The sequence below is a fragment of the Quercus robur genome, chromosome 12 (assembly GCF_932294415.1).
Source record: "Quercus robur chromosome 12, dhQueRobu3.1, whole genome shotgun sequence".
Lineage (NCBI taxonomy): Eukaryota > Viridiplantae > Streptophyta > Magnoliopsida > Fagales > Fagaceae > Quercus > Quercus robur.
Window position 1 is genome coordinate 28,581,972 of NC_065545.1, and position 144,179 is coordinate 28,726,150.

Below are 144,179 nucleotides of genomic sequence, written 5' to 3' on the forward strand. Positions count from 1 at the left end.
AAGAGGAACCTATAATGTTGAATTGGCCATTGACAAGTGAACCAAAAACTTGAGTAAGACACCCTGGTATGTCTACAAGAGATGACAAACACTGCCCATTTGCCCCTGAAAGTCCCCCAGCTCCAAGGTTTGGGAACAATCTAGTTATTTGTGGCAAAAATCCAGATATTTGTGACAATCCGGGTATTTGAGGTGATCCAGGTGTTTGTTGCAACTGAGCTAGCCCCGTAGGAACCAACGTTGCCAAACATGCATATATCAATATGAAAGCAAAGCTTTGTGATTTATATGCCATGGTACTTATCGAATTGGATAAACTGGTAATGTGTGTGAGTACTGGTTTATAATTGGTAATGGAGGATGCTTGAGGCTAATGGAAGCGAGAGGATGGGAACTTATATTGCTTATCAATGACATAAAAACTGAAACTTGTTTAAGTGTCATTGACGCATTGGCTTAATACTCAAAATCTGTTCTATTAATACCATCAATGCTAGAAAACTTAGATCTTCTAGGAAGTATGCTCCTATACCAGCTACTGAGGTGATACGGTATGGTCTTTCCCAATTGGGTCCTAACTTTCCTCTTGTTGGGTTTTTTGCAATACCCACAACCTTTCTTAATACCAAGTCCCTAAGGGCTAACGGTCTTGACTTCACACCTGAGTCATACCCCTGTTTGAGTTTCTGCTGATAATATGCTAATTGAACCATGGCATTTTCTCTCCATTCTTCAATCAAATCCAAGCTCTTTGCTAGTAGGTTGTCATTGTTGTCTAGAGCGAATAAGTTTGTCCTCAGCGTTGGGAATCCAGTCTCAAGAGGAATCGCAACCTCGGCCCCATAAGTCATTGAAAATGGGGTTTCCCCTGTGGACCTACGAGGGGTAGTCTAATACGTCCAAAGAACATGTGGCAGCTCTTCCACCCATTTACCCTTGGCATCATCCAACCTCTTCTTGAGTCCATTCACTATGACTTTATTGATAGCCTTGGCCTGTCCGTTCCCTTGTAGATAAGCCGAAGTTGAGTATCTATTTTTGATACCCAAATCACAACAGTACCTTTTGAAAGCTTTGCTATCAAACTGAAGCCCATTGTCTAAGATGAGGGTATGAGGAATCCCAAATCAAGTGACAATATTCTTCCACACAAATCTTTTGGCATCCACGTCCCTAATATTTGCTAGTAGCTCCGCTTCAACCCACTTGGTGAAGTAGTCAATGTCGATTAAAAGCCATCTCCTATTTCATACTGCTTTAGGGAAAGGCCCTACGATATTCAAGCCCCATTGAGCAAAAGGCCAGGGACTAGACAAAGGATTAAGGACGCCCTCTGTCTGATGAATGTTTGGAGCAAATCTCTGGCATTGGTCACACTTCTTCACATACTCTTGTGCTCCCTTTTGCATATTTGGCCACCAATATCCCTAAGTGAGGGCTCTGTGAGATAATGATCTACCTCTTGTATAACTTTCGCAAATCCCTTCATATAGCTCTTCCAAGAGTGGTTCTACTGCTTTAGGATGAATGCATAGCAAATACAGTCCAAAAAAAGAGTGCTTGTACAACTTTTGATCTTCGGAAAACCAAAACCGAGGAGCTTTTCTCCGCACTTTATCAGCTTCCCCCTTTTCCTTGGGCAAGATGTCATCCTTAAGGAACAGCATAACAGGATCCATCCAACTAGGCCCTACCCTAATTTGATGAATCTGAGTCTTCTCTCTCTCCATCTCAGTGGGCCTACACAAATCCTCAACCAGGATAACCCGAGGTAAACTTTGCACCGAGGAAGTTGTGAGAGTGGAAAAAGAGTCTGTATGCGTGTTTCTGCTTTTAGGGATTTGTCGTAAGGTGAAAGACCCGAACCCTGATTGTAGGTGCCTAACTTGATTTAAATACTCTTGCATTCTTGAATCCCTAGCCTCCAATTCTCCTTTCACCTGGCCTATAACCAACCTTGAATATGAGAATAACTCCACTGCTCTTCCTCCCATTTTTTGAACCATAGCCATTCTTGCCAGCAAAGCCTCATACTTGGACTCATTGTTCATGGCCAAAAAGCCTAACCTTAGGGATTTCTCAATAATCACCCCTTCAGGGGATACCACAACTAGCCCTACTCCAGATCCCCTTTGATTCGCTACCCCATCAACGTACACCTTCCATGATAAAGGCCCTTACAGGGAGACCACGCCAACTGATTTTCCATCCATGCATTGCTCTTCCTTGTCCTCTCCCATTGAAGACTCAGTAAATTCAGCCACCAAATCCTCAAGGACCTGGCCCTTAATGGAAGTGCGAGGCATATATTTGATATCAAAAGCTCCCAGGATTGTTCCCCATTTTGCAATCCTTCCTTTGTAGTCAGCTCTCCGAAGTAGTGATTGAAGAGGAAGTTGGGTGAGAACCACAATAGTGTGAGCCTAGAAGTAATGAGGGAGCTTCCGTGTAGCATGCACCACTGCCAAAATGGCTTTCTCCAATGGTAGATAACAAACCTCGACTTCATGTAATGATTTGCTCACATAATAAACTAGTCTCTGCACACCATCATCAACCCATACTAGTATCAGGGTCACTGCATGTGAGGCTATAGCAATGTAAGAAAATAAAACTTCCTCCTCCTTGGGTGGCCGAGAAAGATATTCCTTTAACTGCTGGAAGGCTGAGGCACAATCTTCAGTCCACTCAAACCCCTTCCACTTATGCAACAACTGGAAGAAGGGCCTACACCTATCTACTGACCACGAATTGAATCGATTCAAAGCAACAGTCATTCTTGTCAACTTTTGGACCTCTTTAGGATTCTGAGGAGGCTGTAGTTTATTAATTGCTCTAATCTGATTAGGGTCGACCTCAATTCTGCGATGAATGACCATATAACCCAGAAACTTGCTAGAGCCAACGCCGAAAGAAAACTTAAAAGCATTAAGGCACAATTTGTGTTTCCTCAGTATCTAAAAAATATTCTCGAGGTCATTTACATGCTCAGACTCTACTTTACTCTTTACCACCATATCAACTATGTAGACCTCAATATTTTTGCCCAGTTAAGGTTCAAATATCCTGGTCATCATCCTCTGATAAGTAGACCCTACATTTTTCAATCCGAAAGACATCACTTTGTAATGATAATTCCCAGTGGGCATAACAAAAGTAGTTTTCTCTTGATCATCCAAAGCTAATGGTATCTGATGATATCCTTGGAAAGCATCCAAGAAACTCATCTGAGGATGGCCTACAGTTGCATCCACTAATTGATCTATTCGAGGCATGGGGAATGGATCCTTAGGGCAAGCTTTATTTAAATTCGTGAAGTCTACACATACTCACCACTTCCCACTTTTCTTCCTCACCATCACTGTATTGGCTAACCACTCAGGGTAAAAAACTTCTTTTATGGCGCCGGCCCGTTTAACCTTAACCACCTCCTCCTTGACAGCATTAGAATGTTCCTTAGATGAGCGCCGAGGTGGTTGCTTTTTGGGGATGACAGAGGGATTGACGTTTAGATGATGGCAAATAAAATTTGGGTCAACCCTAGGCACTTCGTAAGCACTCTATGCAAACACATCAATATTTCTCCTAAGAAATGCTATCAGGTCTTCCTTCTCCTGAGGAGGCAATTGAACTCCAACCTGGAAGAACTTACCCTCATCATCACCAATGATAACTTTTTCTAACTCCTCACACCTTGCCTCTTCTACCACCATGCCCGTAGACCACACTGGCACCCTTGATTGCTATAAACCCTACTCGGCAAAAGTCAAGGACTCACCTCCGATATGATGTCTAATTGCAGCTACCAAGCACTATCTAGCCATAGATTGGCTTCCAACCAACTCCTCGACCTAATACCCTAACGGATACTTCACCTTTAAGTGCAAGGTGGAAGACACAACCTGTAAGGTTGAATTTTATCAACCATCTTGTTGGCTTTATTCCGTGCCAAATTTGCTTGTATTTTAGCAATTAGTAACCTTGTATTTAGGTGGGAATCATGTAAGGGTAGTGAGTGAGAGAGTATGAAGAAATGCTCAAGATTGTGCAAGGATGCAGAGACTTGCGGCTAAACTCGTGGGTGACTCGCGACTGGCAAGCCGCCAAAGTTGGCACACGTGTGAAGCATGCAGGGGAACTGAAGAATCATGCCAGCTGTTGCACTACAGGACAAAAGTCCCAGGCTGGCCAGGCCGTTAGCTCGCGGCTTGAACTCGCGACTAGCCCAGTCACGAGGCCAAGTCTCCATACCACCCTGTTTGGAAAAAACTGACTTTTCACAGTCCTTCTCACCCTACTATATATAGACCCTTATACCCACGAAATTGAGAGAGCTTCTAGAGAGAATTTTGAGAGAGAAATCCTAGAGAAAAACAAGATTGACTCATCCACAATCTCCACATAGAGACTCTTCAAATTCCTCTACCATCTTCCTCTCCATTGTTAAATCCTTGAGAGGTACATTACCAAAACCTTTTCTCACCATACCCATATTTGTGAGAAGGCCATTTGGGGCTTTGGGAAGCAGTTAAGAAAGGACCAATTTCATATTGATTGATGCTATGGTCAAGTAGCGAAATCCAGTAAGATAAAGAAGAAATAAGTTCGGCGTAACCTCGTTGGAGTAGGAGCTTGGAGGGCTTAGGTACATTGTAGATTAGGCTTAGAGGGCCTTCTGCTGTTCATGTATCCCAACTACATTCTTTAGTGGATTATTTACCGCTTGGAGGGCGGCGGAGAGGTTTTACGCCGAGGGTTTCGGTTTCCTCTTCGATAACATATTGTGTGTTGTCCTTGTGTTTGCATCTCTCTTCCCTTAATCTTTGCCATTTAATTTCTGTTGTGAATTGATCTTATTTGGTTTAGATTGTTTATCAATTCTGTATTAAGCTTATGTTCATATTCTGCACATTAATTGTTTGATATTAAGCTTGAATTGGTAATTCGTAAATTGGGGTCTAATCGTTCAAGGTGTTTTATACACTTATTGAACTTTCAATTGGTATCAGAGCAGGTGCACTTGCTGTGGTTTAATTACCTAAGTACGATCCTTGACCCTTTAGCTATGGATGAAGCTATGGAAAAGGCTATGCTGTACTGTGGTTTAATTACTTGTGATAATGACTGTATGAGTATGTTTGAAGGGTGTCCTAACAATGAACTCCTAGAGTTATTAAAAACAAAGAAACATGCTAGAATGTTTGTCCACATGCTAAAATATTTTGAAAATGAGAATCACATATTACACAATAGTCTATGTGAGTCTAATTCTTTGATTAAAAAGTATAAAAGAAGAAATAGAATGTTGTGTGATAAGGTTGATAATTTGAAAAAGAGAATTCAATCTAACAAGAGCATGGAAAATGAAGATAAGTTTCTGTTTGAAGGTCAAGAGTGCTTGTCCCATGCTTGCTTATTTGTGCACACTTCTTTGAAGGTTTTCAATTCAAGTTTATGGTATCTTGATAGCGGCTGTTCTCGTCACATGACAGGGGATAAATCATTGTTTAAGTCTCTTAAAGAGAAGGTTGGTGACTATGTGATATTTGGTGATGGAAGTCATGCTCAAGTTCTTAGCAAAGGAACTGTTGAGCTATCGGGATTACCTCTATTGAAGGATGTTTTATACATCAAAGGGCTGAAGGCGAATCTCTTAAGTATCACTCAAATATGTGATGAAGACTTCCTTATTCAATTCTCAAAGAAGGGGTGCATAATCATTGATGAAGAAGGGATTCAAGTCTTGAAAGGAAATAGGACTACTGACAATTGCTACGAAGTAGTTCCTATGGCACCAATTTGTTGTAGAAGTGCTCGTGTTGACATGTTGGAACTTTGGCATCACAGATTTGGGCATGCAAGTTTCAAACAAGTAGCTAAAGTATCTAAACTTGAAGCTGTTGAGGGACTTCCAAAGTTTGGAAAGATAGAGAAGACCTTTTGTGGTGCATGCCAAATTGGGAAGCAAACAAAGGCAAGTCACCACAAGGTGAATGTGATCGCCTCTTCACAATGCTTAGAGCTTCTTCATGTTGATCTAATGGGGCCCACAAGAATTGAAAGTCTAGGAGGAAAAAGGTACATTATGGTCATTGTTGATGATTTCTCAAGATACACTTAGGTTGAATTTCTTAGAGAAAAATCAGAATCATGTGAGAAATTGAAAATTCTTTGCAAGAGACTACAAAATGAGAAAGGGATTCCTATTGTCAAGATAAGGAGTGATCATGGCAAGGAGTTTGAGAATGCAAGATTTGAGTCGTTTTGTGAGAAGAATGGAATCAAAAAGGAATTTTCAACTTCCAAAACTCCTCAACAAAATGGGGTGGTTGAGAAGAAAAATCGGGTGATTCAAGAAATGGCAAGGGTTATGCTACTCAACAAGCAAATTCCTCAAACGTTTTGGGGAGAATCCGTGAACACCTTATGTCACATTGGTAATAGAATATTCTTCCTAGCGGGAACAAAGAAGACCGCATACGAAATTTGGAATGAAAAGAAGCCAAAAGTGAAGTACTTCCGAGTATTCGGAAGCAAGTGTTACATTCTCAATGATCGTGAGAACCTTGGGAAGTTTGATGCGAAAAGTGATGAAGGCATCTTCCTTGGGTATTCTACTAATAGCCGGGCATATAGAGTATTCAACAAGAAAACAAAGACTGTAATGGAGTCCATCAATGTGGAAGTTGATGATGCTATAACAAAGGTAGAGATGGTTGATGATGGAGAAGGGCCAAGCTCCAAAGAACTCACAACTGAGGGTGAAGCCCAAGATATTGAAGTTGAAGGACCTACACCGAAAAAGAAATCAACTCCTGTGAACTCAAGATCGGAAGCAAGATCAATGTCTAGAACATCAAGTCCTCTCACTCCTCTAGAAGTTCATCCTCCTATCTCCAGGAATGATGAAGTGTCCATCTCAAAGAAGCCATCATCAAGAGTGATAAAAAACCATCCAAGTAGCAACATCATTAGATCTTTAGATGAAGGTCTTCGCCTTAGAAAGAGAAACTACTCTACATACCTGACCATTGCACCTATGCACTCTTCGGATGATTTGAGTGTGTTGGTGGAAGAGCTTGGTGAGCACAATGAATTGGAATCAATGGGGATAGTAGAAGAATCCGATAATAAGGAAGATGAAGGTATAGTAGGACTGCAAGAGACCTATAATTCCCTCATTGAGAAGATCGATGAATATGCAAAAGTGGCTAAGGCAGCCATTAAAAAGATGAAGAGGGCAGAGGAAGACTATAGAAGTCTTCTAGTGCGATACAAGGAGACCAAATGTGAAATGGAGACGCTGAATGGAGAGCTAACCAAAGCCTACTCAAAGATAAAATTCCTTGAGCTTGAGGTTGTTCAAGCCAATGCTAAAGTAGAGCGAGTCTCCTCCAAGAAGCTTGATGAAGTGCTTGCTCATCAAAAACCATTCTTCGACAAAAGTGGATTGGGATACGTCGGAGAGAGCAGTTCGGTGGTTAATATATCCAAGGAAATGAAGTTTGTGAAAGCTAAGGAACCAGTGGTAGAAACTTCAGTTGTTGAGAAAGTGAAGCTGGAAAAGAAGTCGAATGTGACTGACCAACGGTTTTTAACTAAGCCTCCTAACCAATTAGTGGTTAAACCTAAGGGTAAAGGGAAATCTCTCCCAAAGTCACGAAGAGGTTCTAGAACTCAACACTTCTGCCATCATTGTGGAATTCTAGGACACATCAGACCAAATTGTCATAAGCTTCAAGCATTGAAGAATTCAAATGCTCAAAGGTCGAGAGGACCAAGACATGGCAAAGGGAATTGGACTGTTGAGCAATCAAAAGGTCAAGAAGGCAATCCCAGAGGGATGCGCTGAAGATGATTGATGCCTTCACTACTTGTTTGGCAAGCTTCACCAGAAGGTTTGAAAGTCACAACGATCGTACCCAATCCTCTAGGGATATCACCCCAAACGCAAGTGTCGTGTGGGTGAAGAAGGGTACACATGCATAAGCATTACAACATGTCCATGCATTAATACTTCCTATACTTTGTGACTTTGATTGGTTGAGTACTTTCTGTTATCATTCCAGCATGTGTTGAAAATTTTGCTTGTTTGCTTGTTTGATTTTTGATTTTTTTTTTTTTTTTTTTTTTTTTTTTTTTTTTACTTTGAATGATTTTACATTGTTTTTTATCAATCTTTTCTAGTTTTTGTGTCAAATATCCAAAAAATGCATAAAAAGTAGAAAATCAAAAAAGGTTTATCGACATTATTGAGTTTTGTCTCAAAACATGTTTTGCCTTGTACATTTGTACTAATGGCCTTGTGCATTTACGAGCGTAGCTTGTTCCTTGTGCACTTATATCATTGTGGAAGAAATCTTGAAATCAATGTGACTGTTGTAAATAGATCTGCAACCTTGTCATGAATGATTAGTGAATGGTTTTGTTGATCTTGAGACATGCATAGACTTGTGCCTATATATCTTCCCACTCTTTATTTTATTGTTTTTGCTAAAAGAGCTCACCAAATGTAAATCTCCAAATGAAAAGAGATAATGAGCTGCAAAAACCTGTCGCACATACTACTATTTGACTAGGAAAAAGGGAAAGTGACCTAAAATAAAGTATATGATGCCCAAAAAGCCAAAGGCTAACTCATCAAAGTGAAATATCAAAAATTTCAGGTATCGATCTCATAATGAGATGTGTTGATTCAAAAAGATCAAATGATATGTTGAACATGGAGCCAAATGAAAAGTTTCAAAGATATTGTACTCAAGTTTATGTGGGAGGTCATATATGCATATTTCTATAATTGAGATGGGTCACATTATCTAGTGCTAGTTGTGTATGCCTTGATTGAATTGATCATTAAAGCTTCACATTAGACTAAGAACTATTTTATTTTTGATATCCACACACAACACACATGTCTATGTTCAATAAATGTCATATTCATTCGTGTGATTGTACTTGATTAAATGTGTTTTCACATGCTCAATCTTTGTTGATCAATAACAAAAAGATTTTTGAGTTTTTAGTTGTTTTTGGAAAGTTTTTTTTTTTTTTGCAAAAAATTGTCAAAATCTTCAAAAACAGTGTTGCTCTATTCTGGCGACTCAGTCGCGGGTTGGTTCAGTCGCATGCCCCAGTCGCAAGCCCACATAGAGATTTTTCGTGACTTATTAGCGGGTCAATGTCCCAGTCGTGAAAAATACTTAGGATATTTTTCAAAATTTGGGTTTTTATGTTTCTCGCGGCTCAGTATGGCGACTTGTTCGCGGGTGGAAGGTCCAGTCGTGAGGGGTACACAGAGATTTTCGTGGCTCACCTCGCGAATCTCTCGTGGGTAGACTTTCCAGTCACGAAAAACACTTAGAAAAATTTTCAAATTTTTGGTTTCTAGGTTTCTCGCGGCTTGTTTTGGTGACTTTTACACGACTTGGCTCAATTGCGAAAATCGCGTGTTTTGCATATTGAGGGTTATTTTCAAGGTCGTTTTCAAACACTTTTCATTTTTCCCTCATGCATCATTATCACAGTTCATACCTTCATCTCTTGCCCTCTTTTCTCATTGACCCCTTTGTCTATTCGTGTCAAAAAGGGGGAGAGTATACTATTTCTTGTGCACATTTGTAGGGGGAGAAATTCATTATACTTGTCTTTTTATTACTTGCCATACTTTGAGGGTCTAATGTGTTTTATGCAAGTATTTCAGGTTGCAAGTATAAATGTTTCAAGTTCATTACAGCTCCTATGATTCATGATAGGGGGAGTGATATGATAGGGGGAGAAAGAGCAAAAGAGCTTTGTGTTATATTTACTATGTTTTTGTTTTGCTCATAGTTCATGATTATGCTTAGCTATTTAAAATGTTTCTAATTTGTGCCCATGTTGCTTTTATAAGCTTTTAGGGTTTGTTTCCATGTGCTGTTTGTAGGCTGTTATGGTTTGTACCATGCTTTGCAGCCTTTATGTTATGTTGTCTAATACTTCTACCTAATTGTTATGCATTTTCTATTTTTCTTTAAGTATTCTCACTCTTGTGCCCTTGTATGATTTTGTTCCTAGATGCATATACTTTATGTATTGTGCATTGGTTAAGTGTTAGGCATGCAAGTGATTTGCATTGAGCTTATTGCCTTGTACGTCCGGATGTTCATTCCAAGTGTGAATGAACATTGTGGTCACTATTTTATAGTGATTGCCTGTTTGGTCAAGCCATGGTTTATTTCTTATTCCATTTTGCTTGATCGCATTGTGCTTGTCTCATATGCAATTACAAGTTTTTCTGCATACAATGATGATACTATGTTGTTATGTTTCAGGATATTCTTGTTCATATGATTCAAGAGCTTATCAGATTCTAGAGTTAGGTATGAGTGAGTTTTGTTCAACTGTTCCCAACTCACATGTTAAGTCTAGAGTTTGTTTTAGGGTTTTGTCACGGAATAGCCAAAAGGGGAGATTGTAAGGTTGAATTTTATCAACCATCTTTTTGGCTTTATTCCGTGCCAAATTTGCTTGTATTTTAACAATTGGTAACCCTGTATTTAGGTGGGAATCATGTAAGGGTAGTGAGTGAGAGAGTGTGAAGAAATGCTCAAGATTGTGCAAGGATGCAGAGACTCGCAGCTAGATTCGCGGGTGACTCGCGACTGGCAAGCCGCCAAAGTTGGCACACGTGTGAAGCATGCAGGGGAGCTGAAGAGTCATGCTAGCTATTGCACTACAGGACAAAAGTCCCAAGCTGGCCAAGCCGTTAGCTTGCGGCTTGAACTCGCGACTCAGCCCAGTCGCGAGGCCAAGTCACCAGACCACCCTGTTTGGGAAAAACTGACTTTTCACATTCTTTTTCACCCTACTATATATAGACCCTTATACCCACGAAATTGAGAGAGTTTCCAAAGAGAATTTTGAGAGAGAAACCCTAGAGAAAAACAAGATTGACTCATCCACAATCTTCACATAGAGACTCTTCAAATTCCTCTACTCTCTTCCTCTCCATTGTTAAATCCTTGAGAGTTACATTACCAAAACCTTTTCTCACCATACCCATATCTATGAGAAGGCCATTTGGTGCTTTGGGAAGTAGTTAAGAAATGACCAATTTCATATTGGTTGATGCTATGGTCAAGTAGCGGAATCCGGTAAGTTAAAGAAGAAATAGGTTCGGCGTAACCTCGTTAGAGTAGGAGCTTGGAGGGCTTAGGTACATTGAGTAGATTAGGCTTGGAGGGTCTTTCGCTATTCATGTATCCCAACTACATTCTTTAGTGGATTATTTACCGCTTAGAGGGCGGCGGAGAAGTTTTACGCCGAAAGTTTCAGTTTCCTCTTCGATAACACATCGTGTGTTGTCCTTGTGTTTGCATCTCTCTTCTCTTAATCTTTGCCATTTAATTTCTGCTGTGGATGTGATTTTATTTGGTTTAGATTGTTTATCAATTTTGTATTAAGCTTATGTTCATATTCCGCACATTAATTGTTTGATATTAAGCTTGAATTGGTAATTTGTAAATTGGGGTTTAATCGTTTAAGGTGTTTTATACACTTATTGAACTTTCAATTGGTATCAGAACGGATGCACTTGCTGTGGTTTAATTTGGCCTTGCCTGAATGAGTAGTCTAATTTGGCCCTTCGGAAAGGTGTTCTTCCCATCAAACCCTATCAAAGGGGAGTCATAGCAAGCCAAGTCCTCGGGCCTCAGCTTCAGCCCCTTAAACAGGTCGGGTACATGATCTCTGCATCGTTGCCATGATCCACCAACACCCTCTTCACATCATACCCTCCAATCTTGAGAGTAACTACTAGGGCATCATCATGTGGCTGCAAGGTTCCAACTTTATCCTCATCGGAAAAGCTCAAAGCTGGTCGGGGCTCCAATCTACCCTTCTTCGAATTAGGGGGCGCATCCTCTGTAGACAACCGGGCTATAGACATCACCCTGGATGGCTGAGAACCAGTCCTTCCTGGAGCAGTAAGAATGACAGTAATTGTACCTAAAGGTGGTCTTGTTGAAGCATCTCTCTGAGCTCCCAACCTTGCCTAACCACCCTATTGATTGGGTTGATACAAGAATTGCTTCAATTTCCCACTCTTAACCAATTGCTTTAAATGACTCCACAACGTCCTACGATCCTCTGTAGTATGCCCCCGCTTTTGGTGGTATTGGCAATGAAGGCTCTGGTTACGCCTCATAGGGTCTCCCCCATCTTATTTGGCCATTTAAAGTACGACTCACTCTTAATTTTTTCCAAGATTTGGTGCACAGGCTCTCGGAACACAGTGCTAACCACCTGAGTAACGGTAGATTCGGATTGCCCAGCAAAATCTCTCTGAGGTCGGTTGCTATTGTATCTATCCGACCTAAAATCCCTTCTGTCCTATGGGACCACCTTAGCTTTCTCTTTCCCTTGTTGTTGGTCCTCTTCGACCCACTTATACTCGTCAATGCGGTCCATGAGCTAACGTACACTCCTAACAGGTTTCCTTGTCAAAGATTTTCTCAAATCATGCTCGGCAGGTAGTCTAACCTTGAAAGTCCTTATAGCCACATCATCGAAGTTCCTATCTATCTCATTAAACATTTCCCAGTACTTGTTGGAATACGTTTTCAGGGTTTCCCATTCTCGCATAGTCATAGACAAAAAGGAGTCTAAGGGCCGAGGAACTCTACTACAAGTAACAAAATGGGCCCCAAACGCTCTGGTAAGCTCCTTAAAGGAGTTAATAGAACCTTCCTATAGACCATTGAACCATCTCATCGCCACAAGCCCTAAACTAGATGGGAACACCTTACACATCAAAATCTCATTCTTTGAGTGAACAGTCATTCTCTGATTGAAGTGGCTAACATGTTCCACAGGGTTCGTTCTGCCATTATACATGGTGAACGCTGGCTGAGTAAACTGCTGAGGGAGCTTCCCACGTTCAATCCTACGGGTAAAAGGAGATTTAGAAATCTGGTTAAGAGCCTTGCTTATAACATCGCTGCCCAGACCTTTGCAAGATGGACTCTTATTCCTACACTTATAATGGCGATCCTCATCATACGAAAAAGACACACTGGGAGGAGTCCTTGACCTAGGCTTATAGCTGCCATCCCTATCATCATCTAAAGAAAGGTCAGAGCTTGAAGGAGTCTTTCTCCGTTGCTCACAGCGTAACCTCCTCCGCAGACGGTCAATCTCCAATTTCATGCTTTTAGTATTCTCTTCATAAGAGACGTGATTCCTACTTCGAGACTGGCTCCTACTAGTTTGAGTAGTATGTACACTAACTTCACAATCTGTCCTACGTTCAAGGTTGAGGAAATGATCTCGGCGCTGGGATCCCACAAACGACGCCAATCGTAAGGGCGCGTTTTGGATCCTAAGCCCACAAGGTAACAGGGTTAAGGCCCAAAGAGCCCAATATAAAGAATTTTTAGAGAGTGGGCTGAAAACTAAGTTTCAATGAGTTGGAAAACACTCACAATGGATTAAAGATTGAAATAAAACAAAGAAAACAGGTTTTATGCAAAGAAATCCTTCCTCGGCAAAGTTCGAGGAAAGTAGTTCTTGAGTATATTCTTCTTAGACTTGATTACAATTTTAGTTTTTTGTGCTATAGTATTTTTTCTACAGATTCTTAGATGAACCTCTCCCTATCTCCTGAGGATCTCTTACATTATATAGCATCTTTTGGCTGATCTTGGCCCTCTATTTGTTGATCATGTAAGCCACTACTCGAGAGCTTGTCCCATTAGACGCTCTCCCAAGTCTTCTGTGAGTTGCAGCAACCAAGACAGTATTGTTCAGGGGTCTTCTCCACATAAATGCAGCCAGGGGGTTTGGTGGGGTGTATTAAATGTGATGGCACTACCATCCCTCTAATCACGTCAAGGTTAACCCCCTCTCTAAAACTCTTACTCTACAGTGTGGCCCCCTCTGGTAATGTGTCATTGACGTGACCATGGCTTGTCTCTCTAGCCTTATCGTCTGAGTGCATGGTCTCCTTGGAACTGCATTGCCTCGGGTATGACACGTGGCATTATTTCCTTATTCAATTTATGTATCCCACAACTAGTATTAGGCCCGTGCGATGCATGGCTTTATTAAGAATCATATGTAAATTAATGAAAATAAAGAATAATAATTTTTATAATAAAAATAAAGTAATCGTTTGCTCTATTTTTTTAAAAAAATAAGTAACATTTTACTTTATGTTATATAATGAATGTATATTGCGGAAGATTGAGTTTTTATAAATAAAAAAATCATATAAGTCCAAAATTAATTGAATGGAATACAGTAAATAACCATGCAACTAATATAAAAGGAGATGTCTGAAAAATATAAAGGGAGTTTACATAATTAAAACTCAAGTGCATATTAAAATGAAAAATCCGGAATTCAATAATTAAAAAATAATAATTGAAAGCATATTTACATGATAACCTCAATGTAATAGTTAAGAATTATGAACAACCCAAATTACTAAACATTAAAAAATAAAAGTAGATAAACTTATGTAAAATTTGAATTTTTGTCTTTGAAAGTGAGGAAGGAGGCACCAAATTTCACCCTATAAAAACAAAATGTGTAAATATAAATTTTAAGAAATTTTTTTGAGAAAAAATTTTGATCGAGTGCTTTGAAATCTTAAGGAAACTCCTTGGAAAAATATAATAAAAAACAACATGAATAAAAAAAATATTATATATATATATATATATATAATTGGGAATTTATTTTTTGAAGTGAAGAGGGACTGAATTTGAGAGAAAAACAAATAACCCTAAAAAATAATAGAAACTTGGACAAATATTAATGAAAAAAATCATGAATCTGGCTTTATTATTTATAGTGACCTGAAAATCTAAAGATGAGAGTTACGGTATAAAAAACTATTATCCATAATCATTCCTATATTTATCCAACAAACAAAATTTCAACCATGGTAAACTTTAACCCAAAAAAAATAATAATAAAGTTGATAAGAAGTTGTTTCTATTTAAAATAATAATTTTAAATTGTGAAGAAGTTGTTATAAGCACCAAAAAAAAAAAAAAAAAAAAAAAGGAGAAGGTATATATTTAAAATCAAATACCATAAAAATCAAGTTGTTAATGTTAATTACAATTTTTTTCCTCTAATATACGGTAAATATCAATTTGTTAATGTTATTAGCTTTTCTTTTTTTCTTTTTTTTTGTTATCCAAAAATTTGATATTTACCCAAAAAATAAATAAATTAAAACAAAATATATTTGAAAAAAAATAGATAACAAATTTATTATTAATTCCTCCTGTGTGTATATCCTCCAAATGAAAGTGGTTTATATATATATATATATATATATATATTTTTAATTTATGGGATTAGCTATACTTCTATGTATACAACTACAAATTTTAATATTTTATGCTTTGGATTTTGTTTTCTTTCTATCCTATTATTTTAGGCTTTATTGATAATATTTAGATAGACACAATTGTAGGTAAACTGTTATCCATAATCATTCCTATATTTATCCAACAAACAAAATTTCAACCATGGTAAACTTCAACCAAAAAAAAAAAAAAAAAGTTGATAAGAAGTTGTTTCTATTTAAAACAATAATTTTAAATTGTAAATAAGTTGTTATAAGCAAAAAAAAGAGGGAATTCATTTAAAATCAAATACCATAAAAATCAACCTATATAAAAATAAAAATAATAATAAAAACCCACAAAAATCAAGTTGTTAACGTTAATTACAATACTTTTCCCTAATATACCATAAAGATCAATATGTTAATTGTGGGGCCCGAAATTTGAGGTCCCAGCCCACTTTACATTCAGGGCCCAAAGCCCAGGCCGAGGAGCCCTATTGCCGAGGACAATCTCACGCTCAACACCTCACAAAAAGCCTGAAGAAAAGGACAAACTCAGTATAGGGGCAGGACAAGGGAGAAAGCTGCCAACACCGCAGTATGGAGCCCCGCATCTGACAGGCCCATACTCCAGACCATGCTATTTAACCTTTCCCAACCACCCCCAACCACTCGGATGTATGGATTGATAGGACGAGTATATACCTCAAAAAGCAAAACTTACACATGGACACTAAATGGGAAGTAAACACTAGTATAAAAGGGAAAGAAAGCCAAAGGAGAAAGCCCAGGGGGAGAAGAGGATAAAAAATCCTACGAAAAGGAGAATGAGAAGGATATGATGCTCCTCGGACTAAGTCTGAGGACTCAAACCCTCTAAGCTACATCGATGTAAGGCTTAGCTATTCAGGCCAAGCCTACCTTCGTATGAGCTTCCATAAAAATCACGACCAGACCGCTGTCCGGCGACCAAGGTCCAGCCTTTCAAGCCCACTGTCTATAAATTGTATTGTTCGGGCCCTTTACATACGAGCCCAATGTCATTCTTGGGTCATTAAAAATCGTGTCCCTACATTAATGTTATTGGCTTTTTTCTTTTTCTTTTTTGTTATCCAAAAATTTTATATTTATCCAAAAAATAAATAAATTAAAAAAAATTGAAAAAAAATAGATAACAAATTTATTATAAATTTCTTCCCGTGTGTATATCCTCCCAATGAAAGTGGTTTTTTTTTTTTTTTTTTTTTTTTTTTTTTTTTTTTTTTTTTTAATTCATGGGATTAGCTATACTCCTACATACGTACACTACTACACATTTTAATATTTTATGCTTTGGATTTTTTTCTTTTCTTTCTATCCTATTATTTTAGGCTTTGTTGATAATATTTAGATAGACATAATTGTAAGTTGTAGTTGTATGTGGCACCAACCAACTAAATTTACTTTTCAAAGAAGAAATCCAACTAAATTTAATCTCTTTTTAAAATTTTACATTTTGTTGAATGTAGGTAGCATATTTTGTTAAAACACTTATTTTTTAATATAAGTTGCATGTTTTGTTAAAATTGCTTTTTTTTATTTATAATACACTACATGTACCAATAAGGATTAAATGAAGAATTTGGATTATAATACACTACACTTAAAAAATAAGGATTAAATGGATTAGATGAAGAATTTGGATTGTAATCAAATTAAAAATTTTATCAACTTAGAAATTATAATAGATAAATTAGATGAAGAATCTGGATTGTAATCAAGTTAAAATTTTTATCAACTTAGAAATTATAGGAGAAAAATATATATTTAAATCTAAAAATTTCTACAATTTGGTGAAGCCACTTGGCACAACCACGGCTTCTAAGCTCAACTTTTACAATATATGATATGATATGATATGATTACATATATTTATATTTGCTAATACATATCATGCATATATAGGTCTACATATGTAAATACTACTCCTATTAAACACTCTAGGTAATTCCAGTTTCAAGATTAACTTTGATGGAGCTCTTTTCAGTCAAGAGAGTCGTGCTAGTATTGGTGTTGTGGTACAAAACGAAGCGGGTCTGGTCATGACCTCCCTCTCATAGCAAATTCGATTACCTTCAACTGTTCTAGAGGTAGAGACCCTAGCAGCACGAAGTGCTCTGGAATTAGCAATTGAGATAGGAGTAAACAAAGTCATTCTTCAATTCAAAAGGGGGCTTGTGCAATTCTCATCTACGCTCTTCAATTCAAAAGCCATTCCTTGGCTCAATTTGGCCACTTAGCAAAGGATGTAAGTACCTTGCATCCTTTTTCCAAAGTTGTAGTCTTTCCCATATGTGTAGGCATTGTAACGCAGTTGCTCATTCTTTAGCAAGATGAGCAATATTATGTCCTCATTTATTGGTCTAGATGGAAGATGTTCCACCAGACATTTATAATGTTCTTCAAGTTGATTAGATAGCCTCCTTTAATAAAACGTCGTGACATAGCTATTGATCTTTAATTTTCTAGAAATTTTGCAAGCATGGAGAAATCAAGATGAAAATGTAATCCAATTGTGGATTTGTCAAAATTCGCCTCCAATAAAAAGATATTGAGTAATATTATAGTTTTAACTTATAACAAATTTTGTAGCTAAACTTTGTCATATATATATATATATATAGAGAGAGAGAGAGAGAGAGAGAGAGAGAGAGAGAAATCGGTTCAAGTTACACCTGGTGTAAATTTTTAGAGTTACACCTTTTTTAAACTATTGGATTTAAGTAGATCCAACGGTAATAATAATAATAATAAAAATAAAATAAAAACCCTTATTAATGCTAATATTCTAATTGATCTCATTTATTTTTTTATTTATTTAATACATTCCATACTTATTTCTAAACCAAAAAAAAAAAAAAAATTATATGTCTACTATCTCTCTCTCTCTTTCTCTTTGCACGTTTCTCTCTCAATCTCCTCCACGGCTCTTCCAACTCCATGGCTAGGTTGCTGCCAAGAAAAAAAAAAGCCACAATCTACATAACTTTGATTAATAACAAAACTATTGCTATTCCGTTTCGCTATTATGGATGAGAACCAATTATGCACAAATACACATGGTTCTGCTATGCCATTTTATTGCTTGGTCCTATCTATCTTCCAGATATTGATCTTATTGTTGTGCTGCACAAGTAGAAAATACAAAGATAAATAACTATCCAAAGGGGTATACAACCAGAACCTCAAATTTATATATGACTTCATACACTAGTGCTGGATCCACTATTTCAAATTTTATTAGGTTCCTGTGTTGCTTAAGTCCACACAAAAGCTTTATAAATCCTTTTGTGAAAGGTCTCACATTGTCTTTCTAAGCCTCATAACATGTTGGCTAATAATGTGTATGTTTTGTGACAGGTCTCACTTTGTCGTATATATCTATACGAAAGCTTGGTCCTATCTATCTTCCAGATAGTGATCTTATTGTTGTGTTGTACAAGTAGAAAATACAAAGATAAATAACTATCCAAAGGGTATATAACCAGAACCTCAAATTTATAGATGACTTCATACACTAGTGATGGATGGTCCCCCTTTATTTCAAATTTTATTAGGTTCCTGTGTTGCTTAAGTCCACACGAAAGCTTTATAAAGCCTTTTGTGAAAGGTCTCACATTGTCTTTCTAAGCCTCATAGCATGTTGGCTGATAACGTGTATGTTTTGTGAAAGGTCTCTCTTTGTCATATATATCTATACTATATATAAGAGAATTCCCCTCTTTCAACTGGACTTTTAAGTGATTCAAAAATACCCTCATTATTGAAGAGTAGCTTCATTTAGAAAAATAGAAGATTTTTTGGGCATGCACGTAAGCGTGTGCTCAGAAGCTAGTATATATGAGATGGGTTCAAGTTATACTTGGTGTAACTGTACAAGAGTTGCACCTTTTGTGAACTATTGATTACTATTAGATCTAAGGGTAAAAAAACACTCATAGTGGTATCATTATTACTCTTTAGAAATTAGTGATTTAGGCATTAACTCTTCTTATTATAGGGGGGAAAAACCGCAGCATTAACTCTTTTTTTTTTTCTTCGTCCATATCATCATCTTCTTCCTCTTTTCTTTCTTTTTGCACTATACTTTCAAGCCTTCACCATTCATAAAATTCTCATAGTTGGGTCGGAAAGTAGCCACATAGCTTTTCTTTTGTTTATTCGTCTGGTGTTACTAGGTAATTTCATAGTTGACATTGAGGAGACCACATGTGCTCTAAGACTATTGCAGTGAAAAGATATTTCTTAAATTTGGATTTCCATTACCACTATTAATAATAGTCTTGTATCTATAAAGGAGTTTTTAACCGGATGGTGCATTTTCTATTGAAGAAATTTCTTTGTGAAGGAACCATGAGAAGAACTTTCACATTAACTTTAAGAGAGAATCTTGACTAAAATATTTTGTTTATATATAGAGATGTTATATTCACAATTCTTTCAACAACAAGCCTAGCAAGAAGAAAAGGACTTGAGAATTATTTTCAAAATTTTTTCCAACAACAAGTCTAAGAAGAAGAAAAGACTTGAGATGTTATTTTCAGAATTATTCCAACCACCATTCATGATGGAGGCTTGAAAGTATAGTGCAAAAAGAAAGAAAAGAGGAAGAAGATGATGATATGGAAAAAAAAACAAAAGAGTTAATGCTATGGTTTTTTTTTTCTTTTTTTCATTTAATAAGAAAAGTTAATGCCTAAATCACTAATTTCTAGGGAGTAGTAATGATACTACCATGAGTGTTTTTTTTGTATAAAGTTGTGATTTACAACTATGTTTTATGTTGGTTTTATTCCATGACAAAAAGTGTTGTAATTGCTTTAATTTTATTCCTTGTATTTTGTGGGATTTTATTGCATTGGGTTTAGTATCAAGTTGGTGAAGAATCAGTGGATTTCGCGAGAAGCTCGCAAGAAGCTAAACCACGAAAGAGCCACGTGAGGAGCACATGTCTGGAAGCTGAAGAGTCCTGCCAGGCTGTCGTTTTCGTGAGTGTCTCGTGGGTAAGGCCTTCCCGCGAGATAGTCGTAAAGCTTTCTACCTGGAGGTTTTTTAAGTGTGACTTACTTACCCTTCACTCATGCTATATATACGTTCATTACCCACAAATGTAAAAGAGGTCATTCAGAGAGAAAAACCCTAGATAGGTTTTCTACAACACACACTCATCTTTTTGAGAGAGGGCTACTCATCCTTAGTGAGAAATCATTGTAGCCTCTTCTCCTTCCCTCTCCCATTATCATACTTTGAGAGGAGATTTGTACCCAAACACAATCCACACCTTTTCAACGTAATGAGTGTTTTTGGTGTTGCTGGGAAGCATTGGAAGATGCCAAGGATGACAGATGCAACATGAAGCTTGTTGCGGGATCCGAAGAGCTAGACAAGACACGGTTCCAAGAAGCCTTGTTGGAGTAAGAACTTGGAGGGCTTAGGTACATCAGGTAGATTAGGCTTTGAGAGTCTCTTGCTAACCCATGTATGCCAACTGATTTTCTAGTGGATCGATTACCACTTGGAGGGCGGCGGAGAGGTTTTTCGCTGAGTTCTTCGGTTTCCTCTTCAATAACACATCGGCGTGTTATCTTGTGTTTGCATCTCTCTTCCCTACTCTTTTACATTCCATTTTACTGCTTTGTTGTCTTGATTATGGATTAGAGTAGCTTGTTTGTTTATCCACTCGCATTTGCACTATTCCACACTTAGAATTAAGTTAGTGTAAAATCTATTGAGCCGTAACTTAAATTTGGGGGTCTAAACAACTCTTGTGTTTTTTAACACACTTTCGAGCTTTCATTTTGACCCTTAGATCTAATAGTAATCAATGGTTCACAAAAGGTGAAGTTAGACCAAGTGTAACTCTTGTGAAGTTATACCAGGTGTAACTTGAACCCATCTTACACCTGATGTAACTTCATAAGAGTTACACATTTTATGGGCCATTGATTACTATTAAATCTAAGGATCAAAAAACACTCATAGTAATCTCATTATTACTCCCTAGAAATTAGTGATTTAAGCGTTAACTCTTATTATTAAAAAAATAAAAATAAAAACCCAACATTAACTGATAGAGAAAGGCTAAGAGGAGAGAAAGGCTACGGCTCACCAGACTTCGTTGTCCCATTGCTCTGGTCTTTCCCGCTGCCGATATTGCTGTCCTTGGTCGCGATTTGTGGTTTTTTAATAGCAACTGATATATGTAGTGTACACACAAAAACCATACCTACGAAAGCCTAATAAATGGAAATGGTAATTCTAATGTTTTGATCTATGTATAACCAATTGGAAAATAGAAAAGTGACTGAACAGTAAACACGATCAAATTAAAGGGGTGAATGGATCAAATCTAAGTGAAAACAAACAACAAAAAATATATAAATATACAGAGAGATTTTAGTTACTTGTTATGTGTGATTGGTGATCTTTTACAAGAGATAGAGAGGGGTTCAATTTGAAGGCTTAATGAAGAATCCTGAACAACAACAACAGGTACATATATGGAGGTCAAGAGCAATTCTAAAAAAAAACCACAGCATATATGGATTATTGAATTTCGGTATCCCACAACTAGTATTAGGCCCATGCGATGCACGGCTTTATTAAGAATCATATGTAAATCAATGAAAATAAAGAATAATAATTTTTATAATAAAAATAAAGTAATTGTTTGCTCTATTTTTAAAAAAAAATAAGTAACATTTTACTTTATGTTATATAATGAATGTATATTGCGGAAGATTGAGTTTTTATAAATATAAAAATCATATAAGTCCAAAATTAATTGAATGGAATATGGTAAATAACTATGCAACTAATATAAAAGGAGATGTCTGAAAAATATAAAGGGAGTTTGCATAATTAAAACTCAAGTGCATATTAAAATGAAAAATGTTGAATTCAATAATTAAAAAATAATACTTGAAAGCATATTTAAGTGATAACCTCAATGTAATAGTTAAGAATTATGAACAACCAAAATTACTAAACATTAAAAAATAAAAGTAGATAAACTTATGTAAGAATTGAATTTTTGTCTTTGAAAGTGAGGAAGGAGGCACCAAATTTCACCCTATAAAAACAAAATGTGTAAATATAAACTTTAAGAAAGTTTTTTGAGAAAAAATTTTGATCGAGTGCTTTGAAACCTTAAGGAAACTCCCTGGAAAAATATAATAAAAAACAACATGAATAAAAAAAATTATATATATAATTGGGAATTTATTTTTTGAAGTGAAGAGGGACTGAATTTGAGAGAAAAACAGATAACCCTAAAAAATGATAGAAACTTGGACAAATATTAATGAAAAAAATCATGAATTTGGTTTTATTATTTATAGTAACCTGAAAATCTAAAGATGAGAGTCACGGTATAAAAAAACTATTATCCATAATCATTCCTATATTTATCCAACAAACAAAATTTCAACCATGGTAAACTTTAACCCAAAAAAAAAAGTTGATAAGAAGCTGTTTCTATTTAAAATAATAATTTTAAATTGTGAAGAAGTTGTTATAAGCACAAAAAAAAAAATAAAAGGAATTTATTTAAAATCAAATACCATAAAAATCAAGTTGTTAACATTAATTACAATTTTTTTCCTCTAATATACGGTAAATATCAATTTGTTAATGTTATTAGCTTTTTTTTTTTTGTTATCCAAAAATTTGATATTTATCCAAAAAATAAATAAATTAAAACAAAATATATTTGAAAAAAAAATAGATAACAAATTTATTATTAATTCCTCTTGTGTGTATATCCTCCCAATGAAAGTGGTTTTTTTATTTATATATATTTATTTTTAATTTATGGGATTAGCTATACTTCTACGTACACATCTACAAATTTTAATATTTTATGCTTTGAATTTTGTTTTCTTTCTATCCTATTATTTTAGGCTTTATTGATAATATTTAGATAGACACAATTATAGGTAAACTGTTATCCGTAATCATTCCTATATTCATCCAACAAACAAAATTTCAACCATGGTAAACTTTAACCAAAAAAAAAAAAGTTGATAAGAAGTTGTTTCTATTTAAATCAATAATTTTAAATTGTAAAGAAGTTGTTATAAGCAAAAGAAAGAGGGAATTTATTTAAAATCAAATACCATAAAAATCAACCTATCAAAAAAGAAAACCCATAAAAATCAAGTTGATAACGTTAATTACAATATTTTTCCCTAATATACCGAAAAGATCAAGTTGTTAATGTTAATGGCTTTTTTTTTTTTTTTTTTGTTATCCAAAAATTTGATATTTATCCAAAAAATAAATAAATTTAAACAACATAAAATTGAAAAAAAATAGATAACAAATTTATTATTAATTGCTTCCTGTGTGTATATCCTCCCAATGAAAGTGGTATTTTTTTTTTAAAATAATTCATGGGATTAGCTATACTTCTACGTACGTACACTACTACACATTTTAATATTTTATGCTGTGGAATTTTTTTTCTTTCCATCCTATTATTTTAGGCTTTGTTGATAATATTTAGATAGACATAATTATAAGTTCTAGTTGTATGTGGCACCAACCAACTAAATTTACTTTTCAAAGAAGAAAACCAACTAAATTTAATCTCTTTTAAAATTTTACATTTTGTTGAATGTAGGTGGCATATTTTGTTAAAACACTTATTTTTTAATATAAGTTGCATGTTTTGTTAAAATTGCTTTTTTTTTATAATACACTACACGTACAAATAAGGATTAGATGAAGAATTTGAATTATAATACACTACACTTAAAAAATAAGGATTAAATAGATTAGATGAAGAATTTGGATTGTAATCAAATTAAAAAATTTATCAACTTAGAAATTATAGTAGATAAATTAGATGAAGAATCTGGATTGTAATCATGTTAAATTTTTTATCAATTTAGAAATTATAGGAGAAAAAAAAATTTTAATCTAAAAATTTCTACAATTTGGTGAAGTCACTTGGCGCAACCACGGCTTCTAAGCTCAACTTTTATAGTGTATGATATGATATGATATGATATGATTACATATATTTATATTTGCTAATACATATCATGCATATATAGGTCTACATATGTAAATACTACTCCTATTAAACACTCTAGGTAATTCCAGTTTCAAGATTAACTTTGATGGAGCTTTTTCAATCAAGAGAGTCGTGCTGGTATAGGTGTTGTGGTATGAAAAGAAGTAGGTCTGGTCATGACCTCCCTCTCACAATAAATTCGATTACCTTCAACTGTTCTAGAGGTAGAGACCCTAGCAGCACGAAGTGCTCTGGAATTAGCAATTGAGATAGGACTAAACAAAATCATTCTTGAGGGGGATTGTGCAATTCTCATCTACGCTCTTCAATTCAAAAGCCATTCCTTGGCTCAATTTGGCCACTTAGCAAAGGATGTAAGTACCTTGCATCCTTTTTCCAAAGTTGTAGTCTTTCCCATGTGTGTAGGCATTGTAACGCAGTTGCTCATTCTTTAGCAAGATGAGCAATATTATGTCCTCATTTGTTGGTCTAGATGGAAGATGTTCCACCAGACATTTATAATGTTGTTCAGGTTGATTAGATAGTCTCCTTTAATAAAACATTGTGACATAGCTATTAATCTTTAATTTTCTAGAAATTTTGCAAGCATGGAGAATTCAAGATGAAAATGTAATCCAATTGTGGATTTGTCAAAATTTGCCTCCAATAAAAAGATATTGAGTAATATTGTAGTTTTAAGTTATAACAAATTTTGTAGCTAAATTTTGTCATATATATATACTAGCCTCTTAGCACGCATTCACGCGCGTGCTCAGAGGCTTTTCTATTTTTTGGTAAAGATTAATAATTTGCATTTATTATAATTTGAGATTTTTATTTTCTCCAATCACACAAAAAAAAAATATATATATATATATATATATATATATGTGGGGTGAGTTTTGTAGATCTTAAGAGTTACACCTTTTTTAAACCATTGGATTTAAGTAGACCCAACGGCAATTAAAAAAAAACCCTCATTAATGCTAATATTCTAACTGATCTCATTTATTTATTTTTATTTAATACATTCCATACTTATTTCTAAACCAAAAAAAAATAAAAAATTATACATCTACTATCTCTCTCTCTCTCTCTCTCTCTTTCTCTGCATGTTTCTCTCTCTATCTCCTCCACGGCTCTTCCACCTCCATGGCTAGGTTACTGCCAAGAAAAAAAAAAAAAAAAAAAGCCACAGCCCACTTAACTTTGATTAATAACAAAACTATTGCTATCCCATTTTGCTATTATGGATGAGAACCAATTATGCACAAATACACATGGGGTTCTGCTATGCCGTTTTATTGCTTGGTCCTATCTATCTTCCAGATAGTGATCTTATTGTTGTGCTGCACAAGTAGAAAATACAAAGATAAATAACTATCCAAAGGGGTATACAACCAGAACCTTAAATTTATATATGACTTCATACACTAGTGATGGATGGCCCCCCTCTATTTCAAATTTTATTAGGTTCCTGTGTTGCTTAAGTCCACACGAAAGCTTTATAAATCCTTCTGTGAAAGGTCTCACATTGTCTTTCTAAGCCTCATAACATGTTGGCTAATAATGTGTATGTTTTGTGATAGGTCTCACTTTGTCGTATATATCTATACGAAAGCTTGGTCCTATCTATCTTCCAGATAGTGATCTTATTGTTGTGTTGTACAAGTAGAAAATACAAAGATAAATAACTATCCAAAGGGTATACAACCGGAACCTCAAATTTATAGATGACTTCATATACTAGTGATGGATGGTCCCCCTCTATTTCAAATTTTATTAGGTTCCTGTGTTGCTTAAGTCCACACGAAAGCTTTATAAAGCCTTTTGTGAAAGGTCTCACATTGTCTTTCTAAGCCTCATAGCATGTTGGCTGATAATGTGTATATTTTGTGGAAGGTCTCTCTTTGTCATATATATCTATACTATATATAAGAGGATTCCCTTCTTTCAACTGAACTTTTAAGTGATTCAAAAATACCCTTATTATTGAAGAGTAACTTCATTTAGAAAATAGAAGATTTTTTGGGCATGCACGTGAGCGCGTGCTCAAAGGCTAGTATATATATGAAATGGGTTCAAGTTACACCTAGTGTAACTTCATAAGAGTTACACCTTTTGTGAACCATCGATTACTATTAGATCTAAGAGTAAAAAAACACTTATAGTGGTATCATTATTACTCTTTAGAAATTAGTAATTTAGGCATTAACTCTTCTTATTAAAGGGAAAAAAAAAAGCATTAACTTTTTTTTTTTTCGTCCATATCATCATCTTCTTCCTCTTGTCTTTCTTTTTGCACTATACTTTCAAGCCTCCACCATTCATAAAATTCTCATAGTTGGGTCGGAAAGCAGCCACATAACTTTTCTTTTGTTTATTCATCTGGTGTTACTAGGTAATTTCATGGTTGACGTTGAGGAGACCACATGTGCTCTAAGACTATTGCAGTGAAAAGATATTTCTTAAATTTGGATTTCCATTACCACTATTAATAATAGTCTTGCATCTATAAAGGAGTTTTTAATCGGATGGTACGTTTTCTGTTGAAGAAATTTCTTTGTGGAGGAACCATGAGAAGAACTTTCACATTAACTTTAAGAGAGAATCTTGACTAAAATATTTTTTTTATATATAGAGATGTTATATTCAGAATTCTTTCAACAGTGAGCCTAGCAAGAAGAAAATGACTTGTTATTTTCAGAATTTTTTCCAACAACAAGTCTAAGAAGAAGAAAAGACTTGAGATGTTATTTTCAGAATCATTCCAACCACCATTCATGATGGAGGCCTGAAAGTATAGTGCAAAAAGAAAGAAAAGAGGAAGAAGATGATGATATGGACGAGAAAAAAAAAAAAAAAGTTAATGCTGTGGGTTTTTTTTTTTTTTTTTTTTTTCATTTAATAAGAAAAGTTAATGCCTAAATCACTAATTTTTAGGGAGTAATAATGATACTACCTGTTTTTTTTACCCTTAGATCTAATAGTAATCAATGATTCACAAAAGGTAAAGTTAGATCAAGTGTTACTCTTGTGAAGTTACACCAGGTGTAACTTGAACCCAATTTACACCTGGTGTAACTTCACAAGAGTTACACATTTTATGGACCATTGATTACTATTAAATCTAAGGATAAAAAAACACTCATAGTAATGTCATTATTACTCCCTAGAAATTAGTGATTTAAGCATTAACCCTTATTATTATAAATAAAATAAAAAACCCAGCATTAACTGATAAAGAAAGGCTGAGAGGAGAGAAAGGCTATGGCTCACCGGACTTCGTTGTTCCATTGCTCTGGTCTTTCCTGCTATTGATATTGCTATCCTTGGCCACGATTTGTGGTTTTTTAATAGCAACTGATATATGTAGTGTACACACAAAAACCATACCTACGAAAGCCTAATAAATGGAAATTGTAATTCTAATGTTTTGATCTATGTATAACCAATTGGAAAACACAAAAGTGACCAAATAGTAAACACGATCAAATTAAAGGGATGAATGGATCAAATCTAATTGAAAACAAACAACAAAAAATATATAAATATACAGAGAGATTTTAGTTACTTGTTATGTGTGATTGGTGATCTTTTACAAGAGATAGAGAGGGGTTCAATTTGAAGGCTTAATGAAGAATCTTTAACAACAACAACAAGTACATACATGGAGGTCAAGAGCAATTCTAAATGGAGGAGTACAATTTATCACTGATTCCATTCAACGGTCTAGATTGTGCCTATTTATTTATTAGTTATTGTAGGAAACCATGAAACAACAGTGGAAGCCAAGGATGGTGAGATCAACGGCATGAACAACGAGCAGTTGTGGGAGCACAAAGTCCGGCGAGCCTCAACCTCTCTCTCTGTATCATCGTTGAATCCAAATTTTTCTCTCTCCATTGGTTTGGGCGTCTAGCTTTAGCGATCTAGGTGCACATGAGTTTCACGTGAGCTCCATTAGTGAGTTTAAACGGCAAAGTAATAGATGTATTGATTTGGAAAATGTGTAAAGTTTATGGACTAAATTGGCTAAATTAAAAGTTCAAGGGTGTAATGATCACTACTCCAAAGTTCAGGGGTCTCTTGGCATTTTTCCCATTTAATCTTGAGCATTTTATGAATGGTGGAGGCCTAAAAGTATAGTGCAAAAAGAAATACGGAGGAAAAAGATGATATGGAAGGAGAAAAAAAAAAAGTTAATGCTGTGGTTTTTTTTTTTTTAATAATAAAAGTTAATGCTTAAATCACTAATTTCTAGGGAGTAATAATGACATTACTATGAATGTTTTTTGACCCTTAGATCTAATAATAATCAATGATACATAAAAGGTGTAACTCTTGTAAAGTTACACTAAGAGTAACGTGAACTCATCTCATATATATATATATATATATATATATATATATATATTGAACAGTCCCGAGAGAGCTAAACCGAATCTAAATAAAGCACTCTCATCATTCTCTCACAATCACACACACTCTCATTGTGCTCTCACAATAATTGGATTGTTATTATACATAAAGGGCAATGAAGGTCTAAAAGATAATAATTCCTAAGTTGATTTCGACCCCTCATTATTTATCACGTTCACAGAGATTCCAATCTCTCCTACCAACCCTACAGTACCTCATTATCACTGAGACAAAGGGCCACTCTTTTTTTGTTTTTTGTTGTTGATTTTTTTTTTTTTTTTGGGCTTATCTTTCATTTTGCCCAAATTGCCCACACTCATTCTCCAAAATTCCAATTCCATCCCAAACAAATCTAGTACTTGTACCTACAGATAACAGCTTGCTTTCTTTCTTTGTAATTTGTATGGAAAGAAAAAACAGAGCGAAGCCAACTCTACCACCTCTCAAAATCTCAACCCCTTTTATATTTAAGGTATCCATATGTATATATATTATATATATTCAGATATTCTCATTCTATCAAACAAACGCAGCACTATTTTCTGCTCTCTCTGAATCCCGAATCTCCATTTCTTAACAAAATGTTTCCGAAATTGGCGTCGAGAGTTGCTTCGTAAAACAGTTTCCATTTGGTTTACAATAAGAATATGCTTCCTCCATTGTTTACGTCTTGCTGCTTGTTATTGCTATAGCTGTGTTCGTTGATGGTCATCTATATATAACCAAAAACAAAAACAAACAAACAAACAAACTTTGCGTTTCGTTTCGTGTGCTCAGACTCGTAGCGTTATAGCGAGATTTCCGAAATTCACTTCGGTAATGCATTTTCTATGAACGAATTATTATGTATTTATTTAGTTATTTGTTGTTTTTTATGTATTTGTTTTCTTTGAATTCGTACTCCGTTTGGCAACTTAGAAAAAGAAAACGAGATTCGAATTTCGAAATTCCGCGTCTCAGGTTTTCTAAGTTATAGGAAACCTATCAAAGAAGACTATAGTATTAGTTAAGAAACTAGTTTTCGTTTTTCTTTTTCTCGGCAGCCAAACAGAGCAGGAACGAAAAACTTCTCTGCAGTTCAAATTTTCAATTTGAGCATAATATTTAGCTTACTGGTATATTGTTCGGAATAAAATATACTATATTCATAGCTGTGAAGATTTTAATTTAATTTAATTAATTATTTTTTTTTTTCTTAATGAGTATAGTTTGTGAATCTGAAATAGCTGACTATGTGATAGTAGAACTTGATTAATTTGGATTTGTTTGATATGGGCTTGGTCAAATTCGGCGGTTTTTACGAGATAATGGTAAACATGTTCACGGAATTAGATTAAGCTGACTAGTCAATATGCTAATTTGATTAGCAATCACAGCTCTAATGATTGATGTCTTATCATAAATTTAGGAATTGGTGGCTTTACATAAACTTTGTGTAAGACATGATAAGTTTGACTGATAAACCGATAAGCTGTTCAGTTGAATAAGAACAGTACTGAGGTTTGTTTAAATTAATTGTTTGGGAGAAAGGAAATTTAAACACGCTATCCTTTTCAGCTGGATTTAGTTGGACTCATATCATGATTGATACGGCAATTACATGCCCAATTTATGGCTTTATGAAAGGTTTTCAGTATTCAAATAATACGGAAAAGTGGCGGGTTTTGTATCGAGTTGGGATTGGGAGTTGAGAAGTCTAGTGTTGCAGCTAGCTAAGATTAATTTTCAAGGGCTGGATTCTCATGTTTATTCTTTTCTTCCAAAGAATAGTTTATAATATATTTTTTTTTTTTGGGTTAAAAAAGGTCAGATGTAAGTTCTTTACTATCTAGGAATTGGGTTTTATGTAAGGTGTTCAATGTTGTTAATTGTGCTTGTCTGGCTCTATAAGAAAGTGGAGTTGTAGATTTTCAATCTGTCTGAAATGCTATGTTGCGTGGACTTACATACACGTGAGGATTTGGTATATGTCTGGTTCTTCGACTTGTCTAACCTCCAATTGTTAGGACATACGGGAGTTTGTTTATCTGTAAAATGGACTAGTTATCTTGTTCTATCGCATGAGATAATTGACATTTTGCCCAAGATGAATTCTTCACTTTAGGAGCATTTTAAGTTGGGAATTCTAGTAAACCAAGTAGTATTTATATCTTCATTTGTCAGGTATTCCATTTAGGTATATGTCTCAAAGTGAACATGTAGTTGTGTCTGATAGATTTACTTCATTTTAAAGGCTCTATGTAATAGCATACATGTATGTACTAATCAATTTTACTTCTTTGCAAAATAAAAGATATTGCCTATTATTCATTAGGGAAAAAAAAAGGTATGGCTCTGTCATGTTTCTGACAGATTTACTTAATTTTAAGGCTTCCATGTAAAATAGCATACATGTATGTACTAATTGATTTTACTTCTTTTCAATACAAAAGATATTGGCCTACTAGTCATTAGGAAAAGAAGAAGGAGAGATATTGTGCTGTTTAATCTGTGAAATGAGGAGACCACATTTTGCCCTCAAGCACAAAATGTTATTCAATCGTAGCTGTCAGATTTTGTGTATGACTGTCTGGCACTATATTTTATACCTCTGACATGGTAAAAGGTCTACAACAGCACTGAAGTAGTCATATATTTTGAATCTTTAAATAATTTTATTCCTGAGAGCTGAATTTTAGGCCAGTAGAAACGCGGTGGTTCTATGAGAAGTTTTATGGCAACATAATACACAAATTATATCTGTTATCATTTTCTTTTCTCATTATCTTTTAATGCTGGAACAGCTCCCGGTATCATTGTAACCAGGAAATGCAAACTTCTGTTGTATATGTTTCTGTGGACTTCTAGACATCTTCTCACATCAGTATATATAACTTTATTTGTAGTGAAAGATGGTTGCCTTCGGGAAGAAGTTGAAGGAAAGACAAATTCTAGAATGGCAAGGGTATGTTGAAATGTATATATATAATTTTTGCATTGCTTAGAATTTAATTCATTCTGATTTCTTCAAGAAAGCTTTCTCTTAAAAATTAGAAAAGAGAAAATGTATACAACGAATTTTGGATACATCATTATGCTATCTACTTATGAATAAGTCATGGTGATAAGATAGTAAATTGTTCATCTTGTCTAACGGCCATTGTAACTCAAATGAGTTGATTTTTTGTCAATCTATTGCAATCATTTTAAAGCTTGTAGATTTTTAAGGGAGGCATGTAAACCTATTGATAACAAAAAGAGAAAAAGACATGAATACAACGGTTTCAACCAAGATACTAACCCCAAGGTCACACAGCAGATCTACATGTCCACAGCATGCCCTCGGCGCTCACTTACTCCTGACAACTACTTACATACATTTTCCAATAGAAACCTTATCTCATTACTGATTGATAAACTCTCTATTGTTCTGTTGATCTGTTCCCTCCAGGAGTGGTTTCCTTTTTGGGCCATCTTAAAATATATGGGAATTTTAAACAGTGAAATTATTTATCCATTTGACTTCCTATATTATCCTTACATTTGAATCCACCACCCTTAAAATTTGAATCATCCTTTCTTCAAACAAAAATGCTTCTTCTTGGCCCACCTAAGGGCATTTTTAGAAGATTTTTATGTTTACATGCCATTTGCAATCACCCTGTCTATTTTGGGATGGAGGGAATATATGAAAGTGGCTGAAACAATTTCTTGATCCTTACATTACCTCTGAAAGTGGCAGGTGGCAGCAACCTATCCCACAGTATTTAACCAGACCTTGATCTGAACCTGCAAAACACAGCTTTGTGTAGTTGCTTTGTGTAGTCCATTGCCTGACTCCAGTTGTAAATTGCTGCACAAAAAATCATTCATTCCAAAATTTAGTTGCTCTCCACAAAACACACAAAACCTGCTGAAATGATACCTTCATAATTAAAAGCTTTTAGGGGGTGCAATCTTTCTGTAGAAATAGCTAATAATATTTTGACAAAAAGCCTGTTTTGCTAAATATGATAGCTTGTATGTGACTTCCTTAAAGATTCTTATCAATCTTTTTGTTTGAAGGCAACCAAAACAAAGAAGTTGCACTGACATACATATTTCTCCAACTTAGTGTAGGCACACATATAAACAATACACTAATACAAAGTTGAGATTTCCAACCTGTTGCTAAATATTAAATTGGACAACATATTCATTTCATTGTAATTAGGATCCTGCTGTCGATACTCATATTTATTATTTCTTTCAGATATTACATCAACTATAAACTGATGAAGAAAAAAGTAAAACAATATGCTCAACAAATTGAAGTTGGGACACAAGATCGCCGGCATGTTCTCAAGGATTTCTCAAGAATGTTGGATAATCAGGTATGTTGTGTGCATGTTTTTATCTGTGTCTTGTCTATATCTCTGTCATTCACAATTTGGTTATTGAATCACACATGCATTGTGTCAAACGGAGTGCACATTGAAGTTTCAACATATCATATATACTGAAAATGTTTATAGGTTCATTAACTCTAGATGAATTCTTGGCAGATGGGTTTGTGGATCATGCATCCACCTTGTCATTATGCTTGATTAAGCAATCCGTTGAGCTGTTGAACATTGATTAGCATGAGCATTTTTTATAGTTAATTTGTAGTAGGTTTTCTAATGGAATCAACTTCTTAAAATGAACCTCATTACCTTTTTGGAAGTGATGTTGGAAGATCTGTCAGTCTTTAAGATAAGTGAGGAAACATGTGATGTTCTGGTAATTAAAATGGAAGTTCTGTCATGCCTCTTAGACATGCAATGAACTGTGTGATGTCCATAAGAAGCTACCCTTACATAGGATCAAACTTGAGAAATGTATTTTTTAATGGTTGTGTTTCACTTTTGTATCTTTCTTACTGTCTTGGTGACAATGCAAGATATGTTCAAACTATGGAAGTGCTGTAAGTTGCAGAGGCTCTTGTGCTGATGTATACCTACATATCTGTACATATGCATGTATAAATTCACGAGTGTGTGTGTCTGTCATTGTATTGCTTGCCTAATATATATTGCCAAGAGCCTTGTACCTCAATTGGTTGGCACCTCTTGGTGTGTGTTCATGACATCTAGGGTTCAAATCCCCTCTCCCCCCTCGAAACTATTGAATTAAAAAAATAAATTGAAGCAGGAACTTCTTGCATGTGCAGCCATCATGGATGTTTTAACTTCTGCTGTTCTTTACTTGAGGTTGACCATGAAATGTTTCTACTTAATTTCTTCTTAATATTTCAGATTGAGAAGATTGTCCTTTTTCTGTTGGAGCAACAAGGGCTACTTGCAAGCAGGCTAGCTAAACTTGATGAACAGCATGATGCCCTTCAGCAACAGCCCGAAATATCCCAAATATGTGAATTACGACAAGCTTATAGAGCAGTGGGACAAGATCTTTTAAAGCTTCTCTTTTTTGTTGAGGTAAATGCTATTGGTCTGCGTAAGATACTGAAGAAGTTTGATAAACGCTTTGGTTATAGATTCACTAATGACTATGTCAAGACTCGTGCAAATCATCCGTACTCCCAGTTGCAGCAAGTGTTTAAGCATGTGGTAATGTGTTGATGTTCTTTTCCTATTTCCTCTTTTTATTTTTTGGCTAACCTTCCTATTTGAACATTTAAACACTTCAAAAATACTTCTAAAAACTTTTTTTCCCTGGATGAATGGAACTTGCAGGGAATAGGGGCTGTTGTGGGAGCCATATCACGTAATCTTCATGAACTTCAGGACCGTCAGGGAAGCTACTTATCAATATATGATCAGTCCGCTCTTCCCCTTGAGGTTCTGTTACGTATACTCAATGCAACCTGTTCAAGTTTTCATGGTTTTTTTTCTGTCTCAATGTTTTCTTACTCCGTGTTTATATATATATATATATATATATATATATATATTACTGAATGAGTTGTAGTTATATATTTTTGGTTGGAAAGCAGCCATAAGGCTGGTGATTTACCACGGTATTTACTAGTTTTCATCTACAGGATCCTGTCATTGATTCAATAAAAGCAGCTGTGGACAGGTTAACCCACTCAACAAATTTCCTCAACTTTTTGGCACAACATGCACTCATTATGCAAGAAGAGTTCCCTACTCCTGTTGAGGAACAAGTTGATGATCAGAACTACCATTTTTTGTCGCTTCTTTTGAACTTAGTGAACACATTTCTTTATATGGTCAATACATATATTGTTGTCCCTACAGCAGATGACTACTCCTTGAGCCTTGGAGCTGCAGCAACAGTTTGTGGTATTGTAATTGGGGCAATGGCTGTTGCGCAGGTGTTTTCCTCAGTCTATTTCAGTGCATGGTCAAATAAAACATACTTCAGACCTCTTGTATTTAGCAGTGTAGTTCTTTTTGTGGGAAACATCTTGTACGCATTGGCTTATGATTTTAATTCAATAGCAGTTCTCCTAATCGGACGTCTTTTCTGTGGGTAAGTAGTCTTGCTTTTCCTCTGGACTCATTACTTGGTAGGAATAACTTCAAGCATGTGATATTTGTGCATTTTATTGAGAGACCATGTGGATCTGCACATGCTTTGCATGAGGAGTGCAACATTCTAGTAAGGGAATAGCATTCTTATTTACTTTATTGCAATATGAAAGATCAAATTTAAATATTATAACTCAGCATAACTGCAAAAAATTAATTTATATACATATGCACGCGTGCATGCATGCACACACACATAGAGGAGACATTCAAATATTTTTATCAGTTATTTTCAAATTAGATTAGGTCGTATATTTGCGCAGGCGTACACACACACGTGCATATATTTCAAGGAGAATTTTAATTGGTGTCAGGTCTTGGAGCCTGCACTGAACTCAGTACCCAAATTATGGGTTTTAGAAAAAGCATGATGGGGCCTAATTCTTTCAAATTAAGAAGGCAGCATGAAGCTGGTCAGATAGTGAGTGAAAATTCACATTTCACCAAACTGTTTAGCTATACTCAGGCTTTTATTTGGTATTAAAATACAAGCAATAAGATTGGTTTCTGCCCTGTTATTGAGGCCACCATATTATTTTATTGTCTGGTCAGAGAAAAAAATAACTAGAAAACCATTTATTGGTTCTAGAATTGACAAGAAACTCATTTTTGTACACTGCAGTGCAGCATTAGATCTTAAATTATGATTAGAGGACTCAGATTGAACTGAAAACTAGAAATAGTGTAAGGTGGTAAGATTTATAGATTATGATTATAGCTTAAATTTTGGTTAGATGACTCTTATTTATACCTCATGATATGTGTTGACATAGTCACTCTTCTCAAATTGCAGACTGGGTTCTGCTAGAGCTGTTAACCGGAGGTATATCAGTGATTGTGTACCACAAAAAATCCGCATGCAGGCATCAGCAGGTTTTGTTAGTGCTAGTGCTCTTGGAATGGCTTGTGGTCCTGCTCTAGCTGGTTTGCTTCAAACTAATTTTAAGATCTACAAGCTTACATTCAATCAGGAAACTTTGCCTGGCTGGGTTATGGCTGTTGCTTGGCTTTTGTACTTAATTTGGTTGTGGATCTCATTTAAAGAACCTTCTCGTGAAATTGAGGAGAATCATATACCACAGGAATCTAATGCTGGTATGTTGATTTAGATGGTAATGCTTTTTGGTTGATATCTTGCACATGTGATGCTGTCTGTGTTAGATCATTTGGAGGCTGTAAATTGAACTATTGTCTATTGAAGCATTAACCCTTTAATGTGAACATAGTTATCTAATATTTACTCTTAAAATTGTTTTGTTATTTTATAAACTTCAAAATTTTAAATTACTAACCACACCGTCAATCTGTCATTCATACTGGTGGTTTACATGATCATTTATTACGTGTTAATAAAAAATAAAATAAATAAATAAAATCTCTTTTGACTATAATGTTCTCTCTTCAATATGCTTACTTCTGATGGTGGATCTTGAATGACAGTGGTGGTAGAGAATGATGCACTTGAGAATGGACTTAAACAGCCATTGCTTGCTAGTTCTTCAGAAGACAAGCAACAAGATGAAGGTGGTGAGCAAGAATGTGATGAAAGCAAAGAAGCTTCTAAGGACCCTTGCCAACCAGCAACTTCAATTCGATCAGCATATAGACTACTTACACCCTCCGTAAAGGTATGTGATTGACTCAGAATTTTATATGAGTTTTGTAAAATTGATAATTATATCTTTAATGTCATCATTGACATCAAAAATTAGTTTAGCATAATGACATAACATGGTTTTGTTGTTCTGTCCTTCATATATATATATATATATATATATATATAATGCAAGGAGCACCAAAATTATTTCTGAATTTAATTTTTGAATTTTGAACTAGTTTTCTTTTTTAAATTTGAATTTGGAATTTGATCTTTTTTGTGATTTGTACTTTTATGGGATTTAGTTGGGGTATGATTAGAACTTTCCATATTAATGTAATCTTGGCACCTACATTTGATGGTTGTCTAGACCCATGGATCCTCATCACTTGGTTAAGTAAGATGAATCAATTCTTTGATCAGGTTTATTTATCATATATTGTTGTGAAAAATCGTGAAATAATCTGTTTACACAAGGTTAAATAAGGGTGAGAAAAAAAATATGACACAAGGAATTTACGTGGTTCGGCAATATGCCTACGTCCACAGGAGGCAACAGAATAAATTTTTACTATAACTATGGAGATTACAACAATGGCTTGAAGATACTCTCACACAAACCCAAACCCCATACACCCTTGGTTCTCTCACAAATAAATAGAGAACACCTTATTGTATTTAGACAAGAATTGTAGAATACTTTAACTTCCTATCTCTAGTGCACACACACAGAAGAAGTTCTTTCCTTTTTCTGCTATCTTTTCTGCTATCTCACGTAGAGGCACACTTACTTCTTCTCTCATACCCACCATCTATTTATAGCTAGATGTTCAGCCGAAATACCAATAGTTTCAGCACATGAGACTTGGTCAAAGAAAATTGCAAGCATTTATTGCCAAAGAGTCATCCATTTCGGCTATAAGAAGAAAGCATGAATTTGGTTTGCATGTCAGGTGTTGTTCCTTGCCTTTTTGACAATTCATGAAGACAACATTAAATGCAAGCTTGTTGTATTTCTTCATGCATGATATTTGGTTGAATATCATCCAAACTTTCTGACATAGGCATGCAAGCCATTTAATGGCTTGTTGGCTAATGTCAAGCCACTAAGTTTGACAATTCAAGCCATTCCAACAAATATCCACCTTGGCTTGAATTGTATCAAGCTTCACAAACTAAATCTTCAATCGCCTCCACCTTAGCCCTTATGGGCTATCACAAGCTACAAACACTGATCAAGTCCAAGCAGTGCTTGAACTTGTTTGTAGGAACCGGCTTCGTCAACATATCAACTGCATTCTCTGAAGTGTCAAACTTCTCAAAAACAATTTCTCTTGTGACACTCAACTCCCTTATCTTGTGGAATCTCACATCAATATGCTTTGTCCTAGCATGATAAACCTGATGCTTTGCCAAGTAAATGGCACTTTGACTATCACAATGCAACTGAACTCCTCCTTGGTTCAAACCAAGCTCTTTGACTAGCCCTTTCAACCACAGTGCTTCCTTTGTAGCTTCAGCTACCGCCATGTACTCAGCTTTTGTAGTAGACATGGCTACTAGGGATTGTAGTGTGGATCTCCAACAAATAGGCCCTCTTGACAATGTGAACACATAACCTATTGTAGACCTTTTGTCATCTATATTGCCCGCATAGTCTGAATCCACATATCCTACCACTGAATTATCCCCATGTTGCCTCGCACACAAGATCCCATATCCTGCGGTTCCATTCAGGTATTTGAATATCCACTTCACTGCATTCCAGGTCTTTCTACCTGGGTTTGTCATGTACTTACTGACAGTACTCACTGCATGAGCCAAATCCGGCCTGGTACAAACCATCGCGTACATTAAACACCCAACTGCACTTGCATATGAAACCTTTGACATGTCTTCAATTTCTTTTTCATTCTTTGGGCACTGACTACTAGATAATTTGAAGTGATTCGCCAATGGGGTGCTCATGGGCTTAGCATCTTGCATGTTGAATTTTTCAAGAACTTTTCTGATATAGTTCTTCTGAGATAACCACAGCTTTCTTGACTCCCTATCCCTACGAATCTCCATACCCAAAATTTTCTTAGCAGTACCCAAGTCTTTCATGTCAAACTCTTTGCGCAACAAAACTTTTAACCTGTCAGCCTCACACGTGCTCTTAGCAGTAATTAACATGTCGTCAACATACAGTTACAAGAAAATATAAGAACCATCATCAAGCATCTTAACATATACGCAGCAATCATACTCACAACAGGTATAACCAATCTAAATCATATAAGAATCAAATCTCTTGTACCATTGTCTGGGAGATTGTTTAAGCCCATAGAGTGACTTCTTCAATCTGTAGACAAGATTTTCTGTACCTGGTTTCTTGAACCCCTCTGGTTGTTCCATGAAGATTTCTTCCTTCAAATTCCCATAAAGGAATGCCGTCTTCACATCCAGTTGTTCCAATTCCAAATCCTAATGTGCTACCAAGGCCAGCACTACCCTGATAGAAGTATGCCTGACCACAGCCTCATTGTAGTCAATCCCATGTCTTTGTGAATATCCCTTTGCTACCAATCGTGCTTTGAACCGTTCTCCTTCCTTTTCTGAAACTACTTCCTTCTTTCTGAACACCCACTTGCAACCTATTGACTTCTTTCCCTTTGGAAGTTCTGACAGCTCCTAAGTCTTCTTCTTATTCAAGGACTCCATCTCCTCCACCATAGCTTCCATCCACTTGTCCCTTTTAGAGCTATCAATTGCTTCCTAAAAAGTGGAAGGATCCTCGCTACTGATTACTAAGCAATAAGAAGCAAGATCCTCGAAACCGTACCTGACCGGTGGTCTTATGTTGCATTTAGGCCGTTTTGATATCATGTTGTGATCTTCTTGATCACTATTGTGAGGTTCCTTTTCTAGCTGAGACTTCACTTCATCTAGCTCCACCTGCACCACTGATCTATTGCTGTCACTACTGCTTCCCTTTTCCTGAGACTTTTCTTCCTTTCTGAAAGCTTTTATCATGGACTTTTCGTCAAACACCACATCCCTACTAATCACCACCTTTTGTGCCACTGGATCCCAAAGCTTGTACCCTTTTACTCCTTTCTCGAACTCGAGAAAAATACACTTCTTGGATTTTGAATCAAGCTTTGACCTTTCTTCGATGGGAATATGAACATAGGCTGGACACCCGAATATCCTCATCAATGAGTAATCAACTTCTTTCCCTATCCATACCTCTTTAGCAACTTTCCCATCAAGCGCAGCTCTAGGCGATCGGTTGAGAATGTAACAAGCCATGTTCACTGCTTCAGCCTAGAAGACTTTAGGTAGCCCAGCATTCAGTCTTATGCATCTAGCTATCTAACCAATTGTCCGGTTAAGTCTCTCAGCCATCCCATTCTGTTAAGGTGTTCTTCGTACCGTAAAGTGCCTTTTGATACCATGCTCTTCACAAAACTTCAAGAACTCCCCATCCTTGTACTTAGTGCCATTATCAGATCTTAGACACTTGATCTTCCTTCTAGTCTGGTTTTCCACTTTGGCTTTCCACTTCTTGAACTTTGCAAATGCCTCGGACTTGTTCTTCAAGAAGTAAACCCAAACCTTTCTAGAATAATCATCGATGAAACTCATAAAATACCGAGCTCCACCTTTAGAGACCACTTTCACTAGCCCCCAGGTATCAGAGTGTACATAATCCAATATACCTTTTGTCTTGTGCATGGCTGTTTTGAATCGCATCCTACATTGCTTTCCCATGACACAATATCTGTAGAAATCTAACTTACATGACTTAGCTCCAACCAACAGATTTCTTTTCTGCAATTCCCTCATACCACGCTCACTCATATGCCCTAGTCACATATGCCACAAGAGTGTATCATCTTGCTCAGATTCAGTCACCACAGCAGCTCCACCTACAATGGTGTTGCCGAATAGCTTGTAGATATTACCTTCTATTTTCTGCCCCTTCATCACAACCATAGCGCCCTTTGATACCTTCATTAACCCATTCTCATACTTATAGCAATAGCCATTAGAGTCTAGGGTTCCCAATGAAATTAAATTCTTTTTCACCTCTGGAACATGTCGTACCTCTCCTAATTTCCTCACCACGTTATCGAACATTTTTATCTTAATTGTTCCTATTTCAACAACTTTGCAAGTAGCATCGTTGTCCATTAGAATAGAACCACAATTAACCGACTTGTAAGTGTCGAACCAATCTCTGTGAGGAGTCATGTGGAAAGAACATGCTAAATCCAGAATCCGAGGATCGATTAGCTGGTTGGCACTGGATGAAACATAAAGCATATCTCCATCTAAATCTGAATCTGCTGCCACAATGTTTGCAGATCTTGATGACCCTTCCTTGTCTTTGTCCTTGCCTCTTTTCCACTCTGGATAGTCTCGCTTAATATGCCCTTTCTTTGGCATTTGTAGCAATTTCCTGTCTTGCTTTTGGATTTTGATCTACTACGTCCCTTGGCAGAACTGTGATCCCTATCTTTCTTCCTTCCACAATCTTGATTACCCTTTACCATAAGCCTTTCACCCGAACTTTCACCCGAATTCTACTTCTGTTGGTAGTGATCCAAGAGGGCTCCTGAGATCTCTTCAAATTCCAAAGTCTCTTTCCCCCAAAGTAAGGTTGTAACCAAGTGTTCGTAGGAAGCTGGGAGGGAGGACAGAAGCATCATCGCCTTGTTTTCATCATCGAATTTTATATCAATCCACAACAAGTCACTGATAATTTTATTGAACGTGTGGATGTGTTAAGCCAAATCCACACCCTCTACCATCTTAAGCTTGTACAGTTTTCGTTTAAGATTAAGTTTATTTGTGAGGGACTTGGACATATATCAGCTCTCCAACCTTAACCATATAGCCGCAGTAGACACGTCATCCATGACATCATACATAAGCTCGTTTGCCAGACATAGTCGAATTGTACTAATTGCCTTCATATCGAATTCTTCCCATTCATCATCTGTCATCGTCTCTGGTTTCTTTGCTTTCCCATACAAAGCCTTCACCAAACCTTGTTGTACCAATAGATCTTTCACCCTTCTTTGCCATAACCTGAAGTTACCAATTCCGTCAAACTTAACTACATCTATCTTAGCAATAGAAGCGTTGATCTCCATTGAATAAATCAACCTAGAGCTCTAATACCAATTGTGAAAAATCATGAAATAATCTGTTTATACAAGGTTAAAGAAGAGAGAGAAGAAAAATATGACATCAGGAATTTACGTGGTTCGGTAATATGCCTACGTTTACAGAAGGCAACAGAATAAATTTTCACTATAACTTTGGAGATTACAACAATGGCTTGAAGACACTCTCACACAAAGCCAAACCCCAAATACACCCTTGGTTCTCTCACAAATAAATAGAGAACACCCTATTGTATGTAGACAAGAGTTGCAGAATACTTTTAACTTCCTATCTCTGGTGCACACACACAGAAGAAGTTCTTTCCTTTTTCTGCTATCTCACGTAGAGGCCCACTTACTTCTTCTCTCATACCCACCATCTATTTATAACTAGATGTTTAGCCGAAATACCAATAGTTTCAGCACATGAGACTTACTTGGTCAAAGAAAATGGCAAGCATTTATTGCCAAAGAGTCATCCATTTCGGCTACAAGAAGAAAGCATGAATTTGGTTTGCACGTCAGGTGTTGTTCCTTGCCTTTTTGACAATTCATGAAGACAACATTTAATGCAAGCTTCTTGTATTTCTTCATGCATGATATTTGGTAGAATATCATCCAAACTTTTTGTCATAGGCATGCAAGCCATTTAATGGCTTGTTGGCTAATGTCAAGCCACTAAGTTTGACAATTCAAGCCATTCCAACATATATAAAAAAGGCTAGGTTTGCCAAGATGAAACTAATAGGTGAGCTAGGGACTATTGGAAGGATATTGAAAACCTTGGGTTTAAGAAGGACAAGCCTCCCATAACCAATTGGGAAGAAGTGAAAGAAAAACTCAAAGAGAGAAATATATTACTTCATCCTATCAAAAAAAGAGAGATTTGTCCAAATATTATCATGGTAACTTTTTCGATCAAAGAAACAATCTAAGTTAGTGAGATAGACCCGCTACTGGTTATGTGGCACAATTTGAAGAAGATGAGATGAGTGCTCAAAACACTTTCTAGTCCTAAGTTCATCCCAGTAACATTGGAAGACATACTGAAGGCCTTCCAAGAAACAGTCCAAGAAAGCACTAGGTATAAAATCCCAACTAGGCAAAATAATGGTCTCCACCCAATAATATTGAGGCACCACAAATTTGTGATGAAAAAGTAATGAAAGTGCCACAGATGTACAGTTAGTACCACCTAAACCATGTGTAGTAGATCCAATTCAACCTGTTGAAGAATCACGACTTGATGAGGCAAAAATTCAGCAAGAGAGCAAATATTTAGAGGATTCATATGACATGAAAGTTGAGTTTGATGCCAACAATACTAATCAACCCTCCGTGAGCGATGAAGTAGAGAAGCTTGATTTGATGTTGCTTCCTATAGAACAGGAGAGGTTTGTATCATTTATTCCACCCATTGATTTTATCATTCCAGAAGCATTTAACATGGTGGAACAAAACACTTATTTGTTCTTAATGTAGCCAGATGTGCTTCAAGAGTTATTGCAATTATCAAGTACAAAATTTCTTATCCTTGAGCACTTCAAAACCTGAGGTTGAGTTTTCTCCAACCAGGGAAGTATGATGCAAGGAGAACCAAAATTATTTCGGAATTTATTCTTCAGTTTTAAATTAGTTTTCTTTTTGAATTCGGTCTTTATTGTGATTTAGGATTTTATGGGATTTAATTGTAGCATGATTAGAACTTTCCATATTGATGTAATCCTGGAAGTCCTATTAAAATAGTGGCCTTTGTGATCGTGAAGTACAATTTGAATTAGAAATTTTTTTTGATAGGTGAATGTTTTCTGGTCTGGTGTTGATGCCAAGCACCCATAGGTGGTAATGCCTAAGGTTTTCAGGAAATTTCTAGGTGGTGAGCTTAGGATTTGTCCTGCTTTATCTACTGTTACCTTCATCTCTTTTCTTCTACCCTGTCCTGCATCATAGCACCTTCACTTTTCTTCCTTTTTTGTCGAAATTGAAAAAATAAAATAAAAAATATTTTTAAGTTTGACCTGCCAATATATGTGCTTTTTAAATTTATACTACATTGCTGATACATATTATGTTTATGGATTTATGAACTTCTTATTTTGCTTAATATAAATATTGCAAATTCACTTAGTCATTACAATGAAGCTAGAAGTCCAGATTTTACATGAAATATAATAAGAAGGTGAATAAGTATTTTTGCTTCTATATTAAAACCTGGTCTGATTTTTTCCCCGCTACATTAAAAAGGGGATTAACAGATAGTTTAGATACGTTATCCAATCAGATTGCACATTGTGCATCAGAAATTTTTGTTCCTAATTTAGCTTGTCAAGTGGAACCTCACTATTGACCTGCTGATGATTAAAATATCAAAATCCAGTCCAATTACTTCTGGTTAATGTCATGTTTTTATTAGCACAAGCCAATGGACAGACTGTAAAATCATTGAGAACCTAATCTTCTTCTCAATAGTGATTCTCTGACATTAATTTTTGGTTGGAGCTGAGTTTCTACACATTCTCTAATTGAATCTCTATGGTTCATCAGGTTCAGTTGTTGATATATTTCATGCTCAAATACGTAATGGAGATTTTACTCTCAGAATCTAGTGTCGTTACCACATACTACTTTAAGTGGTCTACAGGCACGGTGGCAATTTTTCTTGCTTCCCTTGGCCTCACAGTTCTTCCAGTAAACATTGTTGTTGGAAACTACATAAGCAACATGTTTGAAGACAGGTAATTATTAACATTAACTTAATTTTTATCTGAAGTTCTGGATATGTTTTTCAGAAACTGCCAATGCATTAATTTTCATTGATCTGATTGCAGGCAAATTTTATTGGCATCTGAAATTATGGTTTTCATAGGCATACTCCTGAGTTTCCATATAATAGTTCCATATTCTGTGCCTCAGTATGTCTGCTCAGGACTCATCTTGTTTGTTTCTGCTGAAGTACTTGAAGGTGAGATATTGTTTGGTTAAATTATTTTGTTATTTGTGATAATGAATAGTATGTATGAAAGAGTATAATTGCACGTGATGAATATCCAAATTCCAATTGAAATGAAAATTTTAATCGATGCATTTTAGGACAAGTAGAGGAAGTGGTGGCTCCTCAAGAAGTGAAAAATAAAAAATAAAAAATAGGCTGGAGTCCAAATTGCGGGGTTATTATTATTTTGGCTTTTTAAGTTTCGATTTTGTCAATTTCATCCTCAAACTTTGTTTTCTCTCTCTCTCTCTCTCATTGAAGCATCCAACCACCACTACTGTAGCTAGGTGACCCACACATTTCACCCTGACCTCAAGCAACCAGCAGTACGGTGAGTTGCTTGGCATTCTTGCGTCCACAATGGTCTGTGGGTATGGAACCCATTCCTATGCCTATGTCAAAGTCAATCATGGTAGACTCTGTCTCAGGCAGAGCAGCACTGCGGCCTTTGTCTCTAACCCACTCATTTTCTCATTGTTCACAGTGAGGGATATATGGTGGACTCCTTTTCAAAGAAGCCAGCCATTGCTGAGCATCTGTAAATGCTGGCATGTTCCACAATCACCGGATGATGGTGAAGATTGTTGTTAGCTAAAATTGTTTGAATATTTTTTAACAAAGCACTAGAATAAAAGGGAACCCACAATGGTCACATCTGGACTCTTGGTTTGAAATAAAATTTCTGCTGGACCCCTTGGCTAGGAAACGATATTTTCTTTTTCCTTTTTTCTTTCTTTTGCCCCACAATGATCACATCTGACCTCCTTTTAGATAGTAATAAATTTCTGCTGCTGCTGCCCTTTGGCTGGGAAACAATTGGTTTTCTTCTTATGCTACAGAAAGGCAGCTCACAGGTGGGCAATGATGAATCTCCACGTTGCCTCCACCCACTCCCATGTCCAATGTCCTAGGTCACCAATGCCAGCCTCCTCGACCACCATCCATTCACTCCCCACATCCTCCAAAACCACTTCAACCGCGCCCTCCACCAGTTGTCTCTATATTTAACATTATTGCCAACCTTTTAATTTATGGACATCCAATTTGGTGCCTTTATCTATCTGTAAATGGTATGCTATATTTATTATCTGCCAACCATAAGTTTAGAAAACTCAAACCACAAACACCAAATTATATGTAACTTAAAGGTATTAACATAATATGAAAACCATCTTAATTGAATCTGGATTTTGGCACAATATAAATAGTATCCATTAGCTTTATGATATTCCACTACCTTTCATGAATGAATTCAGGCTAAAATATTTTCAGTTTATAGATTAATACAAGCGTGGGCGGACTTCTTCAATTGTGATTCTTTAAAGTTAAATTTTCTCCATTTTCAAGATAAAAAAGCATCATGTCTTATTGTCTCATGTTTAGTAAATGTATCATTTCTCAGTACCTCAAAATTATAAAAAAAAATTTGTACATTTACCAGCTCCAAAACTCGTGGTGCATTCCCAACAACAGTTTGGTATAGACTTTAAAAATCCTGTATTGATTTGTGTGCTAAAGTACCAGAATATACTCTCTATGAATATTTGAATTTGTTGCCAAGTTCTTAGGATCCTGAAAATAAAATGTTATAACTTTCCTCAATCATTGGTCCAGGTATCAACTTGGCACTCCTCTCTCGGGTCATGTCACCCCGGCTTTCCCGTGGAACCTATAATGGTGGACTACTTTCAACAGAAGCTGGGACAATTGCACGAGTGATTGCAGATGGCACAATAACCTTGGCGGGGTACTTGAGCGAGAGTAGACTCTTGAATATCACCCTACTTCCTTCACTCTTCATTTGCATATCCTCAATTGTTGCCACCTGCTTTACCTACAACTCTCTCTATTGATTAGTAACTTTTTGATTCAATGCAATGCCCGTCCCCTTAAATCTCTATTTCTTCATTATTTTGTATCTCTTGTATCATTATTGTTGTATATTAAAAGAAAATAAGCTCATTGATTTCTTCTACAATTTGGACTTTAATAAATGACTAGTCCTCTGCTATGGAGGCCCCGAAAGTTGCAAGTCTAGAGAATTCCTATCTTTGCACGCGGTTAAACTACGAAATTATAAACACCTTTGAGCTGAATTATGGAAAATTGTGTGTTTCCTTTAAGTTTAATTGCACATTTACTCTTCAACCTTTGTCCCATATTTTAAAGGACAAAATTTGACTACAAAATTGGTTGTAACCTTATATTACAACCTTACTCAATATCTTTTTATTGAAGGTAAATTTTGACAAATTGATCATTAGATTACATTTTCTTCTTATACTGCATGCTAGCAAAATTTCTAGAAAATTAAAGATCAATAGTTATGTCATCAATAAATTGTTTAAATTGCTATTTTTTATAGTTTAAAATTATATATAAAATATAATCTTATAGATTATATGGTAAACAATATCTGATTGACACAAAATTTGACATGTATATTAAAAGCGTAAAGAACATGCAATCCAACGGTTAGATTTTCGAAATATATAGTACTGTAAAATTTTGTGGTTAAACTTTATCCTATTTTAAAAATGATGTTCATCTTTTTTTGAAATGTTTCATTTTAGTCATTATATTTTTAAGCTTGAGAGAAAAGAGAGTGAATAGTAATATTTCTTATGTAAATGTGGCCTTCTCGGGCCAGCTTGTACAAAACAAATGGTTCATCCAATTGACAATATTAGTCTTTTTTTACTTATTTTCTTCCTCAGCCCCCTCCCCCCTTCTTTTTAGTTGTTTGTTTCTCTCTCTTACAAATTTTATTGATTTGGGCCAAGGTTGAATTGTTCAATCCACTATTATAAGTGGACTTGGGCTACTAGATTTTTTGGTCCTTACAATTGGCATCATTTGTGGGAAGCAACAAGGTATGGTGGATTCGTCCTAAGTATTTATGGCTAACGTAGGCAAGATAGGGAGGAGTTAGTTGGCTCGCAAAGGAAGAATCAGTTCATTAACTTGGAGCGAAGGAGGGATAGGGCAACGTGCCCCAAGCGTTATGGTGGAGTCTTACCACACTAAGTGTACTGAGCGGAGTCACTCAAAGACTAGGAGTTATGTCTCGCATGATCAGGAGACACGGAAGTTGTAACTAGAAATAGATCGCTTGCGCAGTAAGTTAAGGCGCAGGGAACGTGAAAGAAGAAGCCCGTCCTCCCCACAAAGTGATAGTTCCAGGGGAAGCAGGGACCGTTCATATCGTCGCAGGTCCAGAACTCCATCTAGTGAGTCCTATTCAGCCTCTTTGCGCCAGGACAAGTGGGAGAAGAGCAGTAATAGGCGTGAGAAAAGGTCTTCCCACCATGGCATGGGGAATAATGCAATGAGTAAGACCTTATAGCAGATTTCTAAGTCATCCTTCGTCAGAAGGATTAACAAGGCCAAACTTCCTCATCGATTTTCTCAGTCGACGTTTGCCGTTTACAATGAAAGGACGGATCCCGTGGAGCATGTCAGCCACTTTAATCAGAAGATGGCGATTCATGCTAACAATGAAGCTCTAATGTGCAAAGTGTTCCCTTCCAGTCTTGGACTTGTGGCTATGCGTTGGTTTGACGCCTTAGAGGAATTCTTAGTGGGGTCTTTTGAGGAGCTAACGCAGGCATTAGGGGCAAGATTCATAACATGCAGCAGGGTCTCCAAGCCAGTAGACTCTCTACTATCTATGGCGATGAGGGAAGGAGAGACCCTTAAGACTTACTTTGACAGACATTGGGAAACATACATTAGGGGCAAGATTCATAACATGCAGTAGGGTCTCCAAGCCAGTAGACTCTCTACTATCTATGGCGATGAGGGAAGGAGAGACCCTTAAGACTTACTTTGACAGACATTGGGAAACATATAATGATATTGATGGAAACTTTGAGGATGTGGCTGTGACGACCTTCAAGGTTGGGCTCCCTATCGAGCATGAATTGAGGAAGTCGTTGACAATGAAGTCTGCCTTGAACATGCACCAACTTATGAATCGTATAGATAAGTATAAGCGGATAGAGGAGGACCAAATACAGGGAAAAGGCAAGGCTAAAATGTTCCCAAAGAGGAGGGATCCTCGGGGAAGAGGATACTAGGGTAATCGCCCCCGAAGGGAGTTTCCTGATCAAACGTCATTTGTGGGAGCTTAGTTGGTCAACTCATTGTTTAAAGAGCCAGTGTATCAAATACTGGAAAAAATTAAAAATGAATCTTATTTTAAGTGGCCCAATAAGATGGCCGGGGACTCATCTAGGAGAAACTAAAGCCTTTATTGCCACTACCATCAAGACAAAGGACATACTACAGAGAATTGTAGAACCTTGTGAGATCACCTGAGTCAATTGGCAAGGGCAGGGAAGCTTAATCGGTTTTTACATTAGCCTACAGGACAGTTCGGACACTCAGGTACTGAGTTTCACAGGGATAACGCTCCTTAGCCAGCATTAGGTACTATCAATGTGATCTTCGCCAAGCCAAGGAATAATGGGGGCTTGGCTACTAGGATTATGTCCGTGAATGGAGGTTGTGACCTGGAGGCCGGTGATTAGGTTCCTAAAAGAGCTAGACTAATGCTCACCCTTACCTTGGGTTTCTCTGAGGAAGATAAGTAGGGAACTCTCCAACCACATGACGACACTCTGGTGTTAACCATTAGGATTGGGGGATATGATGTAAAGAGGATGCTAATTGATCAGGGAAGTAGAGCAGAGATCATGTACCCTGATTTGTACAAGGGATTAAATTTGAAACCCGAGGACTTGGAATTGTATGATTCACCATTGATGGGCTTTGACGGTAGAATGGTGGTCCCCCGAGGAATGATAAGATTGCCTGTACAAGCTGGGGATGAGGAGGTGCAGGTTAACTTTATTGTAGTAGAAGCATTTTCCCCCTACACAGCTATTCTGGCCAGATCTTGGCTTCACGTTATGGGTGCCGTGTCCTCAACCTTACATCTAAAGGTCAAATATCCTACTCAGGGGAGAGTGGGAGAGTTGGTGGATAACCAGACCACACTAGCCTTCGTCAATCACACTAAAGCAGAGCACCCAACTATGGCAAGGCCCCCTTAAGGGTTAAGTTAGTCAATCCGGCCCGAGACGCGTTCGTTGACAAAACTGCCGTAGGAATGGGGACCCTTCAATAGAACGGAGGCGAACTGATCAACGAGAAAGAAGCCCTACTCACTACAAACGAATATACCACAAGATCGAACTGCACAGCTAAGCAATGCTTGGTGTCATCGATTACATGGCAGCCTTCAGATCCTACTGCAGTGATTAAAGATCCATTCCCATAGCAACTAAAGGGCCCTGCATGGGGGCAGCTGACTAGGACATCTAGAGAGTTGACTGAGGAGCTGGAGAAAGTGGTAATAGGATAGGATCAGGAGTATTATTTCCAAGTGGGATCTTAGTTGCCACCCCTAAAAAGAGCGAAATTGGAGAAGTTTCTGGAGGCCAACTTTGATGTCTTTGCATGGAGTACTTATGATATTCCAGGGATTGACCCTAGGTTTATATGTCACCAACTGAATGTTAATCCAGAGGATGTGCCACGTAAACAGCCTCCTCAATGATCATCCAAAGATCACGTTGAGACAGTAAGGACAGAGGTAAATAAGTTGAAGCAAGCTGGAGTTATTAAGGAGATCTTCTATCCCGAGTGGCTGGCTAACACCGTGGTGGTCAAGAAAAAGAATAGAAAGTGGCGAGTCTGCCTAGACTTCACTAATTTGAATAAAGTTTGCCCAAAAGACCCCTTCCCCATTCCTAGAATTGACTAGTTGGTGGATGCCACAATGGGATATCCTTGGATGAGTTTCTTGGACGCCTTCCATGGTTACCATCAGATACCACTGTCACTACCTGATCAGGAGAAGACGGCATTTCGTGTTCCTAATGGGAACTACCATTATCAAGTGATGCCCTTTCGGCCTCAAGAATGCAAGATTCACGTATCAGAGAATGGTGATGCGAATGTTTGAGTCACAGATTGGGAGGAATATGAAGGCGTACATTGACGACACGGTAGTAAAGAGCAAGTAGGTAGGAGAGCATTTGGCCGATTTAGGGGAGACATTCTCAGTTCTGAGAGAGCATAAGTTACGCCTAACGCCTCTAAGTGTTCTTTTGGGGTCAGCTTGGGCAAATTTTTGGGCTACATGATTACTCACCGTGGGATTGAAGTCAACCCTGAGCAGATTAAGGCTATTAACAGTTTACATCCTCTTCAGAATCCCAAAGAGGTGCAGAAATTGACTGGAATGGCAGCCACCTTAAATAGGTTCATCTCTTGGTCTGCGGACAGATGTTGTCCTTTCTTCTAGCTTCTTCACAAGTGGAAGGACTTTCATTGGACGAAGGAGTGTATAACGGCTTTTGAGGATCTCAAGCAGTATTTATCAAATCCTCCAATACTCTCCAGGCCCGAGAAGGAAGAAGTGTTGTATGCATACCTAGTAGTTACAGACTATGCTGTTAGTCTCATCTTGGTCAAAAATGAGGATGGGGTCCAAAGGCCTATCTACTATATTAGTAAATCCTTATAGGAGACCGAGACACGTTATCTACCCTTGGAGAAGGTCGTATTGGCTATAGTGCATGCCACGAGGAAGCTTCCCCATTACTTCCAGACTCACACCGTGGTAGTGCTCACCCAACTCCCTTTGTAAGCTCTTCTAAGGAAATCAGACTATACAGGCAAAATTGCTAAATGGGGAACCATGCTTGGAGCCTATGATGTTAAGTATATGCCTCGGACAGCCATAAAAGGGCAAATCCTAGCAAACTTCGTGGTAGAGTTCACCGAGGGTACAATAGAGAAGGAAGAAAAAGCATTGGAGGCAATGGTCATGTCGGCCATCATTGTCCCCCCTTGGGAGGTTTATACAAATGGAGCATCTAACCGAAAGGGAGCAGGGATAGAGATTGTGCTAATTACTCCCGAGAAGCTGATAATGGAGAAATCATTACGACTGGATTTCCTAGCTTCCAACAACGAGGCCGAGTACAAAGCTTTGTTAGCAGGAGTAGCTATGGTCAGACAGTTAGGTGGGGATGTGGTGGAGTTGCATTTTGATTCTAGGTTGGTGGTGGGCCAGGTTAATGGAGAGTTTGAAGCTCGGGATGAGAGGATGCAGGGATACCTTGCTAAGGTACAACATGCTTGGGCTCAATTTAAGAGTTTTGTTTTGAAACAAATCCCTAGGGGGCAAAACTCTCATGCAGATTCTTTGGCAATGTTAGCCACTTCTTTGGGGTCAAGTCTTCCTTAGGTTATTGTTGTTAAAGATATGGATAGCTCCAGTCTCACGAGGGTATCCTTGGTCGAGGTGCATAGCCTCTATGTGGGAACGAGCTGGATGGACCTTATAGTAGCCTTTCTAAAGTAGGGATTGTTGCTCGAGGACAAGTGCGAGGCAGAAGTTGTACAAGCATTCTTATTCAGGACCATATTTGTTATGCGTACACCCAGAGGTAGTGGAGCCTTTGTTAGAAAAGTTACATGAAGGCATATGTGGGAGTCATATAGGGGGTAGCTCATTGGCGTATAAAGCCCTCACCCAAGGATACTAGTGGCCTAGCTTGCAAAGAAACTCCTAGGATTATGTGAAGAAATGTAACAAATGTCAGAGGTATGCCCCAAATATTCATCAGCCAGGGGGAGTCTTGAATCCATTATCTAGCCCTTGGCCGTTTGTTCAGTAGGGCTTGGATTTGGTGGGACCATTTCCTCGAGCTATAGGGAACTGAAGATGGCTCCTCATCGGCACAGACTACTTTACCAAGTGGGTGGAAGCTGAGCCACTTGCTAATATTAGAGACGTGGATGCTAAGAGGTTCATCTGAAGGAATATTGTCATAAGTTTTGGAGTTCCTCACACACTAATCTCGAATAATAGTCTTCATTTTGACAGTAGAGCCTTCCGAAGATATTGTGGGGAGTTAGGGATTAGGAACAGGTATTCTATGCCTGCCTATCCTTAGAGGAATGGATAGGTTGAGGCCACCATTAAGGTTATAGTGTCTGGACTGAAGAAAAGGTTGGACGACGCCAAAGGAAAATGGGTGGATGAACTTCCCCGCGTGTTGTGGACCTATCGTACCACACCCCGAAGATCAATAGGGGAGACTCCTTTTTTATTGACTTATGGGGCAAAGGCAGTAATCCCCCCTGAGTCTAGATTCCCAACTTTGAGAACTGATCGATTCAATGTTGAAGAGAACAACGGTTTACTCGTAGATAGCCTGGATGTGGCCGAAGATAGAAGAAAGGTGGGAACGGTAAAGATGACATATTATCAACAGAAACTTAAGCAAGGGTATGATAAGGGGGTAAGGTCTAGGCCATTAGCTCTGGGAGCCTGGTCTTGAGGAAAGTGGTGGGGACAGCAAAGAACCCTGCCTGGGGAAAACTGGCCCCCAATTGGGAAGGGCCATATAGGATCACTTCCATTAGTGGCATTGGGGCTTATTACTTAGAAGATTTGGATGAAAATGTAATTCCTTATCCTTGGAATGTAAACAATCTACGACGTTATTATTATTAAAGTTATGAATTCCTTTGCCACTCATATCTCGAGTAGTTGTGTCTTATTATGGATGTGATGGCTGAAGTAATTAATTATGAAATATTCTAAGTGTTAAACAGAACCTAGTCCTTATTTAACTCCTCGGGTCACAAGCCTAGTGTAAATTAACATTGCATGAAATATTCTAAGTGTTAAACAGAACCTAGCTCTTGTCTGACTCCTCGAGTCACAAGCCTAGGGTAAATTAACATTGTATGAAATATTCTAATTGTTAAACAGAATCTAGTCCTTGTTTGACTCATTGGGTCACAAGCCTGGGGTAAATTAACATTGCGTGAAATATACTAAGTGTTGGGTAGAATTTAGATCTGATGTAGCTCCTGGGGTCACGGGTGGGGAACCAAGTGGTCCTTGCAAAAGGTTGCTTAAATGGACAGAAAAGTAAAGCGCTTTGGGCACTTCCTCGGGTTTCAGGATTGGTGCCAGCGAGTTTGTTTTGAGATTCTAAGTCCAATTTCAAGTAAGTATTGGTTAATAATTTGCTTAAGTCCCATGAGTTAGTTTACTCATTATGTTATGATTAAGTGGCAGATTGCCATGCTAAGATTTTTATAAAGGAAAGGAAGTAACGTAAAGTATAAATTATTGATTGCAAAGTAAATAGTAAAAAAAGAAGAAGAGAAAATGAATGAAATGAATTTTAAACTTTTTTCATTAGAGTTAAAGAAATTGAGATACAACCAAAAAGGAAAAAGGGGCATTAGCTATACTTGAGCCTGTTACAAAATTGACTATGTGTTCCTAGTCTAAAGCTAAGCTAGGTGGAGGGCTCCTTTTCCTTTGCTCCCTTCTTCTCTTGTTCCTTTTCTCTCTTCTTCCTCTTCAGTTGAGACACTTTGACCACTTATTCTTCTACCTCCACGTCCAACACATCAGCTGGAGGTGGTAGTTCTTTTTCTTTTTCTTTGCCCTTGGCCGGAGTGGAAGAGGGAATGGAGACGGGCCTGTCCGAGGAGGAGGGGAGAGCAGGGCTGGGATCTGTTGAGGGGGTGGGGGAGTGGGCACCAAACGCAAGGCTGGGGGGTAGTAGACCTTCTCAGAAGCCCTGAGCTCTGATTCGGTACTAACCCTAGCAGCGTTCAGGGCTTGCCCCCACACCTCCAAACGGAAGGCTCGAGCGACATCCCTGAGTTGGGCGGTAAGACTCCCAGCTATCTTAGTCACGCCCGCATCATAGGCTACTTGCTTGATCTTGGACATCTTAGCCTTCTTGGCCTCTAGCTGCTTCTTAGCTTGTTTAAGCTCCACCATAGTCAGAGCCATCCTGTTCTCAGCCCTTCTCTGGGCCTCTAAGGCTTTAGCAACCTGTTTTTCAAAACTTTTTAGGACAGACTCAGCATTCTTCTGAGCCTTCTCCACCTTGGTCAGCTGGGTAAGAGTTTCTTTGAGCCTCTTGTCCGCCTCCGTATGGGCTTTTTTAACAACCTCTAATTTATTCTCTGCCTTTCTTGCTAAGTCCAGAAAATGGTCTACCCATTTCTCGGTCATAAAGGCAGCTTGGATGGACTACCAAAAAAAAAAAAAAAAACCCGTAAGTATCATATAGCGCATGAACAAGCTAACGTTACAAGTAAATAGGAGCAATCATGTACCTTGGCGAGATTTTGTTTCAAGGCAAGGAAGACCTCACGCTTCTTGAAGGACCTCAGCTCTGCTATATCTTCAGGTAGGCATAGTGCCTTCTCCATGCATTCTGCCACCAAGCCTAAGCTACCCTTTTTAGGGTCCCTTAAGTTGGCATCATCCAGTACTGGATTGCTCGAGTTAAGGGTGAAGATGGGCCTCCAGATGGAGGCCTTCTTTGATTGGTCTCCCCCAACCTCCTTGGAAGTCCCAGTAGTTGTGGACTTCTTCGGCTGCTCTTTTCCTGTCCGGGCTTTTTTGGTTGGGGGCTGGGGGGAGGATTGGGTGACCTCCCCCTCCTCAGCATCCTCGGAGCCCTTGCTTTCCGGGCCCATTTTTCTTTTCTTGTCCACAGCATCAACGGATGATGCGTGCGTCACGGTAGGAATGGGTGGGCGGGGCACCACTACCACAGCTGGGGAAGAGTCCTCAGCATGGGCCATGAGTAGGGCAAGCAAGTCTAGGTTCTTCTCTTTGAAACCTATCCCTTCTGAAGTACGAGCTTGTGATGCGCTAGGAGCGTCTTGGCAATGAAAAACCTCAAACTCTCTGTCTATCACTTCTTGCATAGGTTCAGGGGTGGGCTTTTTCGCTTCCTCGTCTGCGAGTAGGGGTTGTTCTTGGGAGTATAGTATGCGGGTTGCAAGAGCGGCTGGAAGCTAAGCGTCCTGAGTTCCAGCAGGAGGAGGTCCTACTGCCAGAAAGCCTGGAATGGAAATGTCAATCAAAGCTAATCTGGGATCCTTAGCTCTAATTACGTTCTTCTGGCTTTGGAAGCGTTTGGTGGAAGGATTGTATCCAAGGATGATGTGAGTGGCTCGAAGTTGACCGTCCTTGTGTAGGAAGATTTCTAACCTGAGGATTCGGTTCAAGTTCGTGAAGTTCACCAAATGCTTGGCTGGGGCTATGTGGTATTCGTTTGCCGAAGAAAACAGTAAGAGTTGTGAGTTAATAAAAAAAAAATCTTTCAAATTGATAAAGTTATGTGACATCCTATGTGTATCTACGGTCTTCGAGAACCCTACCTGTTTCCCCTTCGTTGGTGGGATAGTGCAATCCATCGTGCCAGTCTCCTGAGACGATGAGGAGGTCCTCGTCCATACCCTTGCTTGAATCAGCTAAGCAAGAGATCAACCTAATAAAGGGGACTCTACATTTGATGTAATATTTAATTTTCTCCCCTTTTTGGTAGTTGTATACCTAGTTTACATCATGACAAGTAAGGTTGGTTCCCATTTTCTTATTTAACATATCTACGCACCCGAGGACCCTAAAGACATTTGGGGAGCACTGGGTAGGGGTCAACCTATAGTTTATTAAATAGTCTCTAGTAACCCTTCCCATGAGAAGTTCCATCCCACCTTCAATGAAAACAATCATAGGAATGACCACGGATTCAAGAGGTCTGTTCAAGACCAGCCATTCACCGTCTTCACAGTGTCAGATTTCAACACCATCAGGAATCCTATATTGTGCCCTAAAGGCAGCCCTAGCCTCAGGAGTATCCACTAACTTAGCGTATCTACCCATAGAGTTTTATGGTGTGAAGGATTGAGTTTGTGCAAAAATAGAAACAGGAGAATGAACACACCTACGAGTAAAGGGAAAGAATTCTCCTCATGAGCTTGCTTCAACTCAAATTGCCAGAATGCGTAAATGAACTTCAGCCAACCCCAAATTCTCCTTTTATAGGAGTAAAAAGTGGGCGGTAATTTTCCTACTCATAAATGAGGGAAAAAAGGAACTGTAGGATCTTGATCGATCCGTAGAATGTGGGGAGACAAGCAGCCGCTTGACACCATAAATGTGAGATCGTGGATTCTGAAGCATCAGGAGCGTGCTGGAGACAAGTGAAAGGACGTTATCACATGGGAATGCGAGTGGCGCATATATAGTCCGCTTGTGTGACTAAAAATTTGCTTTTACCTCAAGGTTAATAGCGAAAGTTTTAGGGGGCTATTGTGGGTGCCTGGGGACCGAGGATGAAGTTGAAGAGTTGTGATACTGGTGAAGGGATGCCACGGGCCACGGGCCTGAGGAGGAAAGTCATCTGAGGAGAGGAAGGGATGAGTCATAGGACCCTGAAGCGTTCCAGGTGGAAAAAAGGCTATGAAGAGAGAAAATCAATGATCATAGAGGAAGTTTCTAGTTTGGAATAGCCTGTCACCTCCGCATTAAATGGTGGACAACAGCTTTATCAGCTGCATTGATGAGGAAGTGACTTGAACAGTACAAGCCATAACTAAGCAGGTTCCTTCTGCCATCTTCTTCAGATACAAACAAAGACAAGTGTCATGATAGGATGTATGTTAGGTAAGGATGGATGGTTGAGATATGAGAGGAGGATAAGTATATAAGAAAAAATGGGTTTTACAGGGAAAGGGATCCAAAAAAGAACGTGCCAAGAGATAGAGAAGAAATGAGAAAAACATTGAGAGAAAAGAGAGTGAACAGTAATATTTCTTATGTAAATGTGGCCTCCTCGGGCTAGCTTGTACAAAACAAATGGTTCATCCAATTGACAATATTAGTCTTTTCTTACTTATTTTCTTCCTCGAGCAGAGCCCCTCCCCCCCCCCCCCCTCTTTTTAGTTGTTTGTTTCCCTCTCTTACAAATTTTATTGATTTAGGCCAAGGTTGAATTGTTCAATCCACTATTATAAGTGGACCTGGAGAAATTATATGATCCTCATGGTGGACCACGACATTTGTCCACCATTCCAGTAAAAGACTCCCACCTATTTAAAATTGCTGAGTCGGTATTTAGTTTTTATTTAAAACTCCACAATTTTAAACAAGTGAGAGTCTTTTACTAGAATGTTGAACCACATCACCTGTTCATCATGAGGACCTTATAATTTCTCGTGGACCTGGGCCGCTAGATTTTTTGGTCCTTACACACACACACATATATATATATACCAAAGTAAATATTTCAATAATTGAAACCATTATTAAAATAAATAAATAAGCAAACATTTTATTTCTTGATTATTTTTTTGTGATAGAATTCTAATTAGTATTTTTTTTTTTTTTTTTTAGACTTGCATTCTAATTTTTATTCTTAAATTTATTGAAACAATAAAATTTCATTTAGAGCAGATAATATTAATAACTTAAAAAAGATAATATTAATTAATACATCACACTACATAAAAAGAAAAAGAGGAAGAAGAAGATAATCAGTATAAAACAATGTCGATATATATATAACAATGAGCAAGTGATCACTTGGCACAAACAAGATAAACTTTATGTATATAATATAAGACATATCATGCATATATAGGTCTACATGATTCTCAAAAAAAAAGAAAAAAAAAAGAAAAAGAAAAGGGTCTACATATGTAAATACTACTCCTATTAAACACTCCAGATAATTCCAGTTTCAAGATTAACTTTGATGGAGCTCTTTTCAGTCAAGAGAGTCGTGTTGGTATTGGTGTTGTGGTATGAAATGAGGCGGGTTTGGTCATGGCCTCCCTCTCACAGCAAATTCAATTACCTTCAATTGTTCTAGAGGTAGAGACCCTAGCGGCACGAAATGCTCTGGAATTAGCAATTGAGATAGGAGTAAACAAAGTCATTCTTGAGGGGGATTCTGCAATTCTCATCAACGCTCTTCAATTCAACAGCCATTCCTTGGCTCAATTTGACCACTTAGCAAAGGATGTAAAGTATCTTCAATCCTTTTTCCAAAGTTGTAGTCTTTCTCATGTGCATAGGCATTGTAATGCAGTTGCTCATTCTTTATTGAGATGAGCAATATTATGTCCTCATTTGTTGGTCTGGATGGAAGATGTTCCACCAGACATTTATAATGTTCTTCAGGCTGATTAAATAGCCTTCTTTAATAAAACGTCATGATTTTCTTCTCCAATATATATATGACCTTAGGGTACAATCTTACTCAATATCATTAACATTACTATATATTTTAAAAATCTAATTGTTGGATTGCTTGTTCTTAATGCTCTTAATACACTTGTTAAATTTTTGTCAATTGGATATTATTTATCATATGATCTATAGACTTATATTTTATGCATAATTTTAAATTACAAAAACTTGCAATTTAAACAATTTATTGATGACATAGCTATTAATCTTTAATTTTCTAAAAATTTTGTAAGCATGGAAGATATAAGATGAAAATGTAATCCAATAGTGGATTTGTCAAAATTTGCCTTCAATAAAAAGATATTGAGTAATGTTGTAGTTTTAGGTTACAACAAATTTTGTTGCTAAACTTTGTCATATATATATTGAACAATCTCAACAAAGACAAGGGCAGCTCTAGGAATTTTATTTAGGGTGCTTATTAAGAAATTTAAATTACTACAATATTTTTCTTGGTACCATTTTTTAAGGAAAAATGAAATTAGAAATTATTATTTTTGAATAGGTTGAACGAACTACAAATTTTATCCTTTTGTTTTATAATAGGTTTTTTGTTGAATAATTTTTTCACTTGTTGTTATTTGGTCTTGTATTGTTTTTGTTTGATTTATGTTTGTTGTTATTTGGGTTAATATTTATTGTTGCTATTTAAGTTTTTTTTTTTAAATGATTAAGAATTATGTTTGGGGGCAAAATTAATTTTGGAGTAATGCTACATCCACAACATTTTTACAATAAATCTTATGCAAAAAGTTGTTATTGGTGGGTAAAAAAATAATATTAGTATTTGACCCAAATTAAAATCAATAATAGCTTACCACATTAGATTTGTTGTGAAATTATTGTGAAAATGTTGTGAATGTACGCTCTGTTTGTTTCGATGTAAAATATTTTCAAGAAAATATTTTCCCATTTTACCATGTTTATTTTGCAATAAAATATTTAGTCAAAAGTAAAATATTTTCAGTCAACCAAATCAACCTAGGCAAATTTGTGTAAAATATTTTACTCTTAAAATTTTGGTAAAACATTTTACATTTGCTTTGCTCCCTCTTCCTCGATACTTTCACTTCCTCACAACTCAGTCCCTCTCAATTTTTGTTCTCCCTCTCTCACGTCTACTATACCTTCTCACTCTCAAGTTCTCCCTCATCTTTCTTCTTTTCTCGCTGGCAATCCATTGGGACTCCTACTAGCGAGCGGTGAGGCGGTCGGCGTCGATGTCTCCAACATAGAGGTTGCAGCAGTAATTGCTGTGCCAATCATCAATATGGGTTGCTCTGTCTCTCTCTCCTCCCTTCCACACTCTTCCTCATGTTCCTAATATCTTTCAGGCCACATCTCTCAAATATGGATAGGTGGTTGTCGGTAGTGGTTTTGGTTTTGAGTTTGGTAGGTGGGTTTAGTTTTGGGTTTTGGTGGCTGGGTTTTGTTTTGATTTGGCGGTTGGGTATGGTGTTGGGTGATTAATGGTTTGTTGTGGTGGCTGGGTATGGTTTTGCTAGGGTTTGTTCTGAGTTTGGCAGCTGGGTATGGTGTTAGGGGTGGGTTCTGGTGTTGATGATGACCGGTTGGTGGCAGCGGTAGTGATGGCCTTTTATTTTCCTTCTTCCCAATCTGGATTTGGTATTGTTGTTGGTGGTTTGTGCTTGCACCCAGTGGTGGTTGGTGGTGGCTGATTTGTGATTGCATTTTCAAGTCTTTAGGACAATCCAAACACTTAAAAATGTTTTACTGAAAATATTTTACTTCGAAACAAACATAACGGTAATAGCACTACTCCTATTTTTGTTGAATCCAAATTTTTGTAATTCTCAAGTAAGAGTGTTCAAAATTTTTATTAGAGTAATTACAATAGATTAGTTTAGCTTATTACTTTTTTTTTTTTTTTGGCAAGTGTGTGTGTATATATATATATATATATATATTTTTTTTTTTTTTTTTTTGAATGATCATGTGATCACCTGTAGAGCCGCCACTGAACAGAGCTAAACTGAATCTAAATAAAGCACTCTCATCATTATCTCTCACAGTCACACACACTCTCATTGTGCTCTCATAATAATTGGATTATTATTATAAACAAAGGGCAATAAAGGTCTAAAAGATAATAATTCCTAAGTTGATTTCGACCCTCATTATTTATCTTTCATTTTGCCCAAATTGCCCACACTTATTCTACAAAATTCCAATTCCATCTCAAACAAATCTAGTTCTTGTACCCACTTTATAAAAGATACAGCTTGCTTTCTTTCTTTGTATGGAAAGAAAAAACATAGCAAAGCCAACTCTACAACCTCTCAAAATCTCAACCCCTTTTATATTTAAGGTATCAATATATTATATATATATTCAGATATTCTCATTCTATCAAACAAACGCAGCACTATTTTCTGCTCTCTCTGAATCCCGAATCTCCATTTCTTAACAAAATGTTTCCGAAATTCGTGTCGAGAGTTGCTTCGTAAAACAGTTTCCATTTGGTTTCCAATAAGAATATGCTTCCTCCATTGTTTACGTCTTGCTGCTAGCTTGTTATTGCTATAGCTGTGTTCGTTGATGGTCATCTATATATAACCAAAAACAAAAACAAACAAACAAACTTTGCGTTTCGTTTCGTTTCGTGTGCTCAGACTCGTAGCGTTATAGCGAGATTTCCGAAATTCACTTCGGTAATGCATTTTCTATGAACGAATTATTTATTTATTTATTTGTTGTTTTTTATGTATTTGTTTTCTTTGAATTCGTACTCCGTTTGGCAACTTAGAAAAAGAAAACGAGATTCGAATTTCGAAATTCCGCGTCTCAGGTTTTTTAAGTTATAGGAAACCTATCAAAGAAGACTATATTTTTAGTTGAGAAACTAGTTTTCGTTTTTCTTTTTCTCGGCAGCCAAACAGAGCAGGAACGAAAAACTTCTCTGCAGTTCAAATTTTCAATTTGAGCATAATATTTAGCTTACTGGTATATTTTTTCGGAATAATGTATACTATATTCATAGCTGTGAAGATTTTAATTTAATTTAATTAATTAAAATTTTTTTTTCTTAATGAGTATAGTTTGTGAATCTGAAATAGCTGACTATGTGATACTAGAACTTGATTAATTTGGATATGTTTGATATGGGCTTGGTCAAATTCGGCGGTTTTTACGAGATAATGGTAAACATGTTCACGGAATTAGATTATGCTGACTAGTCAATATGCTAATCTGATTAGCAATCACAGCTCTAATGAGTGATGGCTTATCATAAATTTAGGAATTGGTGGCTTTACATAAACTTTGTGTAAGGCATGATAAGTTTGACTGATAAACCGATAAGCTTTTCAGTTGAATAAGAACAGTACTGAGGTTTGTTTAAATTAATTGTTTGGGAGAAAGGAAATTTAAACACGCTATCCTTTTCAGCTGGATTTAGTTGGACTCATATCATGATTGATGTGGCAATTACGTGCCCAATTTATGGCTTTATGATAGGTTTTCAGTATTCAAATAATACAGAAAAGTGGCGGGTTTTGTATCGAGTTGGGATTGGGAGTTGAGAAGTCTAGTGTTGCAGCTAGCTAAGATTAATTTTCAAGGGCTGGATTCTTATGTTTATTCTTTTCTTCCAAAGAATGGTTTATAATTTTTTTTTTTTTTTTTTGGTTAAAAAAGGTCAGATGTAAGTCTTCTTTACTATCTAGGAATTGGGTTTTGTGTAAGCTGTTCAATGTTGTTAATTGTGCTTGTCTGGCTCTATAAGAAAGTGGAGTTGTAGATTTTCAATCTGTCTGAAATGCTATGTTGCGTGGACGTAAGATTTTCAATCTGTCTGAAATGCTATGTTGCGTGGACTTACGTCCACGTGAGGATTTGGTGAATGTCTGGTTCTTCAACTTGTCTAACCTCCAATTGTTAGGACATACAGGAGTTTGTTTATCTGTAAAATGGACTAGTTATCTTGTTCTATTGCATGAGATAATTGACATTTTGCCCAAGATGAATTCTTCACTTTAGGAGCATTTTAAGTTGGGAATTCTAGTAAACCAAGTAGTATTTATATCTTCATTTGTCAGGTATTCCATTTAGGTACATGTCTCAAAGTGAACATGTAGTTGTGTCTGATAGATTTACTTCATTTTAAAGGCTCTATGTAATAGCATACATGTATGTACTAATCAATTTTACTTCTTTGCAAAATAAAAGATATTGCCTATTATTCATTAGGGAAAAAAAAAAAAAGGTAATGGCTCTGTCATGCGTCTCACAGATTTACTTAATTTTAAGGCTTCATGTAAAATAGCATACGTGTATGTACTAATTGATTTTACTTCTTTTCAATACAAAAGATATTGGCCTATTAGTCATTAGGAAAAAAAGAAGAAGAGATATTGTGCTGTTTAATCTGTGAAATGAGGAGGCCACATTTTGCCCTCAAGCACAGAATGTTATTCAATCGTAGCTGTCAGGTTTTGTGTATGACTGTCTGGCACTATATTTTATACCTCTGGCATGGTAAAAGGTCTACAACAGCACTGAAGTAGTCATATATTTTGAATCTTTAAATAATTTTATTCCTGAGAGCTGAATTTTAGGCCAGCAGAAACGTGGTGGTTCTACGAGAAGTTTTATGGCAACATAATACACAAATTATATCTGTTATCATTTTCTTTTCTCATTATCTTTTAATGCTGGAACAGCTCCCGGTATCATTGTAACCAGGAAATGCAAACTTCTATTGTATATGTTTCTGTGGACTTCTAGTCATCTTCTCACATCAGTATGCATAATTTTATTTGTAGTGAAAGATGGTTGCCTTCGGGAAGAAGTTGAAGGAAAGACAAATTCTAGAATGGCAAGGGTATGTTGAAATGTATATATATAATTTTTTGCATTGCTTAGAATTTAATTCATTCTGATTTCTTCAAGAAAGCTTTCTTTTAAAAATTAGAAAAGAGAAAATGTATACAATGAATTTTGGATACATCATTATGCTATCTACTTATGAATAAGTCATGGTGATAAGATAGTAAATTGTTCATCTTGTCTAATGGCCATTGTAACTCAAATGAGATGATTTTTTGTCAATCTATTGCAATCATTTTAAAGCTTGTAGATTTTTAAGGGAGGCATGTAAACCTGTTGATAACAAAACGAGAAAAAGGCATGAATACAACAGTTTCAACCAAGATACTAACCCCAAGGTCACACAGCAGATCTACATGTCCACAGCATGCCCTTGGCCCTCACTTACTCCTGACAACTTCTTACATACATTTTCCAATAGAAACCTTATCTCATTACTGATTGATAAACTCTCTATTGTTCTGTTGATCTGTTCCCTCCAGGAGTGGTTTCCTTTTTGGGCCATCTTAAAATATATGGGAGTTTTAAACAGTGAAATTATTTATCCATTTAACTTCATATATTATCCTTACATTTGAATCCACCACCTTTAAAATTTGAATCATCATTTCTTCAAACAAAAATGCCTCTTCTTGGCCCACCTAAGGGCATTTTTAGAAGACTTTTATGTTTACATGCCATTTGCTATCACCCTGTCTATTTTGGGATGGAGGGAATATATGAAAGTGGCTGAAACAATTTCTTGATCCTTCCATTACCTCTGAAAATGGCAGGTGGCAGCAACCTATCCCACAGTATTTAACCAGACCTTGATCTGAACCTGCAAAACACAGCTTTGTGTAGTCCGTTGCCTAACTCCATTTTTAAATTGCTGCACAAAAAATCATTCATTCCAAAATTTAGTTGCTCTCCACAAAACACACAAAACCTGCTGAAATGATACCTTCATAATTAAAAGCTTTTAGCGGGTGCAATATTTCTGTAGAAATAGCTAATAATATTTTGACAAAAAGCCTGTTTCGCTAAATATGGTAGCTTGTATGTGACTTCTTTAAAGATTCTTATCAATCTTTTTGTTTGAAGGCAACCAAAACAAAGAAGTTGAACTGACATGACATTACATATTTCTCCAACTTAGTGTAGGCACACATATAAACAATACACTAATACAAAGTTGAGTGTTCCAATCTGTTGCTAAATATTAAATTGGACGACATATTCATTTCATTGTAATTAGGATCCTGCTGTAGATACTCATAATTATTATTTCTTTCAGATATTACATCAACTATAAACTGATGAAGAAAAAAGTAAACCAATATGCTCAACAAATTGAAGTTGGGACACAAGATCGCAAGCATGTTCTCAAGGATTTCTCAAGAATGTTGGATAATCAGGTATGTTGTGTGCATGTTTTTATCTGTTCTTGTCTATATCTTTGTCATTCACAATTTGGTTATTGAATCACACCTGCGTTGTGTCAAACTGAGTGCACATTGAAATTTCAACATATCATATATACTGAAAATGTTTATAGGTTCATTAACTCTAGATGAATTCTTGGCAGATGGGTTTGTGGATCATGCATCCACCTTGTCATTATGCTTGTTTAAGCAATCCGTTGAGCTGTTGAACATTGATTATCATGAGCATTTTTTATGGTTAAGTTGTAGTAGGTTTTCTAATGGAATCAACTTCTTAAAATGAACGTCATTACCTTTTTGGAAGTGATGTTGGAAGATCTGTCAGTCTTTAAGATAAGTGAGGAAACATATGATGTTCTGGTAAATAAAATGGAAGTTCTGTCATGCCTCTTAGACATGCAATGAACCGTGTGATGTCCATAAGAAGCTACCCTTACATAGGATCAAACTTGAGAAAATGTATTTGTTGATGATTGTGTTTCACTTTTGCATCTTTCTTACTGTCTTGGTGACAATGCAAGATATGTTCAAATTATGTAAGTGCTGTAAGTTTCACGGGCTCTTGTGCTGATGTATACCTACATATCTGTACATTTACATGTATAAATTCACGAGTGTGTGTGTGTCTGTCATTGTATTGCTTGCATAATATATATTTCCAAGAGCCTGGTAGCTCAATTGGTTGGCACCTCTTGGTGTATGTTCATGACATCCAGGGTTCAAATCCCCCCTCCCCCCATGAAACTATTGAATTAAAAAAATAAATTGAAACAGGAACTTCTTGCATGTGCAGCCATCATGGATGTTTTAACTTCTGCTGTTCTTTACTTGAGTTTGACCATGAAATGTTTCTACTTAATTTCTTCTTAATATTTCAGATTGAGAAGATTGTCCTTTTTCTGTTGGAGCAACAAGGGCTACTTGCAAGCAGGCTAGCTAAACTTGATGAACAGCATGATGCCCTTCAGCAACAGCCCGAAATATCCCAAATATGTGAATTACGACAAGCTTATAGAGCAGTGGGACAAGATCTTTTAAAGCTTCTCTTTTTTGTTGAGGTAAATGCTATTGGTCTGCGTAAGATACTGAAGAAGTTTGATAAACGCTTCGGTTATAGATTCACTAATTACTATGTCAAGACTCGTGCAAATCATCCGTACTCCCAGTTGCAGCAAGTGTTTAAGCATGTGGTAATGTGTTGATGTTCTTTTCCTATTTCCTCTTTTTATTTTTTGGCTAACCTTCCTATTTGAACATTTAAACGCTTCAAAAATACTTCTAAAAACTATTTTTCCCTGGATGAATGGAACTTGCAGGGAATAGGGGCTGTTGTGGGAGCCGTATCACGCAATCTTCATGAACTTCAGGACCGTCAGGGAAGCTACTTATCAATATATGATCAGCCCGCTCTTCCCCTCCAGGTTCTGTTACGTATACTAAATGCAACCTGTTCAAGTTTTCATGCTTTTTTTTTCTGTCTCAATGTTTTCTTACTCCCTGTTTGTTTATATAGATATATATATATATATATATATATATTACTTAATGAGTTGTAGTTATATATTTTTGGTTGGAAAGCAGCCATAAGGCTGGTGATTTACTATGGTATTTACTAGTTTTCATCTGCAGGATCCTGTCATTGATTCAATAAAAGCAGCTGTGGACAGGTTAACCCACTCAACAAATTTCCTCAACTTTTTGGCACAACATGCACTCATTATGCAAGAAGAGTTCCCTACTCCTGTTGAGGAACAAGTTGATGATCAAAACTACCATTTTATGTCGCTTCTTTTGAACTTAGTGAACACATTTCTTTATATGGTCAATACATATATCGTTGTCCCTACAGCAGATGACTACTCCTTGAGCCTTGGAGCTGCAGCAACAGTTTGTGGTATTGTAATTGGGGCAATGGCTGTTGCACAGGTGTTTTCTTCAGTCTATTTTAGTGCATGGTCAAATAAAACATACTTCAGACCTCTTGTATTTAGCAGTATAGTTCTTTTTGTGGGAAACATCTTGTACGCATTGGCTTATGATTTTAATTCAATAGCAGTTCTCCTAATCGGACGTCTTTTCTGTGGGTAAGTAGTCTTGCTTTTCCTCTGGACTCATTACTTGGTAGGAATAACTTCAAGCATGTGATATTTGTGCATTTTATTGAGAGACTACGTGGATCTGCACATGCTTTGCATGAAGTGCAACATTCTAGTAAGGGAATAGCATTCTTATTTACTTTATTGCAATATGAAAGATCAAATTTAAATATTATAACTCAGCATAACTGCAAAAAATTAATTTATATACATATGCATGCGTGCATGCTTGCACACACGCACAGAGGAGACATTCAAATATTTTTATCAGTTATTTTCAAATTAGATTAGGTCATATATTTTCGCAGGCGTACACACACACGTGCATATATTTCAAGGAGAATTTTAATTGGTGTCAGGTCTTGGAGCCTGCACTGAAATCTGTACCCAAATTATGGGTTTTAGAAAAAGCATGATGGGGCCTAATTCTTTAAAATTAAGAAGGCAGCATGAAGCTGGTCAGATAGCTAGTGAAAATTCTCATTTCACCAAACTCTTTTGCTATACTTAGGCTTTTATTTGGTATTAAAATACAAGCAATAGGATTGGTTTCTGCCCTGTTATTGAGGCCACCATATTATTTTATTGTCTGGTCGGAGAAAAAAAAAAATTAGAAAACCATTTATTGGTTCTAGAATTGACAAGAAACTCATTTTTGTACACTGCAGTGCAGCAGTGCAGCATTAGATCTTAAATTATGATTAGAGGACTCAGATTGAACTGAAAACTAGAAATAGTGTAAGGTGGTAAGATTTATAGATTTTGATTAGAGCTTAAATTATGGTTAGATGACTCTTATTTATACCTCGTGATATGTGTTGACATAGTCACTCTTCTCAAATTGCAGACTGGGTTCTGCTAGAGCTGTTAACCGGAGGTATATCAGTGATTGTGTACCACAAAAAATCCGCATGCAGGCATCAGCAGGTTTTGTTAGTGCTAGTGCTCTTGGAATGGCTTGTGGTCCTGCTCTAGCTGGTTTGCTTCAAACTAATTTTAAGATCTACAAGCTTACATTCAATCAGGACACTTTGCCTGGCTGGGTTATGGCTGTTGCTTGGCTTGTGTACTTAATTTGGTTGTGGATCTCATTTAAAGAACCTTCTCGTGAAATTGAGGAGAATCATATACCACAGGAATCTAATGCTGGTATGTTGATTTAGATGGTAATGCTTTTTGGTTGATATCTCACACGTGATTCTGTCTGTGTTAGATCATTTGGAGGCTGTAAATTGAACTATTGAAGCATTAACCCTTTAATGTGAACATAGTTATCTAATATTTACTCTTAAAATTGTTTTGTTATTCTATAAACTTCAAAAATTTAAATTACTTACCGCACTGTCAATCTGTTATTCATACTGGTGGTTTACATGATCATTTATTACGTGTTAATAAAAAATAAAAAATAAAATCTCTTTTGACAATAATGTTCTCTCTTCAATATGCTTACTTCTGATGGTGGATCTTGAATGACAGTGGTGGTAGAGAATGATGCACTTGAGAATGGACTTAAACAGCCATTGCTTATTAGTTCTTCAGAAGACAAGCAACAAGATGAAGATGGTGAGCAAGAATGTGATGAAAGCGAAGAAGCTTCTGAGGACTCTCACCAACCAGCAACTTCAATTCGATCAGCATATAGACTACTTACACCCTCCGTAAAGGTATGTGATTGACTCAGAATTTTATATGAGTTTTGTAAAATTGATAATTATATCTTTGATGTCATCATTGACATCAAAAATTAGTTTAGCATAGTGACATAACATGGTTTTGTTGTTCTGTCCTTCATATATATATATATATATAATGCAAGGAGCACCAAAATTATTTCTGAATTTAATTTTTGAATTTTGAACTAGTTTTCTTTTTTAAATTTGAATTTGGAATTTGATCTTTGTTGTGATTTGTACTTTTATGGGATTTAGTTGTGGTATGATTAGAACTTTCCATATTAATGTAATCTTGGCACCTACATTTGATGGTTGCCTAGACCCATGGACCATCATCACTTGGTTAAGTAAGATGAATCAATTCTTTGATCAAGTTGATTTATCATATATAAAAAAGGCTAGGTTTGCCAGAATGAAACTAATAGGTGAGCTAGGGACTATTGGAAGGATATTGAAAACCTTGGCTTTAAGAAGGACAAGCCTCCCATAACCAACTGGCAAGAAGTGAAAGAAAAACTCAAGAGAGAAATATATTACTTCATCCTATCAAAAAAAGAGAGATTTGTCCAAATATTATCATGGTAACTTTTTCGATCAAAGAAACAATCTAAGTTAGTGAGATAGACCCGCTACTGGTTATGTGGCACAATTTGAAGAAGGTGAGATGAGTGCTTAAACACTTTCTAGTCCTAAGTTAATCCCAGTAACATTGGAAGACATACTGAAGGCCCTCCAAGACAGTCCAAGAAAGCACTAGGTATAAAATCCCAACTAGGCAAAATAATGGCCTCCACCCAATAATATTGAGGCACCACAAATTTGTGATGAAAAAGAAATAAAAGTGCCACAGATGTACAGTTAGTACCACCTAAACCATGTGTAGTAGATCCAATTCAACCTGTTGAAGAATCACGACTTGATGAGGCAAAAGTTCAGCAAGAGAGCGAATATTTAGAGGATTCATATGACATGAAAGTTGAGTTTGATGCCGACAATACTAATCAACCCTCCATGATTGATGAAGTAGAGAAGCTTGATTTGATGTTGCTTCCTATAGAACAAGAGAGGTTTGTATCATTTATTCCATCCATTGATTTTATCATTCCAGAAGCATTTAACATGGTGGAACAAAACGCTTATTTGTTATTGCAATTATCAAGTACAAAATTTCTTATCCTTGAGCTTCAAAACCTGAGGTTGAGTTTTCTCCAACCAGGGAAATATGATGCAAGGAGCACCAAAATTATTTCGGAATTTATTTTTCAGTTTTAAATTAGTTTTCTTTTTGAATTCGGTCTTTATTGTGATTTAGGATTTTATGGGATTTAATTGTAGCATGATTAGAACTTTCCATATTGATGTAATCCTAGAAGTCCTATTAAAATAGTGGCCTTTGTGATCGTGAAGTATAATTTGAATTAGAAATTTTTTTTGATAGGTGAATGTTTTCTGGTCTGGTGTTGATGCCAAGCACCCTTAGGTGGTAATGCCTAAGGTTTTCAGGAAATTTCTAGGTGGTGAAGCTTAGGATTTGTCCTGCTTTATCTACTGTTACCTTTATCTCTTTTCTTCTACCCTGTCCTGCATCATAGCACCTTCACTTTTCTTCCTTTTTTGTTGAAATTGAAAAAATAAAATAAAAAATATTTTTAAGTTTGACCTGCCAGTATATGTGCTTTTTAAATTTATACTACATTGCTGATACATATAATGTTTATGGATTTATGAACTTCTCATTACGATGAAGCTAGAAGCCCAGATTTTACATGAAATATAATAAGAAGGTGAATAAGTATTTTTGCTTCTATATTAAAACCTGGTCTGATTTTTTCCCCACTACATTAAAAAGGGGATTAACAGATTGTTTAGATGCTTTGCTTAAACAGATAGTTTAGATACGTTTTCCAATCAGATTGCACATTGTGCATCAGAAATTTTTGTTCCTAATTCAGCTTGTCAAGTGGAACTATAGACCTGCTGATGATTAAAATATCAAAATCCAGTCCAATTATCTTCTGGTTAATGTCATGTTTTTTATTAGTACAAGCCAATGGACAGACTCTAAAATCATTGAGAACCTTATCTTCTTCTCAATAGCGATTCTCTGACATTAATTTTTGGTTGGAGCTGAGTTTCTACACATTCTCTAATTGAATCAGGTTCAGTTGTTGATATATTTCATGCTCAAATACGTAATGGAGATTTTACTCTCAGAATCTAGTGTCATTACCACATACTACTTTAAGTGGTCTACAGGCACGGTGGCAATTTTTCTTGCTTCCCTTGGCCTCACAGTTCTTCCAGTAAACATTGTTGTTGGAAACTACATAAGCAACATGTTTGAAGACAGGTAATTATTAACATTAACTTAATTTTTATTTAAAGTTCTGGATATGTTTTTCAGAAACTGCCGATGCATTAATTTTCATTGATCTGATTGCAGGCAAATTTTATTGGCATCTGAAATTATGGTTTGCATAGGCATACTCCTGAGTTTCCATATAATAGTTCCATATTCTGTGCCTCAGTATGTCTGCTCAGGACTCATCTTGTTTGTTTCTGCTGAAGTACTTGAAGGTGAGATATTTTTTGGTTAAATTATTTTGTTATTTGTGGTAATGAATAGTATGTATGAAAGAGTATAATTGCACGTGATGAATATCCAAATTCCAATTGAAATGAAAAATTTAATCAATGCATTTTAGGACAAGTAGAGGAAGTGGTGGCTCCTAAAGAAGTGGAACAAAAAAAAATAAAAAATAAAAAATAAAATAAAATAAAGAGGCTGGAGTCCAAATTGCAGGGTTATTATCAATTTGGCTTTTTAAGTTTCGATATTGTCAATTTCATCCTCAAACTTTGTTCTCTCTCTCTCTCTCTCTCTCTCTCATTGAAGCATCCAACCACCACTACTGTAGCTAGGTGACCCACACATTTCACCCTAACCTCAAGCAACCAGCAGCACGGTGAGTTGCTTGGCATTCTTGTGTCCACAATGGTCTGTGGGTATGGAACCCATTCCTATGCCTATGTCAAAGTCAACCATGATCGACTCTGTCTCAGGCAGAGCAGCACTGCAGCCTTTGTCTCTAACCCACTCATTTTCTCATTGTTCACAGTGAGGGATATATGGTGGACTCCTTTTCAAAGAAGCCAGCCATTGCTGAGCATCTGTAAATGCTAGCATGTTCCACAATCACTGGATGATGGTGAAGATTGTTGTTAGCTAAAATTGTTTGAATATTTTTTAACAAAGCACTAGAATAAAAGGGAACCCACAATGGTCACATCTGGACTCTTTTGGTTCGAAATAAAATTTCTGCTCGCCCCCTTGGCTGGGAAACAATTTTTTTCCTTTTTCTTTTTTCTTTCTTTTGCCCACAATGATCACATCTGACCTCCTTTTAGTTAGTAATAAATTTCTGCTGCTGCTGCTGCCCTTTGGCTGGGAAACAATTGGTTTCTTTCTTATGCTAGAGAAAGGCAGCTCACAGGTGGGCAATGATGAATCTCCACGTTGCCTTTACTCACTCCCATGTCCAATGTCCTATGTCACCAATGCCAGCCTCCTCGACCGCCATCCACTCACTCCCCACATCCTCCAAAACCACTTCAACCGCCCCCTCCACCAGTTGTCTCTATATTTAACATTGTTGCCGACCTTTTAAGTTACAGACATCCAATTTGGTGCCTTTATCTATCTGTAAATGGTATGCTATATTTATTATCTGCCAACCATAAGTTTAGAAAACTCAAACCACAAACACCAAATTACATGTAACTTAAAGGTATTAACATAATATGAAACCATCTTAATTGAATCTGGATTTTGGCACAATATAAATAGTATCCATTAGCTTTATGATATTCCACTACCTTTCATGAATGAATTCAGGCTAAAATATTTTCAGTTTATAGATTAATACAAGCCTGGACAGGGGCTTCTTCAATTGTGATTCTTTAAAGTTAAATTTTCTCCATTTTCAAGATAAAAAAGCATCATGTCTTATTGTCTCATGTTTAGTAAATGTATCATTTCTCAGTACCTCATAATTATAAAAAAATTTATATATTTACCAGCTCCAAAACTTTTGGTGCATTCCCAACAACAGTTTGGTATAGACTTTAAAAAATCCTGTATTGATTTGCTAAAGTACCAGAATATACTCTCTATGAATATTTGAATTTGTTGCCGAGTTCTTAGGATCCTGAAAATAATGTGTTATAATTTTCCTCAATCATTGGTCCAGGTATCAACTTGGCACTCCTCTCTCGGGTCATGTCATCCCGGCTTTCCCGTGGAACCTATAATGGTGGACTACTTTCAACAGAAGCTGGGACAATTGCACGAGTGATTGCAGATGGCACGATAACCTTGGCGGGGTACTTGGGCCAGAGTAGACTCTTGAATATCACCCTACTTCCTTCACTCTTCATTTGCATATCCTCAATTGTTGCCACCTGCTTTACCTACAACTCTCTCTATTGATTAGTAACTTTTTGATTCAATGCAATGCCCGTCCCCTTAAATCTCTATTTCTTCATTATTTTGTATCTTTTGTATCATTATTGTTGTATATTAAAAGAAAACAAGCTCATTGATTTCTTCTACAATTTGGACTTTAATAAATGACTAGTCCTCTGCTATGGAGGCCCCGAAAGTTGCAAGTCTGGAGAATTCCTATCTTTGCACGCGGTTAAACTACGAAATTATAAACACCTTTGAGCTGAATTATGCAAAATTGTGAGTGTTTCCTTTGAGTTTAATTGCACGTTTACTCTTCAAACTTTGTCTCATATTTTAAAGGACAAAATTTGGCTACAAAATTGGTTGTAATTTTAGACTATAACCTTACTTAATATCTTTTTATTGGAGGTGAATTTTGATAAATCAATCATTAAATTGCATTTTCTTCTTATACTCAATGCTTGCAAAATTTCTAGAAAGATCAATAGTTATATCATCAATAAATTGTTTAAATTGCAATTTTTTATAGTTCAAAATTATGCATAAAATATAATCTTATAGATTATATGGTAAACAATATCTGATTAACACAAAATTTGACATGTATATTAAAAGCGTAAAAAACATGCAATCTAACAGTCAAGTTATGTTTGGTAACAGTTTTTGTTTTCTGTTTTCAAAAACTTGTTTTTAGAATATAAAGAAAAAAACATTTTTCTTGTATTTTTGAAATAAAAAACATGTTTGGTTAGTTGAAATTAAAAAAATAGCTTTTTGAAAAAAAAAAAAATATGTTGTTATTGGGATTTGAACCTAAATGCTAACTCATTAAATGAGACAGATTCATTAAATTATATGCGTATTTTTATTGACTTTTGAAAATTAGAAACTGAAAACAATCTTTTGCATGTTTTCAGTTTCCTTTACAAATTGAGTTTTGAGAATAATTTTTGTTTTTTGTCTATTGTGGGTTGCCAAGCAAGTTTTTTAGTTTCAAAAATAGAAAATTGTTTTTGAAAACAAAAAATAAGGGGAAAAAACAATTACCAAACATACTCTTAAATTTTCGAAATATCTATTGTAAAATTTTGTGATTAAACTTTATCCTATTTTAAAAATGTTGTTCATCTTTTTTTGAAATGTGTCATTTTAGTCATTATATTTTTAAGTTTGAGTAAAAAAAAAGGCTCCTACCGTTGACTCTTGGCAACTTTGAGAACCATTTTGACACAATTTCTCATGATTTTTAAGATCAAAATCGAGTTTTAAAAGCAACCATCGGTGTCTTGAAAAGTATCTAAAATGATTTTTAAGCCCAAACCTTGAAAGTCAGAACTTTGTGTTTTGATTTCCATTTGAGGCCAAAAAAAAAAAAACATGTCTCTTTCAAAACCTAAAAATATAAATAAATAATATAAGGTTTTTTTTTTTTTTTAAGAGGAATATTAGTATATGTGTAAGGACCAGATTTAAGTCTCTAGCCCAAACGATGGATGGACCTAACCCCAAAAAACCCAAAATAATGAATTTGTAGAAAGTGAGTTGGAAAACTGGGTTAAAATGAGTTAGACAATGAATAAAGTAGGCTTTATTGACAAGAACAGGAAAGTAGATTGAATTAATCTAATGAAAGTCGTCATTGGCACAGTCCGAGGAAGTCGGTTCCTATATATTTCTCACAAGTTTGATTACAAAGTTGGTTCCTGATTGCTACAGTGTTTCTCTCTTGATTTCTCGATCCCCTCTCCATGGAGGGTCTCTTCTATTATATAGTTCTCCTTAAGTAATCTTGAACCTTCACTTGTTGATCATCCAAGTCACCACTTGAGTGTTTGTCCCATCGGACACCCTTTCAGTCCTTCTATGCGTTGGGGTAGCTAATGCAACAGTGTTCAGGAGTTTTCTCCACATTAATGCAGCTAAAATGTTAGCTGCAGAGCATTCAATGCGGTGGTGGCAACTTTCTCCTTAGGTATTTTAGGACTCCTCCCTGTCCTGTGTTCCCATAATGCTTATCCGTATCAATAGAATGTTCCTGGGACATTCTCCCGGATAGCCGAAGCAGATCACCCTTACGGACCTCGGCCTTGGTTAGCCGAGGAGGCATTCATCCTTAGCACAACCCCCTGGGCCGTTATGATCAAAACCGACTTCTTTATTTGCTAACATAAGCTCTTTTAACAATGTTTACCCTCCTCGGACGCCTTCCAATCCTTAGCTTGGGCCTTAGGCCCATTATATACATAGATAATGAGCTCCTAGGCCCCATACCCCTATAATATGGATTTTGAATTCAAGATTTAAAAGTCTTGCCTTTGGAACTTTTTATGTTAAATGCAAAAAAAGTAAGATAATTTTCAGTGGTATTTGTAAAGGCTAGTTTTCTGTAGTTGAATAGAAAAGTTTTGACTAAACAAGATCTTTAGTAGCTCAGATTCAAAGCCTTGCAGAAAATAAATAAATAAATAAATTTAAGATCAAAACCGAGTTTTAAAAGCAACTATCGGTGTCTTGAAAAGTATCTAAAATGATTTTTAAGCCCAAACCTTGAAAGTCAAAACTGTGTTCTGATTTCCGTTTGAGACAAAAATAAAAAATAAAAGAATTTCATGTCTCTTTCAAAATCTAAAAATATAAATAAATAATATAAGGATTTTTTTTTAAGAGGAATATTAGTATATGGATTTTGAATTCAAGATTTAAAAGTCCTGCCTTTGGAACTTTTTATGTTAAATGCAAAAAAAGTAATATAATTTTCAGTGGTATTTGTAAAGGCTAGTTTTCTGTTGTTGAATATAAAATTTTTGACTAAACAAGATTTTTAGGAGCTCAGATTCAAAGCCTTGCAGGAAGAAAAAAAAAAAAAAAAAAAAAAAATTTAAGATCAAAACCGAGTTTTAATTTTTAAAAGCAACCATCGGTGTCTTGAAAAGTATCTAAAATGATTTTTAAGCCCAAACCTTGAAAGCCAGAACTTTGTGTTCTGATTTCCGTTTGAGACACCCAAAAAAAAAAAAAAAAAAAAAAAATTAATGTCTCTTTCAAAATCTAAAAATCTAAAAAAATAATATAAGGAATTTTTTAGGAGGAATAATTAGTATATGGATTTTGAATTCAAGAATTAAAAGTCCAGAATGAGAGTAAGAAAATATTAGTGAATGTATCTAAAATCTAAACATTGAGAAAGTAATATTTTCATACTCGGTTGGTTTGATATAAACCCTTAATATAGTCCCTTTTTTTTTCCACAAAATACGACTAACTAGAGAAGATCGCAAGAGAAGTAATAAAAAATAAGGAATGTTTGGTACATGCACTTAAAAATATGTGTTTTGTTATTTGAAAATATGTGGGGAAATACCTGTGAGTGAAAAAATGTATCGAAATACGTGTAATATTATTTAAAAACTAAAAACATGTGTTTGAGTGGGTATATCAAATGGGGCCTAAATATCTGAACTGCACACTTCCAAGCCAAGAATTGGGCCATTGTCTTTTTTCTTTTTCTTTTTTTCCGGTTGAATTCTCAAGCATAATATCTAGGCAAAACTATTTAAAATTTATAACAAATAGAAATTATATAGTTGAGTTGTATTTAATTAGAGAATGGTACGTATGGGACTTTTGGATTTGGTATTTAGAGTTTAGGGTAAATGGATTTAGGTATTAAGGTTATATATAATGATATAGGATTTGGGCTTTTTTTGGGGGGTTTTAAGGTTTAGCTGAAGGCAAAAAAAAAAAAACAAAAAAAAAAAAAATCTGTCTTAATTGTATTTACTTACATAATAGTATTTATTTCATTGGATTTGGATGTTTTAAAACTTCTTTTATATATATATATATGATATAATTTGAAATTTGTGTTATTTGCATTATTGCTCTTTATCATCAAATCAAAACATTAATTGATAGATTTTTATTTTGTGTGGGTAGGATATGAACCCAAGTTCTTAATTTAAGGATAAAAGAATTTATCAATTGAGTTAGCTAAAACTCATATAACTATTTTTCCTTTCTTATTTAGTATACTTTATTAATTTTATAAGATGCCTTGAAATATTTGGGGGAGGGGGGTTGGGGGTTGGAATCTGACGACAGAAAATTTATTGTTTAATAATTTTTCGGATGTAGTCCACCAATTTGGGCATGTATAGTTTTCAGATGTATACCACACAAGACACCATCCCTCTTAGTGTTGATTACAATCAATTTATGAATAAAGTTAGAAAAATCAATTCCTGGGGCCCATGAAGTGTTATCCAGAGACCCATCAAGAGACAAAATCCTTTCAGCTGGGGCCCAAGGGAGCCCACAGCTACAAATTTTGAATGAAATGGGCTCTTACACAAGTAACAAGTTATTTGAAGCCCAGAACATCACAGATGTATTGTACCAGCCCATGGTTGGCCAAGGCATCTCATGAATAAATCCCATATCCCATTTCTTCATCCCCTCCCTTAAATTAAAATAAAAAATCATACGAAAGTCAATAGCTGGTGATGCAAGTTATGCCACACCACTTATATGTGAGAGTCACACGTATTCCCTACATGCATGTGACAATGATAATAATATATTCATTGCATAAGATATCATCTTCTCACTCATTAAAATCGTTGCCACCATCATCATCATCATCATCATCATCTACCATGGAAGCTACAATGAAGCGCTGCTAGTGGTAGGAATTTCTCTAGATTAGTACTCTTTGATGTCCTCTCTCCTAAGGTATATAAGAACAATGCTAGTGAGATCAATATTGTCACAATCTTTTTTACTATCTTTGATGTATGTAAGTTGTGATTGGAGCTGGGGTTCAAGTGATAGTTGATTAGTAATGATATCTTTTATGATGCCTCATGTTTGTGGTTCGAATTTCACTTCTTCTTTTTCTACTTTCTATTTATCTCAAAAAAAAAAAAAAAAAAAAAGTTATCACTAGAGTTTCTAGCAAAAAAAGAGTTTTCATAAGTGTACCACTATCACCACTTTTGTTATGCGCCAATTATATTACACCATATCAACATTTGTGAAAAATTTTGTGTATATCAATTTATTGAATATACAGATCACTATATGTAGCTGTTCATAGACTTTTCTAGGCTACAACAATAGGAAAAAAAAGCAGACAATATTTTAATAAAAAATTATGGTAATCTTTCTAATCTTTCAAAACTACATAACGAAGTAATCAATTCTATTATGTTCCAATCAGAACGGCCAAAAAAATTTATATAGATTAGCTAACTAGTACAAATCACTCATGTCTATCTCAACCTAAGGGACATATATAGATAGAGAGAGTTGAGTTCAAGTTATACCTGGTGTAACTCTAAGCAATTTTACACCACTCAATATTTTTTAATTAGATGCAAATATTAATAAATCTACCGTTAGATTACATTATCTTCGTATATTCTTCATGTTTGCAAAATTTCAAGGTGATCAAATATTAATAGCCATGTTATCAATCAATTATTAAAATTCAAATTTTTGTAGTTTAAAATAATGCATAAAATATGAGTTTATAGATCAAATGGTAAATAACGTCCGATTGATATAAAAATTGGCATGCATGTTAAGAACATATAGAACATACAATTCAACGGTTGAATTTTCAAAATATTAATTCAATAACAATTTATTGGATGGTGTAACATTGCTTAGAGTTATACCAGGTGATTTACCATTTGATCTATAAACTCGTCTTTTATGTATTATTTTAAACAACAAAAATTTGAATTTTAACAATTGATTGATGACATGACTATTAATATTTGATCACCTCGAAATTTTGCAAACGTGAAGAATATATGAAGATGATATAATCTAACGGTAGATTTGTCAATATTCGCATCCAATTAAAAAATATTGAGTGGTGTAACATTACTTAGAGTTACACCAAGTATAATTTGAATTCAACTGATATTATAACTCAAAAATGACACCAAAACCAAAAATATTTCATTTCAATACACAAATCAAAACAAATCAAACAACCACTGAACTAAATTTACAGCCTCGACCAATAATGTTTCAAGGAGCTTGAATTGAACTGACGTGCATCTTTAAAAACTCAAAAACAAATTGCATTTGAAAATTGAATTTTTAGTTTGAAATTAAAGCTTCCAAAACTGAATAACGAGTTCAATTCCAAAGACCATTTAATAGCCGACAAAGGTGGTAAGAAAGTGCATTCTCAATGTGGTAGCTAGAAAAACTAGAAAATTAAATTTAGGAATAAATGAGGGAGATGGAGAAGCCCTAATCTCATGCTATTTAATCCCTCATGGTACCTGGAAATGCAAGAATTGATGAAAACTTAGTGAGCATTGGGTAGTTGAGAAGATAATCACACGGGCTCAAGGTTGACAATCCCTCTTAATATTAATGACTTTGATGATACCAATTAGGTTTATTTATTTATTTATTTTTTTTATACAAAATAGAAATTTTACTCTAACCTAATCTAATTATATATGTGTGTAAAACTCCCTTACCACTCACACCTCACAAGCGCTTATATTATGGAATGACTATCGCACTAATGTGTGCGGTGATATGATACCAATTAGGTTGATAACTTGATTAGGAGTCCAAATGCTCTGTCTCTCTTATCTTGTTCTACTCTATATTCCACCAATAAAAACTTGCCACATTTTCACCTAATTAATTAAATATTATCATTATTGACTTTTTAAAAAAAAATAATAATTAAACTCTCTCTCTCTATTACAGTTTTGGCATTTTGTTATGGATTCTGATACATGTGTTGGATTTAAATGAAGAATCATTGATATTGGAGACAAACAACAAACAAAGATAAAGAGATCTAAAAGATTTGGATTTGAGAAAGGCAAGTCTTGCTTTGAATGATAATGATTCTAGATCTGTTGGTGTTTTTGGTGGATTGATGGTGGTTGGTGAGGGGCAGTGACGGCTTGGATGTCCAGCGTGGTGTAGATCGGGTGATGGTGGTTTCTGTGACCAGAGAAGCCAAGGGTTGCGGCTGACGGTGCCCGCATGGGTGGTGGTAGGAGATGTTTGGGTTTTGTTTTATTTATTTTATTTAGTAGTTAAAATAAAAATAGTAAGTCAATCCTATCAAAAACAAAATAATGATAATAAATTAATAATAGTTGTATTTAATTAATTAGGTGAACATGTAGTAAGTTTTTATTGGTAAAGATTTGGATTCCTTGATTAGACGTTTTGATAAATAATTGAAGAAGAAGAGGAATACTGGTGATAAAATTCTTTTTACTAGTGAAAAAATAAATGATGGCATTATAATTAAGATTTTAAGTTGGAATGGTTTAAGATAACTCATTTTTATAAAACATTTAAAAAAAATTAGCTCGTTTTCGTGTTCAATTGTGCCTTAGAATATGAGTCAAAAAACATTTTTCCTGTTATTTGGTCCGCATTAAATCATTAATATTATGATAATTCCAAATAATTATATAAACAAAAATTTTCATTCACAAAAACAAGCCCCTAAAGTTGAACATGTTTTTCATTTTTGGGCCATTTGGAAACCTCAAATGGACAACAGACCTCAAATTTAAAATTTATGCAAAAAATTAAGTGGTAAACGACTTATTTGAAAAAATAAAAAAATCAAGGCAAAAATGCAAAACTGACCTTTTAACTTTCACTCTTTTTCATTTTAGTCCTTTAAGTTTCAGTTTTGTCATTTCAGTCATCTAAATTTCAAATTTTGTCAATTCAGTATTTCGTTACCCTTCAATTAAGTGCTACCTTAACTAAGACAAAACAACTCCGTTTTGGGCTTTTTTTTTTTTTTTTTTTCATAATTTAAAAATAAAAAAACTTTTATTAAAAAAAAAAAAAACAAACAATTAACCTGAAAATCAATTAGCCTACCAATTTTTGAGAAATAGCGAAATTCCGAGAGACATGCATTTCTGCAGATCTTTGACAAAAAAGTGAGTGGGGCTTCAGCCTATATTCTTCATTCCTTTCAAGTTCTCCTGAAGTTGATTGGAGTTTGTCAAAATGGTGATGTTTGGGTAACCTCACATTATAGATTGGAATCCAGCTTCCCTTGTAAGTTGTAGCCTTGTTGCCTGTGTCCTATTGTGGTTTGATAAAGTTGAATCCTTTCAATATATCCCTGGTACTCTTATCTCTAACCAGGTAAGCCACTCTTCAACTTGGGTCTGCAATAACCAGCTATAAGGATGAGAAGTTGCTAGTTGGGACCCCTCCTTCCATGGCTTGATTCTTTTGGATGAAACATGGATGTTGTGTTCTGCCTCTTGCTTACTTCGTTGGTATGTTGTAGTTTTGGAACTTGTAGGGGCGTTTCTGAGAAATCGATGAGGCTAGGGTATCAATGGGGTGGGGTTTTTTGTTTTGATTTCCAGGTTAATTTTTTTTTCTTTTTTAAAACAATTTTTTTTTTAATTACGAAATTAAAAAAAAAAAGAAAAAAAAGAAGAGCTTGGCTTAGTTAACGGCAACAGTTAACTAAATGGTAACGGAATACTGAATTGACAAAATTTGAAACTTAAATGACTGAAATGACAAAACTGAAACTTAGAAGACTGAAATGACAATTGTTGAAACTTAGAGGGTCAGTTTTGGATTTTAGCCAAAAAAACAATATGGGGAGCGAAAATAAAGAGAAGTTGCTATTAAGAGTGTTTTTTTGTGTGTATGTGTGTGATCCGTTGAGTATATAACATTCTAGAAAACGTTTTAAGATCCATAAAACGTAATCTGTTTTATTAGCCTTATTTTCTATTGACTTGCACTTTTCGATCTTTCAAACACATAATTTTTTTTTTTTAATTTATATATATTTTTTAAGCCAGCTGCGAAGATAATTTTGACCTACGAACAATTCACAAAAGTGACAAAACAGAGGGCCACATCGCTGTAATTAATGCAAAGAGCTCTAAGACTTGAAAATGGCGGAGAGCTTTATTTGGTTGGAACAGGTAATGAAACTGATGACGTTACCGTTTATGTGTCATTAAAGTGAAGCTTACCTAATTGTTCACAAGTAGTTGAATTTCATTAAATCTTTTCCCCACTGTATTCGTAAATGTTATCACTTTGTTGATAGATCACTTTGTTAATCTCTCTAAACAAAACAAATCAGCCATACACAATGGGTAATGATTCGAAAGGTTCTTACTCATGATATGTAAACAAACTCTTTGTTTTATTTGATTCATACAGCTCCTAGTCACTATGTATTAGTATCTGAGCAATCTTTCACTATTCTTTTTATTTTTTTTCCTGTTTAAATGGATCTCATGATTGAAAGGATATATGATATATCTAATAAATGTAAGCATATTGATGCATTAGTTACAAGTTTTCCGAGTTTCCAGATCAAACATCTTTATAATTACCTAATTATTAACCTCACTCTTTAGATACTAATCTACCAACTATTAAGTGTTTTTATGCATGTTGACATGATCTTCACCCTTTATATGCCTGCCTGTTTATTGTATAGGATCACATTATTTACCACATCATTTTTCACAACTATTTTATGTAGCAGACTTGACTGTCTATAACATTTACATAAATATATCGTTCAAAATTTTACACATCATAGTTGCAGCACAAAATGGTGTGATCCTAATTTTTTTTTTTTTTTCATGTTTTTATGGTTCCAATGAGCTATTGATTGTTGTTATACTTTCACATATATGGAAAATCAAAGCTAAAATGTGTCCGATGGTGCAAAATGATGGGAGGATGGTATTACCAGACAATTACCATTTTATGAAAGCAAAAACAAGACACGGAAATAGTATGACCCCAATGACCAAAAATCAAATCCTGGTCGTAATTCTAGGTGCAATTAATAAACAAAGCCCATCTCTCTCTCTCACGGCAAAAACATTCGCTGAAACACACCTATAAAAACAAATTCAGCCAATAAGCATGACAAGCTAAATTTCATCTCCTAGCTCTCTTTCTTACAAAGTACCAACTTAGTTCGCTTGTTTTACTTTTATCGGCTAAAACTTTGGGAGCTAGCAACTAGGTACTTCTAGGTGTCACATTTTCTGCATTTCTTGAATCTTCGCCTGTCTTTGTTGATTCAATAATCAACTTATGTCTTTACCAAAAAAATAATCAACTTATGTTATGTGGGCCTGTTTAGCCAGACATCTTTTTACCCTTGTGTCTTGTCGCCGTCGAGATCGCTGCTCTTTCACATTATATAAGGGAGAAGCTTTTTGGTTTTGATTTGCAGAACAAACAAACAAACTCCACAACAGTATTCAAGTCCTTTCCTGAGGAGCTTAATTGGAAAGTGAGATAAATGGGTACTATTGGGTGGTGGAAATTGTTTGGAGCTGCTTTTGCTGGAATTCTCTTCTTTCATGGCTTCTGTACCTCTGAAAACGGTACCAATTTTTCTGGTTCTGTACTTCCTTACAATTAATGGTGTACTAGTTTTATATATATGAATGTTAGAATATACTTAGAATATATATATATATATATATAAACCATAGTTTTGTATTGGTCTTACAATGGAAATGTTGGGAAGAAAAAAAGATTTGCTTGTCATTAATTGTAATTATAGAAGAAAGTTAATTAATTGGGTCTTTCTGCATGAAATTGGAGTACTATTATGCATGTCTTGGACTTTGAGTCTGAGATAATAAATTAAGGAGCTGTATCTCCTTATATTTTTTTCCCACTAGTATACTGCCTATATACAAAATAATTCTTCTTTTCTTTAAAAAGAAATTCATGGTTTTAACCATGGATCGGATATGTGAGATTATCATTCATGAATGTATTTTGTTTTAAGTAAATTTGGAGTTTGCTTCATGAACATCACTGAGAGCATGAGTGAAGAGGCCGTTTAGTATAAATTATAATGTTCTAAAAACTTGATTGTTAGTTCAATTTTACAAAGCCAATGAGTGAGAATTGAAGGAGGCCATTTATTACCAAGGGCCTTGATTACATGGTGTTTTGGAATGCTGAAATAATCTATAGCCAACATCATGAATATTTTCTTAAAAAATTTGTGATTTTAGCACATTACATAAAAGAAGTCATTTCCCACGTTTCTGATGTGGTAAGAGATTTTTTGTAGTAAGGTATTTCTTGTCTATTGTGAGCTAGCATATGACATGTGCTGTGGGCCTGCGGCAAACATGTGCCCCTAAAGTCTCGAGTAGTAGTGTTACTAATAAATGTTTTGCATTAACTTCTTCACCCATTTACACAAAAAAGATGGATTATCATGGCTGGTGACAGCCTTACATATTATGGCCCTTTTTTTTCCTCTCTCTCAATAGTCAATTGGAGAGAGCAACTAACACGTGCTATCAAAACAAAGACTAATTAATATATAGAGAGTATCAAATGTTGTCTTCAGGATGAAAATGAACTTATTTCCTTTAAATTCAATAGTCATCACAAAAGCTGACAATGAAAGGGGGTGAAATATTTCTTAAAAAAAAGAAAAAAAGAAAAAAAAAAAAGATCGACGTTTCTTGTAAAATATATCTGGAAACATAGTGAAGTACGTGGTCAAACACCTCAAACGTAGACAAAACAAAAACAACCCAACCCGTCCACATCCTCATTCATAACTCCTACTTGCTTTTCTCCCAACTACTTGCACCTTTTATTTATTTATTTTTGCTAAGCAACCCACATGAATTTAATGAATCCCTCAATATTCCGCTGAAAAATTACAGCTTTTCATCATAATGTACTTGTTTGGACTATTAGGATTATTTCTATTTGAAATGGTTTAATTTTATAATTAAAATTAAATATTACAAATTTAAATGTGTATTAATTTGTATTATTTTATTTAAAATTTTAAATGATGTGATTTTGTATACTATTAGATTTATGAACTAAAATCTTAACCATTAAATAAATTTTAACTTTTCATCTAGTTTAACCACCCCCTAAAAAAAATTGACAAGAGAAAATGTTTTCACCTTCTGTGTTTTTCTTGGCCTGTACATGCAGCTCCAAACTACACTTTCATGCACAATGCAACTTCAGCCCCTCCCATTTCCTATTACGACTACATAATAGTTGGTGGAGGCACTGCTGGCTGCCCCTTAGCAGCCACTCTCTCCCAAAACTACAGTGTTTTGCTGCTCGAACGCGGTGGCTCGCCTTATGGCAACCCTAACATTTCCAACTTAGCGGCCTTCGGTGCCGCTCTCTCTGATCTCTCCTCAACCTCGCCCTCTCAACGCTTCATCTCTCAAGATGGTGTCATCAATGCTCGAGCCCGTGTATTGGGTGGCGGAAGTTGTTTAAATGCTGGATTCTACACACGTGCTGCACCCTACTATGTCAGGTATCAAGCATAATGAAATCGAGAAATGATTCAAGTTTTTTTTGTCCACTCAAAATAAAAGTGCTACAATGTTTAAATTAAATTAAATTCAAGTTACATCCAATATTGCTTTTGTTAATTTTATATCACTTAATAATGTTTGATTGGATATTTACTTTGACAAGCTCAACATTCTAATTACATACTCTTCCTATATCAATATACTCCTCATGTATCAAAGTCAATCAAAAATTAGTATCTATCTTATCAAAGACATGATCAAAATCTTAGGTTTTTTTTTATTTTTTTTATTTTTTTATAGTTTAAAAATATATATATATAAAACATATGAGTTTTTAGATCAACTTGTTGGTAAATAAAACTCAATTGATCAATTAACATGAAATTGGATATGCATTATAAATGTAGAGTGAATGTATAATCCATCGAAAGAGTTCTAACCTATTTAAAAAATAGGAGAAATATTAATGGTTAAATTTTACACTTCCTATTAACTTAAATGTTGGGAATAAAATAAATTATCAAATAAGAATAATATATGTTCATGTCTACATGTTTTTTTTTTTTTTTTTTGGAAATAGTTTTCATTGAAAATTTAATTTGCACATTAGGGAAGTGGGATGGGATGGGCGACTAGCAAATGAGTCATATGAATGGGTGGAGAGAGTGGTGGCATTTGAGCCACCGATAAAGCAGTGGCAATCGGCAGTGCGGGATGGGTTGCTGGAAGCAGGGGTGGTGCCCTTTAATGGCTTCACCTATGATCATATGTACGGGACTAAGGTTGGAGGAACCATTTTTGATCAAGATGGTCTTAGACATACAGCTGCTGACTTACTACAGTATGCTAACCCTAATGGCCTTACTGTGCTTTTGCATGCCCCTGTGCACAAAATCTTGTTTAGAATTAAAGGTATGTGCTTTTCTGTTTTTGTATTCCTTAATTTACTACTTTTTTTTTTCTTTATTCTTCTCATAAACAACAATTAAAATTGTGCGTTTAAAACAGGAAAACCAAGGCCAGTAGCCCGTGGAGTGGTATTTAGAGATGCATCGGGGGTCAAACACAAAGCTTTCCTCAAGAGTGGGCCCAAAAATGAGATTATCATATCATCTGGTGCACTGGGAAGCCCACAACTACTGATGTTAAGTGGGGTAGGCCCTGCAGATCAGCTTAAGGCCCACAACATCACCATTGTGTTGAACCAGCCCTTGGTTGGCCAAGGCATGTCTGATAATCCCATGAATGCCGTCTTCATCCCCTCTCCGGCTCCGGTTGAGGTCTCTCTCATTCAAGTTGTCGGCATCACCCAATTCGGAAGCTACATTGAAGCCGCCAGTGGTGCCAACTTTGCCGGTGGCTCTCCAAGAGACTATGGGATGTTCTCTCCTAAGGTAACTCATTTTTTTTTTTTAACGTCTGAGTCCTAAGGTACTCTCATATATTTGTCAATGGGTTTCTAGCCCAATGGCACCTATCCTCTCTACTCCATTATTGAGGGCCTGAATAGGTAAGCCCATTTTCAAATGGTATGTCAAACCAATATGTGCTGTGCTGTAGATAAGCCCAGATTTATACAAGAAGCTTACTGGGCTCAGATTTTCTACGATCAAACATCTAGTGAAAGCCCAGGCCTGTTTCTCTAGCCAAGCAGCCGAATGACCCATAACTTGAGCATAGTAATATCATTTGACCATAGTAACCTCTTCTAGAAATTTGATAATCAAAACATTGTGTTCCCTATTTGCAGATTGGGCAGCTCTCCACAGTGCCACCAAAAGAAAGGACCCCAGAAGCCCTAGCCAAAGCTGTGGAACTTGAGGCAAATCTTGACGAAGCAGCCTTTAAAGGTGGATTCGTTCTTGAAAAAGTAATGGGTCCACTTTCTACAGGCCACTTGGAGATCCTAACCCGTAATCCAAACGATAACCCGTCTGTTACCTTTAACTACTTCAAAGAGCCCTTAGACTTACAAAGATGTGTCCAAGGCATTAGCACCATAGAGAAAATAATCGAGTCTAAGGCTTTCTCTAAATTTAGATATGACTCTTTAACAATACCAGCACTGCTCAACATGACCGCAAGTTCCCCAATAAATTTGTTGCCTAAACATGCCAATGCGTCAACTTCCTTGGAACAATATTGCAAGGACACTGTGATGACCATTTGGCATTACCATGGAGGGTGCCAAGTTGGGAAAGTTGTTGATCATGATTATAAGGTTCTTGGAGTAGATGCACTTCGGGTTATTGATGGATCCACATTTAATTATTCTCCTGGAACTAATCCTCAAGCCACTGTCATGATGCTTGGAAGGTAATTTACTAGTCATTAGCATCCTCTTAATTTTGGATATGCTTAATAATATAACGTTTATCAATAATGGGCCATTTGATTTGATTTGGTGCAGGTACATGGGTGTACGAATATTGAGTGAGAGACTTAATGGAGATACTCAAAATAATTGATCATGATTTGTTTTTTTTTTTTACTGGGTTTGACTAAAGTATGCAATTTAGGAGCCCTTATTACTAGGCTAATAGCCTAAGGAAATGTCAAATTGATTCTTGTCTAGGATTTGAAAGAACTCATAAAAGGGTTCACATTGAAGATATTTATTATGTTTTCTTTTGCATATTTTTGCATTTGTTGTGGTTCTTTTACAATTAGCGTTGAAGATTAGATTCTGTTCTGAAAATCTTTGCAAATCAAAGTGCTGGATTACATGTTAAACAAAAGTTTTAAATACTTGTACGGAGATGGAGCCATTACATGGAATAATCCGAAAAATACTACTAATCTAATGGAGTCATTCCAAAAATCGACTTAGTAGATGATTTAAGAAAGCAATAGGCTAGAGAAAACTAAGAGCATGTTTGGTAGACTATAATAGACATTGTAATTTAATAGAAATTCATTTGGCATAACTATTCGGTTGTTTAATTATGTTTTTATTACAATGAATAGTTATTCCTTATGAATAGTTATTCTTGAAAATGAGGAATAACTATTCTTTATCAAAAGTATTAAATATCTATTCCTTCACCTTATGTAATAATTTTTCAAAAAAAATTTCCTAAAAAGTCATTAGTTGCCACATCTTCAAAAGGAAAGAAAATAAATTTTCCTTATTGTTAATTAATAGCTCTATTTTGAACACCCTAAAATAAGTGTATTTTAGGAAATTTGACTTTAAAATGATTTAATTACACATTCTTTTTATACTCTACTAAATTGTAGGTGCATATTCAGAATTCTATTCTTAAATGGTCACTAAACTAATTAATAGTAATATTTATTATATTCCAACTTAATGTATTCTTTATAATACTTATTCCTATTCTCATATAATAATCATTACAGTGTACCAAACGTGCCCTAAGAAGTATGAGATTCAAAATATGGAAACCATTTATGACTAGCTAGGAGAAAGAGCTACAATAATGATATATTAGGACAACATGAAAAATAATTTGAAAAAGAATCCAAAGAGAAGTGATGGAGGAAATTAGAAGCATCAAAATATAAAAATTAAGGAGAAAAAGAGTCGGCCTAAAAGTAAGATATAGCATATCTACTAGTTAGGAATAAAGCAAATACATTTTAATTTGCTAGTATTTGTTCAAAATTAAGATGGTGTCTGGTATGTTTGTACTTGATGCCATGCAGGGTTTATGATCAGTAGTAATGTGTTAGCACTGAATATTTCTATATAATCTCATTCAGATGTTCCTTTTATAGGGAAACAAAAAAAGGAATAAATTCCTAGATAGGAATAGCTAATTAAGATTCAAGAGACATTAATCTTGTTCTCATTGAAAGGCATTGCCCATGCCATGCCCTCCACTTCTTTGTGGACATAGACAAAACCAATCTAGTAAATTTGATCTTGGGTGCAATTTCATCCATAAATTATAAATAAACTAGAAATCAAAAAAGAAAAAAAGAAAAAAGGGAAGAATGCTGGAATAAAAACCAGATATTATGTCCAATTGTAATTGGTAATTCTTATTTTTTTTACCAGAGGGAGCTAGGGATCGGAGGTTCTAATCTTGAAAATTGATATACTAACAAAGCACAAACGAAAAATATTTCAGATTATGAATACTTGCACACTAAGTAGTGTTTTTTTAAGAAATGTGAGTTGGTTATCATCCACTAGCAAATTCTTTCTATAATAACTTAATAAGTAATTTTTAGCTTATAAAATTGACATACATACATGATTGGAACAAATGAGATGAGCTGGGATTTATTCTGATTGGACCAAATGAAATTGTCGTCCAATTGCAACCGTTGTCTGGTTTTTCAAACACCCAATTAGCATATCATAATAATAATATTTATAATAAATAAAATATTATAAAGCAAATCAGAAATGAGTAGAATATGACATAGGATATACCTCTAGGCCCAAATTTTGCAGCAATTGTCTCCGAAAATGGGTGGAGAGAGAGACACATTAAAAAGAAAGCATCGTTTATTATCCATGGCATATAAGAGAGAGAGAGATGAAAGAAACTTTCAGAGGTTGAAATAAAGTTTGAAACTAGAATCCAAAACATTCACAAGGAAGCATTTTTCAGATAAAAGCAGCCTTGCATATATGGAATGCGTACAAAGCAGGCATCAAAGGATATCCATGGCATATGCTACTCCTTCGACCGTTTATCCATTGCTAGCGCCCTTCATGAAGAGTCTATAAATATCTTGAGTTGCCCTAGGCACAAACCAGAGATGTTTTTAGCTATCAAGGCAGTAGACAATTAGGATTTACGGATATATAGTAAGCAAACTAGTTGTAGGGCTTCTCTCCTTTGGCACGGGTCATAGATGATATAGACTATGGTCTTATAGGTCCTATCTATTTTAATTTTCTCATGACCCGCCAAAGGAGAGTTGCCCTATAACTGCTTCAGCTTAATATAATCTCAAGGGCTAAAGATCGCGTGTTGAATGCAAAAGGTATGCTCACAGAACTTGATGAATGCGATTTGTGCTTTCTTTTTTCTTTTTTAATCTTCTGTGCTAGCTATATGGTTCATGCATTTTGTGCAAATCAAAATTGTCCAATGCCATTTTTCAATCCCAATGTTTATTATGATCATCACAAATTACTGTTTTGGTTTCCAAATCATGCGCGTGTGGCCATGTGAAGAGTGTGGGCTTTGGAACAGTATCATGTTCATTTTATTGAAATAAAGAGGGATATCCATGGCATATGCTACTCCTTCGACCGTTTATCCATTGCTAGTGCCCTTCATGAAGAGTCTATAAATATCTTGAGTTGCCCTAGGCACAAACCAGAGATGTTTTTAGCTATCAAGGCAGTAGACAATTAGGATTTACGGATATATAGTAAGCAAACTAGTTGTAGGGCTTCTCTCCTTTGGCACGGATCATAGATGATATAGAGTACTATGGCCTTATAGGTCCTATCTATTTTAATTTTCTCATGACCCGCCAAAGGAGAGTTGCCCTATAACTGCTTCAGCTTAATATAATCTCAAGGGCTAAAGATCGCGTGTTGAATGCAAAAGGTATGCTCACAGAACTTGATGAATGCGATTTGTGCTTTCTTTTTTCTTTTTTAATCTTCTGTGCTAGCTATATGGTTCATGCATTTTGTGCAAATCAAAATTGTCCAATGCCATTTTTCAATCCCAATGTTTATTATGATCATCACAAATTACTGTTTTGGTTTCCAAATCATGCGCGTGTGGCCATTTGAAGAGTGTGGCCTTTGGAACAGTATCATGTTTATTTTATTGAAATAAAGAGTTCATTTTACCTATTTTATAGATCTAATGGTGTACTTAGTCCCACATCATTTAAAATGTTAAGTAATATAACATTAGATATACCTTTACACTTGTAATAAAATCTTAAAATGGATAAATTTTATATAGAAATGATCAATTTCCGTGGGACTTAAAGACCATGTAACTCTGAGACATGTTAGTTTAAATTAAAGAGTTTAGATAAATTCTAGTGTGGTAGATCATACACATACAAAGAGAACTCCACCCACTAGCCTCTGTCCATGAGTTGTAATAGTGTGCATGCATTTGTTAATATTATTAAAGTTCAAACTCAACTATATATTGAGATTGCAATGGTTGTAGTAACTAATGAACAAATTCATGGCCTTAATTACCCAAAAGAAAAATAAGAATTGAAGAAGAAAAAAAAAGGGTTATTTGCCCTCCCCTTATGATGTGAGTGCAAGTGTGCAACCATTTTGATATAAGGTTATGTGAATTTGAGTATTGGAGAAAAAGAATTGCCTGAATTGGTAGTCTTTCACGATTTCCATTTTCTTAAAATAAAATTTTCGATGCTGAAATTATCATTGAATTAATCACTCGTTGCATCTTGAAGCAAGGACTCCAGCTCATGCTTCAACAGTTAGCTTGAACCACTAGACCACAAGTTTTAGGCCCTAAATATCATGGAGGAGGCTTATATAGTTATATTGCTGTGTTCAAGGGAGGGCCAGAACAATTTTCCACTTCAGTACTGTACAAAATCTTGCTTGATTTGGAAGTTTGAACTCCAATAAGCCCCAAATTATGCACCCTATATTCCCATTTCAAGATATGATGAAATGGACAGATCAACAAGTCTTCTGCTAGCTTTTCGCTAAGATAGCTTTAATTTTAGCAGTTTGCATGCATTAGTAACAAGAGGATCATTGTTTGTTATACTCGTACATTCATATCAAACTTAATTAGGTTAAAAATGATTTAGTTTATAAGTTTAACGTTTTACAGGATAGTTTTTTGTATGTATTTATTGGTTGGGTATAGTTTGATGCAAAATATGTCTGTCGATCTGTTTGAGAAGCCAAAAGTAAGATACCAAATTAGCCAGTTTAGAATATGTTTAAATGTAGTCTTTTACTAAAATTTATTTGCTTATTTGTTGAAAGTTAGTTACTTGCCTCTGTGAATTTTTTATTTTTTTTTTTATTTTTTAATTCAATAGTTGCAATAGAAATGGGGGGATTTGAACTATAAATACCTCCATTGTAGAGATAGAATAAGTAATATATATTGATAAATATTTTAGTTTTACGAGATGAGTGGAAGTGAAATAGATTAATTACTATTTTAATTGTACCAATCCGTAAGTATGAGAACAGTGACATGTACAAACGTTAGTTCTCTTCATCTCAAAATTCAGCTCCATTGTTCAGACTTTTAGATATTTTTAGCTGATTAAGCTCGGACTTTTAGATGATAGTTCTAATGTTCTTGTAACCCCAGGAAAAGTTAAAAAAGAAAAATTATAATTTTCAAATATAATGTTCATCTTCCATAGCTAGCTCGAAACACTTTTTTGCATGCATGCATGTCCTTCAGAGTAGATTTGAATTAATTGGTAAGGCAGTTACCACTATATATTCCTGCTTTTCATTGTTCTCTTAACATATTCTTTTTCGATAGAAACAGGTCAGACACACTTGAATGTGTTCGAGTTCAAGCTCACACAATAGTCAATAGGCACAGCAGAAATGTGGAATATCTTGACAGTAACAGAACTATAGGAGAATAAATATTACTAAATATGCGAAATATTTTCTCAGCGTGGTTGAGATGGCCGAGTTGGTCTAAGGCGCCAGATTAAGGTTCTGGTCCGAAAGGGCGTGGGTTCAAATCCCACTCTCAACACGATCCTTCTTTTTTTTTTTTTTTTTCCCCTTTTGTCTAATGTGAAATACAAACTGTTATTGCAGTGTCTGATTATAGTGGTTTTAATCTAGAAGATTAAACACCTTGAGTGGCCTTAAATATATTCTAAGAAAAAAATACACTTTACAATTTACTTCTTATAACTTTGATCAATTATCTTTTTAGTTCATTACTATGTTCAAAAATTATTATTGTAGTCCAATTCTTTGATCAATTTTTGTTTTAGTCCACTATATTTAAAAATTATCATTTTATTCTATTAACTTTGACCAATTCTCATTTTAATCTTTTAAGTTTATAAATTTTCATTCTTTTTTGTTTGCATAAATTAATAAAATAATCTCTAAAATTATTTTTTAATGTTAAAAAAAAAAGGGCCATTTAAGGGAGTTTATGGAGACTTTTGTCTAAAGTATTCACGTTATTAAGTTAATGGACTAAAATGAAAATTTTAAACTTAGTGGACAATAATGATAACCAATCACAGTTTAAGGAGTAAATTAAAGTGTATTTTTGCCTATATTAATTTAACATGAGAATCATAACAATTGGAGCCAGAAAAAAAATTAAAGGAATATCACAAGTGCACAACGTCTTATTGTTATTATTATAACTTTCTAAATGTTGTGCAAGGATATAAAGTATTGTGTCTTTAGGGGGAAAATGTATCTCATGAAACAGTTTCATCAAGAGATCACATTCTCATAACATGTGAGACCTACACATGTTGTGAGAGAGAAAAAAAATCTCATGAAACCATCTCATAAGAAACCGTCACTAGGAAATTATAAATCTAAAAAAAATCTCATGCATCAATTATATGTATTTTCTCTCACAATATGTAGATTCAATAACCGTACCTACTTAGCTTCTAATTAATTAGATTTATGCAGCTTAAAAAAGTTACTCTATTCTAGATTTACATGGATCAAATTCTAGTGGGATCCTTTCTACTTTTATTGGATAGTATAATGCCAATTACCAAATTTCTCTTGAGATTATGCAACACAAGTGTATTTGACATGAGAATAACATCTTATTCACACATTATTTGCTATTGTTTTAAGTTTCTATGTTCTGTGTAATCACGTGTAATGTATTCGGGTCCTTTGCCGTGTTACAAATCTTCCATTCAATTTTTTCAACAAAAAAATAAATAAATAAATAAAAAATCTTCCATTCAATGAAGAAAAATAAAAGGAAGAAAGGAGTCGTGGCTCTAAAGATTAGCATGGAGAAAGCTTATGACAATAGAATATAGTTGCCACTGGCCATGGTACTGCACGATGAAAGGGTTTTTAATTTTTATTTTTTATAATTAAATAATTGGGGTGGAGGGATTAGAACTCTAGACATTTCTTTTTGAAACACACGTATATTTGCAAAAAAATATTGCCGTGAATAAATTTGAGAATAGTGAATGAAACTATAACTGGTTCAAAATTATTGATATTATATTTGTAAGACAAGACTTACGTACAGTATTTAGGTACTGCTTTTTAGATTTCCTTTTTAAGATCCTATTATATGGCTTTTTTCTTAAGGGATGGAAGTGTATTTTTTAGTTTAGTAGCCACATGACAAAATCTTAAGAGGGAAATCTAAGGAACAACACTTATATGTATAAGTTTTGCCATATTTATATATATGATTTGTGAAATTTCAAAATTTCAAACACCTAAGAGTTCTTTTTTTTTTTTTTTTTTTTTGATAAGCTGCAATATATTAATCTAAGAGACAGAAACAAAGGGATAATCATCCTTGCATATGGCAGAAAGAGCCGGGGGGGAAGATTATCCTTATTAAAGAAAAAGGAAGATAAAGACTTTAAAGCAAATTTAGCAGTAGCATGGGCTAAAACATTGCAGGACCTTTTAACCCAAACAAAAGAAAAAGAGTCAAAGAACACAGCAAACTCCAAGATGTCCGAAGATATAACATTGATAGACCAGTCAGGGGAAGCTTTACCAAAAGAGAGAGGATCAAAGATTCCTTTAGCATCTCCTTCAAACATGACATGGGGCCAACCTTCGCATTTTGCTAATTTAACAGCCCAAAGAAGTGCTTGAGTCTCGGCTTGAACATGACATTTCGAATAATGATGTGATGTGGATTGGATAGCATTTTTTTTAGAGGAAAATTTAAATTTCTAATTATATATATTTTTTTTAAAATTAATATTTTTTAATTAAAGAAAAAAAAAATCAAAACTGTGTCATTTTGTAGTCAATAACGGCACAATTCTAATGAAGACAAACGAGAGGATTAAATTGTACAAAGTTAAATTTGGATGACTGAATTAAACTAAAATAAAAATATAGAGTTAAATTAAATTTTAAGTAAAGTTGAAGGGTGCAATTTATAATTTAACTTAAAAATATAATGAGGGATTTTGTAGATTTGTAGGCTTTTTTATTAGGTCACAATGTTTGCTATTGGGCTTTTGACTGTAAAAGCTTTGGGCCTATTCCCATATCTATTCGTCCTTACTAGGTCTTTAAACATTAGATTAGACATGGCTCTGGCCCATCGTGTGTATCATTGTCACTAAATCAATTATTCAGGGTAACAAACAATCATGTCCCATCAGGAATATATAGGAATCACGTCCCATCCAAACATTTGCTGTCAAAGCCTATTTATATAGCAGCAATATTGACCAAAGACCCAAGCGTTGTACTATACCGATTTAAGAATTGATAGTCTTAATCATGGTTTAACCTTTTCTTCTCTTTTTTCAATTGTCTCAAGTGGGGGTGAGGGGGATTGGGATCCGGTGCAATGTGCAATTGCTAAATGCAGTTGCACCGTGCAATTCATTCAAGTCTTTCACAATTTTTTTTTTCTTTACCTGTTTTTTTTTTTTCTTTTTCTTTTTCTTTTTTTATTTTTTATACATAAGATATGTTTGGATATCGTTTATTTTACTAATGTTATTCAAGTCCTTCACAAATTTTTTTTTTCTTTACCTGTATTTTTTTTTTTTTATACATAGAATGTGTTTGGATACCGTTTATTTTACTAGTGTTATAGATAAATATAAAAATTAGTTGAAATAGTAAATTTGGATCCATAAATAGTGTCAAAAAATGCAATGGGGTTCATGAATAATAGCAAAAATAAGCTGAATAGTGAAATAATTTTAATTTTTCATTTCAATCCAAACGCACAAGACTCCTAGCCTGAATTAGTATTATACGTGTTCTACATTCACAATATTTTTATAATGTTTTCATAATAAATCTTAAATAGTTAGTTCTTATTGGTTCAAATTTGAACTTAACACAAAAATTATTTTTTTACCCCAACAATAATAACTAATAATAACCTACCATTTAAGATTTATTATAAAAATATTATGAAAATATTGTGGACATCATTTCTCTTATAAATTAGTCATGGTTTCGATTTTATGAGATAAATTTGGGATTAACATTTATAAACATCATACACTTATTCTTTTAACATCCCAACAAATAAAATAATAAAATCTCCTACCTACCACCTTGAATCCTTGATATAGAAAAAAGATCATAGAAATAGACCATAACGTCGGTCTTGGGTTAAGCTTTGTTGACTTTTACAAGGCCTAAAACTTAAAAGCATTAATCAAACCTTTTTAAATAATTAAATAAATCTCATAATAAAATATGTTATTTGCTTTATAGCTGTCAAAAAATTAAAAAATAAATGGGGTTGCTCGTTTTTTCAAGTAACCCCTTAAAATAATTGTAGTTGGATTCTTTTAGTTTTGCTATTTCTCTGGATTTCTAAAATTTATACATACATTCAAAACTTAAGAAGTTGGGCAAAGCTTGTAGCCCCATTGGACCAAATGTTATAACTTGGCAATGCCAATAATGATAGCCTTTTTTTAGACGGAGATGACAATGGAGTGCAAATGTGTTTGTTTTGCATTAAAGCATAGCTTCGAGTCCGGTTTAAAAAAATTGCATGGAGTCCGGGATCAATATCTGGAACACATTTATTTTTAATGATAGTCATCTAATCATTTCCTTGATAAAAAATAAGACCAAATTAAATTTAGCTAAAAATGCAGCAAAATAATTTAAAAAATAACAAAGTTAGGGTTGTACCTTAAGATCCTACTAAAAAAATTAAAAATGATAAAAATTTTGTAAATCTAACGGTTGAATTGCAAGTTTTTTATATTTTTAATACACATGTTAAATTTCGTGTAAAAAATGATGTTATTTACTATTTGATTCATAGACTTATTTTTTATGCATAATTTTAGATTACAAAAACTTGAAATTTAAATATTTAATTGATAACATGACTATTAATCTTTGATCTTCTAGAAATTTTGTAAGTATGAAAGATATAAGAAGAAAATATATTCCAATTGTGGATTTATCAAAATTCATATACAGTAAAAGGGATATTAAATAAAGTTATAGTTTTAGGTTACAACTAAGTTTGTTACCAAATTTTATCTATTAAAAAACTTAGGTCAAAATGTTGTCTAATAGCAACTTTTGATTTTTTTTTTGGTACAAATTTTTGTCTTTTTCTACATATTTATGTTATAGTTTTCAGTATGGGGTCAATTTTGTAAAGAAAAAAATATTAAAATAACCAAAAGGACTAGTTTTATGTCCTTTTCATTTATTTTTTTTATTAAATGGGACCCACTTTTGTACAACCTTAACATTTGCCATAATTTTTTAGTTGAAATGTCTATTCTAAATTTTGGCTGATAATAAAAAAATTTTGGCTGATAATAAATGCATAAGAAAAATCTTAGAGACGAATTTAAAGTTTTTAATTTTTATTTTTTATATCGTGGTTCAATGATTTGTAAATTTTTTGTTTTTTTTTTTATGGAACAATGATTTTTAAGTTGTAGTAGCTAAATCTTTCCCATTTATTATTAATTAATTTAGTGGATTCTCAAAAAAATAAAATTATTAATTTAATGTACGTTTGGATATGGATGAAAAATTAAAATTATTTCATTATTTAGCTTATTTTTGCTATTATTTATAAGTTTTACTGCACTTTTTGATACTATTCATGGGTTTCACTATACTATTTCAATTAACTTTTACCTTTATTTACAGTACTTTTAACAATAATTTTTCAATTTCAACAAAATAAACGGTATCTAAAGACACTTTAACATGACACGTTTGTTGCTTTTTTTTTTAATTTTTTTTTTCTTTGAGTAGCATATTTTTAATGTGTTGCCAGGACACCTGTCACTCGTGTCGCATGGGCAGGCAGACTTGGACATATTGATGAATCCAAACAGTATATGCTTGACCTGGAGTGGCACATCGTATAATGCAAATCACCATGTGAAAGGACTGTGTGGATACTGGATACGTAATAGGCCATTTCCGGGTAGGTGGGGGGAAATTAAATTAATACTTTACTACTTTGTTTTTTTTTTCATCTTCTTACGTATTTTTTTAGTAAAAAGAAAAATGATTTCTCATTTTTTGACCAAATCTTTTTTTTAAAGGAAAATTTTTAAATACTTTCAAGCATGAAGAAATTATACTCCTTTTATATTCATGATAAATTCTATTGTAAATTTAATAAATAGACCCTATAATAAATGTAAGAGGAATGAGTATCATTTTTTATGCTCTAATAATACCTAAAAATTACTTATCAACTGAGACACTAAAATTTTCTCAAAAAAAACACCTTGACACACTAAAATTCCTTGAATCAATAATACTTGAATCAATAATACGATGGATTAAACCCATATTTTTTTTTTAGTTTACACCTAGACTTTATTTTCCTGACAAATCCTACTTATGCTTGCTTAGACAGACAATAGATCTATTCAGAAAAAAGAAAAAAAAAAATAGACAGACATTAGATCTAGCATTGAAACTTGTTACTTTTATTTTTTATGAATATCGAATTCATTACTGATTAACACTTTTCCAATATTGCTTTTATTAAGTCCTATTATTATGATTTTCAAAAAAAAAAAAAAAAAAAAAGGTTACTGTTATTATTGTCGATATAGATTATAGAATCACTGAATAGTGGATAAACTGATTTTTATTTGTTTTTGTTGCCGTGCGTTATGTTCGACACGAATATTAAAATTTAAAATTTTTTGGTGGATTTGTTCGACAAGTTGTCTGTTGGCTACAGAAAAAAGGAAAAAGAAAATCGTCTCCTCTGCTTTTTCCACAAACTTGGCCACTCGGTTGGAAAGAATTTTGGTCAATTATAGTGGAAGCTTTGTTGAGTTTTAATGGTATGGCACTAAAATATATGGTATAGTTTTATTTTATATCAAATCATTTTGTTTTATACAGCTAACTTTTTCTAGTTTTATTTACCATTTCAGTAATATTTTCAATTCTTTCATTAATTCATACCAATTTTTTTTATTAAGTAAATCTCATAATAAAGTATCGTTAACAAGCAGGCTACGATACCCATTACAGTATTATTTTTCATAAAATATTACTCCCTCCGTCCCATTTTGTTTGTCCTGTTTGAAAAGTCAAATTTTTTAAGGGAACATCATTTATTATCTTGTCTACCTTTTAAAAATGTTTAAGTTTCCAAAACTATCCTTAAATAAATTTATCAAAAAATTGAATTAGTAAATTAATAGGGGTATAATAGGAACATTAGTAAATTAATAACTTTTATTTTTAGAAACAGGACAATATTTTGGGACATCCCAAAATAGAATAGAGGACAAACAAAGTGGGACGGAGGGAGTAGTAAAATTTAATAATGATGTGCTTTGGGTTTGGGTTTGGGTTTGTCTAAACGTTGAAACTTGAAATCTTGCAGCTAATTTCAAGCTGAATTGTAGCACAGATAACTTTGTCGTCATGCAAATTCTATTATTTTCGTGCTTCCATTAAGGCCTTAATTACCAATCTTCTATCTTAAACCTACTTGTAAAATTGCCTATCTAGTCAGATTTTGGAGGCCAAAATAATTGAAAGTAGATTATTTATTATCTTGGGTAGTTGGGTTACAGGCCCTATGAATCATTTCTTTCATTGTGGTTATACTAGAGAGAGCACCACCAAAATTATTTCTCTAAACTCTTAAAGTCAACTCAAATTGGGTGTGCTTAGCAAAAGATTGATGAAACGAATAAGTCACCCTCGATACAAGCCTCCTTTGTTTACCCTTCAAGCGTCATATCAGTACTATATCACACTCATGCGAAGGCCAAGTTTTCAAGTCTCATACTTGAAGCATTATTATATAGGTAATACCAGAAGAAACAAATTTTTTTTCGTATTAAAAACAAAAGAGCAATTCATTTTATATATAAAAGTCAGATGGCCTTAACTTTTTTCTCATTCGAGTACGTAAGATGTGATTTACATGTTGCCTTCATATGTAATTTGATACTTTTCTCAAGAAAATATCCAAAAACTTTTGTTCATTCATTTGGTTAAAAATAGGTGCTTTCATGTATTGAGAAAAAGGACTAGAAATGGGAATCTAACAATTGACTTTGATAACAAATATTAAATAACAAGAATAGTCAAGTACCTCCTAATTAATTCCTACCCGAGTCTTTAGTTGCAGCAATTATTTTGGACATCCTCTTTATGTACCGGGCCACTTCCAACATGTGGATCTTGTAGACTTGTACATCTATTGGATCCACATTTCACACTAATAAAAGAGGTTTGTTCATAGAGTGAATGCAATAGAGACAATTATATACACCTTGATGGTACAAATAATGCCACTAAGTTGCAACAATTAAATGGGGGGAATGAATGGTTATAAATAGAAATAAATAATGCCACTAAATTACAAGACTCTTGACAACACAATTTACTTTAATTAGGATAAGAAAAAATAAATATATAGATATAAGAAAAGGCCAATAAAAACCATAGGCAACAACTTGAAGAAGAAAAAAAAAAAAAAAAAAAAAACCACGTGTATGATTAAGATTTAAGAAAAATTAACAACTCGGTCGTTTGTCTAAAAAATAATAACCATAGAATATTGTGATTATTTAAAAGATGGCAGCAATTAGTATTATTAGATTTTCATACTGTGCATCATGCTTGCAAGTTTGGACTTGGAGACTCTCCGTGTTTTACCAACTAAGTCAGCCGCCTAGGATTTGCGTCAAAGTCATTGCTCTAAGTTCTGAATGACAAGTCTGAACTGCAAATGTGAAACTTTCACAATTCCGTAAGTCTAAAAATCCTCCCAACCCAATTTTTTTAGTTCTCAGAGGAGGAAGTCAATCTGTCAATATTTTATGATCAACAATGGCATGCCATCATAGGCTTATACTTTGCTAATTTTAATGTTTTCGTGACTTGAACATAGTTGAAACAGAGGAATCTTGAATCTAGTCCTTCTGAAAGCAACGTTGTAAGAGTCACAGAATTGGAGTGTTATAAATATAGAGGAAGAAATTTCCAAATTTTGGTATTAGGTAAGTTATAAGATTACATCGTGAATTTAGTCCTTAATTACAAAAACAACGTTAATGCAAGAGTAACAGAATTGAAGTGTTAGTAGAAGAAAAAATTCCCAATTTTTGGGAATTATGTAAGTTATAAGGATACACATATTTAATCTATCTATATAATATATATAAAATAAAAAACATTTGGCTTTTTGTTGTTGTCGGCATTATAATATTTTGCTATATAAACTTTTGAGACCTCATAATTTTACATGTCATTATCTTATTATATATTTTTTAAGTTTTTTTTATATATTTAAGATAGACTAGCTAGCCATTAACAGAAGGATTAGCAATCAAACCAAACCTCTAACGTTAGGGAAGTGGATCCAATTTTTTAAATGTTAGAAGATAGCAGAATCAAAATGATCATAAATTTTAAGAGTGTAATTTGTATTTTAATCTTACAACTACCGAGGAAGAAAGATGCAATTTGCCCAAACACTACTTTTACTCCTAAAGTTTGTCATGTTTTCACATATGTTGCTTAAATTATAAAAGTAGCAATCAAATATTTAAGTTTAGTAGGATAAATGATTCAATTTGGTCAACACCCTAATTTCGAAATTGTCTTGTGATAGGATACATTTATAATGATAAAAAAAATATTTAAAAAAATGTCTATGTGACTTAAGAATTACATGCCAATAATTTTTGTGATGATGAAAATTTGAACTTGCCCTCACGAGTGCACAATTCGACCCATCTAAATAGGGTGGGAATGAGAATTTTTTCTTCAGAACTGCACCAGACTCGTACCTTTTTTCTTTTTTATTTTTAATTATGTATAGTGTATAGATAAATATTTTATGTTTTTTTTTGTTTAAAAAAAAAAAAAAAAAAAGACGTGTGTGTTATTTAGCCTTAAAACGTTGTTTTTTATAATGTCATTTATTGTTATACATACTTTGAGGTCGTCCCAAATCTGCCCCTGCCGGACCTAAGTTCAGGTAGAGTACAAGTGTCACAAATTGACATGACATTGACGTGGAATAAAATGATGGCATAAATATTTTCCATTGTAAGAATCTTTTTTTTTTTTTTAGAGAAATCCATTGTAGGAATCTGAATCTACTAAATGACTCTCTATTTTATATTTATCTAATGAGAAAATGTTAGGAATATATAAAAAGGAAGAAAATAAAAGCAATTATTTTCTAAACTTTTGAAACTTTAACAACCAAATTGGAAAATAGAAAAAACTTTAAGGATAAAATTCAATTATTTAAAAAAAAAATATTTGATTGCTACTTTTGAAACTTTAAGAAATCAACATATTGAAAAAGCAAAACCAATTTAAAGAACCAAAAGTGTTGATTGTTAAAAAAAAAAAAAAATACTAAAAGAGTAGAAACATAACAATACTTTTTTTTTTATTATAAAAATTGCTTAAACCCGTTTAGTTTGTGTGTACAACAGTTTTCAATTTTTTTAGAAATACATGTAGGTAAAAAAGTGTGAAAATACGTATAATATTATTTAAAAACTGAAAATATATATTTAAATGCATATAGCAGACCAACCCAATCACACTTCTAAAGTCTAAAAAAATTGATAGAAACTCTCACGTGGTTACTAGTTAGGTGGTTATCAAGATCTCACAAGCAAAATATCTAATACTTTAGTTTTGACAAGAAATCTCATTGAATCCAATGAGAAGACCTTTCTCTTAAGAGGAAATTTTTGCATGTGACCATATCTAAAATCTTTGGAGCCAAAGTTTGAGGTGTCCCTAACATTTTTGTTCTTGTCCTTTTTCCATATATGTTTTTCACCAGAAACAAACTACATCCTTAACAAAGAGAATCAACAACACAATTTCCATCCCTTCGAACCCAACCAAATGCACATGAATCAAAATTATGATCAGTTTTGCTTGCTCGACAGTGTAGAAAACTAGAAATAGACCACTCGACATTAGATAAGCTAGAATTCAAAGTATCAAAACAAGTTTTGGGATCTCCTCCCACGATAATCATGTGCAAAAATACCAATAGTTACCATCATATGTTTATTCATAAATCATGGTCACATCTGCTTTGTCACTGTTGGAACTTGGGAAGTACTATTAAGTTATCAACTACACTCACATATGCAGTCCAATAAAACACAACACTAATATAAATGCAGGGTATTCAATTTACAGTTTAAAAAGAAAAAAGAAAAAAGGAAGAGAGAATATTCTAAGTTCTAACTACTTGACAGTTGACACTCACATGGTTGACCCACCTACCACTTAATGGGTTATGCACTTTCAGGCACTCATCCAACGGTGGTGGATCGGTAAACCAAAACCTGGTTCGCTAGCAGCTAGTTGCTACAACTACACGCTTTTTGCAAGCCCTATTGAGTATTGACCAATTCTAATAGGGAAAGCAATGAAGCAGTCAAATTTGGTTGTCTTAATTTTTTTTTATTTTTTTATGGATGCTTGTCTTAATTTTTTTTTTTTTTTTTTGAGGGAAATGCTTGTCTTAATTCTTAAATCTTAATAAAATACAATTTGTGTATTGCACAGAAATAAAATAGGGTACGAATATTATGATGTTAGGTGAGATAAATCATGCATAGAAATTCCTATATAATTTGACAAGTCCACCAGATCTACGGCTGAGAGTCCATTAGGTTAGTTATACTTCTCCGTATATTATGATTTTCCCACCTAAATTAACGGCCTAAAGCTAAAAGTTTGCATCATGCACGTTTGGAAATTGAGTTATGCTTCTGCCACAACTTATATCACAACTCGTCCACGTGGAGAGTTGTAAATAGTAGAAGGGTGATGATGGGTCCATGTGGGGACACTTTTTTACCATTCACAACTCGTCACATGGGTAAATTGTGGCACAAGTTGTAGCACTTTATGTGGCACAAGTTGTGGCACTTTATGTGGCACTAGCATAGCTCTTGGAGATTATGATACAACGTTGGTAGTGATATATGTGCTGCCAAATTTACTACCTTGAACTCACCAACTAATGTAGACATTAACAATCAATTCAAGTATTTATATATTGTATATAATAGGTGAAACTGAGAAAAACTTAAATTAGAATTCCAAATTAGAATTCCAATTTTTCACCACGTGTCCTAAATTATTTATTTATAAAGAGTTTTATTTCTTAATTTTAGAATCAAATGTGAGACCACATCATAAATATTCATCTAAATAGGTTATTAAGTATAAAAACCAAAGAGTCTAAAATAAATGAATTCTAAAAAATAAAAAATAAAAAGTGCTTCACAATAATTATAAAAAAAACATGGACAATTTACATTTTATACATAATAATATCCTTGCAAATTTTTTTAAAGAGTTAACAAAATATAAAAATGACAATCAATATTATTTAAATTATATATATAAATTATATTATGCATTTTATTGCATATCTTTAAGTATATCCATGTATATCCATTGGGTTATAAGCTAGTTTATGAAATAGTTGAAGCCTACCAAATGCATTCACACTTCTCGGACCCCCCATCACATCTCTACTATTCACAACTCACCACGTGGACAAGTTGTAGCATAAATTGTACCATTTTATATGTCCCTAGCATTACTCATAATTTGTCACATACCACTGTGATTGTGAACTCTGCTTAGAACGTTGCATCACATGTGCCAAATTTTTAGCATTCAACACACCAAACACTAAAAACCAACCCTCATGAGACCTCTTCAATACCAAAAATATTTGGCATTTTCTATAGTACAGTTCTATCTATGGCACTATATATCATATGTTATATTTTTTTGTGTATTTTTTAATCAATTTTCTCTTTTCTTTAGTAATATATCTTTACCTCTCTCTCTCTCTCTTCGTCATATTCATTATCTCACCCCTTGAATATTGACTGAACCCATCTAATAAAGCAAGAATAAAAAATTAATTAAAAATAATAAAGAAAGAATATTAAATAAAATGATAAAAGAATAGATCATATGATGTAAAGTGTATTGCAAAATGATGTGTTAAAATAGAAAAAATCAACTTTTTTATATGTCAAAATTACATTTTTTTTTTACAATACTTGATGCTAATGTTCTTAAGCACTAGTATCAGGTGTGTTAAATGCTAAATTTTTAGTATTTAGCACACCAAACATCAAAAACACCCTTACAGCAGGGCCTGTTTGGTTGTGTTGTTTAAATAACAGTTTTTGTTGTTTAAACAACATAACATGTATTTCCACAATATTTTCACAGAACTTAAACAATGTTACTAGAACAACATTACCAAACGACCCTTAAATCTCTCAAATGCTAAAAAAAAATTAGCATTTGCCATAATACACTTTTAAATAGAAGTGTAACTGACATCGTAAAGTGTCTATTAAGGATAATTTATTGTGGGGTTCACCTAATAAAAAATTGGTATAAATTGATGAAATAATTAAAAATAGTACTGAAATGATAAGTGAAATTCAAAAAGTTTACTCTATTGGCTCTACAATCTATAAAATTAGTCAAAAAAATTTGACAAAAAGTTAATTTTATTGGCATAAAGTAGTTTCTGAAGGGGCATTTGCCGTGCCCATTAACACTACCTCTTTTTTTTTTTTTTTTTTTTTTTTTTTTTCCTTTTCTCTCTTATCTCACGTGTCAGAAGTCTCATTTTTGTGGTTCAAAATTTTTTTTTGTTTCCTTTTTTTAACGTCAGGTGCTCTATACTTTGTGTCTGAGTTTAGTTTTTTTTTTTTTTTTTTTTTTTAAATAAAAGTTTGATATTATTTTAGGTTATTTTAATGTTGAATTGTTAAAGGAAGAGATATAATGTAGTTGAAGTATAAAATGATGTGTTAAAATATATAGGGTAAAATGCAAAACTGACCCTCTAAGTTTCTTCAAATTTCATTTCAATCCTCTAACTTTCAAGTTTATTCAATTAAGGTTATTATATGTTGTGGTTAATTTTTCAATTTTTTAAAATTTTCTTCAAAATTTTTTAATTAAAAAAATTCAATTAATGATTAAAAAATATTTTCCCATTTTTTTTTTCAAAAATTTTTAACAAAAGTTAATGGAAATGCCTTAATTGAATAAATCTGAAACTTAGAGGACTGAAATGAACAAAAGCAAAGTTAGAGAACTGAAATGAAATCTAAAGAAAGTTAAAGGGTCAGTTTTGGATTTTAGCCAAATATATAAAATAATTTTTTTATGTGTCAAAATAACATTTTTTAGAATATGTGATGTTAGTGCTCTTATACCTCTAAGTTTCTTCAGATTTCATTTCAGTCCTCTAACTTTCAAGTTTATTCAATTAAGGTTATTATATGTTGTGGTTAATTTTTCAATTTTTTAAATTTTTCTTCAAATTTTTTTAATTAAAAAAATTCAATTAATGATTAAAAAATATTTTCCATTTTTTTTTTCAAAAATTTTTAACAAAAGTTAATGGAAATGCCTTAATTGAATAAATCTGAAACTTAGAGGACTAAAATGAACAAAAGCAAAGTTAAAAAACTGAAATGAAATCTAAAAAAAGTTAAAGGGTCAGTTTTGAATTTTAGCCAAATATATAAAGTAAATTTTTTATGTGTCAAAATAACATTTTTAGAATACGTGATGTTATTGCTCTTATACTTTGAAAATTAAATACGAAAATGCTAAAAGTATTATAAATTTCAGATTTTAACATTACTTGGAGAAGCACGTGGTGATATGTTTATAAGGAACGATCTCCTTTTAATGTAACAGCGCATTTTCCCTACTAATGTGTGTTTTGGAGAAAAATAAATCCTTGTGATCTAATGAAGTCAAAGATAACTATATTTACACACATTTCTACCACTTACAACTCACTATATGGGCGAGTTGTGGCACAAATTGTGTCATTTTATATGTCCCAAATTATAAGCTTGCTACATGCCGACTTGACTCGTCGTTGTCATTTTTTGTTTCTTGGAAGATTTGTCGTTGCCATCCTGATAGATGTTTAGTTATAATGCCCTATCAAAAAAATGAGATCTAGTGTGCGTTTGGATTTGAATGAAAATTATAAATTATTTTACTATTCAACTTATTTTGTGGCACAAATTGTGTCATTTTATATGTCCCAAATTATAAGCTTGCGACATGCCGACTTGACTCGTCGTTGTCATTTTTTGTTTCTTGGAAGATCTGTCCTTGCCATTCTGATAGATGTGTTTAGTTATAATGCCCTATCAAAAAAATGAGATCTAGTGTGCGATTGGATTTGAATGAAAATTATAAATTATTTTACTATTCAGTTTATTTTTGCTACTATTTATGTGTTTCACTACACTTTTTGGCACTATTTATGAGTCATATTGTACTATTTCAACTAATTTTTATCTTTATCTATAGTACTTTCAGTAATAAGTTTTCAGTTTCAACAAAATAAGTGGTATCCAAACAGACTCCTACTATCTATTTGTCGTGATGGCTGTCAACATTTTTTTTTCTTAGCCTCATTGCCACCATTTAATATTCTTTTTTTTTTTTTTTTTTGAGAATCCATTTAACATTGATATGGTATATTTGTCCTTATATATATAGACTATAATCATTCGTGAGTCATGACACCACCAAACTTTAAATTAGTCGATTATTAATAAAAATGTTTAAATTTATATCTATATAACATAATTATTTGTGAGATTTGTTTTTTGGAAGTTTGATTAATATGGGAATAATATAAAGTGAAGTTTTGGCTTTAAAAGGTAATGTGTATTTTGAATCAAACAAAAGAGAAAATGTTTTTTTTTTCCCTTAAAAAAAATATAATGAGTCAAGCCTGGTAACCCCATATGAGTTCAGAGACACTACCCCACAAAGTAGACCCTGATGAGAAAGTTGGAGATTTAAGTGGAGGAGATTGTGATGTCCCATATTAATTGGATATTGATTGAGTTTGTGATAAGTCCCACAATTGGCAAATACTTGGTCAATATGGACTTTGTTAATAACTATAAGGAGTCTTAATTGTAACTAAATTAGATCTTTTAAGGTAAAACGTATATGTGACTAGCATTTTTTTCTTAGGCCATTACACTTAGGGGTGTTCATGAGTCGGGTTAGGCAGATGGAGGAAAATATTATTAACCAATTCACTAGTGGCGGATTGAGAAAATTCCAATCCGCCACCAACCCATCAATCTATAAATACAGCGGCTTGGTTGAAAATCTTAACAGTTTCAACTCGACAGGTTGAACGGGTTAGGCAGGTTCCCAAATTCAATTGACTAAATGAATTTATTTCAATTAAATTGGATAATTGTTTTCTCTCTAAAATAAAATAAGAAAATAAATAATTGCAATTTTCATTAAAAAATAATTACAAATACTACATAATTTTTTTAGAATGACTGAAATTTTATCACAATGAAAAAAAAATCTCAAAATCTAAAATTAAATGTGCATACAGAGTAAGAATAGTAACAAAATTTTAGAGAGAACAACTATAGTTATTTATTTATTTATTGAGCAGAAACGATAGTAGACTTTATTTATGAAAGATCACGTTGTACAATCGGGAAGAGAAAAGATGGGCATTCTTCTAGTTAAACAATGGCCTCTTCTTCCTCTTTTGCAGCACTAGCCAAAGCTAAGGCAGCACTCAGTTTATTAGGGAAGAGAAATGTGAAAATTAAAAATTAAAAAGAAAGAGAAAGAGATAAGAGAAATAAAGTGGGTGGGTCTGGTTGTGGCGGGTTAGAAATATTTTAATCCCTTATTCATCCTGATCCGCTAAATTATCCATCCAACCTACCCAACCTGACCTGCATCACTTAATGGACTCACATAAGTTAGGTTGGGTTGGACAGATTGGTGGGTTAAGTAGTTTTTTTTTTTTTTTTTTTTTTTTTTTTTTTGCACAGCCCTAATTACACTCTCCACTAATTGGAACATTTTATTTGTCAAACAAAACAAAAGAATTACCCATTTGGAAGCAAAAATTGGTCTTAGTTGCTACCTCACTTCTTTCTCTCATCATTTCTCATAAAGTGGGGGAAAAAACCCTAGCTTTCTATATTGGGTTAGTGTGATGTTGTTATACCAATTTTTATTATTATTTTTTTTATTTTTGGCTTATTGTTGTTTGAATTAGAAGATAATGGACATGATTTCCATCGTTGGGCAATGGTAGATCTTTATCTTCCTGTAGCATCGTTCATTCTTCTTCCCCTTGTTATCATTTTTTTTTTCTTTTGTAGATAATGAATGAATTGATCTACCAAAATCTACCATATTTTTGGATGCCCCTTTTTGTTCCCAATTGCTTAATCAATTACTTAGGGTTGTAAATGATTATGTTGTTTATGAACAACTCAAGTTCAGTTTGGGAAAAAAAAAAAAAAAAAACTTGTTATGTTTGTTTGTTTATGAAACAAACCAAGCTTAAGTACAAATTTAGACTTGACTATCAAACAAGTCAAGCTCAAACATGATAGCATGTTTGTGAATAAACTCATGAACATAATGCTCGATTAACCATATATGATATTATGTTTTTATATGTATACTTGTATAAAAATATACTTATATAGACTTAAGATTTGATTGTATAGGTTTGTAAATAAGTTCATATGATATCAAATTATTATTTGTAGTTTATCGATATATAAACAGTTCATTTGTAAAAAAAATTGATAAATTTGTGAAGAAGTAACAAATTTTAGCCATTGTATTATATATGGGAAAAGAATAAGTTTATCTAGTCGACTCATATTTGAAATAGAATTAATTAAATAAGCTTGAACTTTTAATACTTGGTTTGACTTGGCTTGTTTATGGTCATACAATCACTAAACATCTTTTTGTGTCTATGAGAATTTGGGTATTTTTTTCCCCTTTTGTTTTCCTTTTTTTTTTTTCTTGTGTTCATATAACATCCTCTCTCTCTCTCTCTCTCTCTCTCTCTCTCTCTCTCTCTCTCTCTCTCTCTCTCTCTCTCTCTCTCTCTCTCTCTCTCTCTCTCTCTCTCTCTCTCTCTCTCTCTCGTTAACGCTTTACCATCATTAGATTTGGTGAGATGACACATTCTAAACATTTTAAATCAGGTGGCATATCATAAGCCATATATTTATTTGGGTAGATCCTAGCCCTAAAATGGACCCTCTCTATTGCACAAAATATATATATATATGAGAATCCAAATTTTCCAATTTCCACATAAGGCTTAAACTCCAAAAATCATATGCAACCAAGCATAAATTTTTTTTTTTTTTGAAGGAATAAAGAGTAAATACTAGCATCTCCAAACGAAAGGCATTAAAGATTCATTAGTCTACCTAGCAATAAAATTATATTCTCATTTTTTTCAACAAGCACTTTGGTTAGAACTTTAAGACCAAAAAATGCCCTGCTTTACCTGACTCGTCTTGCCCCGCATAATCTCAAAGAGGTGAGATAGGGTTTTGCTCTCCCCTATCCTGAATTTATATATAAATAATATATTTAAATTATTTATACATATAATTTAATTTGCAAAAAAAAACCTAGTAATAATTTGGTTGCTTTTTCCCTTTGTTGTTTTATCTTAATCTCATTAATGATCCAACCCTACCCCGTCGTCATCCATGCCTTTAATGAATTTAGTTAAAAAGGATTAAAAAAAAAGGGCAATTGTATAATAATAATTGTACGGACCCGTTTCGTAGTCCAAGCCCAAGATGTATGATCTTGGCCCAATGAGCCTAGTACAATGAATTTGTAAAGAGTGAGTCAAAGAACTAGGCCTTAGTGAGTTGGACAACGGCTAGTACTGAATTAAATAACAATCAAACACAAATAAGAGATTTTGATATCAATGGATTTATGGTCCGAAGAGGTCTGGCTTTTATAAATTGATCACAATTGGGTACAAATACAATTTAGATTGCTATAGTATTCTCTCTCTATTTTTCCAATCCCTTCCTTATGGAGGGTCTCTTACATTATATAGCTCATCCTGAGCCATCTTGATCCTACACTTATTGATCATTTGAGTCCTTACTTGTTTTCTGTGAGTTGTGGTAGCCAAGGCAGCACTGTTCAGGGGTCTCCTCAAAATAAATGCGGCCAGAAAAGAAGCTGCAGTGCATTCAATGCAGTGGTAGCAGCTTTCCATTAAATATTTTTGAGTTCCCATCTCCTTTGTATGCTTACAATGCACGTCCTTATCACTGGAGCTTCCTGGAAGGTCACCCTGATTAGTGCAATGTATATTTGAACCGGATTTATCATGTCTGAGGAGAAAATTCCTCCTCGGACCATCTTCAACTCATTTTTTGCCTACAATATTCTAAATTTGTATCACCCATAGTTATTTATTCTTCCTCGGACAATTCATGTCCTCGGTCAAAGCCAAAGGCCCAATGGATGATTTGGGCCTTCAACCCCACAACAATGATAATAAAATTTTCTATAAATAGAATCCAACCTACACACCCAACTTAGTGAGAATATAGGTTCTAAACCAATCTTTGCCAGCAACCCTAAACCCATCACCACTAACAACCCTTTACCCATACTCACCATCCACATCACTCATTGCCTGAAACCCATTACAGACCCACAAACCAATACTTACCACAGATGAAGCCACCGTTTGTGTGAGAGAGATTTTCAAGAGAGTGATCGAATAAAAAAACAAAAAATAACTTAGGGTCTATTTGGTGAGAGGATTTTTATTTTTATTTTCAAAATAGTATGAAAACAATTTTCAAAAATTGAAATTGAAATTGAAACTAGTTTTTAGATAATATTTTTTACATTATAAGTGTTTGGCTAAAAGAACAATTTTCAAAATACTGAAAATAAAAGATAAATTTTTGGAAGATCATTTTTACTTTTGAGAATTTTTTTTTTTTATAAAATTTTTACAAATGGTAATGTAGATTACTTTTTAATTTTTTTAATAATGATTAGGGAATAGAGCTCATGCACCTTCTTTTATTATTATTATTATTATTATTATTATTATTATATTATTTGATGATAATAAGCTTCAAATTCGAAACATCATAATTTTTTTTGTGATAATGTTAAGCTCCTTAATTTAAGAGATAAAACCATTGCGCACTATTGGTACAGTGGTCACTCCACAAGTATAAATGCTTATTAGGTGTGGGGGGTAAGGACAGGGAGTTCAAGTCTCCAGGAGAGAATTTTACACACATATACATTTAAATTAAATTAGAGTAGAAATTTTATCTTGTATTAGAAAAATAAAAAATAAAAAATTTTGGACAAATATGTGGGGTTTACTATTTTTAGTTTACTTACAACTATGCCATTAAAAACATTTTTTATATATTGAAAACATCTTATTAGCTTATTTGAATAGGAACTTATTTGAATAGGAAAAATAGAAATCTATTTTTTGACAGCTGTATTTAGAGAATATGAGGCAAGCAATATATTTAAGTCAGAGACTCAGGTTTTCAAAAAAAATAAATTGAGTTTAAATCCTCTTACCAAACATAGTATCATTTTGGGAAAAAAATTGAATTAATAATAAAGAACCGAACTGGAAGCGATTTTTGTGTATTTGGTAAATTTGGTTATCTATTTTGAATTTTTGTGTATTTTGAATAACCGGTGGCTGCACGCTCTAACACATGACAGCACAAAGTCAAGTTTCAGAATTATTGTTATTACTCACTATTTACCATTATTCAATTTGTTGCCAACAAACAACCGATTGTTAGTTTTTGAAAATAAGTGTGATAGAGAAATCAAAAGCATCCGTTACAAACAATGACGACAACCGGTTGTCGTTTTAGCTACACCTACAAACACCCACAAAAAAAAAAAAAAAAAAAAAAAAACTGGTGGATTCCCAATTTCAAACCCATATGTAATGTAATGGCACCCTCTGTAAATAAACGGAACACAGAGGTGAAAAAAGGAGTTTGAGCAGAGAGAGTCGTATGTTTCAAACCCATAATTTTTCACTCGTGGCGTGGGCTGTGAGTCTGAGAGAGAGAGGCAGAGAGGTCCTATATAAACCCGAAGCAGCTTCATGTTAGCCTCACCCTCCCATTTTCTCTGCGATTTAAAAGCTCTTCCTTTTTCTCTCTCTCTTCTAACCTCTTCCTCTTCCTCTTCCCTTTTGTAACGAATCTAGCGAGAGAAGAGAGAGGCGAATTTGTTGTTCGGATCTTCTTCTTCTTTTTTTGAGAAGTCAAATCGTTTCAAAGTTTGCTTCTGTGAAGTGAAAGGCAAATATGGCAAAGAATGTTGGAATTCTCGCCATGGATATCTACTTCCCTCTTACCTGTATTCAGCAGGTGACTCACTCTCTCTCTCTCTCTCTCTCTAATTTCTGTGTTTGGATGCTGAGAAAATGTCGCTGATTTTCTGATCCTCAAGTTTGGTAAAAATCACATAAATTGACCTCAGCTAATCGAATAGTTCAATAATAAGTTCGGCTTTCTTTATTAATTTTCTTTTTTCCATTTTTTTAGGTATTATTATTACTACTTTACTTTCCCGAGAATCAAACAGAATCTTGTTTTCCTCTATGTGAAGCTTTTATTTCAGATATATGCTGACATTTTTGTGTATATTGCTTTCAAAGTTGGCTCAAGATGCGTGATATTATTATTATTATTATTATTATTATATAAGCATGTGATTTATTATTGTGATTTAAAATTAGTGGTCTAAATTTTAATCTTGCTTCCTTTTATGGTGTTCTGATTTCTGAAGTGTGTCTAAATTCACAATAAGGTTTGGTGATTTGGTCAAAATTGTGTCTTATTAGAATTAAAAAAAGTTGGTCAAAATTGTGATCTAATGGTGGCGTTCAACCACAGCCACAGCATCCTTAGGAAGATAGTGTTGACTGTCAAATCTCAATTCTTTTGAGAGTGGCTATTTGTCATGGATTACATGGCCGATAATTTGAACCTGGTATGTCTCTGTTCGAAACACCAGGAAGTGTTGGGTGAGCTAAAAGCGTCTTTGGCTACAGGGCCTATTATGGGGTGTCATGATTTTGGAACTTTTTGCTAATTGTAGAATGGTAATAGTTATAGTATTGGTAGTTTTTTTTTTTTTTTTTTTTTTTGAAATGGATTTAGAGATTGACTGGTACCCATTAGTAGATAATCTGGAAATCTTTTTCAAGGGTCTGAGGATTCCAGAAGTGTTAGGTTTTTTGATCTATTTCTCCTTCTTTGACACACTCTCTCAATGAAACTAATAGCTTGTTAATTCATATTATTACTTAAAAATATTAATACCTTTTGGCATTTGTTTTTTAAAATATTTTTAATCTAAAAATGAGCATAACATGTACTTAAAAATATTTATTTAAATATTAATGAATTAAAGTCTCCATGTCATATTTTATAGTATAATTTCAAGAAATTTCCCATCACTCCTTATCATATTGATAAATATATCCTGTGTGTGTATTAGTGCTTCCTAGCCTATCTTAATTTTTTTTCTTTCCCTTTTTATAATTTATAGTTGATTTTCAAAATCAATGATAGAAATGGGGATTGTGAATACAAAGTTTAAATAATTAATATAAATTTTAATGCAAGATATATATGATTGCAAATTCTGCATATTATTAATATTAATTAATAGAGAATTTCAGAAGTAAAATATAACTGAGAAACTCTAATTAACTTAAAATAGAGCTTTAATATAAAAAGGGCAATCTTTGAATTATAAGGAGCTAATAAACAATTAGTTGAGACAAGGATGACAAACTATCCAATAACAATGAAGAATTTTATACGTGGCTGTACTGGGTACCATAATTTGAGATGGGATTTGAGGCAGGTAGAATTCTTATGTAAACAGGTAGAATTCATGATTTTTTAATGATTTTTTTTTTCAAGATGAAAGGAATAACCAACAATAAAATAATTAAAAGTGCCCTGGGAATAACCAAGAAAGTACTAGGCTACTAGCATAGCATGCCCATTGAAATCAGTAATTACGTGGTTCCTAAAAAAATATTGATTTTTCAGGTAATAAGGGTGGTCCCATGGTTTTTTTCTGGAATAAGTTATGTAGTTGAGTTAGCATTTTTCAAGTGAACACAATTCTTGCTGGCATTTTATTAACCTGTATGTGTGTTATTGTAAAAAAACTATTAGAATTGCATCACCTGCTGAATGTATATTTTCTTTCTATATGGGAAATAGGAAGTATTGGAGGCTCATGATGGTGCAAGTAAAGGGAAATACACTATCGGACTCGGGCAAGATTGCATGGCATTTTGTACTGAGGTGGAAGATGTCATCTCAATGAGGTTGCGACTCTACATTCAACCATCACAGTTTTTCTGCACCTAATGTTACTTTTCATGTTGTCCTTGCTTTGAGTCAGAATTAAGTTAAAACACAATCATGATCTAGTGGTGTTCTAGGAAGTTTAAAGAACACCATGACAATTGAAAGGGAGCCTCATAAAAATATAGGAAAGTTCTTAGTCCAAAATGAAAGCCTACAATGAGAACTGAATCCTGTTAGTTCAATTTCAATTGAGGAATGAAAAGACTATTAAATTGGTGAGGAATCATACCAAGTGGATCTTCTATTGGATTGCTATTGACAACCCTTCAGAGGGGAAAAAAAGAATAGAAAAAGAAATCGAATGAATTGCAGTATGACATGATGTACTGTCCTTTTCATTAAAAAAAAAAAAAAAATCATTTATCTATTTACATGTGTGTTAGCCCTGTATTAGTTTATGTTTAATACTTATCCTGGTAGACGTGACCATTAGGAGGGCCCATATTGATTTCTTCTTTTTACATTGACTGTTACTTTGGTATGTCCATGCTTTAAACACTCCGTTGAGCTTCAACTTTAAATTTAATAACAATAATAATCATTCTGATAGCATCTTCAGGAAGTTTTACATTTGTTGGCTCTTCGATTTTCAGCTTGACAGTGGTTACCTCCCTCCTTGAGAAATATGGAGTTGATCCCAAACAAATTGGTCGTCTGGAAGTAGGCAGTGAGACTGTAATAGACAAGAGCAAGTCCATTAAGACCTTCCTGATGGGAATCTTTGAGGTAGACCTCTGAACCATTTAAATACAACATGCTCTTCTGATTTGAATTGATTGCTTATTTATGGTGATGAAATATATGACCATATGTTGGTTCTTTGGAATCTAATCCAATTAGAGTAAATGTAGTGAATATACCTATCAAAAAAAGAAGAGTAAATATTGTGGATGCTAAAACCTCAGTTGAGGTAGAACCATAGAAGTTATACAAGTGATTCATACAATTAATATGGGCTCAGAATTATGTTGCATTGGTTCTGGAATTGCTTATTTGTTTGTAAATAGTTTGAACAAAGCCTGGTTCCAACCCACTTACTAATTGGCTAATCAAGTGGATTGAAGTAGAATCACACTTACCTTGTTGCAACCCTCTTCAAATTTTTAAAAGCCTAGATTTTACTTGTTGACTCACTACTGGTTTTCATGTAGAGCAACAGGTTAAAGTTGCCTCTAGCTAGACTGGGTTCTTTTGTATTTGGTTTGGATTCCAAATCATGATTCTTATCTTCTTCCTTTTTAAGCAATGAATTTTTTTTGGGTTTTTCTTTCTATTTAGATCCCTGATATTGCTCTGCTGTGATTGTTCTTATGATAGGATTCATTTAGTTAGTATTTCAAATCCTATCAATTCTTATGAAACCTTTCTTCAAAGAATATAATTGACTGCTCTCCTTGGAATGAACAGAAATGTGGAAATACTGACATTGAAGGCGTTGACTCAACTAATGCATGCTATGGGGGAACTGCAGCTTTATTCAACTGTGTCAATTGGGTTGAGAGCAGTTCATGGGATGGACGCTATGGACTTGTTGTGTGCACTGACAGTGCGGTATGACAATTTCCTTTGGATATTATATTATGCCTTTGAGTATGGTCCAGGCCTCCAGGGACAAATTTGCTTTATTTCTCACATGAAATAAATTATGTATTATGAATACACAAAATTGAAGAATTTCTGAATTTGGAGATGTATTCCTGTTCTTTATTTCACTACTTGAAATCAGTCTAATTCACATAAAATGATTTTTTTGGGGGGATAAATTAGGAATTATCATTTTATGAAGTCTATCATACACCATTTACTGATTGTAGTTTCCTCTATCAGGTCTATGCAGAAGGACCAGCCCGACCTACAGGAGGAGCAGCAGCTATCGCCATCCTAATAGGACCTGATGCTCCTATTTCTTTTGAAAGCAAAGTTAGGGGGTCTCATATGGCTCATGTCTATGATTTTTACAAGCCAAACCTTGCTAGTGAATATCCGGTACTTTTTCCCAAATTCCATTTTCTTGATTGAACTGTTTCTTTAGCTTTTGGTTGTGAATTTGTCCTGTCATTTGCATGGTATTCAATCAAGAAAATTCATTATCTGTTGAATCAAGTTGCTTGTGGAATGACTCCCATTGATTGATATCATTGCAGGTTGTTGATGGCAAGCTTTCTCAAACATGCTATCTCATGGCTCTTGATTCTTGCTACAAACAAATGTGTAACAAGTAAGATTCTATGGAAGTCTTGAAAGCTTTTAACTATGTTCTAATAGAGTTCTAGAGAAAAATAACTATGTTCTAATAGAGCTTTTGGTGATAAATGTGTGCCATGTAAATGTCTTACCATTTTGCATTCTGTAGGTATGAGAAACTGGAAGGGAAACAATTTTCTCTTTCTGATGCTGACTATTTTGTTTTTCACTCTCCATATAACAAGGTATATTATGTTGTCGATTATAATTCTGCAGCCAATTTAGTTTTTGGAATCATAATTGAAATTCTAAAATGATTAAAGCAATAGCTTATTTATCTAATTCAATTTTTTGCTTTGAACAACTGCAGCTTGTACAAAAAAGTTTTGCTCGTTTGTTGTATGATGACTTCTTGAGAAATGCCAGGTTATTGTTTGTTTTCTTCATCCCTCTAGGAATTATGACATCTAGTTTTCAGAAGTTTTATCTACATTGTGCGTGTACTTGGGGATTAATAATATCTGCTTCTATTTGCAGCTCCATTGATGAGGCTGCCAAAGAAAAGTTGGGACCATTTTCGACCTTATCTGGTGACGAAAGCTACAAGAGCCGGGATCTTGAAAAGGTATTCTAGAATTTTGAGAGTGATTATTATTAAGAGTGTTTTCTATTCGTTTACTTCCTTAAGATAATTTTGGATTATATCGTTCTTAAGATTGGACACTCTTCCTAATGATCATGTTGATCTACAGGTAACCCAGCAACTTGCGAAGTCCCTATACGATGCAAAGGTGCAGCCAACCACTTTGCTACCAAAGCAAGTTGGCAACATGTACACTGCATCTCTCTATGCAGCTTTTGCATCCCTTATTCACAATAAGAATAGTGCATTGGTAATTTTCTAACTGCTTACTAAACTAACAAATTGGTTTCTTCCCTTCAAATGTTCATACTTCATGGTTATTATTAATATTATTTTATCTCATGGCTTGCAGGCGGGCAAGCGAGTGATACTGTTCTCATATGGGAGTGGCTCAAGTGCTACAATGTTTTCATTGCAACTCCGTGAAGGTCAACATCCCTTTAGCTTGTCAAACATTGCCAATGTGATGGATGTTGCAAGGAAGTTGAAGTCAAGGCACGAGGTATTTCTCGTATTCTTCTTTTCTGATGCTATTAATTTCCAGGTGTCTTTGTTTGATGTTTTGTTATTTTAGAGATTTATATTTAAGTGTGCTAAACTTTTGACTTGCTTTATTCATTTGCCTATGATTAAAAGGCCATACAGTTTAATACTAAAATTTCATGTCTCTACAGGGGAAATAATTTTGTGCAAAGAATAATTGGTGGATAGTTAGCCCATAACAGGGGAAAAAAAAAAAAAAAAACCTAGGAATTCTTTAGTAATGAATAATTCCTTTTCCTTTCTAAATTAGTTGGGATTGGTGGTTTTTGTGTATTTTAACGTTGGTGTGGTTTTCATGCAGTTCCCACCAGACAAATTTGTCGAAACAATGCACCTCATGGAGCACAGGTATGGAGCTAAGGACTTTGTGACAAGCAAGGACATTAGCCTCTTATCTCCAGGCACATACTATCTTACTGAAGTTGACTCCATGTATCGGAGATTCTATGCAAAGAAGGACGGGGATAGTACAACTGGCACCCCCTGTGAGAATGGTTCTCTTGTTAATGGTCAGTGAGATGAACATAATACAGCATGTAGCCAAGAAGTTGGCTTTTGTGTTCTTAATTCTTAGTTGTTATGTGTTCTTTACTTAGTTGTTAGAAGTAAGAACATCGTTCCGTAAGTTTGTATTCTAAAGAAATTAGTGTGTTGAGTAGCAAGTGTTGTAAGGTTAATTTATTTTTCCTCTTCCTTTTCCCCATTTTCATTGAAGGTTATCTCAATAATCATTACCTTCATTCAAACCAAAATGTCTTCTCCCTGGATAATGAAAATGTAACAAATGCTGAAGATGATAATCATCTTTTCACCTTCTCAAATTGGTGTACCTATATGTGCTGCTTGCTTGTGTTGTTTTCACGACTCTTATGAAGAGAAAATGTTGCAAGTGCAATCAATTATAACAGGTTTATGCAAAATAGGGGAAAAGAGAAGCTGTTCTTTTTGTTTAAGCAGGTCTTAACAGTGCATCTAACAATCTGCCAATCTGGTCCACTGGGCTTTCTTTTACAACAAGTTGGGTCCTATTCCCTTTTTTTGACCTCCCGGACTTGGTTTGTCTTACAAATGGTAGAAAGGATAAAGGCCCATCCCTATTTTGCTTCCTTTTTGTGTGAAATAAAATAATTATTTAGCCAAGAAAAATGGGGAGCACAATTACGATGGTCAGGTGGTACAAAAGTTCAATAATATTTATATTCAAAAGAGTCTTTTATCATATATACTATATAAAAGAAAAAAAGCACATAACATGGAATATGGAGATTTTTCCCTTCCACCTTTCTTTTCTTCTGGTGTTTGAAAACTAGATCATACATATTTTAGGAGCAGATTACCTAAAAATAATTGGCTAATACTTCCAACTCCAAACAAAGGTGGATTACTCTTCTACTTTTTTGAATAAAGGTTAATAATTTGTATTTATTATAATTTAGAGATATATATATATATATATATATATATATATATATATATATTTATTTTTCAAACAAATAAAAATGATAAACTTTAGAGGTAAGCAGTAGTTGTAATTTCTTTTTTCAACATGAAGGGAAAAAAATCCTAAATTTTAGGAATTTTCTTTTTGAATTTAAAATGAAATTTGTTATTTAACATTTATGACTTTATTTCTAAATAAAGTTACATTTCATTAATGAGGGTATTTTTGAACCACATAAAAGTCCAGTTGAAAGAAGAGAATTCTCTTTATATATATATATATATATATATATATATATATATATATAAAATTCATTCATCATATATTCATATTGTACCTAGACACTTATAAAAGAATAGAATCATAAAAGCACTTTAGGTAGATTCTTATTCAATCGGTGTCAAATTGTTTACAAGATTTAAATCCTTATCTCTCTGTGGCTTCAATTGGGCCCCCACCCATGACCCATTATTGAATTCCTTTTGAATCGCCCGTCATTGAATTTGAATTCTAGTAGTAGCGTTAAGGAATTTGCCAAATTACCGAGTTTCTTTGTTAATTGATAATAAAGGGTTTAGATTTGGAAACCCTAATTATGCTTTTTAACTTTTAAGACTCTAAACCCTTTATTGCTGGTCCACTTTGGTTTGACGTAGGAATCTTGTCCTCGTGTGTTGCAGGAATGTAGGGCTATAAACGAATCAATCCGTTTATGAACAACTCGAGTTTGGCTCGATAAAAAGCTCGTTCATATTCGTTTGTTTACAAATAAACTAAGTTTAAGCTTTAGTTTTAGGCTTGTTTGATAAACAAGCTGAGCTCAAGCAAAAAAAAAAAATGTTCATGAACAAGCTTGTGAACAATAGAACTCGATATAAAACATGCCGAGCTTAGGCTCGTTTATAGCTTGATATATGTTCACTAAATAAACTCATTATTATGACATTACACATGTTTTGGAATATTAATTTATAGCTTGTTTATTCATATATGTTTTGGAATGTTAATTTATTTAGATTTGTGAAGATTATAGTTGCATGAATGACAAATGTAGATGTAAAAATTGTATTTTGAACAATTACTCAAGCTATAGACAATGAATGATGATGGATGGATTTAATTATGTAAAGTTGTAATTTAAACAATTTCTAATCACGAGTGTTAGAAGTATGATAAAATGAGTATATTATATATATATATATTTTGTTTACTTGATTTTTGGTGATATAAGCATTTAATTGTGCAATTTTTTTGGATCCTAAGTTAAAAAGCTTGACTTGAGCTCGAGTTTGAGCTTGATATTAAACTCGAGCTTGGCTTGACTAATTAATCAAGCCAAGCCAAGTCGAGCTCAAGCTTTTTGGTACTCTCACGAGCTCGAGTTCAAACATTGTTTTTAGGCTTGTCTCAAACTCAAGCCAAGCTTGAGCATTTGATTTTTATTAACGAGCCAAACTCAAATATATACTACTCGATAAAACTTGGCTCATTTATGGCCCTAGTTAAGCTGGAGAAAGCTTGCATAAGCCAAATTGATCCAAATTCTGCATGAATTATTAGTACTGGATTTAAATCCAGTTTGTGGATCAGTATCATGGTCAAATATCACTCTCTCCAAATATCCCAACACTAGTTTTAGGATTTTAACTTTAAACTAATTGGAACTTTTTAAAAAAAATTATTATTATTATTACTATTTATAAATGAAAAGTTTCTTAAGAATTTCATTGAATAAAATCAGGGTATCACATCACGTTGGATAACGGCCAATAAAGCAACAGGAGCCTCTCTAACCAAACAGTTTACGTGCTCAAAATTATATGCCATCTTGGCTAACATATGAACTTTTGGGCTTTACATTCTAAGCCTTTCATTAACTTCTCCATCTCAATTAATTAATTAAATAGCACAAAAAGGTATAGGATTTAACTGTTCATCTTTATCCAGTTTAATTTTTTATTTATTTTTTGTTTGAGAAATAACTGTTCATCCAAGTTAAGCAGTAATACGTAAATTATTCCACCAACCTTTAAACATTTCAGCATTTTCTTTTTGCTAAATAACATACCTACATAGAGTTGAGTTGATGGTAATTCTATGTTACAACTTACGGGTCTTGAAGTCTTGCCATTTAGGCCATGTGTCATACTACCCTTACCCTAAATTGTTGATCTTGTTTAGAAAATCCAATTTTTTAAGAGAGCATCATTTATTGTCTCGTCTCTTAATTAAATAAAAAATAGAAGTTTTCAAAATTACTCTTAAATAACATTCTCAAAAATTTTTATCGTTTAAAGTATTTGTATTTGGTAAGGGCATAATAGGAAGCTCAATAAGTTAATGATTTTTAATTTTAGAAATGGGACAAAATTTTGGGACATTTCAAAATAGAATACAGGACCAATAATTTGGGACGAAGGGAGTAAGATCAAAAATAACTAAGATTTATTATTACTTTCTAGTTTTTTCTTTTTAATTAAATTAAAGGAGGAGAATTTGAATTCTAGACTCCTTCATTGAAATATGAGTTGAGTTATAAAAAAAAAGTAGTTTGGCATTGAAGGAATTTTACATATTTATAGGTAAGTCTTCTAGCTGTGGGTTCCAGTTAACTCAACTAGTAAAGTCTTTGATAGTTGTATAAGAGATATGGGGTTCAATTCCCACCTACACTAAAAACTGATTGGTGTTTTGGTCGTAATGATAAATGATAAAGAGTTATCATCACGAGTGGACGCCATAGGTTAAAACTCTTTTAAAAAAATAAAAAGGTAAGTCTTCTAGCTTTTGCATAGTGTAAGAGGATCATTTTAGTCAAAAGTCTAGGCAGCATTTTATTATATATATATTAAAAAATTTTGGCTATTCATTTTTCAAATATTTCTACTACTTTCCTATTCTATTAAAATATATTTTTAAATAAGTTGTTGTTGTTATTTTAACTACAGAAGTATCAAAAGGTTAAATTATTCCTAAGATGATTTCGAAGATGAATTTTGTTGATTTAGCTATCCATCAAATTAATTGGAGATTCAAATAAGAATTCAATCAATACAAATGTGAGAGGAAACATCATAGATAAATTCTTTTTTGAAAGAGTTCCAGTGAAATTTGTAGATGTAAAAGTTTTATAGTCAGTTTTTGATGGTTTAGTCATTTATTTATTTGGAAATTGAAATGAGAAATGTCACCAAAAAGATGTGAGATTCTGCACCTTGAAAGTCCTTCACAAACTCATTGATTGCTAAACTTTCTCTCACACATGAAAATTCTTTTCATTTACCATGAGCTCCAACTCAGTTACTCCTCCTAATAATTGAGGGAATGTCAGTCAACATGAAGAAATTTGGAGTTCATGTGTTCGGTAAGAGGAATCAAATTCTTTACTTCCTCATGTCCACAAATTCCTAGAGTTAAAAAAAAAACATTAAAGCAAATTTATGTTAAAAAAAAAAAGCAAGCTATAAGAAGAAGAAGAAGAAGAAGTAGAAGAATAGGAAGGTATTCCTTTTGGGTTAGTGGGTGGACCACCATAGATAGGTGGTGGGAACCAATGAAATCCATTTATTAAGCCAGAAAGACAAACCCTTTTCCAGCCTAATTCTGACACTACACTGTCACCCTATTGGTTGAGACTTGATCCCCACCTGTGGTCCACACTGATTGGAACCGATCACAATCCCTATGGGTCATCAAGTAGGTCCCAACACGTGGCACCCCTATTACTTCTCTGATCTTCAAATCTCCACCGTCCTAATATTTCTCCCAAAGTTCATATCATAATAAATAAATTAAATTATTCAACCAAGTCTTCATAGTTTTTCTAACTCATTCATTCTTATCGTCCTTCAATTTTATTTCTCTTCTGTTATATCTTACCGTTTCAATAAACACTCACTCTCTCAGTCTCTCTCTCTCTCTCTCTCAAAGGCTTCTGAATTCTCAAAATGACGTCGTATCAAGAACACGAGATTGATCAAGACGACGACGGAGGAGGAGGCACTTCCGATCTCAGCTCCGGCAGCGGGCCCCACCAGGAAAACAACCCTAACACCTACGAAACGCCGGCGTTGAAAGAGGAGCCTTTCGACTCGGACCCACCGTCCGACCCGGACCAAAATTCCCTCCCGGTCTCTTCTCAACCACTCGGGATGGTCCCCATGGCTATGCCGATTCCGGTTTCCACGGCGGCTAGACGTTCTTCTACCAAAGACCGTCACACGAAGGTTGAGGGACGTGGCCGGAGGATCCGAATACCCGCCACCTGCGCCGCTCGGATCTTCCAACTAACCCGAGAACTCGGCCATAAATCCGACGGCGAAACCGTCCGGTGGCTCTTAGAAAACGCCGAGAACGCAATCATCGAAGCGACCGGCACCGGAACAGTCCCCGCCATCGCCGTCTCCGTCGGAGGGACCCTCAAAATCCCAACAACCTCTCGCGCCTCCTCCACCACGGCCACCGCCACGGCCACCACAACAACCACGGCCGCGAAGAAACGTAAACGACCGTCGAATAGCGAATTCGTGGACGTAGTAAACGACGGCGTGGTTTCGAATCTTTCAACTCTCGCACCAGTTCAACCCGCCACACCAACGGTCCCACCACAAGGCTTAGTCCCAGTTTGGGCCGTTGGAAATACTGGTATGATGGTCCCCGCCAATGCTTTCTGGATGATCCCACAACCCGGACCCGTACCCGGAACCAGCTCCACCTCCAATCCGAACCCGCAAATATGGACCTTTTCACCCACCGTGACGCCAGTATTCAACGTGTCTACCGCAAGGCCAATTTCGTCATTTATAGCAAATAATTGTAGTCAGAATCAGATTCAGAATCAGAACAATAATGTGAACGTGAATATGAATATGAATATTGCAAGTGGGGTTGAGATTCGAGCTCCGTCTCCTGCGGTTTGTAACAGCACAGTGAGTACAAGTATGGTCGGGGCTAAGGTGGCGAAAAAGTCGTCGTCGACTATGGCGGCGAGTGTGACCAGTAAAGCTCAGATGCTTAGGGATTTTTCGTTGGAGATTTATGATAAGCAAGAGTTACAGTTGTTGGGTCGACCTGGGAATCACCAAACTCAAGCTTCTGCTTCTTCTTCTTCAAAGCCATGAAAAAAGAGTCAAATTTTTGGGTGCTATTCCCACTGCAACATAGTAATAAAAGAATCAATGAATGAAACAGATTTTTAGTGTTTATGATTTCCTGTGATTTTCGTCCAATTTTTACACTTTCGCCATCAACAACTTTTCTTTCAGCTTTCTATTTTTGTTTTAGGTTAAGAGAACATGTACTAACAACCACGTCGTACAAGTTGTACCGTGGTTATTGTTCAATGTTTGATATAAAAGTCCACGTTTATGGTTTTTCTTGTGTTCGCCAACCTTGAACATTTTTTTCCAATTCAAAATAATAAAAGTAGTAAAAAAAATTTGTGGCTGTGTCATTGTTGGAAATTTTTATTGTTAACCATTCTTTATGTAATGTGAACTCGAAATTGGGCTTCTCATGTTAATGAAAGTTGCATCGTGAGGGGTGGGTAATTTTACAACTTAGTGGGTGTTTTATATTAGGAAAAATCATAAATTTTTTGATGAAAAGAAAAATCATAAATTTACTAATAATTTATCATAAAAACTTACAAAGTGAAGACTCGGTTTGAATTTAATTATTTTTTTTAGAGAGATTTTCAACTTATGGCGTTCGCTCCTTATTATAACTCTTTATCATCAGACTAAGAGATTTTTAGTGTAAGCCAAAATTGATATTTAGATCTCTTATTCAACTATCAGAAACTCTACTGTTTGAATTTGATTAGTACGTCTTCAACAACATAAATAAATAATTGCCTAATTTTTTGTCTTTTGTTCGGTTTTAATTATTTTTAGTTGTTGGCACACTAGTTTATAAGGTTTAAATAATGAGATTTGTCTTATCCATGTATATTAGTTTTCTTTTATGGTTTCATCATAGGAAGTATAGTACTAAGAAGCCCTACTACGTTTGATTGTTTTTGTTTTTATTTTCATAAGTTTTTTCAGAGAAGAATCCTCTCAACTAACATATGATTTGGAGGGGGAAAAAGAATGATCATAATGAAATTAATTTAAATGGAATTTTATGACTTTAAATGGGATGGCTCAAAAAATAATGATAATGTTTATCCTATTTCATTTCTTCTATCTTCCTAAAAATGGGAATAGCATGCATTCCTTATCTAGAAAAGAGAATAGCACAAATTTTCCCATTCCATTACTTATTTTACAAACTCCAAAAAACACACTTAAAAAAGTCCATCATATTCTTTTGAAAACATGGTGTAGGGGTGTTTTACTCATGACAAATTTTAATACATGAATGGCATAATAAATTTAGTTGCTCACCAAGTAAGCCTTGTGGCGCACGAGGGGATTATTGAATGGCTAGAGGAATTCACAAGTCTACCACTAGGATTTTTTTTTTTTTTTTAAAATTTAAAAAACCCACTGTTTTTCTAAAAAATATAAGTACTAATGTACTATATCTTTAAAAAATTTTTTTTTAAACAGAATAAACCTAAAAAAAGGCTACCTTTCTAATATATAAAAAACCCAAAAAAAAAAAAAAAAAGCTATGAATATCCCATCCCAAAGGCGTAGTGATTTACTTAACTATAAGTGAAGTCAAGCACTCACGTTGTTAGTGGAGATGGGGACCGTACAGAAAGGCTTGGCCGAACGCACGTGTGATAAAAGGTACACGTGGGAGTTCGTTGGGGGTTGGGATTGGGGAGGGTCCACCTCCAAATGGTGGGTCAACAAGAACCCCAATGGAAGTTGCGACGATCGGGTAGACTCACCTTCCCTACGCACTTTGATAGGATCTGAGCAACCCACGTCCTCTGTCACTGTCACTGTCACCCTACAAAACCCTCTCAGCTTTTCGAAGAACAAATTTTACTTCAAAGCTATTCTAGTTCTAGGGTCCTCTGTCTATATGATGGGAATGAATGCACCGGTGACGGTGAGTTAGAGCGCGTGGCTAGGCAAGAGGTGGGGTCCATGATCCGTGGAGTGTGGGGGCCACAGTCGAAGCTGTCATGGACGCGTGCACCGAGGGGTTCGTGGGGGGTGGGGTCCAATCTAATCAAATTCAATCCTAATCCAAACCAGTTGGCCTTGTTTGGGGGGCTCGATATTTGTGTGGACCCAGGCTTGCACTGCTTCTTTGGTTTTTTAAATGGTGGGTCCACCGCCTTGGGTTTTGGTTTTGGACGATTGAGATGAAAAGCACAAGAATTGGGGCTCCACCATACCACCCCCACACCCCACACCCCATGGTCGTGAACCACATTTTTAGACGGCCCCTCCTCTCCTCATATTATTTATCATAGGAGAAATTATTTCATTTTTATGGTAAATCATATTATTTGTTCACTATTTTATTAAAAAATTTATATTTATTTAAAATTATTGAGTCAGTAATCAATTAGAGCACACACGGCTGTTTTTTAATGTGGTCCATCTTTTGGGTCACTATGGTCCACCTCATTGTATCGGGGTATGGGACCATGTTTACTCATACAAAAATCACAATTCTCTTCCTCAATCCTAACCGTTCATCTTTTTTTTTTTTTTTGAAAGTATTTAAGTTAAGATAAAAAGGAAAAGACTAAAGGAAGATTAAAAATAATATTATTATAAGTAGTAAAAAAAAGGAGTCATTTAAGAAAGTGATATAAAAGCACCAGATAGAATAGAATAACAAAAAAAAAAAAAAAAAAAGTGATTCATTGATTTCATTCCAAAATTTAGGATTAAGACTTAGTTGTTATTGTTATCTCCTTCATCATTGATTGTGTAACCCTTTTGTAACTGAAGCTTTATAATCTTTTGTTATTGACTTAGATTTAGGATTTAATTTTCAGGACATGTCTTGTAAAATATGAATGCTTGAAATATGAGACTGTAGTGAAAGTTTTTTTATTTTTATTTTTTTAATGTTAATTGAATAGAGGATTTAATGATGAATTTTTGTTTTTTTTTTTAAAGATGAAAGATCCCTTTCCAATTTTTTGTAATTGGCCCTATGTTGGTTGAGTTTCAATTAATGATTGAACAATTAAGAAAATGGATTTAGAAAAAAAGAAAGAAAAAGAAATTGGGTAAAATTGTAATTTTAATTCCTAAAATACGTATAAGACTATAACACTGTTTGGTAAAACAAAGGGGGAGGGACGGGAAGGGAAAGAGGGGAAGAGGAGAAGGTAGAGAAAGGACAAATTTTTTCATTTCCTTTGTTTGGTTTGTAAGGGAAAAATGGAGAGAAACACATGTTACTGGTGGGTCCCACCATAAGTACTTTCTCTTATCTCTCATTTTCCTCCCAATTTAGGAGAAAAGAATATGATGGGCCATAGAGGAATTTGCTTCCTTTATTTTCCTTTCCTTCACACCAATCCCTCCTAACCAAACAAAGGAATTTATTTCTTTTACTTCCCTTTCTCTTCTTTTCTTCCCAAATCCCTCTTAACTAAACAAAGGGTAAGAGTTCAATTCTGTCCCTAAAATATCAATTACGTTAGTTTACAACAAAAATAAAGCTTTAGTAAGATTGATTTGAACAATTTAATTCTTTAAATTTTGAAAATGGTTCAATATTATTTCCACTCCCCTTCCCAAAATCAAAGAATTATTGTGAAATTGCTTTATATCGTTTGCGGTTGTTTCTAAAAAAAAAAAAAAAAAGGTTTAGCTTGTCGTTAATTTTTTTTTTGATGGAGAATAAGAGTGCAATTAAATGTTTTCAAAATTTTAGGGACTAAACAAAATAGACATAATCGATTGTTTATAAATGAAATTTAAGTCTTACATATAGTTCATGGATCATAATTACTATTCCATGATCAATTCTTGACCTTTTCATCGCGATGAAATGGTTCTAGACGTTGTCCAATCAACATGAGGCATAGGTGGCTCACCTTAGTTAAATTTGATAGGTTTTACCATTTAAAAGGTGATTTATTATTTCATGTAATAGTTGCTTGTAACAGCTCTCTCGCATAGAGATGAAGAGCGAATAACTTATCACCACACAAAGAATATGTTGCATGTAACAATTGCACGTAATAGCATCTCAATACGAAGTTATAGTAAGAAAATACAATTAGAAAGTTGTGCTAATTACTTTTTTTTTTTTTTTTTTGAGAGAGTTTTAGTCTATGGCGTTTGCTCCTAATGATAGTTCTTTATCATCAGACTAAGACACCAATCAGCTTTTGGTGTATGTGGAGATTGAATTCCAGATCTCTTATTCAACCATCAGAGACTTACCAGTTGAATTAACTGGAACCCACAACTAATTATTTAGGGATGGACGTATCATTGGACTAGGGGGCAATGGCCCCCCAATTTTTTTAAAAAAAAATATTATTATATATATATGTGTACTAATTTAAGCAATTTTATTCTATAAAATTATATTTTGTTTCCCTTAAATAATATCATTGATTCTTTTAAGCGTAATGTTATACTCACAGGCTTTTTTACAATATCTTTATAAACTATTTTGTAGCAAATTTTTATTGGTTTGCATAATGGGCCTACCACTCACATCATTTTTTTACCTACCAGTAACCACTTATCATATTAGTAATTTATAAAAAAGCTTGTAAAACTAAAAATAGCTTAACAACAAAAATTATCAATAGTAAAACTAAAAAATATTAAGCTCAACTAACCAATTTTATCCAAAATAAATAATCTTGCCTTTTAAAAAATTCTAAACAAAAATAATTTTGTTCTTACCCACAAAAAAAAAAAAAAAAAAAAAAAAAACTCAACAACTAAGCCTAAGTAGTAGAAAAGTTAAAAGTTGAAATTGCCGCACACAGTCAACAATAAAACCGCTACCCTAACTCAAAATTCTGGTTCCATCCCTGTATTTATTTATTTTTATATATACGCACACTCCAACATTTAACTTGTCACCGCATGAATCCCTTTGGTTACATACTTTTTGTCTACCTTGAAAAGCAAATAAAATTGTTGCATTTAAATGAAGGCGACAAATTTTGATTGGAGGGCATTAGGTTGATATGGACGTGCATATCTTTAGTGTAAATGCCACTTAGTGCCCGTTTGGATTCAGCGTTTTCCGCTGAATCCTGGGCTGCGTTTTCTAATTTTATTTTTATTTTTTTCCCAGCCGCACTATTTGATCAAGTCAATCGTGTCACGGACCCACAAATTCTACTTTTCAGCAACTTTTTCATTAAAAATGGGTTCCACGACACTATTCACACATTTAAAAATTATTTTGCTACAGTGTTTTCAGTTTCAGCAAAAATAAGCTCAATCCAAACGGACCCTTAGCATTGTTGAACTTTTAATAAGTTGATGTGCTCTTCAGAAAGTTGGAACGGAAACTTGGGATTAAATTTCACTTTCACTCTGGCGTGGAAGGTGGTTATATCTACCATCTACTATCTAGTATTCAATTGTGAAGCCTAGGCGTTTGACAAATAAAAGACAAGAACGCACCACATTCATTAATTAAGAAAATTTCCAAGGCTTCATCCATGGGTTGGGAACAAGCTATACGTTAAAAAAAGGCAAATTTGGATAGGGATGGGTTTGCATAAGTATTATTGGGTATATATACAACTTATTGTTGATAAATGGAAGAGAGGGGAAAGTCATTTTGGTCTCTTGTGACTAAAATTTTTTTACATATTACCACCGTGCACCCTTGGTGCGGTAGTCACTCTACAAATATAAGTATTTTGTGGGGGTGTGGGGGGCAAGGCCGGGATTCAAGTTTCTATGAGGGAACTTCACATACATATACACTTAGATTAGGATAGAGTAGAATTTCTATATTGTAAAAAAAAAAAACTTACATATTGCACAAAGTGAACAGGCAGTCTTACCATTAATTTTCAAAGAGACTAATTCTACACTCAAATTCTTAACAAACCGCTTGGATGGAGAGCAATGACTTATTTGAGTAATCTAGTATTTCTCTCAAATTTCACTTTTGTATTTCATAACTCCACTATATATATATATATGAGAAGGTAAACTATGATGTGTGATAGTGTCTTTTAGGAACATAGGCATGTAAATGCCCAAGGACGGAGTTAGGACTTGAAGTTAGGGGGGTAGTTTTGCTGCTGGTTGCGTGCGGCAGTTCTAACTTTCGGCTCGGTTGCTTAATAGCTAATGGTTTTTTTTTTTTTTTTTTTTTTTGTTTTTTTTTAATGTTTGCATCTAGGTATGGACAAAATTATTTTGTTTAAAATTTTTTAAAGGGTCAATTCTAACTTTCGGCTTGGTTGCTTAATAGCTAATGGTTTTTTTTTTTTTTTTTTTTTGTGTTTTTATTTTATTTTTTTTTTTTTTTTTTTATGTTTGCATCCAGGTATGGACAAAATTATTTTGTTAAAATTTTTTTAAAGGGTCAGGTTGCTATTGGTTGCGTGCGGCAGTTCTAACTTTCAGCTCGGTTGCTTAATAGCTAATGTTTTTTTTTTTTTTTTTTTTGTGTTTTTTTTATGTTTGCATCCAGGTATGGACAAAATTATTTTGTTTAAATTTTTTTAAAGGGTCAGGTTGTTTGTTTTGGGTAAAATTGGTTGATTGAGTTTAATTGTTTTTAGCTTTACTATTGGTAATTTTTGTTGTTGAATAATTTTTTTGGGCTTGTTTGTTTTGCTTTAGATTTTAGATCTGGCCTTTAAAAGGAGGAAAATGCTAGAATTACAATTTTTTTTTTTTTTTTACAAATTATTAATGTGGTGAGTGGTTATTAATAAGTAAAAATGTGATGTAAGTGATGGGCCAGATGCAAACCAATAAAATTTTACTATCACAACAGTTTGTAAAAATGTTATAGAAAAGTTTGTGGCTAGAGTAGTACTTTTAAAAGAATCAATGATAATGTTAGGTAGGGCAAAGTGCTCTCTAAGTCCCTGTAAATGCCTGAAGAACATCCTTAGTTGATATATAAAATGACTTAATAACCACGTGGAATAGTCATTCTTAAGGAAATGAGAATGGCGAAAACTACATTTTCATCCTTACATTTTCACGCGATTCCACTTTGGTCCTTAACTTTTATTTTCACTACTTTTAGTCCCTATCCTGAAAAACACATCTTGTTTTTGTCCCTATTGTTACATTAGAGATGGAAAATGCACACGTGGCAAACAAAGTGCACTGTTGGCATACTAAAAGCTGACGTAGCCATTAAAATAATAATAAAAAATGTTATTTGGCATTAAAAAATGCCACGTCAGCATTTAAATTTTAAAAAATTAATTTATTAATTTTAACTTAAAAAAAAATAAAAATAAAAATAAAAATTCACATGAATCAGGATCTAAAAGTATCTTGAACAAGAACACCAAGAACACCAACCCGGGCTTAAGATCTCAAAATTGAAAACCAAAAATCACAGATTGCACAAAAACCACCGCCACTGCCACAAAATCTCTGCCAAACATCCACCAAAACTTCTGCCAAACTCCACAGATTGCACAATTTCTCCAACCCACTCAAATTCTTCACATGAATTCAACCCTCATCAAAATCAAATTCCAGAAATCCATTAAACCCCATTCAATGAGAAACCCATAAATTCATTACAAAAAAAACAAAAAAGGAACCCATAGACCAAAATCAAACCCCGAAAATCCATCAAAGTGATCAAACCCTCATCAAAATCAAATCTCAAAAACCCAGTAAGCCCCATTCAATGAGAAACCCAAAAACCCATATTTCATTCTCTTCTCTCTGAATTCTAGGGCTTGATAAATGGAGGTTTACATGATCGATCAGCGAGAGTGATTTTTTTTTTTTTTTTTTTTTTTTTGTGTATTTATGAAATGGCGAGTGGCAGAGGAGACGAAGAAGTCGATGTGGTGCTTAGCGACGTGGAGGAGGGAGACGAGCCAATGACGATTTCAATAAAGAGCCCGAGCGCGGAGGATGTATCGGTGGAGAGGTTTTGGGAGCTTCTAACCGAGCTCGATCGGGAGGTAAGCACGTGAGGCAGCAGCGAGTACGAAATCAAAATTACAGGTTTCATTCAACAGGCTGAAGGCGCTGGCTCACGAGGCGATAAAGAAGCGCGACGAGTGGGGGAGGCAGAGGGACAAGGCTCTACGCGAGGAGAAGGGCCAGATTTGGGTTTGTGTTTGGATTTGGGTTTTTTTGGGTTTTCTGAAAATGGATTGTAGGTATTCTGAAGATGGATTGCTAGGTTTGTGTTTGTATTCTTTCTGATGTTTGGGTTTGTGTTTGTTGTTTTTGTGTTTGGTTGACAAGAAAAATCAGTTGCTAGGTTTATGTTTGTTGCTTTTGTGTTTGGTTTGGTCGATCTGTTGTTGGGTTTGTGTTTGTGTTTCTGGGTTTGTGATTTTTGGATTTTAATTTTTTGTTCTTAAATCTGGATTTGTGTTCTTGTTGTTCTTATTCAGGACACACTTAGATCTCAATTAATGTAATTTTTGGTTTTTATTTCTGTTTTTAATTTTTTTATTTAGTTAAAATTAATAAATTCATTTTTTTTTAATTTAGATGCTGATGTGGCATTTTTTAATGCCAAATAACATTTATTATTATTATTTTAATGGCCACGTCAACTTTTAGTGTGCCAATAGTGCACTCCATTTGTCATGTGTGCATTTTTCATCTCTGATGTAACGACACGGACAAAAACGAGACGCGTTTTTCAGGATAGGGACTAAAAGCAATGGAAATAAAAGTTAGGGACCAAAGTGGGAATCGCATAAAAATGTAGGGATGAAAATGTGGTTTTTGCCAATGAGAAATTCATACATAAACTCATATGTGTTTTCTTTCGTTTTTTCGTGAATAAATTTCTTCACTAATTGACAATGGGTAGAATTAAAAAAAAAGGAAAAAAATGCGAAACTGACCTTCTAACTTCTTCTTTTTCAATTTCAGTCCTCTAACTTTCAGTTTTGTTAATTCAGTCTTCTAATTTTCAATTTTTGTCAATGCAAGGTTCCGTTACAACTTAGTTAGTGGCTGCCGTTAATGTCACTGAAATGACGCTGTTTTGCATGTTTTTTTAATTTTTTAATTTTTTAATTCAGAATTAAAAGAAAATAAGAAAAATCTGAAAAAAAAAAAAGAAAAAGAAAAAGAAAACATTAAGGAGGAACGACGTTGTTGTTCCCCTTACCTGAAATCAAAATTGAGGAATCAATAACCACATTCTAATTGAATTGAACCCGATACTCAAAATAACACATTTCCATTCATAATTACAGCAATTGAACACAATGCACATAGTAAAGCAATGAAATCACACAAAACCTAAGACAAGCTGGCGATGGCGGGCAAGAGCGTAGCCTTGTTGAGGAAGTTAGGATTATTAAGCAACCTACTAATCCTAGGGTAGAGCTTAACGCGAAGACGGGCGGCTCGACGACACACTCCACCATCTTCGCCATTCACATTGTCGCACCGGACTGCACCACCTTGTTCTGCTCCCCTATTGCCTCGAACAGCGACCTCATAAACGGCCCCACCATGCTCTCGTTATTATCTTTACCGCTACTGGTAGGGGGCTTGAGGTAGAGGTTGGAGAGCGAGCCAATGGCGTCGCGACAGGCATCGTGGACGGCGGAGTTGGAGTCCTTGTGGCGCTTGATGACGTGGCCAATGATTTTGATGAGGTGGGAGGAGGAGGAGTCGGGGTGGGTGACCCAAGTGAAGGCGAGGAGATGGAGGGAGTCCTTGCGGGTAGAGGGTTTTGGGTCGAAGGAAATGGCATCGTAAAGGGAGTTGAGGAGCATTAGGAGAGCTGCGAGGGAGAAGTTTTGGATTGTGGTTTGGAGATCTTCGATGGCGATTTGGTGATTCCTCGGAATTTTGAACTGAAATGTGTTATTTTGAGTATCGGGTTCGCCCCCTTAATGGTGTTTTTTTTTTTTTTTTTTTTTTTAAATTTAAAAATTTTTTTTTTCCAAATTTTTCTTTTTTTCTTTTAATTTCGAATTAAAAATAAAAATGCAAAATGGTGTCGTTTCACCGACATTAATGGCAGCCACTACTTGAGTTGTAACGAAGTCCTGCATTGACAAAAATTGAAAGTTAGAGGATTGAAATGAAAAAAAATGTGAAAGTTAGAAGGTTAGTTTTGCATTTTTGCTTAAAAAAAACAAAATCAAAATCAAAATCAAAATTCTAACCTGTACTTTTTGAATCCAAACATTATAATTCTAAGCACCAAACAATAAAATAAATAAATTCTAGAGGCTTAGAAGTTAAAAGCATGATTTTCAAACCCGGACCATTTAAAGAATCGGGAAAGGAAGAGGTTTAAGATTTTTAAGGTCGGACCAAGGTTTAACCAAGGTCAAATCATGATAGTATTAAAATGGTAAATTGTGGGGTCCAATAGTTTATGGGTCCGGCCCACATGCTTATGGGAAGCCCACCGGTCCTAAACTGAAAGAGGCCAGGGCCCAAGCTCGAAACTAGGAAACATAAAAAGTGGCCCGAAGACACAGCCGAGGACGGTTTCGTCCTCGGCAGGTCCAAAACCTCAGGGATAGGAATGGAACACGAGTAAGCTAGAAAGTTCAGAAAATATCCTGGGGAAGTTGTCTTTAATACCCTTCCCTGACATGACACTGCCCCTAACAGAGCCGGGATCTTAGGCTTTATGGATCATCTCCAGCAATTTTGGGATTAGACTGATGGGACAGATATCTGTCCTGGAAAGATCGACCCTACACGTGGACGAAGGACAACGAGCGTAGGCTAGTATAAAAGAGAATGTTATGTGACCAAAAAGGGAGGAGGGGGGAGGAGGGGGCTCTCTCTCTCTCCCATCTAGCTTCTTGAGAAAGACTTGACGAGAGAGAATGTCTGGATAATATACGCCGGACACCACATAAAAACCCTCCGACGGGTAACCGGGGGCAGCACCATCGTTCCTCGGACATGATCCGAGGAGCCAAATCCTTCTAGATACAAGATTGAAAGGCCTGAATATCCAGCCCAAAGCTCTTTCTCATATTGGTTCACCTATAGCCCGGCTCAAAATGTCGCCCTGTGGTCCAACGCTGGCCTTTTAAGCCCACTCTCTACAAATATTATTGTGAGGGACTTTCCGTGCGCGAGTCTAACATCGTTGTTGGGCCGTTAAAGATTTTGTGTCCTTACAATTGGCGCCGTCTGTGGGGACGGCTTGCGCGTTGGCACGGGTGGCGCATGAGTCAGCTCTCCAGCAAGCAGAGGTTCATGAGTTTTTCCCATCTCCGGCGACGTACAGTTGTTGCTCCGCCATAAGCCTCTGCTAGGGGCTACGCCTTGCACTGCCAACGGAGCGGACAGCTCTAGGGGCTTGCGGCCTCGAGCCAACTCCTCCCTCCCTGGCCTAGGGGCTGACCTTCGAAAAATAAATCAGTATAGAGAAAAGATTACAAAAAAAAGAGATCTTACAAATAATGGACAGAACCAAGGCCTTGCATGGTCCTCGGACCCAAGCCTATGGGGAAACCAAGTACAGAGAAGAAATCTTACAAGTAATGGACAGAACCAAGGCCTTGCATGGTCCTCGGACCCAAGCCTATGGGGAAACCAAGTACAGAGAAGAAATCTTACAAGTAATGGACAGAACCAAGGCCTTGCATGGTCCTCGGACCCAAGCCTATGGGGAAACCAAGTACAAAGAAGAAATCTTACAAGTAATGGACAGAACCAAGGCCTTGCATGGTCCTCGGACCCAAGCCTATGGGGAAACCAAGTACAAAGAAGAAATCTTAAAAGTAATGGACAGAACTAAGGCCTTGCATGGTCCTCGGACCCAAGCCTATGGGGAAACCAAGTACAAAGAAGAAATCTTACAAGTAATGGACAGAACCAAGGCCTTGCATGGTCCTCAGACCCAAGCCTATGGGGAAACCAAGTACAAAGAAGAAATCTTACAAGTAATGGACAGAACCAAGGCCTTGCATGGTCCTCGGACCCAAGCCTATGGGGAAACTAAGTACAGAGAAGAAATCTTACAAGTAATGGACAGAACCAAGGCCTTGCATGGTCCTCGGACCCAAGCCTATGGGGAAACCAAGTACAAAGAAGAAATCTTACAAGTAATGGACAGAACCAAGGCCTTGCATGGTCCTCGGACCCAAGCCTATGGGGAAACCAAGTACAAAGAAGAAATCTTAAAAGTAATGGACAGAACCAAGGCCTTGCATGGTCCTCGGACCCAAGCCTATGGGGAAACCAAGTACAAAGAAGAAATCTTACAAGTAATGGACAGAACCAAGGCCTTGCATGGTCCTCGGACCCAAGCCTATGGGGAAACCAAGTACAAAGAAGAAATCTTACAAGTAATGGACAGAACCAAGGCCTTGCATGGTCCTCGGACCCAAGCCTATGGGGAAACCAAGTACAAAGAAGAAATCTTAAAAGTAATGGACAGAACCAAGGCCTTGCATGGTCCTCGGACCCAAGCCTATGGGGAAACCAAGTACAGAGAAGAAATCTTACAAGTAATGGACAGAACCAAGGCCTTGCATGGTCCTCGGACCCAAGCCTATGGGGAAACCAAGTACAAAGAAGAAATCTTAAAAGTAATGGACAGAACCAAGGCCTTGCATGGTCCTCGGACCCAAGCCTATGGGGAAACCAAGTACAGAGAAGAAATCTTACAAGTAATGGACAGAACCAAGGCCTTGCATGGTCCTCGGACCCAAGCCTATGGGGAAACCAAGTACAAAGAAGAAATCTTAAAAGTAATGGACAGAACCAAGGCCTTGCATGGTCCTCGGACCCAAGCCTATGGGGAAACCAAGTACAAAGAAGAAATCTTACAAGTAATGGACAGAACCAAGGCCTTGCATGGTCCTCGGACCCAAGCCTATGGGGAAACCAAGTACACAAGCACCATCGGAGTTCCCTACTTCCCAGTCGATTGCTCGGATGGATTATTTAGAGATTATCAGCCTTGGACGGTGTTCACGCGCTTATCGCAGATTATTCAACTGCTACCCCGGTCAGTTTCCTAAGTTTGATTTATTACAAATTATCGATACAATGCCTGATAGTGCTGATAGATGAGAGTTGGTTAGATTATACTTCAAAGTAGCTTTGTTACAAATATTCTCAAAACAACACATACATAGAGCACATTCGTTCACAGAGTGGTATTGCCCAGTAGATCAACGCTTAAAACATGTAAATCAATTTCCATTTTTATTACAACGAAGAAATAGTACAGTGTACAATGAAAAGCTGGAATCAGCCTACGTCAAAGCTTACTACAGAAGCAAGAAAAAGAAAAATACAAGAAAGCTGGAGAAAGCCGAGGAGGTATGTCGGAGGAAAGGTTGGCTACAGCTCCGAGACCTTATTCTTCCCCTGCGCTCCTACATGCCCATAACTCAGGCAGCCAAAGAAACCCAACTTGAGCCTGGCACCGTTGAAGGAAAGATGCAGGGAGTGGGAAACTGAGGGGCTTTCTCTAAATATTCGCCTGCTGCTAAGCAGAGGCGCTGATGGCGGAGAATCTCTCTTCTGACATACCAAAGTGCTGGCATGAACAGAGCCTGCTTCGGATTTTGACTAAAAGAGGGAGAGACGCCGTTCCCCCTCGGTGGAGCTGGAGTACTCTCCTGAACTTGTGCTTCCTGTGCCCATACCTTACTGTTATAAGCCTCATGAGGACACGGCACTTCTGCGTCGGAGAAGGTTCTTTCTTCCCAACCCTCGCTTTCAACATGTTATGCCAAGAAAGGAGAGCTCCGGATATGGGAAGCGTGATGTGAGAGAAAAATAAAAGGATGGGTGTATATATAAAGCAACCCTCTCTCCCTCCTATTTATTTGAAAAGACAAGATAATGGCAGTCAACTCACGCGGCGTCCCAAGGAGCACTACAGACAAAGTAGTCTTGGCTCAACTTCCAACATCAACTGCAGGCAAGAGACTCAAGGAGCCTCGTAAAGGCGCGCCTCGATCCTTGGGGCGTCAGAGAAGTACTGCGTGGCCAGAGGTTGCAGAAATATCTCTTAATCCGCGGATTCATTGAATTCGCGGCCCAAGCCCGCTTTGCGTGAAAGCCCAGGGACACCCTGTTTGGCACCTCGGGAAATGCTCAATGAAAGGGAAAATCTGAACTCAAAGTCTTGGACAGAACCTAAGGCTTGCATGGTCCTCGGACTCAAGCTAAAAGGGAAAACCAAGTACTGGTGCAGACATTGGCCTTGGACAGAACCTAAGTCTTGCATGGTCTTCGGACTCAAGCTAAAAGGGAAAACCAAGTACTGGTGCAGACATTGGTCTTGGACAGAACCTAAGGCTTGCATGGTCCTCGGACTCAAGCTAAAAGGGAAAACCAAGTACTGGTGCAGACATTGGTCTCGGACAGAACCTAAGGCTTGCATGGTCCTCGGACTCAAGCTAAAAGGGAAAACCAAGTACTGGTGCAGACATTGGTCTCGGACAGAACCTAAGGCTTGCATGGTCCTCGAACTCAAGCTACAAGGGAAAACCAAGTACCGATAAAGACACAAGTATCGGACTCAAGCCTAAGGGAAAAATCAAGTACATGAGGTAAAACGCATAAGTCCTGAACAAAACTCAGGTTTTGCAAAGTCCTAGGACTCAGGCTTCTTGGGAAATCAACTGCCTAAATGAAGAAATTTCTCGGCTTAAACACTGGAAAAGGCTAAGGCTCGCGCATCATGGAAATGGCAGAACAACCTAATGATCGTCAACCTAAGGAGGCCATTCCTCCGGTGGGTAACATGTCCTCGGATAACCACTTCTTACACCTTTTCGAGCATTTAACACCCATCACGGCTAATTTTAAGATAAGTCTCATTCCTCACTGGTCGGATTGTTATGTTGAATAGTAATTTTGTTAAAGTTATCGTGGCATCTTTTTATCAACGATTACTTTGGCCTTAGTTATTATTGATTCAAATGCTATACTATTATGCCGAGCAGCGCTTTCACATTTGTTAGAGTATATAAACAAGACATACGAAATAGAGTAACACTAACTTTTATTGATATGAAAAATTGTTACAACGTACAAGGAAGGGCTTAAACAAGCCTATACAAAAAATGAACTGCTAAAACAGTAACAACATCCGTAATACAAATAAGTAAACCATCAGGTGTCTTCTGAACCCGCCTTCAAAGTCTCTCTGAAATCCATGCCTCAGTGCTGCTCATATCAGGAGAAGAACCTTATACAAAAATAATGAAGGAGAAGGAAGACGAATTGGAACACATGGAGGCACTTCAGCAAGCTCTTGTCACTGAAGAATGCAAGGGAAAAAGAAGATGGAGGACATGAGCGGGAAGGAGGAGAAGAAGAGGGAAGCAATGAAAAGAAAGTAAAAGGAGCAAAAGAGGGAGAAGGGGAGCCTTATTAGGTATGCTCATGAGAGAGCAGATGGAGATGACAAGGGAGGTTTTCGACTCAGTCACACCAGAAATGGGGTGTGATGAGTCCCTGCTTCGGATTTTGGCTAAAAGAATGGGGAGGCAAATCTTAAGCCTCCGCCATCCTTGCCCCGACCGAGCCATCTCGAGTTTTGTTAGGACATGGCGTTTCTGGGAAAGGAAGGATTTGTTCATGGTGGATTACTATGAGAGAGGTATTATTGAATAGGGAGTAACCGGATGGAGGAAGTGGACTCTGGGAAGAGCGTGAGGGATTCGGATATGAAGAAGTCACCCTCTGTCTTCTCTCTTTATATAGGGGACGAAGAAGAGGGCATGTAACGCACTTAGATCCCCAGGGAAATCCAGAGTATAACGCGCCGCTTCGCTCTCCTACACCATCAGTAACCGTTGTATCTGGGAGGTCTCGTAAATGGGAAGATATTAAAGACACGCTGCAGATAACCATGCGGCATAACGGCAACGTACGCAAATCCAGGAAAAACGGCTCGTAGACCGGTACGTTCCTTGGGGAGAGGAAGAGTCGCCAGTGTTGATCAAGATCCGAAGAAATTGAACGGCAATAAGGGCTTGACATCATCAAAATTCACCTGTCCTACCATGACGTTGGACAGCAGGATTTTGAGGGGCTAATGTGGGGTCCAATAGTTTATGGGTCTGGCCCACACGCTTATGGGAAGCCCACCGGTCCTAAACTGAAAGAGGCCAGGGCCCAAGCTCGAAACTAGGAAACATAAAAAGTGGCCCGAAGACACAGCCGAGGACGGTTTCGTCCTCGGCAGGTCCAAAACCTCAGGGATAGGAATGGAACACGAGTAAGCTAGAAAGTTCAGAAAATGTCCTGGGGAAGTTGTCTTTAATACCCTTCCCTGACATGACACTGCCCCTAACAGAGCCGGGATCTTAGGCTTTATGGATCATCTCCAGCAATTTTGGGATTATACTGATGGGACAGATATCTGTCCTGGAAAGATCGACCCTACACGTGGACGAAGGACAACGAGCGTAGGCTAGTATAAAAGAGAATGTTATGTGACCAAAAAGGGAAGAGGGGGGAGGAGGGGGCTCTCTCTCTCTCCCATCTAGCTTCTTGAGAAAGACTTGACGAGAGAGAATGTCTGGATAATATACGCCGGACACCACATAAAAACCCTCCGACGGGTAACCGGGGGCAGCACCATCGTTCCTCGGACATGATCCGAGGAGCCAAATCCTTCTAGATACAAGATTGAAAGGCCTGAATATCCAGCCCAAAGCTCTTTCTCATATTGGTTCACCTATAGCCCGGCTCGAAATGTCGCCCTGTGGTCCAACGCTGGCCTTTTAAGCCCACTCTCTACAAATATTATTGTGAGGGACTTTCCGTGCGCGAGTCTAACATCGTTGTTGGGCCGTTAAAGATTTTGTGTCCTTACATAAATATTAACAAAATTTTACTAAAAATATGTCTAAACAAAAAAAAAAAAAAAAAAAAAATTAAACATTTGTATAAGGTTATACAGTAGACACGTTAGTGAAGATAAGCACAAGGATTCATCAACTGAAGATAGCATCCTGACCCTCCACGTGGATGTCATTGAGCTACAACAGAACAAACTTTAGTAAAGGAAGCCACGCCTTTGGCTTATGCCAACAGCGTGAGTGCCATTGGAGGAGAAAGGGTATGTAGCCTAGCATGGACACCAAGCACTACCATGAGAGAGAAATTAGCTCCTTTTGGTCAGGTGCTGCAGAACACTCCTAATTGGCTAGTACAAACTTGGACTATTGCCCAAAGTACGTGTAACCTCCTTAGCTCTCACAGTTTCTCTCTCTTCCCTTTTGGTTGTACTTTGCCGAGGTATAGAGCCGCCCTTCAGCCCACTACCTTGGTAGACATAGTTTTCTCTATCATCTAGTTGAAGGATAGTACAAAAAAATAGCTATCCTAGGGTTTGTGGTGGGCAATAAGGCTGGGACATCTATCCTTGTAAAACCAACATTTCTCGTACTATAAGAGGAGAACGTTGCTGAGCATAGAGAGATTAGAAAATCTGGGTAGGAAAGTAGGGCAGAAAAAGGGTATTAGTGAGAAAAAGTGAGGTTGTGCAAGAACACTGTGTAACATCCTGTTTTTCCTTAGAAATATTACATAATTTCTTAGGGATAAGGACACCAAGTCCTTCGTCCTGCCGTAGTTTTTCACCTTTAGGGTTTTCAACGTACATGCTTTGTCTCTCTTTGCTCACTTCATCTTGCTGGGTTTTTTTTTATTATTTATTTTTATTTTATTTTTATTTCATTTATTTATTATTATTATATTTTTTATATTTTATATTTTTATATGTTATCTTTGTTATAAAAATGTCATCTAGATTCTACAAGAATGACATTTTTGTCATCTTTGTTATCTTTTTTAACTCATCACAAGAATGACATCCAAATTTATAGTTAGGGAGATCACAGACATCTACATTCTTCTCAGA

General features: G+C 35.1%; 5 protein-coding genes, 1 non-coding gene and 1 pseudogene across 9 annotated transcripts; all 7 read left to right on the forward strand.

The window, feature by feature from the left end:
• Positions 1-29,219: 29,219 nt before the first annotated feature.
• On the forward strand, positions 29,220-47,105 carry LOC126708835 (SPX domain-containing membrane protein At4g22990-like). 2 transcript variants are annotated; one of them, XM_050408799.1, is made up of 11 exons: positions 29,220-29,292; positions 31,706-31,764; positions 33,052-33,172; positions 34,076-34,387; positions 34,514-34,618; positions 34,822-35,276; positions 36,129-36,430; positions 36,776-36,963; positions 44,633-44,823; positions 44,917-45,050; positions 46,695-47,105. In XM_050408799.1, exons 2-11 carry the CDS (start codon positions 31,712-31,714, stop codon positions 46,931-46,933), a joined length of 2,100 nt encoding a protein of 699 aa, XP_050264756.1. In that variant the 5' UTR covers positions 29,220-29,292; positions 31,706-31,711; the 3' UTR covers positions 46,934-47,105. The 2 variants fall into 2 exon arrangements, with proteins under 2 accessions (XP_050264756.1, XP_050264755.1); XM_050408798.1 differs by lacking the exon at positions 29,220-29,292 and adding an exon at positions 29,469-29,636.
• On the forward strand, positions 29,226-73,886 carry LOC126708837 (SPX domain-containing membrane protein At4g22990-like). Of its 3 annotated transcripts, none has more exons than XM_050408802.1 (11): positions 29,226-29,292; positions 63,966-64,024; positions 65,306-65,426; positions 66,332-66,643; positions 66,770-66,874; positions 67,083-67,537; positions 68,397-68,698; positions 69,029-69,216; positions 71,385-71,575; positions 71,669-71,802; positions 73,476-73,886. In XM_050408802.1, exons 2-11 carry the CDS (start codon positions 63,972-63,974, stop codon positions 73,712-73,714), a joined length of 2,100 nt encoding a protein of 699 aa, XP_050264759.1. In that variant the 5' UTR covers positions 29,226-29,292; positions 63,966-63,971; the 3' UTR covers positions 73,715-73,886. The 3 variants fall into 3 exon arrangements, with proteins under 3 accessions (XP_050264759.1, XP_050264757.1, XP_050264758.1); XM_050408800.1 differs by lacking the exon at positions 29,226-29,292 and adding an exon at positions 29,469-29,636; XM_050408801.1 differs by lacking the exon at positions 29,226-29,292 and adding an exon at positions 61,530-61,853.
• On the forward strand, positions 48,409-50,137 carry LOC126708349 (uncharacterized; annotated as a pseudogene).
• A 9,726-nt stretch (positions 73,887-83,612) lies between the features above and the next one.
• Positions 83,613-88,671, forward strand: LOC126709425 (protein HOTHEAD). The gene is made up of 6 exons (XM_050409667.1): positions 83,613-84,096; positions 85,694-86,033; positions 86,645-86,946; positions 87,043-87,428; positions 87,785-88,350; positions 88,445-88,671. Exons 1-6 carry the CDS (start codon positions 84,012-84,014, stop codon positions 88,500-88,502), a joined length of 1,737 nt encoding a protein of 578 aa, XP_050265624.1. The 5' UTR covers positions 83,613-84,011; the 3' UTR covers positions 88,503-88,671.
• A 4,955-nt stretch (positions 88,672-93,626) lies between these two features.
• On the forward strand, positions 93,627-93,707 carry TRNAL-AAG (transfer RNA leucine (anticodon AAG)). Its single transcript has one exon. It is a non-coding gene; the product is annotated as a tRNA-Leu (tRNA).
• A 20,450-nt stretch (positions 93,708-114,157) lies between these two features.
• On the forward strand, positions 114,158-120,651 carry LOC126710637 (hydroxymethylglutaryl-CoA synthase). The gene is made up of 12 exons (XM_050411203.1): positions 114,158-114,435; positions 116,311-116,417; positions 117,054-117,186; positions 117,868-118,011; positions 118,288-118,446; positions 118,605-118,678; positions 118,814-118,889; positions 119,015-119,070; positions 119,182-119,269; positions 119,397-119,537; positions 119,640-119,789; positions 120,132-120,651. Exons 1-12 carry the CDS (start codon positions 114,373-114,375, stop codon positions 120,345-120,347), a joined length of 1,407 nt encoding a protein of 468 aa, XP_050267160.1. The 5' UTR covers positions 114,158-114,372; the 3' UTR covers positions 120,348-120,651.
• A 4,423-nt stretch (positions 120,652-125,074) lies between these two features.
• LOC126709522 (transcription factor TCP9-like) lies at positions 125,075-126,643 on the forward strand. The gene has a single exon (XM_050409797.1). It carries the CDS (start codon positions 125,219-125,221, stop codon positions 126,389-126,391), a length of 1,173 nt encoding a protein of 390 aa, XP_050265754.1. The 5' UTR covers positions 125,075-125,218; the 3' UTR covers positions 126,392-126,643.
• Positions 126,644-144,179: the final 17,536 nt, after the last annotated feature.

What these genes read in the sequence shown, in the direction of transcription:
- LOC126710637 (XM_050411203.1), top strand. Translation starts at nt 114,373, where the DNA reads ATGGCAAAGAATGTTGGAATTCTCGCCATGGATATCTACTTCCCTCTT. An exon ending in GACTTCTTGAGAAATGCCAG is followed by an intron (nt 119,071 to 119,181) that starts GTTATTGTTTGT and finishes TTCTATTTGCAG; the next exon opens with CTCCATTGATGAGGCTGCCA. An exon ending in AGAGCCGGGATCTTGAAAAG is followed by an intron (nt 119,270 to 119,396) that starts GTATTCTAGAAT and finishes GTTGATCTACAG; the next exon opens with GTAACCCAGCAACTTGCGAA.
- LOC126709425 (XM_050409667.1), top strand. Translation starts at nt 84,012, where the DNA reads ATGGGTACTATTGGGTGGTGGAAATTGTTTGGAGCTGCTTTTGCTGGA. An exon ending in CTTCTGTACCTCTGAAAACG is followed by an intron (nt 84,097 to 85,693) that starts GTACCAATTTTT and finishes CTGTACATGCAG; the next exon opens with CTCCAAACTACACTTTCATG. An exon ending in AATCTTGTTTAGAATTAAAG is followed by an intron (nt 86,947 to 87,042) that starts GTATGTGCTTTT and finishes CGTTTAAAACAG; the next exon opens with GAAAACCAAGGCCAGTAGCC.
- LOC126708837 (XM_050408802.1), top strand. Translation starts at nt 63,972, where the DNA reads ATGGTTGCCTTCGGGAAGAAGTTGAAGGAAAGACAAATTCTAGAATGG. An exon ending in AGCAAGTGTTTAAGCATGTG is followed by an intron (nt 66,644 to 66,769) that starts GTAATGTGTTGA and finishes TGGAACTTGCAG; the next exon opens with GGAATAGGGGCTGTTGTGGG. An exon ending in AGCCCGCTCTTCCCCTCCAG is followed by an intron (nt 66,875 to 67,082) that starts GTTCTGTTACGT and finishes TTTCATCTGCAG; the next exon opens with GATCCTGTCATTGATTCAAT.
- LOC126709522 (XM_050409797.1), top strand. Translation starts at nt 125,219, where the DNA reads ATGACGTCGTATCAAGAACACGAGATTGATCAAGACGACGACGGAGGA.
- LOC126708835 (XM_050408799.1), top strand. Translation starts at nt 31,712, where the DNA reads ATGGTTGCCTTCGGGAAGAAGTTGAAGGAAAGACAAATTCTAGAATGG. An exon ending in TACTTACACCCTCCGTAAAG is followed by an intron (nt 36,964 to 44,632) that starts GTATGTGATTGA and finishes ATGGTTCATCAG; the next exon opens with GTTCAGTTGTTGATATATTT. An exon ending in TTCTGCTGAAGTACTTGAAG is followed by an intron (nt 45,051 to 46,694) that starts GTGAGATATTGT and finishes TCATTGGTCCAG; the next exon opens with GTATCAACTTGGCACTCCTC.